This window comes from Harpia harpyja, chromosome 5 (assembly GCF_026419915.1).
Source record: "Harpia harpyja isolate bHarHar1 chromosome 5, bHarHar1 primary haplotype, whole genome shotgun sequence".
Lineage (NCBI taxonomy): Eukaryota > Metazoa > Chordata > Aves > Accipitriformes > Accipitridae > Harpia > Harpia harpyja.
This window is the reverse complement of record NC_068944.1, coordinates 42,569,017-42,713,195: the sequence shown is the minus strand read 5'-3', so window position 1 is coordinate 42,713,195 and position 144,179 is coordinate 42,569,017. Positions and strand designations below refer to the sequence as shown.

Genomic DNA, 144,179 nt, shown 5'->3' with positions numbered 1-144,179 from the left:
CACCCCTTGCTGACGGGGGAGAAAGGACATTCATTAAGCCCAGGTGACGCATTCAAGAACAGACATGCTGACTGCTGCAGCCAGCCTCGTGCCTCGGTGCGTGTCCCGGGGCAGGCGGCCCTGGGTCCACAGGAAGGCCGAGGGCCCGTGCTGCCTTTGTGCGATCAGTCTAGGTGCACTTTCCTTTCTCCTCATGTTTGACTTCATTTTAAAGACCACGCAGATCTGCTTAGTGCGGTTTAATGAATGAAAGGATTATTGCAAGCTGCTGAAAATGCTTATCTCAACCAGGGAAGAATGCCTGCCCCTGCCCCTGCCCTGTGCCGGCCCTGTGAGAGCAGCCAGCTTGGGTAGTGCATCCAGCCTGGCACACCATGCAGGGCATGAGACTCCCCTACAAAGCTTGGATGTCAGTAGCAAAACTGGCTTAAAATCTTCCTGCTTGGGGCCACGTGTTTGTGAACCTTAGCAGGACGGAGAAAGTGTTCACGATTTGGGCTAACGTGGAATTCGACTTGCACCTTAACTCTGCAACAATATAATTTCCTCACACCTTCCCTAGCTGTGCAGAACTGCCTGCTGGTGAAACCAGGTTATGTTGCTCACCTCCTTGGAGTTCATAGTCCTCTGTTCAGGTTTATCAGCATACCTCTCCTTTCCAGCTTGCAGATGGGAAGCTGAGGCACAGTGAGGCTATATGGCCTCTCATGCAGATGCTTCCTCCTAACTCCTGGTGCGTAGCCACCAAGGCTGTGATGTTAAGCTCCTCATGGGTTCCTTCACACCCCTAGCATGATGCTGACTCAAAACTCACAAGCACACATGCAGAAGGATTTTATATAGGTACAAAAAGGGGGAGTTCAAAATCAGATCTGCTTGCAGCTAGATATGCTTTTCATGGGGTTGAAACTTCATGTACAGCTTTGTTTCAAGATAACACACAATTACTACCCTGGCCTAACTCTGCCTATTGTATAAATCTCAGCACAGACACATGAAACCCATGATTTCATACCTTTATGAAACTGTAAGAGGTAGCTTGAAGTCATTGATCCCCAAATACTAGTTGCTAATGTAAACCTTCTAGCAAATGCAGAGACATGAAGGAATTTTTGTTAAATTCTGTATTAGGAAATTTACCCTGATAGTGAGATGCCAGGTATTTATATTTAAAACTTCAGAGAAATAGTAATACTTCAGGAATGAAAATGCTTTTGTAGAGTTTCCTATTGAGTACCAGGAAAAGTGTCTGATTCCTTATCAATCACATGACCAAACGTGATAAAAGCCCACTTCTGCCCATGCTTTGTTTTCCAAACACTCCACCACCGGATTTGCCTGGAAGCAGCCTCTCTAATGGAAGGTTCCCTAAGAAAGAAATGTCACTCCCCATCAGCGATACTATACACAAAGACAGGCAAGGCAGGCACTGAAAGGCCCAGGAGACACTCCTGCACTGTAGAACTGAACAATTGATCCTCACCACAGCACTATTAAGAGTCCTTGATACCCACTACCTCCGAGACAATGCACTGTACAGAGAATTGTGGTTTGTTGTTAGTGGCCTGTGAAAAGCATAATGGAGGTACTTGGTACTACAGATTGTTTAGAAAGGCAGACATTATTGAGAAGAAAAAAGCTGCTCATGTGATCAGAAAATGAAAACCCAGTAAAATAAGAATAACAATGACATTTAATTAGAAGCTCTTGTGTCCTCCCACTGGCTATCCTACCTGTGCAGCTCCCCTCTTGCAGACATTCTTAGCACAATACAGTGCTTTTAAGGTCTGTTATTCAGATGCTTTTGGTCTGGAAGTTGTGTGTTTCTACTTGGAGAATAAATGGTGGATAGTTAGCAGCAAGCGTCAATATTAGGTACCAACTCTTATCCTAAATTCCAACAATGCAAACCTGAAGTAGTTTGCATTGCTGAGAAGTGTGCTGTAAGCTGTACCTTTTACCATCTTTGCTATTGCCAGGACTATCTACTACAGATGGAAGACTGGTCTTTTTTTCCCCCTCTTAGTAGTTGAAGAAAGCTAAACCAACTCAAAGGAACTGAACAAAGACAAGAGAAATGCTTGTCTTAACAACAGGTACAGATACTTTAATGTGCAATCTCTGCTCGGTCAGACTTTTGGACATCTTCAAATGCCATTTTCACTGACAATGCTGCTGTGAGAAAATTTAACAAAAAACCAACTACTGGCTGTGAAAGTTAGGTCTAATGTACACTCATAATGAAAATATGCGAAATGGTGGCAATGGTCAATCCCTGAGTGGGAAAGTTGCAGCCTGAGAAACAGTTACCTTATGTTTTCTGCAGCTGCTCTGGCTGTGCTGAATTCTCTGCTAGTACATTCAGATGATGCCAGTGAAGAAAAAAACCCTGATTGCCTTTTGCCTAGACTTGGGTAGCGTTTAGGCCTCCAGCACCAGTGCAGTGACAGAGTTAGGAGCACAGGAGCTGAGGGCTGCAGAAGTGCCACCACATCCCAGCTCCGTTTTACCCACCCGTAGTTAAACTTGCATTGACTTAGCTGGGTGCTGTTTTGGCTGTGCTGGCAGTTGCTGAAATAACCCTTCAGCATTTAAATATCTCCACTGGCATCATTACAATAAAGTAAAATACACCAGCTGGCTCTCCCTGCCTCCAGCCAGGCTGAGGGAGGGTGTGGAGAGGGCAGGGCTCTGCCATGCCTTCCCAGTGCCATTAGCATTTTGTGCAGGAGACTACAACCCCTATGTGCTGGGTACCATTCTCCACCAGCAACTGCTAAATATTTGGAAAAAGGCACCTCAGCACAGAGGTGCCACCAATATGCCTCTGTCGCTATAAGTTTTATTGCAGGTGCGGTTAAGGTGCGACAGGTGGTGACAAAATGCATCCCTGTACAAATATATTTTTGACAGGTAGTTTTAATTTTGCAGCTATGAAGAAGTATAGGTAAAAGAGCAAACCATATGTGGCTCTGTGTCTTCAGATAAAATTGCTATCCTTAGTTTGCCCTTGCATGGTTCAGCATCAGTACATTATTGATTGGAATTAGGAAGTTAATAAGGTTTGGGATAATTAATCAGATGGGTAGGGACTGGAACTGCACTGCAAGGCTTAATCAAGTCATCAAAGCTCTCAAGCCGTGAAGAAGGTAATTAAAGGAAAAGGATGCCTGTTATATAGTAACAGGAATCTAGGAAAGGACAAGAGTAAGATAGAGAAGCTCCATTTTCTTTTGTACACTTTTCTGATATAAATCAGACCAAATGACCTAGGTACAGTGCTCAGCTTCCTATCAGCAAATTAAGTTGGGTGAATTTATAAATCACGTCAGAGAAGAATTTAGTCCAGCTAGTCTAATTGCCAAGAAATCTATGTTTGCTCATAGAGGCTGAGGTCTTTTTGCAATATCAAGGCCTACAGCAAAATCTCTTACTGCCTGGGACCGTTATCCCAAGGTTGCTGGGTATGAAAAGAAGCAACACGGCTTACAAACCTAATTTAAAAAAACCCAATGTTTGTTAAGGCCAAATTGATTAATGTGAAAGCATTATTTTGTGGCCTATTGAGTGCTTACTATAGAACGCTGAATCTCAAACTTTCTTTACTCAATTGCTTTGCTGAAAGTAATCTAAATACCTCAAAAAACCTTAGTGGTTTCATCAGGAAGCAGGTTTTATAGCCTTTCTGATTGTATTTTGCAGCTCATTGCTGTCAGATTAACAATAATGCAGGCAAGTTTTTTTGGCAAAGACCATACAAGAAATAACCACTAATGGCCTAAAAATAGCATTTAATATGTGTCTTCCACATTTATAGTTGCTGATGGATCTAATGTTTTATGCCAACTAGCCACAGTAAGCTGAAGTAGCAGCTTACTAACATCCAGTGTCAATCTATGTGTTATTTTACTGGAAATTTCAGAAAAAAAAAAAATTTCTTTCAGTAATTTATGTTTAGTCTCATTCTGTTTTCAAAACTAAAATCCTTGCATTTGAAGCTTTTTATTATAAAAAGAAATAAAATAATCTTTTGGAGGAAAATTCAGATAAGTATTTAAAGAAACTGGCACTGAAGAAATGAGTGTAGTAAAGGAGTAGGTGAAGCATTTGAATTTTCATGAGCTGACATTCTCATCCTATGTCCTTACCTGAGGGGATTTTGATTTTGCAAGTGCCTAGCAAAAAAAAAAACCCAAACAATGTAGTAAAACATTTATAACAAAGAAAAATAAGGAAGATCAGTTAGCTAGAAAATAAGTATAGATTAAATGTGCTTCAATAATGCAGCAATGATCTTTAAATATACATTTTGGGAGAGTACAGTTTGAGAAATTAAATTCTGTTTATATATGTATATAAATTGTAATTATACCCAGGACCTGACATAAGGGATTCAGATGTTAATTTTTTTGTCTATTTTTTCCATCTTTGGAGAAAGGCAAAATCAGACTGTACCTAGTTCTGTAGTAGGGGATTAAATCCTTATGTTTGAACAATACTGATTTATAAATTTAGCCTGCAGTGAGTATTCTGTGTATTAAGGAAAAATATTCAGGTAAGCTTGCCTGGGTTTTCAGATGGAAATGAAACAGGAATATGCTAGTGCTGCGGTGTGCCTGTGTCAAGCTTTGAATTTAAACTCTGTTTTGATGAGCAGTTGACAGTCATGAGCACAAGCTTGTTCATTAAAAAGAAAGCAATCACTCCGCTCATGCCAAAACCTGTCATATGTCCCATACGCAAGTTTGGTTGTGCCTTGTCCCATCATTCACTCATGAACGACCTCAAGATACCAGAAGAAACCTGACTAAAAATGCACAGTGTTTCACATCTGGACTTGTAACCTAGACTAAACTGTATTTCTTTGGAGGGGCTTTATCAGGATGATATTGAAACATGCCTTTCTAATACTTGTTGCTTGTAAGATGAAAATGAGCCTGTTAATGCACAATCCCTGAAATTAAGAATAAAATGTTACTGAAATAAAAAAGGAAAATCAAGTGATCTTTACTGTCTGTCTGTAAAGAAGATACTATCTTTAAAGTCTCCCGTTCTGTCCTACACGTGTACACTCATATACATTTCAAATCCTATTTGCCTAGGAAAACCACAGTATGAACCAGAAAGTAACAGTGGCTCCAAAGAGCTAGATAATGAAACATAAGACTAAATATGAAGACATCTTTACATACATTTGCTTATGTTTGCTAACTCCTACATATGTCTGCTGGCTAATGCTTTGGAGAAAGTCTGTAGAAAATACAGCAGCTCTGCTGGTCAATATTTTGGAAAAAGTCCATGATAAATACATCAAATCTACTGGCTAATATTTTGGAGGAAATACTGGAAATATATCAATATAACTTTCATGCAAAATGCTACATCTTTCTTGAAGCATCCTTGATAACCTCCAGAGGTAGGGAAAAATAAAAGAAAGAAAAAGTCTATATTTTTATAAGATCTCAGAGTTCAAACAAATGCAGTGTCCAGAAATAATTCAGGTCTCCTTTACACATCAGCAGAAAGAGGACATAAGACCACTTTTGTCTTTCTTGGGAGGTAATACAAGAATATAACTACTGGTTCAGCTCTAAGGTTAAAGAATTTTATCTCTGAGTGGTCATTTCTCCACGTTTAGTAAAAATATGAAAAGAAGACAAGTATAGAAAACTACTGCTCCTGATATGCTCTTCAATTTTCCTGCCACCTGCATTTCAGGGATTTCACAAGCTGAGTTTGCATTCAGCTCTTTTTGCTGACACAGTCCTTGGAGGAACATTTTTACTGTGATTTTATCAAGTTGTTTTTGGAGCAACTTTTACTGCTCTCACCCCCCAAAAAACCCATGGCAATGAGTGCAATTATACCCTGGGGGAAGGCTTCTTCTTTCTACTGCTTTTTAAACCTGCTTCCTAACAATTTCATTTTAAAAGAAACAGAAGAATCTACTTCAGGTCACACATGCTGCAGGGAGGTAATCCCAAGGTTTATGTGGCTGGCTTTACCTCACCAGGTTTCACACCAGGAAGGGACAGAGTGTGCCCGTACCTATGTCCCCACAGCAACAAAGGAGCAGTTCCATCAGCTATAAATGAGAGGTCAATTAACAGCACAGGTTTCCACCAGCACTGGAAAATAAAAGGTTGTAACTGCAAGCAGGGCAATTCCTTTGGGGAGTGCCAGGGCCCTCCTAACCTTGTGAAGCGATCACTTTGGGAGTTCATGCTCAGCGTTCGCTCAGCAGGACTCCGACGGGTTTGCTAACATCACCACTCACCTTTCCTGCTTGGACATCCAGGCCCCAAGGACTTGACATCTACTACCAGCTCATCTTTTATGGGTCACTGAACAGCGGTCGCCTGGTACCACCGTGAGTCATATTCTAGACAGCAGTACTCCCGAACTGAAACCTTAACAAAACATTAGCAGTCCCTGAATTATCCAGTTATTTCACTCATTGGTCAGTAACCCTAATGTACACAATCTTCACCCAGACGACCTCCCAAGTGGGGCCAGATCATCCCTGTGTGCACTCTCATGTCCTCGTTGAGGTAAAACTCCAACTGATTTAATGAGAATTTCAATAGTATAAAAATTGAATGGGGGCTGAGTAAAGGAGTTTTGAATTTCAGCTTGCTGTTAATATATAGAGGCGGTAATGCCCATACGTTCGTTCTTCCTGGTATGTAGGATATATGGCCTAATGCAAAACCGTTGCTCAAAGACCTGGAGAAAATAAAAACAGCATAAGGAGATACTAAGATTTGAGAACACCAGCAAGGCTTTCACGAGCCAGGTTTATAATAAAGATGACCAATAGGGGTTTGCCTTTTGAATTGATCTGAAAGGATACAAAGCGAATGTATCAATCATGAACATAATCACTATTGTTGCAGGGTCTATAGGTAGGTGATACATGAACGTAAGTGCTGACACCATCATACATCATTAATGCCGAGTTTATCACAGTAATCACCAATAATTACTGCAGTCTTCTGTCTCAGGCAGGCAGGGCACAGTGGTGTGAGCTAGGAAAACAGGAAACTTGGAAAAACAGTGAGAAGCAGAGCTGTCTGACATCAAGCAGGCTTTTAATAGAGCATGTCAATCGTTCACTGCCAAAGTAGTTTGAGAGTTAGCCTTTCAAAATTACATCCAGTTACTACTATCTCTGTTGCTTTGGAAATATCCAGTGCTCATAGCATGGGGTTAATGTTTTTTTGTCTGTTCATGCCTAGTTTACTGATGGTATCTGCTGCTTCTTCCCAGTTTCCTGCACAGAGAGAGCTATCATTTAAGTGATATGTGAAATATCATACCCAGTTTTAAAAGGGCAGTTGCAAATGCTGTAATTACTTATTGCCTTGGAAAGATTTTTACATTTAAATATGTAAGAAGATAGATCTATCATCTCCAGTACTAATTTTAGAATCACTGGGCTTCTAGCAGAGTGGAAACTTAAATCTTTCAGTCACGGAGTGTTGGGTAAATGTCCCTCTTATTTGTGGTATGAGGCCATAATCCATTTAATCACTCAGCTGAAACATGTTGGTTACCTGAGGTGATACTACCTGGTATTTCTCTGGAGGAGCCAGTAGCATAACAGCCTTGTGCGGGGGTCCTTGACAAGACTGTTTTCACTCAAAGAGGTTCAAAGAGGTGTATTAGCTCCTCCACTCTCTCTTTCATTGCTTCAGCAACAGAAACAATGACCGCAGTAACAGTGCTTGCTTGAATGACCTTCAGGAAAGTAGTTATTGTTGTTGTTGTTGTTATTAGTATTAGCGTTAGTGTTGGTATTATACTCTGGGGCTGATATGGAGCTTGCAGTTTCATGATGTAATGTTTTTTTAATAAGAAAAATGTTAATCTCTTAAATTCATGATAGCTGGAGGATATCCTTCTGTTAAAGTGCCTGATCACATGTGTGTGTTACTCTTAGCACTGCTTTTCCTTAAGAGAACAATGACATAGTCTCTTATTTATTCTCTTTATTCTAAAAGTTTTAGGCAAAAACACCTTCATGGCTATCTGATAGGTAAAAGAACATCTATGTTACTTAAGCAGTGCTATTTTCCATATATGCACTTGGCTGAAGTGCTCTAAAGCATTAGAAGTTACACTTCCACTGCTGTAGGCTCGACACGGCATAAAGTCAGTCCTGGCTAATTATGTGATTTACACCTTCATTTCTGGAAGTGTCTCCTGACATTGTGTTGTCATTGTCTTATAATCACATACTAAAGTTCTGTTTCTTACCAGTCATTATTTCTCCTAGATTTGGACATTGTCCTTATCTCGTCTCTAAGACTTGTGTCCTTTAACAAAGGTAAAGTAACAGTAAGTCATTTAGAACTGAGGAACTTAAAACAGTATGAAATGCTGTGATTTGTCACAGCATTCAATTTTGTAAAAGATGGGATTAAGAGCCAGATAAGCTAATATGCTCAGCAGGAGCCAGACCTATCAGAGGGATGTTTTGCCATTCAGTACAGTTCGATCAAATAAACAGTAAGAATAGAAGAAAGAAAGGGAAACAAACAAACAAACAAACAAAAGATCTAATTTAACCCACCATTTTTGTTTTGGAAATGTTATTTCTTACAGGTTGCTTCAGCTGCCTTGAGAAGACCTACCAGTCTAGCTGGAACAGAATTTAGTGTAGTTCCTATTAGCAAATTTTAAATTGCCACAGGAAGGGGTTCCCCTCTGGGTTGAGAATGGGGTCCCAATAGTACACAGAGCAAAGCTAGTTATGCCTGGAAGATCCCTTCTTGAAGATTAGGATTGTGTGACAGGAGGGCAGACAAATGCTCTGATACTTTTTCCCGTGGATATGACTGTAAGGCTGTTGCTGAGGCAGTGCAAGGGAAAAAACAAGGGAGAAAAATGTTTGCAGATGTGTCTTGTAATTGCTTGTAGCATTCTCTGGGTGCACTGGAGGAGCATACAGTGACGAAGGTAAACAAACCCTGCTGCCTGACTTTATGAAAGGTTAAGCTAGTCATCTGACTTTTACTTAGGCTTTTCCTATGTATAACCTTTTTCCTGTTTTGTAATCAACTGTAATACCAAGTGAGTTTATCCATTAAGCCTGTAGTAGGACATTTATTATGTGGTGGTTACTTCTAAAGATAAATCCCTTATCCTTTGGAATTGATGCTTATTAACATTGGCCTAATTGTGGTCTTGAGCTGTCACTCATTTATTATTTATCTTCAGACCCTTTAACCTGCTTCTCTATCCATTTTAACAAAACAAGGCTACCCTGGAGGATTTGCCTGGTCTAAAATACACGCAGCTTTCCATGTTGCAGATGGCTTTGAGTGTTAATATCCAGCACCATCACCTATTTTAAGGAGCAGTTGGCTTGCGGTATTAAGCGGAAGCTTCGCTGAGCCTCTTGAGAATAAGCAAGCACAAAGTTTGTTGCACTGACTGCCTTAAAACCCTTTGTCTTGCCTTCTACAGTGTTCCTGTTGCTGATGTAAGTCATAGTGCTGGTTTATGGGTGCTTTGATTATTTTTTAAAGCATTTTTCATTTGTTTAATTTAAAAAAAATCTGGCCAGTTTTCCAGCATGGTGCAGAGGATGTGCCCATGAGCAGCTGCATTAGATCAGCTAAGGGAGCAGTGTACCATTGAGTAGGAATAGGAATTAATGGAGAATAGGGGGATATCTTACACTGGCACATCACCTACCTTTCAGTGATGTGGAGCCATGAACGCTTGTGCCGATCATTGCTGGGTCACAAATGACCATTGCTATTGGGGATTTACTTTACCAGCTGTATGAATCCAACAAGCTGGATTTCAAAGCTGGCACAGAGTATGTTCCATTCACGTTGCCAACGTTAAACCATAGTTGTTTGTGGAAATGGCAAAATGACATTCGGAAATGAGCTCCTAAAAGGTTTGCATTTAAGATACTTCAGGAACTTTATAATTGTGTTGTTAATTTCTTAGTAGCACGGGAAGATGTACAACTAACAGACATATTTCTTGAAAACCTGTGTTTATCTCTGTTGCCAGAGTTTTGCAGAAGCTGTGACTTTAATTTTGTTGGAACACAGTGCAAAGTGCTATAATTTCCAGTGCTTCTTGTACTTAACGTATTCTGAAGGATTTTATGCATAATTTTAAAAAATACATTTTTATACTCATACATTTCACTGCTTATTTTTAGTATCATGGTGTATTTTGAAAATGAGCATTTCAGTTCTTCGTATCTAAGCTGTTGAACTCCTTCAACATCATATTTACCAGTGTTCTGTTAAAGAGCGAGGAACTGCTGACTGATAAGTGAGTTTGTAATTGAAAAATACCATCTAAACATCTTTTTTTTTTTCTTTCAACCAGTTCTGCTTCTCAAATTTCCTTTGAACATGAGCTAAAATAAAAACAAAATCCACTTTATGGACAGTTTAAGGGGTAGGAAATACTGCATTTCTGTTTAATTTCAGAAAGGTGAGACAGACCCCCCTCGAACCTACATGCCCTGGCTCACCAGAGTAGAGTCAAAGGCTGAGTCAACACGTAAACAACAGAGATGGTTGGGCCTGATCATCATAGAATCATAGAATCATTTCGGTTGGAAAAGACCTTCGAGATCATCGAGTCCAACCATTAACCATGCCCCCTAAACCATGCCCTGGAGTACCCTGTCCACTTGCTTTTTGAATACCTCCAGGGATGGTGACTCAACCACTTCCCTGGGCAGCCCATTCCAATGTTCGACAACCCTCTCAGTAAAAAAATGTTTCCTAATATCTAACCTAAATCTCCCTTGCCTCAACTTGAGGCCATTTCCTCTTGTCCTATCTCCAGACACCTGACAGAAGAGACCAGCACCCACCTCACTACAACCCCCTTTCAGGTAGTTGTAGAGAGCGATAAGGTCTCCCCTCAGCCTCCTCTTTTCTAGACTGAACAACCCCAGATCCCTCAGCCGCTCCTCATAAGACTTGTGCTCAAGGCCCCTCACCAACTTGGTTGCCCTTCTCTGGACACGCTCAAGCAGCTCAATGTCTTTCCTGTAGTGAGGGGCCCAAAACTGAACACAGTACTCGAGGTGCGGCCTCACCAGTGCCGAGTACAGGGGAGCAACCACCTCCCTGTTCCTGCTGGCCACACTGTTCCTGATACAGGCCAGGATGCGATTGGCCTTCTTGGCCACCTGGGCACACTGCTGGCTCATATTCAGCCGGCTGTCACCCAGCACCCCCAGGTCTTTCTCTGCTGGGCAGCTTTCCAGCCACTCTTCCCCAAGCCTGTAGCGCTGCATGAGGTTGCCGTGACCGAAGTGCAGGACCCGGCACTTGGCCTTGTTGAACTTCATACGATTGGCCTCAGCCCATCGATCCAGCCTGTCCAGATCTCTTTGTAGAGCCTCCCTACCCTCAAGCAGATCGACCCTGCCTCCCAACTTGGTGTCGTCTGCAAACTTGCTGAGGGTGCACTCAATCCCCTCATCCAAATCATCAATAAAGATATTAAACAGAACAGGGCCCAACACCGAGCCCTGGGGAACACCACTTGTGACCCGCCGCCAACTGGATTTCACCCCATTCACCACGACCCTCTGGGCTCGGCCATCCAGCCAGTTTTTCACCCAGTGAATAGTGCACTTATCCAGGCCACGAGACGCCAGCTTCTCAAGGAGTATGCCATGAGAGACAGTGTCAAAGGCCTTGCTGAAGTCTAGGAAAATAACATCGACAGCCTTTCCCTCATCCACTAGGCGGGTCACCTGGTCATAGAAGGAGATCAGGTTGGTCAAGCAGGACCTGCCTTTCGTAAACCCATGCTGACTGGGCCTGATCCCCCTCTTATCCTGGAGTTGCCGTGTGAGTGCTTTTAAAACAAACCGTTCCATAATCTTTCCCGGTACCGAGGTCAGGCTGACAGGCCTGTAGTTCCCCGGATCCTCCCTCCGACCCTTCTTATAAATGGGAGTCACACTGGCAAGCCTCCAGTCCTCTGGGACCTCCCCTGTTGACCAGGAACGCTGATAGATGATAGAGAGTGGCTTGGCAAGGACCTCTGCCAGTTCCCTCAGTACTCTTGGATGGATCCCATCAGGTCCCATAGATTTGTGAGTGTCCAGATGGCGTAGCAGGTCCCTAACTAATTCCTCCTGGATTAAGGGGGGTATGTTATGCTCTTCATCCTTACCTTCCAGCTCATGAGGTGGAGTACCCTGAGGATGACTGGACTCACTATTAAAGACTGAGGCAAAGAAGGCATTAAGTACCTCGGCCTTTTCCTCATCACTGGTTGCTACGTTCCCTTCTGTATCCATTAAAGGATAGATATTCTCCTTGGGATTCTTTTTACTGGTAACATATTTGTAAAAACATTTTTTGTTGTCCCTTACGATAGTGGCCAGATTTAGTTCTAGCTGAGCTTTCGCCTTTCTAATTTTCTCTCTGTATGATCTAACAAGATCCCTGTACTCCTCCCAAGTTGCCCGCCCTTTCCTCCAGAGATTATAAACTCTCCTTTTTTTCTTAAGTCCTAGCAAAAGCTCCCCATTCAGCCAGGCCGGTCGTTTTCCTCAGCGGTTCGACTTGCGGCACATGGGAATAGCCTGGTCCTGAGCCTGATATGGGGAATGAGGCAAATGCCCGAAAATTCACCCACATCTGAGAGAAATGCACAGTGGAAGCAATTGCTTTTACCTCTAAATTTGTGGCAGTTTTAGACTTTGCAGGGTTACCTGCTCTTTACAAGTTAGAAAATATCTCTGACACCAAACCAATGGGATCTTCATGGGGATTTGCCACTTTGCTTTCCAGCTCAGGGCTGTCTGTAATAAAGGCTGGATAAAATCCCCCAAAATCTCTTGTCCAGAAAACTGCTAATCAATGTTTCTTCCCAGCCTTCTTTTACTCAGTGAGGTGGAACCAAGTATTTTTAAAAGAATAAAAGAAATGATAATCCAATTCCGTTCCTTTCAAAAAAAGAGGCAAACAAGGGCGGCAGAGGTGTGAAGATGTGACTTGATCACTTAATGCACATGAACTACCTGCTACCAAGCACAGCAGTTTTGTTCCTTCATTCCTGGTTGTGCTCTGCTTCCTTTGCACTGCTACCAATGCTTCTTGGATCCACCACAAAGAGGCAACTTAGGGAGCAGAAACGTTTTTTTTCCCCCCTTTTTGTAGACTTAGTATTTTGCCTGTCTCACCCATGAACCTGGAGCCAGACAAATGTCACTGATGGTGCAGGCAAGAGGGAATTTGTGGAAAAGTCTGCCTAGGAGCTATAGGAATAGCAACTAGATGTTTGATAAATTTATCTGTATCATGAAATAGCACAGTTTTTGTCATCTAGCAAGCAATGGTTTATATATCCAAAGTTGAAAGCCCTTGGAGGAGATTGAGGAAAATTTTCTTTCTCCTGCAGCAGCCCAGGGCTAGCGCAAAGCTGGGGCAGAGGAAGAATAGGTCTTCATCACCCCAGCCAAGTGTCCTAATCACTGATCTATTCCTTAGACTGGGGTGGAGATGTCTCTCCAAATTCCTGTGCTGGAGAGTCCTTTCCTGGTGAGAATTTCCTGGAGGGGGGTACATTCTCAGGTAATGTCTCCATCTCCACAAATTAGCATGAGGTTTAAAAAACAAAGCAAAATAAAAAATCCAAAACTTTTGTTAGAAAATTCCTTAATAGTTCCCACTTAAGACCAGTGCTTTTTGTAACAGTATTTGGCCACTGCTGAAAGGCTGCAGTAATGTCACTGACTATATAGCAGCAACTCAAGAAGCCAGGCAAAAGAAGGGTGATATGCTGGTAGGTGCTGTGCAGAAATAACCCAGTCTCAAAACACCTTGACTCTCCTATCCTGCACATATAAATTGCTCAGTAGCAAAACCGTGACTGGAAGGAGAGAGCCTTGCACCGATCAATTAATCCTTGACCCATTTGCTTCTGTAGGTGGTTCTTTGGGGACTGACAAATAATGGATCCAATATTTGGATGCAATCAACACTGACATTATGAGAGTTAATAAAACTCATTATCGTCTGGCTGTTTGCTCCCCATGGCAAGGGAAAGGATGTTAATTTAACGTTTTTTTAATTAACTAACATTCTAAGTAGCCATAAGCCTCTGCCTCCAGCTAATGTTTAAAAAATGAAAACAAAACTTAGAGCGAAGCTGCTTGTGTAGCAAAAAGCCTCAAAATTATGCTACTAGCCAAGCAACCAAAATGATGATGTTTTTTCATTTTTGAGAGCTTGCCTTTGGGAGATTATTTTTATTTCAGTTTTTCCGGTATCTTACATCGTAACATAACAGAACATTATTTATCCTAACATAGAAACCATACAAAATGTCATTTACCTGTTCTGTTATTGGTCAAATGTATGCATAAGCAGAGATTTGAGACATCTGGCTTATGACCACTAAGGAGCAAAGAGGAACAGGCAAATGGCTCAGGAGTTACCCATGTGTGCAGAGAGGTTTGTGTATAACTGCAAAAGAAAACTCTGGTCCTACTGGATCTGAAAGCAGAGGAAAGGCTTTCCAACATCTGTAGCTGAAGTGGAAGGATGAGGGATCTGCGTGGGTGGGATGTTCCCTAGCCCTGAATGGCCGATCCTTCCACTGAAGACAGGCACAGTTCTGCTGACTTCTGGACTGTGCTAGACACCTGGTGCAAGCATTCATCTAAACTTTAATCACTGAAAGCTAAGTGCCTGGATGAGTTAATCGTGCATGTCCTTCTCTTAGATAGTCACTGTAGACATCCTCTTGTCACCTGGTTTACATACCTTCTTGGGGTGGGAGGAATATCTCTGTGAAGGTGCCTATTCTGTCTCCACTGGCCGTGAAGGGAGTCCAGGTGAGTGCATCAGACCAGAAGCTTATCTCTTGGGTGGCTGAACCGAGGCAATTCCCACCGTTGTGTAGATGGGATTATTATGACTACTGATAAAACCTAAGGCTCTGATTAAGAAAGCTAAACCAGCAGCTTTCTTTGCTATCTATCTGTCATAATGCAAAGTCTGTGGGCAAAGCTTCAGTTTACATAGATTTTATCTAGAGGAAGGCTCTTGGTGTATATCCACCCCACTGTGCATTCAAACTGGTGGAGGACTATTATTCCCTTTGGTCATTATTTTGAACTTGTGGAAATACGTGAATTATATTGCATAAATTCTGCTGCCAAAGCAGTGTATCCAGCTGTGGATTTCAGCATTGCCCCCTCCCTCTGGAGCCCAAAAAGTACTGGCTGGGGTGACTGTCATGGCAGACTGGTTGTGGCTGGGTTCCTTCTCTACATCTCTTCACAACCACTCCAAAATATCTGTAGTTACGGATATATTGCTACAATGGTAACAGTATACTAATACAGATCATTGTTTTTCAGAACAGATTAAGCCAGACCATCACAAGATGTCTTTATACCAACACAAAAGCATTATATAAATATAACATATACATACAAAATTTGGGTAGCACTAGTGATTCAAAAGTGACCAGGACAGCATGGTTTAATAAGTTATTGCCTCCTAAATGAAGGTTTTAACTTTTAAACCACCCAAGTTCTGCACTGTGACCGCTTAGGAACACACAACTACTCTAGCCCTGCATTTCAGGTGAGAGTATGGCAATTTTGACCTGGACTTCCATAATTTAAACTGTTCCAGGTAGATGGTTTGTATTTCTGGCCATACCCTGTCTCTACCTGGATAAGCACGACTTTATCATTTCCAACAGCTCTTCTACCAAGGACAGACTACTACTCAAGGTTTGGTAATTTCAGTGGGTGTCACGCCCTAACAAATTTGGGCCCAAAGACACTATTACAGAAATATACCCTGCCAAGGCTCCTAAGATGTGTGTAAATGCCCTGGTGACTCATTACATTAGCTAGTTCCACTTGAAGCTGTGAGTTAAATCCTTGGGAAATGAAAAGTCAGCCTTATTTCAGTGACTTCGGTATGTCTGCACAGATTTAAATCAGAGTATTGCATCCACTGTAGTTTAAATATCTGTCTCTGTGTTATTTATAGGTACAAATACACCATTGTTTGAAAATGAGCCTTCGCAAACTTTGGGTTTGCATTAAAAACACACTCTGCAGTCCATTCTGCTATTGGATCATCTGTCACTGTCTCCCTGCCTTCCCCGCAGCATTCCTGATCCATTCATTGATAAATACCTCATGGACATCAGGGAAGAGAGATTTATCCCTTGGTAAGTACAAACTCTTTATTTACACTGAGAGGGCTGCATACCACATGAAGCATTTTAATACCTCCATGACAGAGGAAGTCTCAGTATCGATACTTTACAGCCACAGGACCAATAAAAAATACTTTATTCTTATGTGCATTAAACCAGTTGATGTAATGCATTGGACTGAAACTGGCAATGAAGCTGAAATCCAATTGAGGTCAGTTCTTTTTATATGTTGTTTCTGCTTAAGGGCTTTAAGACACTGCCAATCACCTCTAATTGCTCTAAACAGTCTGCATTAAGTGTGATTACCCTGTTGAATTCCCACTGTTGTTAGGGTCTTTATTTTAGCAAAAAGTCTAAGCACTTATCAGATCTTCCTAACAAAACACTTTAGCTGCAGCCCAATACCTTAACCCTGCTGTGCTATTGTCTAGTTTCAACTACATCCTGCGTCTAACTATGCCATCTTTGATGGATCTATGTAAATATGGACTGAAAAGCCCCAGTGAAACCTTTTGTTAAGTAAATATGGAAATTCAAATAAGGACACAACACAAGTGATTTAATCATAAAGCTTGTGTACCGTCCAGCTTTACATGATATACTTATTTACATGCCTTAAAAAAATCTTTGTTATCAAAGCTATATAAATATCAGTGAGACAAATTTTTGGTCATACAGGCTTATGCAATTTTAGCTTCTAGGAGTTAGAAGATGTGGTTGAACAATAATACAGAAATACAATTATAAGTAACAAGAATGTATTTTTAATATACAAGGGGTGAGTGTATACAGAGATCTTGTTTATCTAACATTTTTCTGATGAACCAAAAGATGCCAAATCCTGGTACAGAATTTTACATCTGTACTAATATACTGCACTTCACAAGGTCTTCATTGATTTCTCCTAATACGCTGTTCCCTGGTAAATGTTTGCGTTACCATTCACAGATTGGGGAAAATAAAGACAGGCAAGCCTGAGCTTGCTAGATTGGTTAAGCACAAATAAGACTATGGAAGGTAAGTTCATCTACAGCAGTAGTCTAATTTAGGGATCAAGATTTCCTACCCTGGCTCCCACAGTAACAGAAAATATGATCTATTTTAAGTACCATTCATATGAATGCAACAATTCTGGTAGGAGAGATTAGACATATAGTATAGGTACTCTGCTTTCTCTGTATAGGTACTCTGCTTTCTCTGCTGGCAAAGCTAGTTTGGAAGTTCCCTCCTTGTGTGATTTTGGAATTCCTCCTCATGGTGATTTTGTTCGCAGCATTGCCCCACAGAGTTGCATGAGCACAGCAGAGTGGGCTCTAACCTGCAGCACAGGAAATGAATTGTGTGAAGGCAAGAGGAGTGAGAAAATGAGAACCAGGAACTTCTCAAGACCTTTTTGGTTTTGCTCCGGAGAAAATGGCAGTATAACTGCATTCACAGTTTCATACAAATTCCGCAACCACTCTCCCCATCCATTCCTTCTCTGCTGTCATCTTCTGCCTTCGGGGGCAGAAGTTCCAGTATGGAAGAACCTGAAGAGTCTCTAGGATGTCACCACGGTTTGTCAAATCTCTTAGCTACAGATAACTGCATTACTTTAGACAGCTGGTGTAGCAAATGAATGGAGAACTCAGTGATGTGTTAGCTCAGACCACTGGTGCAATGAATGAATGGCGAACTCAGTGTTGTTCTGGGTATTTGGTGGCTCCTGCTGGACTCCATGGATATCGACGTCTGTACCGGCTAGTTTAAAGGCAAAGGTCTGTTCTGATTGCAGCATAGACTTATCCTTAGAAAGGAAGGTGTATTTGAGCCTGTATTTTTTTATTTCACATTCTTAACGCAATGGGTTTGCTTCTTTAATCACTTGTCTTGGACTGTGTCTCTCTCATCTATTTTATCTGCTGCTCATCTCTAATTTAATTCTCCCTACTTACAGTATGATCTTCCTGCTTCCACCCAGACCAGGAGCTCACTGGGTGTTCACCAGGAGGCCACTAGTTCCCTCCAAGTTCTCAGTAGGTTGATTCTCACTTGTCTCACAGCTTTTCTCCCACCAAAACCTTTAATGTTAAGTTGCAAGCCTTTACCCCATTACCAACAAATCATCTATCTATCTATTTAATTTTTGAGAAAGCACACATGGGCACATTAGTAACGTGCTTGATGAAAAACAGAGAGGAGTTTCATTTCACAACAGAAATAATATTTCCCTGCAAGGGCTTCAGTCCTCTATGCCCATTGCAAAAAAAAAAAAAAAAAAAAAGTGGATTCCTTCGAGATATGCACATAAGAAATGATGAGAAAGAGCCTGTTTTATTTTGGCATTTCAAAGGTACATTGCAAGTATTCTCACGAATGTCACAAGAAATAGATATATTGTGTTACTTTGGTCTCAGACTCAGCAGTGAGTGGCTATAATCTATTTTAAAAGTGCCATCGGTTAAGATACTCTGTAGCTTCTTATAGTGAGTAAATTAGCACCTTACAAATCAGTTCAGGAACAAGAGTTGGCCTAAAGGTGCTAGGAAAACACAATATTTGAGTGTCCCTTGTCCCAGAGACCTTTCAATGCAAATGAATGAGATAAGTGCACAAGGAAGAAAAGGAAATCATGAGACAGTGCAGTGAGCTGCCAGATGGCAGCAAACATTGTTAGTTACAGTGGCTTGCGGGAGCAAAGCAGAGTGAAAGAAAATGAGGGAGTGAAAGAAAGAGGATTAGAATAAACAGCCAATGAGCAGAAAGAGGTGAAAATATGAACACAGTTGTAAAGATGTCTCTGGATGTTCAGTGACTCCTGCTTTGGCTTCTTTTGTGATTCCTTCTACTGCCTGAATCTTAGTTTTACCCTGAATCATGCAATATGAGGAAGGGAAGATGCATCATATTTTCTACTGCTTGTACAATGGGTGTAGGAGTCCATGAATGCTCTTTTTTTACCCTCCTTCTACCACCATAATAGTCCTTTCTTTGACTTTTTATGTTCCCCCCCCCCAGGAAGTATCTATCTATCTGCTTGGCATTTGGCTGCAGCCCATGTTCAGAAAGCCATGCCTTCTCATGCAAGCAGTGCCTTGTGTAGTCTCTGTGATACCTTTGTTACTTCTGTTATATTAAGTCATATTACACGTGAAGTTTTTGTTTTTTATTGCCCAGTGGTTGTTTAGATGCTCAGGGGATTCTTAGAAAGAAAATTGCAGCATTTGATAGTTTTACAAAGCTAAGACTTGTTCAGTTTTCCAATGCTCTCAATGATTCCATTGTTGAAATCACATTTCTAAAAGGACTATCATAGGCACTAACTTTGTCTTGGATGCTGAGTTCCATCATCACCTGGGCATTAAATCCTACATGAAATCAGGTGGCTACTGAGCATTCATTCATAAAGAATCTGTCCCATGTCATGCTCAGGCAGTTGTTGGCTACAATAACCTGAAATGCCCTTCTATAACTTGTTACTTAAGGTCTCATATGGTTGGAGTGAGAATGGAGGGGAAGACAGTTCTTTTGGTGGGCTCATGGTTCGAGGATGGACTGCACAGCTTCCAATTTGAGCATGCAGTCATATAACTAATATTTCAAAAATAGGAGACTTTCCTGTCCCTTGGGAGCTAAGTAATATTTTCAGAGTAGAAAGTACTACAAAAGGCCCTGATTCACATGTAGTCTTCTGGGTATTTTGTACCAGTTCAAAGCCTTTTTACTATACTAAAGATTTCTGAGCGTGTGAGGCAAATGCTCCTTTGAGGTTCTCCTTTTGTGTTGGTGCTCCTCAAAGACAAATGTGCAGGAGGTACCCTTTTTTAATTCATTTCTGGGTCTGCAGTAGTTTGAAGATGATCAGAGATGACTTTAAAAGCTGTTTAGTTCTTTTGAGTGCCCTCATTCTCTCTACAAGATCATTAGTCTATGGAAATTTCTTCTGGCAGCTCAGACACCTCTTGGCATAATTCAGTGATTTACTGTTCTCATTTCACAGACAGTCTAAACCCTATGGTAGCACCTGCAGCTCATGAATGAGAAAATAACATTACAGGTGTTATGATGCTTCTTCCCCATTTTGCCCTGTTGTTTCTTCGTGATAAGGCAGGTACTGAAATAGAGCTCTAAACGATCCATTTAATAAACTCTTAGTGTGAATTCAGAAGTAGTCACTGGAGCAACTGTACCATAAGGAGGAGTAACATGTGAGTACACAATTATGATCTCTTCTACTTGAGTTGCAACAATAGGGACTAATTCTAGAAATTAAGTGTAGCTACTTGCTATTCACCAAGAGAGCATACAGTCTTTCAAAACACACCCCGAAGTTTTCACAACTTAAAATTATAATTTTAAGACTATCTGTCATAATCTTAGGCTGTAGTCATTGAATGTGGCCACTGAAGATTTTAAAGTACCTCTTAATTATTAGTTACAGGTATTTATATATGAATAACCAACTCCCTTTCTCCCTCCCCAGTGCAACCTCATTAAAAAATATCCTCCACACAAGTAGCTACTAAAAAATTAAGAAGTTAAAGACCCACCACAAATTATGCGAACTCAGGTGCAAAGATTGCCCACAGAAGCAATACTATAGAATGTAAATAGTCTCATTAACTTTAGAAAGGCTGAGTATTAGCCAAGGGTCTAATGCTAGACCTGCAGGCCTTTTTGAACCCCTAAGCTTAGTTTTCCTTCTATTATTTTCCCCAAAGCCAAGGAGTCTTACAGACTCCAAACACAAACATCCAACTAGTAAATCAAGAGGATTTTGACTTCCTGTCCACATCTGTCTGGAAGGAATGTGTCTAGTTCAACCTGTTTCCGAGACCTTACAGGACTGAGTCCCAGTTTGCAATGGCATAAGAACCCCAAGGAGGCTACGTGTTCCCTTTTCCTTGGCATGTGGTGCAACATAATGGTCCAGTAGACTCAATGTAGCTTAGGTTGACCTGTTTGAATACTGCCCAATGTTTAGAATACTACCAATAACAATAAGAAGTTTGATGTGACCTTACAGAACATAAGGCAACGAGGCTGCTTGTGCCACCAGACCACTAATGGCAGTGATTCCTTGAGCAGCACTTTCAACTGGATGATTAACAAAGCCCTTTAGCAGAGATTAAACTGGCTTACAAAACTGATTTTGAGTTGAATTGTATATTATAACTAGATTTTTCTTTAAAAACACATATTTTACTACTTAGCATATGAAAACTTTCTCTGAGTTTCATGTGAGCTAGTGGCTAGGCCTTTGGGGGATTTTATTCTGTCTTATTAAAACAAATAGTTCATGCCTCCCTTGCTTTTTCAGAATTTTCAACCATGGTATTAGAGGCCATGGCATTTTAACCAAAACCCTATTTCTTCTCATTAAATATCAGTGGAAGGATTTACATTTATCAAGAACAATGGTTATCAGAGTCTGGCTCACTTGTTGGTTGTTAAAACTGTAAAAAAAATTTCAGCCTTCTGGGTGAAAATACAGTGTGTTCATGTTTTAGTCATGCTGAAAATGCTAAATGACCCTTCAGACTTTGCAGAGAAACATTATCTATTCAATTAATGGGCCATAAAATGATTCAGATAAAAGACAAGCCTGAAATGTCTTTAGAAATCCACGAGAGGAAAGCTAATACTATCTAATTTCTCAAACTTCAAGGATATAAAAGGTTTAGGAAATGTAAAACATCACTTGCACAGGATTCTGCATAACACTTTAGGAAATCAGAAACTACAAACTGAAGGAGGAGGAGAAGTACAATATCCTATATGCGGTAAAACACACATCAATGCATGAAGGCACACTGTCATTTTCCAGGGGCGATGCATTTAATACACTTTCCAGCTAGGGTGACTGAAGAACAAGAAGATCAAGTGATCTGACCGCAGACATTGGTCAATGGCTCTGTGTGATTGGAATTACTGCTTTCTTGCCTTCCACAAACCACTACACCAGGACCTCTGATAAATGTATTTTTTTTCAATCTGTGAAATAATTTATTAGCTGTCATGGCTATTATGCTATGGTAAACCAGCAATTTTACATCTTTATTGATACATATGCAGAAAGCGTTAAGAAAAAGGAAAAACAAGGACTTGACTTTCATTGATTTTGGCCAATTTGCATTGAATATTTAATCCTATAATTGCTAAAGTTGCAATATTATCTCAGCTTTGCAGAAAACTTCTTGACTTTTAATGATTTTTTTCCTTGCATATGTTTTTTTGTCCTGAGTATTTTACAGTGTAATAGTCCATCTGTTACCAGTTAACCAATTCCCTTTCAGCTACACCCATGTATGGAGATTCTGACCATAGCTTCCCTGTCTCAGGTTCAAAGAAATTCTCATTTAATCTTTGGCAGGTCCCTCAAGTGGACACTGCAGAGCCTTAAAGGAGCAATCATGATGCACAGAAGAGGGAGTCACAGGAGCTCCCTATTGCCACACATTTCATGGCAATAAACTGCAGCCAAGACCCTACGCAGTCCAGTGAGCTGTGGTCAGGATGCTGGGTTGTCCTGGTTTCAGCTGGGATAGAGTTAATTGTCTTCCAAGTAGCTGGTACAGTGCTATGTTTTTGGGCTTGGTAGGAGAAGAATGTTGATAACACACTGATGTTTTCAGTTGTTGCTAAATAATGTTTAGTCTCAAATCAAGGATTTTTCAGCTTCTCATGCCCAGCCAGCAAGAAGGCTGGAGGGGCACAAGAAGTTGGGAGGGGACACAGCCAGGGCAGCTGACCCAAAGTGGCCAAAGGGGTATTCCATACCATGTGATGTCACATCTAGTATATAAACTGGGGGGAGTTGGCCTGGGAGGGATTGCTGCTCAGGAACTAACTGGGCATCGGTCAGCAAGTGGTGAGCAGTTGCATTGTGCATCACTTGCATATTCCAATTCTTTTATTATTATTATTGTCATTTTATTAGTGTTACTATTATCATTACGAGTTTCTTCTTTGTTGGTCTATTAAATTGTTCTTATCTCAACCCACGAGTTTTACTTTTTTTTTTCTGATTCCCTCCCCCATCCCACTGGGTGGGGGGGAAGTGAGTGAGCGGCTGCATGGTGCTTAGTTGCTGGCTGGGGTTAAACCACGACATGGGTTTTTATGATGTTTGCTTTGGCTGACTCAAAATCATTGAACCATTTGAGGAAAACTAATAATTTTCCAGATCTAAATGTATAGATAGGAAAACGTAGGTGTTTCCAACCAGAAGAACAGCGATTAGCAGTGGTAAGGAGTCATTTGCGCTGTATACAAAGTGTTATCTTTGTCTTTCAAAGCCCTGAAAATACTCAGTGTACCACTGAGTCACACGTGGCTGGCTAGCTCATTATATATATAAAGGCACAAACCAACCTCAAAATAGTAAGAGAAATGGAGTTGAGATATTTTGGGCAAACTTAGCTTTCATGATTCTGGTAAACTTAAGAGAGGTTTATTGCATTAGGACATAAACCCCAGTGAAGTAGATTTCAGGTGCTGGAAGTCAGGATAAGGAAAGCAAAACGCAAGAAACCAATAAAAATGTGTCAATTGTATTAGTCAAAGGTAAAAAGGACAGTGTCTCTAAGGATAATGAAGTTTTATAAATAACACTACGCTTGCTTTCCAATGGAGGTGTGACCTGGGTCTTCCAATCTTCCATGTCCACTACTGTCCCTCTCCGCATTGTTGCTGCACTGCCTGTCTGCCAGCTGGGCCAGAGCAGTGCCTCTGCCTGGTGGGGAGCTGCTGGGTGCTGCCTTTCCTCTGCGGGAGCATTGGCTGGGGTCTTTCCCCTCTAGCCACACTGCAGTTCTTGTGCAAACTGCAGCAATGTAAAATATTTGGGGCCTTTACCTCTCTCAGTTATGAGTACAATTGACCAAGAAGTTCAGACATCACTAGAAGTGAAAGGACTGACAGATGAACAGACACTGCAGTTGTGTAATTCCTCCTGCTCCTAAGAAAAAGGAAGTAAAAAATAAATGAGAGGACAACTAACTAGCTCTGCCTAGTGATCGTGTTTTTTTCCTCAGCAACAGACTGAACATTTTTATATGGCTGTGTAATAACAGCACGAATCCAGGAAACAGAAACTTGGAAGAGGGGAAAGGATGAAGAGTGTATGAGTTGTGTGGGCTTGTCTACCAGAATGACCAGCAGACTGCTGTCCCTTCAATAGCCATGACCAGCACTTAACACCACTGTGTTGCTGCTGACAGCATCATTTCCAGGTGAGGTCTCCTCTCAGGCTCTCTACTCCAGATGTGTTTTCATGAGAATGCTGTCAATTTCCTCTTGAGAGCTTTTATACCCTCCTTACATGTGGGTGCTAACACCAGGCTTTGTTGAGATTACTTTGAGTTTTCTGGTAGTGCAAACCTTGCCAGGGATATGCCATGATTTCTATTAGTGTGGTTTGTAACTAGCCCACAGTGCCTGAGTCCTTTTTTATGCAAGTGCAAATGCATAAATACAGCAACATCATTGTTGCCTATAAAGGCATTCTCGTGAGTACTGGAGGGACAACAGGACAACTGATGACGGTGTGACCTGACTTCACTGACAGTTTAAGTTCTGTAGCATTATTCCATGGCAAGTACTATGGTCAAGGAATTGTTGGCTGACACTGCTTTCCCAAGTTCTGGGCAGCAGCCTTATTGCCGGTGCTGTGACCTCGTGAGAGCTCATGGGTTAGCAGAGAAGGTCCTAGTTAGACCCTGCATGTTTGCTGAAATGCTGTGGCAGCTGGTGACACAATAGGCAGCTCTCCTCCGTGTAAGCCACTATCCCACAGTGACTCGTTTTTTTTCAGTCTGATGGGATGCAAGGGGGTAGGTTCTTGGTTTTACAGTAGTTAGAAAAACCCAAGAAGCCATTCACAAGAGCATCTAGGTCAAACTACATGTGTTTGGACTAACTGAAGTCCCTCTTAATTTTTCAGAGCTGATAGTATTTTTTTTGTCTTTGTCTTGAACCAATGTGCAGTTGGTGCATGTTGTGCTCTCCAGAAGTGAATTTCTGTGGTATGTCAGCTGAGCCTTCCTTTTCCTTGGCTATATTAGCCAGTAGACTAGATGTGCTTCATTATTTAGTGTTTGTAAAGCTCTTTTCAGCTCTTCAAAGCACACAAGCTGCTAATTACTCAAGCCATAGCTGTTATGGTGTACAGTGTTTCTGCAGGAGTAGACTACTTGGTCTCTTGCTATTCAGGACAACTAAAGGTCATTTGGAACATTTTTTAGACGAATCTAGCCATGGTATTTTGCTTATAGTTAGCAAGCAACACTTCCGTAGGAAATGTCAAATTGTGCAAGATTTAACTTTCTGATATGAAAAAAATAGACTGAAACCAGTAAATTGTGTGGAGGATGCTGTCTGCACTGCCCTGGAGTGATCTTCTTTTAAAGATCATCTGTGGTGGGTGAATGTTAGACTGAAACCCTGGCACAGGCTGCCAGGAAATTTGCCCCAGATTTGGCAAAAGTTCTCTGAATATGAGGTGGTTCCAAAGAAACACTTGAGTGTGGGGAGTCCGTGCTTGTCTGTGCCATTCAACTGCCTTCCTGACCCCCCAGTTCCAGTATGGGAACCTCCCCTTGTCCCTCATTGCATGGGAAAAACACTGAGAACAGGAATAAAAATTACTTTACTCACTTTCCTAGTTCAGTGAATGGAGGTAGTTTCCGAGCTGCCAAAAGTTCTCATAAAATGATGCATTGATACCACCCAGAGGATTTGAGAAAAACCTTTAAGAGGAACCCCCCCCTGCCCCCAGTGTGGCTTTATGGCTCAGAGCCTGTTCCTCAGGGGCGGTGAGGGAGATATTTCCCCCAAAACTTTGTAGCAGGGAGGCAGAAGAAGGGGCAGGGAGAAGCACAGAGCAATAAACTCCCACTGTGTCCATAGGCTTAAAGTTCACAGGGAAAGTGGTGAAGCAGAGAGTGGCACCACTGAAAGTGCTTAAACTGGATGCAGAGGGGAACATAGAGGCAGCCGTACCCAGAGCGTGCACAAGTCTGTGACAGGAAGACCAGCAGGACGCACTGGTTGGAAATGGAGGGCAGAAAGACGAAGAGGCAGAAAGCAGAGGCGGGGAGGATGGAAGGGACGCTGTGCTGGCTGCATGCACATGGCCACCACCTCTCACACACACGCAGGTCTGCAATGCCAGTGCAGCAGCGTGAGAGCTGAACTCAGCTACGCAGACTGCTCTTTTCCCTTCTCTGAACTTTCAAACCCCTAAAATAAATTTACTTGCTTGTTTCTGCCTTTCTGCAAGTGTATTTGCACATATGCTTTAAATTAACCCTTGCTGTCTGAGGATAAATCACTGCGCTTCAGACCTTCAGGCGGAAGCTTCAGCAGGCTTGCAGGTGGGAGGCTGAGACATCATCGTGTGAGCAAGGCTCTAACAGGACTTGCTCGCGAACTATAAAAAGCAGAGAAATACAATACAGTTCTAAAAAGGAGCAGAAATGCCATGTTATGTTGGGATAAACCGTTGGTTTTTTCTCCTTTATTTCATAGGATGAATGTCTGTCCTGTAAGGGGTTAGCGTGACCTTTAGGTCGTTTAGGTGACGTAATATTGCCCTCTTCTGGCCAAATACGGAAATGACTTTTTCGGTTGAGGTTAAAGAGTACAGTCAACCCTTGCTCCCGCGAGAAAAACCGCATGGCTTGGCTGACAGCAACTACAAAACGCAAGTCAGGTTAAGCTAGGCTTAAGAGGTCTCTGTGATAATTGCAGAGTGCAGAAAGCAGCAGCACAGCTCTGTAACCCGGCGTGTCGCAGCGCTGCGTGGATGTGCCACTGTGGGTCACCACATCTCGCTGTGGCTGAAAGCATCAAGCACTGGTGCCTCCTCAGCCCAGGCACTGATTTTCCTCAACCTCGCAAATCCAGGGCTTAGGTAATGCACAATGCTTTCCCTGTGCATAAATGCAAGCGCATATTGCAAATAACCACAAATTAAGGTTGCTAGACTTAAGTGCTGAAAATCTAAGTTAAGCTCCACAAAATCAGGCCAGTGACAGTTATAAACTGAGGGCTGTTTTTTTTTCTTCCTCTCTCTTCTGCTTTTTAAGTGAATTATCTCAGGTACTCTTCTATAAAAAAATTTCCTAAACTTCTCATGGGAAAAGATCTTGTACTTCCATAAGATGAAAAAAGGTCAGAATGCTGTGTATTTGCTTGCTTTCAAGAGATGGGTCTTTATGAATAAAATCAAATCTTGAGACTTGCATTAAAATTGGGGAAATTGACAGCATCAACTACTTTATTAAAAAGCCTAAGCTATTCATTTACATTTGAGGTCAGTTTGTCCCTGGCCATTCCCTTGTCTGTCCTCTAGCCCTGGACTGCAGAATACTAAATGTACTCTCCCTTTTCAAGACTATAATTACATTTAATATGCACAATCCATATGGATGCTATTCCTGAAATGCAGTGGAGCCCATTACAGCTCATAACCAGATTCCCCCTCTCTGTTTTTTTTCTTTTTTTTTTTTTTAATTTTATGGGAAAACATTCTATGGAAAATACTTGCCATTGCATACTGTAGAACAAGCCAGTCCAGATGAATGAATATGAATTCCTGATTCGTGTCTCACTTTTGGAGTATATAGCATAATTTAAATGTTTGGTAACAAAGAAGCCAGTTTTTATCACTTCAGCAGCAGAGGAAAGCTTGGAAACAAAACTCAGGTGCAACAGAGATGTTTGCTTTGGACTGGAGCCATTTTGCAAGTAGCTGAAGAAGGAAGTCCTCTCCTAGTGAGGGACAAAAATCTAGGATTCCTTCCACTATTGCAGTCAGACAGCCAGTGCCATCAAGATGCTGCCAGGAGACTGTGAGGCTTCTGCCTCTCACAGAGGGCTGCTGTCCTGCTGTTACCCAAGGCCTTTCACGAGATCCTTGGCTGGGGGGATGGAGCGGCCAAGACTTTTACCACCCGGCTGAGGTGGGCTGCAGGTCCTGCATGAATAACTTCCACTGACTTGCAGCTAAAGTCACACAGGATTTAAATCCAGCCTTTTTTGCATTTCCTCAGTGACTGGGCTACGGCTGTACCTGCTCAGCTAATCAGAAACACTGGATCAGTGGCATCTGGAAGGGGGATCACTTTGTGGAAATTCATATTAATACATATATCACAAGTCTTAAAAGTTCATGGCTATTACAACTCTCCTGCTACCAGGGTTCCTCTGGCTCTGGTTTCAGAAAGGCTTTCTTACATTGTTCATCCAGGTTTTAGCTCCTGAAGAGTAGAGCTGTCCTTTTTTTTCCAGCTAGACAAAAATATGTTCAACAAATGGTGTTGTGCAGCGCTCAGTGCACCAAGCAAGCAGGAGGCCTACAGACATGTGCGGTGAAGCCAGTGCTTTGGTGATTCACCTGGTCTCCTGCCACTGCTGTGTCCGCCAAATAGCTCATCCCTTTGCCTTCTGCTTAGGTCCTTCTACACTCTGAAAGTTGCTTTTCTTGGAAGTGCTGGGTTGACTGTTCAGGCAAATAATATAGCTGCATACGCTCAGATTTCTTGACCTGTGGCTGTTGTGTGCTACTGGGTAGTACTGGCTTGCCATTTCACCATCTCCCAAAATCCTGGATGAAGCCAAAAAGTCTCATGTACTGACACTATTTGCAGCTAATGAAAAGAGCTCAAGTCTGGGAAAACACAATAGGTTGGAGTAGCCTTATTAATGAGTTTTGAATGTCTGAGAAGCCCTGTTAAACAAAAAATTAATCTGAAACAATTTCTTCAAGCAGTTTGTCAATGACATATTACATTTGATTTTTCAGAAGCAAAGGAAGTCAACAGTCCAACATGCTGCTTCAGAAAGGAAAATGAACATCAGGAAAAACATAGAGCTGATAATAATTTTAAAAGGAAACTTGCAGTTGTCTCAGAAATAGCAGAAGCCTTACAGACAGAGATTTCCACAGCCAGCAGAAGGAAGCCTCTGGGTCACTCCCCGTGGGGTACCAGTACGGCCGATCTCCCACCAGTGGTGGCCACTGCTGGAGAGGCTGCACTCCTGCACCTCTCTGAAAACTCACCCAGTGGAGAGGAGCGTTGGGGGCTGCCTGCGGACAGAGCTGTGAGGCCTCTGGGCTCTGTCCTGAAAAGACCTTTATCCAGAGGAAGCTGCTGTGACTCAGGCATGTGTAGGGTCTCCATGTCAACACAGAAATAGATTGGGAGAACTGTCTCTGCAGTCAGAAAAATACAGGAGAAAAAGAGCACATTTGGAGGTATTCTTATTTCATCCTTTGTAATTTTCTTCATAATTTTTCCCCCAAACAGCTCCAGTTTTTGTAGACATTTAACATGCAGTTGGGAGCAGGAGCCAAACATGCATTGCATCCATTCAGAAGCTGGGCTGTGTCATACAAGGCAAGACATTCTTCAGTCAGCTTTCAAATCCTTTGGGACCCTGAACTACTTATTCAGAGCCACTCAATGTGTTAAATGTAGCAGAGCTTTATTTATTAGCTGACAGAAGATACAAATTCTCATCATTAAAATGAAGTATATAATCCAAATGCTGAATTAGTAAGTTATTTGGTGGTTTAAATCACAGTGTTTGTATGGAGGTCACTACAGGTACATCTAAACAGCAAGACCTGAGAGAACATCTACTTTGAGCCCAGATGTCCACCCCTGTTATGGAACTGGGACAAAACTTGGCCATCTTTCCTTTCAAATTCTCATTTCCATGGGATAAAAACACTGCATAGAGCCAGGACTCATCCAGCCAGCTCCCTCCAACCAAAGTACTGAAGACAAACACTTAGCCTGTATGTAGGTCATTGGTTTTGCTCATATTTATTTATATGAATCCTGACCTTCAAGCTCACAGCATGCAGAATCCCCACTGATGTTCACAGGCTTTTTGGGCTGCTGACATCCTGCAGAATCATATCTTAAAAACCTCTGCCTAGAAAGACCTTTGTACTGAGCCTGGCAGCAGTTGTGAGGCTCCATGTGAACACGGGCATCCCACCACACACTTGGATGTGGAGGTTAAAGAGACGTCTGCTACGTGCAGTGACATGGTGACAAAGATGGAGTTCTCCATCTTTATGAGGGAATGAAAACCAGTAATGCCAGAGGGCCATGCTGCCATCCAGAGGGACCTTGACAGGCTGGAGAAATGGGCTGACAGGAACCTCATGAAGTTCAACAAGGAGAAGTGCAAAGTTGTGCACAACCCCATGCACCAGTAAAGGCTGGGAGCTACCAAGGTGGAAAGCAGCTTTACAGAAAAAGTCCTGGGGGGTCCTGGTGGTCACTAACTTGAACATGAGCCAGCAACATGCCATAGCAGCAAAAGAAGGTTAATGGTATCCTGGCCTGCATTAGGAGGAGTGTTGCCAGTTGTGGAGGGAGATGATCCTGCCCCTCTACTCAGCACTGGTGAGGCCACATCGGGAGTACTGGGTCCCCAGCACAAGAGAGCCATGAACATTCTGGAGACAGTCCAGTGAAGGGCAACGAAGGTGATGAAGGGACTGGAGCATCTCTCCTGTGAGGAAAGGCTGAGAGAGCTGAGACTGTTCAGTCTGGAGAAGGCTCAGGGGGATCTCATCAATATATAAAAATACCTGAAGCGAGGGTGCAAAGAGGACAGAGCCAGGCTCTTTCCAGTGGTGCCCAATGACAGGACCAGAAGTCATGGACACAAACTGAAACACAGGAGTTTCCCTCTGAACATCAGGAAACACTTTTTCCCTGTGAGGGTGACCGAGCACTGGCACAGGTTGCCTAGAGAGGCTGTGGAGTCTCCATCCTTGGAGATACTCAAAGTCATCTGGACACAGTGCTGGGCAACCAGCTCTGGGTGGCCCTGCTTGAGCAGGGGGGTTGCATCAGATGACCTCCAGAGGTGCCTTCCAACCTCAGCCGTTCTGTGATTGTGTGAACATTCTCTGATCAGACTCATAAGACCTAGGATATGTAATACCCTGATTCTTCAGAAGTTTCAGTTTATCCTGAAACCATGATACACCTTGTAGTAACCACACTATTTTGAAGATGGCTGTGAGCCTGGCAGCACTGTTTGAACTGGTTATGTGAGAATTTGTTGTTAAGGGTCTATGGTCTCTAAGGCAGGAACTTAACATATGACACGGTTGCAGTGTTCACCTTTAAAAAATAATTCAGCCTTAGCTGGCCTGTTTGGTGTAATTTAAAATGTTTCATTTGCAGTATCTGTTTCATTAAAGCTCAAAACCTGATAGTTTCAAAGTAACTATTCTGACTTCAGCATTCATTGATCGCAGATGGTCTCCTCTCTATGCAGGTGAAATAGGGTCACCGCACATCTGTATATATTCTTGTTTTTTGGTGAAGATTAGGAATCTAATCCTCTCTGTCCCCAGAAACAGTTGAAGATTTTTTTCGCTCCAGCTGATCAGTGTGGTGTGGCTTCAAGGACAATTTTGGTGCATGACTTCAATAGAAACATGGGTTGACTCACTGGTGTGGATAGCAGACCTAGGTTGGATAGCAGATCTAGGTAAGATAGCAGATCTACAGAAAAATGTTCATATTCTTCAAACACCAGAACAACATGTACCTATTATGATTTTGAGTTGTTGCTTCAAAATTTCCCTTGATTAATATTTCCAGCATCTCTCCTAAACAGTTTTTTTAACTCAGAGATAAGAACTTGAAAGCAATTTCTCCAGTAATTGTTTCTCTTTGCTGTTATGACATCCTTCTTGCAAATACCATCTTTTGAGGACATTACTTGCAGGTGAGTTGTATGTAACAAATATATCTATTCCAGGTAACAGAATGGCAATCTGCTGTCCAAATGGTTTGCTGAGAGCAGTGTTACCACTGTATCACAGGCTGTGAAGGTACCATTTAGCAGCTCTCACTCACATATTTCAGACTTCTGAGACCAGGCTTCTGGCCCAGATGCCCAACACTCCAGATGTGATAAATGGCAAAATATAATAATAGCTAGAAATGTGTCTGGTACATATTCCTAAATGGTGTTTGTACTAGTGAAAAATGCCAGGATTTGTACACCTTTCAAGAAGAGTCAGTGATTGAAAACAAATGGCCCCACTAAGAGCAGCTGCTGATTCTTTCAACATGTCTTTTCGTGTCTTCATTTTCTTAGTCAATGTAGGACAGATGGTTCAAGTATTTAGCTGCAGGTACAACTGCAGCTAGGGTAGGAAGGGTATGTTTAATGCAGTGCAATCAACTTTCCAATCTATTTAAAGAGGGTTATCATTGTTTCTTACCAGTCAGCAGGAAGAGGGGAAGAGAGGACACCAGCACTTTCTGAAATAGAGCAGAAAATTGGGGTTGTTCTCTTCCTTCTACCCTGCCCCGCTCCACAGTGCACACATACATGCAGAAGTGCTCATGTTTCTGGAACCTGGTGAGGTATAGATTTAGAGCAAACGAAATAATAGCACAATAATGTAATATCTTGATAGGAAAGAGCTGCCAAAATAATTAAGACTTGGTTATAGATCAGAATAATGAAAGTCATCCACCATCTAAGCACAGAAAGGGGAAAGTTTTATAAGGAAAACACATTTTCCCAATCTTGCTATAAACATTAGTTATAAATAATAATGGTATTGAATGATTTTCCCATTCACATGTAAAGTATGCATAATGAAAACATTGAGATGGGCTCTGGACATATGTATAAGTAGGCTGAGGATGACAGTTGTGAGGCAGATATATACATTTAGTTCTGAGATCAGAGAGAGTATATATGCAACCAATACACTGTAAAGAGACATGACTCCCTGGGGCATGTTCAGGATCTTTTTTCTGACTTGCTGTTTTTGCTCATGAATCTAAGTCTGCTCGGCTGTAAATTTGGACATCAAGTCCTAGATGAAACACGCTCCTGTGTCCCTGCTGCACCGTGTTGGCATTTGACCGAGACCAGTTGTAGAGTAATTGTAGAGATCGTTCTGTGGGATGTGACCTTTTTGCTTGGAGTGGGTTGGGTGGCTTGTACAGGAACACAGCATTCAATCTGAAAAAGAAACTCAAACAAAAGTATAGGATAGAAGCTAGAACTGGAAGAAGGCTTCTCAGACCTTTCCCCTTTCTTTCCTTCTGAAAAAATGCATATTTGAACTCATGAAATCATGTCAGATTATTTCCATTTTTGAGACCATCAGGTGATAGTCTCATTAAAAAAAATCAGTAAACTTTTTTCATTTGCATGTTTACAGAGCAGCATTTCGGATTTTTTCTGTTGAGACAGAATTTCATTTAGAGCTCCTGAAATTAAATTTTACCTTGTTTTACAATAGATCAACGAAGGCTTAAACAGTCACATTTACATACGTGGGTGTGTATCCATGTTTCCTTCATGTTCTCCCGAGTAGATTTGAATCCCGTCCTGATTTTGGCCAGTTTTAATAGCCCGGTAGTGACCTCAGAGGTCATGAAGACAGGTGTTGCCCTGGAAGCCTGAACATGAGAAATCTACACTGAGTACTCTCATGGGGAACTTAAATGTGGAAAGAACTTCTGGGTGGCCAAAGATGAGAAGGCTCTTCAGTCAGCACTCATATTTTTGACATTAAAGTTACTCACATGTAAGATCCAAATTCAAAGAGAAACCAGTTTGTTAAGAAGAAGAAACCGGCACTTTTTTAACATCAAAACAATCATTTAGGTTTTGGCTTAGGCAAGGGAGCCAGTAAATCAGCTAGCTGCTCACTTTTCCTTCTGCAAGGTACCATACTTCACTGAGGGACTTTCAGAGCAATTGCCCTGATACAAAGATTGAAGGCCAGCCAAGAAGACAGAAACCACAGCAGAGAAGGCTCTGCAGGCATCATGGAGTACCACCTCTGGTGGCTCAGTTTTGGGGCTTACCCCGGGGCTGACAGGAGTGACCAGAGCAAGACAGAAAGTACTGAAGTATGACTTGTCCAGCTGGGCACTGTTGCTGTCAATTTGTGCCCGTGATTCCCTCCACTTTGCAAGGTTATCAAGGGAAGGGTCTCATCTGACCTAGTTCATCTCTCCCCTTAAAAGTCAGGTGGAACATCTAGATCCTACAGTCAGAAGCAGGTAAGTGTCTCCACAGGATATGTCATCCTATCTTAAACTGAGTGCCTGAAGTAAGACGAACTGCCTTCCTGAAGTGCATATTTCTTGCCACTGACTGACAAAGAAGTTCACGTAACCAGCTCAGGCTGCAGCCCTAACTTATAGAGGGATTGAATTAGGTGAGTTGGATCCTCTCCAGGTTGTACGACAAGGCCAAGGAGTCACTGCGGTGCGCAAACCCTTTTTGCAGGGATTGCAAAGCCTGCAGAAAGTACTGGCAAAAGTTTGATCAATTCCCGTGCCAGTAGAACCGGGTCCCTGATTACAATCCAGCAGACAGTTAACTGCGCTTTAAGTTCCTTCCTCATTAATATTTCCAGAAGTAGGAAGTGTTGCTATAATGCTATTTTTTAATGTTGATTTAAATTATTCATAGTATTTACAAAGACTCTGTTTTGTCATCACAGTTATTGACCAGTTATGCCTACCACACTACCACTGCCCTTTAAAAGATCACAGAGGTTTTTATTTTTAATGAAAACAAGCTTTAAAAATATCCTTTGAGAACATTTCATTTTCCTTAATGCAGTCAGCTGAAAATACCCAGACTTTCCAAATGCGTTCATTTCTGATTTCCCTCTCCTTCCCTCACTGGGTCGGGTTGAAACTTTAGGCCAGTACTTGTGTTGTGCAGGGAAGCCAGGGCTGTCTTTGTCCTGCATGACATGATGAGAGGTATGGCAGCAATGAGATGTCAAAAGCCAGTTAAGAGAGAGATGTTTTGCTGGAAACCCTTTCCACGTGGCTCTTGCACATCTGATGCACAATGAAATGCAGGCTACAGTGAGTACAGTGTCAGTACATTGTCCTCATGTTTCCCAGTTTATTCTTTTTACTTGTTTTTTTGTCTCCATAAAGGTCCACACAGAATCACTTTAAGAGTGACTTACAAGTAGATGTATATGTATGCTCCTGCTCTCTGCTTTCCAGGTAATGATCCAGTCCGGAGGCTATAATTAAGAGCACGCACTCCCTCCTTACCTCCTTAGGGACTGCAAGAGAGGCTCACTGTTGCTTTTTCCATATGACAAATGAAAAAAATCTCCTTTCTGCCTATCAGCTGCGAGGCAGACCAGGACCTGCTTCAAAGTGACCAGCCTGCCATCCGGCAGAGATGCACACGGTGAACCATACAAAAAATACAGAGTTCCTTGTATCATTGCAAACATAGGGCAAGACCCCGCGGGTGCTCTGAGTCAGTGTAACTCCACCAGTTGCAGTACAGATTTAGGACAAGGTCTGTGGTGTCCTTGCAGGGATTACAGAGGGATTTTCTTTGCCTGTGCGGGTTCTTCACATCACAGCTTGTACGGGGTCTCTTCAGCCCTCACTAGCATGACTCAGTACTCCTGTGAGGCAGATGGTGTCCAGATGGATGAGCTATCTGCCTCGTGTCAGCCAGCCAGAACAGCCAGGGAACTTGTGTAAGGGCACTAACCGGTACCCAGGGAGGTCATTAAGGGATTGCTTTCTAGACGATGAGCTGTGACATCTAGGACTTGCACACAGGAACTGTAGCGTCTGACCTTTAAAATACAGTTTAATTAAGATGGACACTGGGTATATTTGTACCCACAGGTTTAGTTACTGAGACACAACACCACACACGGCTGTACCACTTCTCACCCTGGGCTGGCAGGTGGGAAACCAGCCCTTGGGCCTCCGCAGCTCTCCCACATCTGGAGCAAACAGGGTCCTGACTTAGATTTGCCTGCCCTTGCTGAAGTGGGACAGGGCCCTTTCCCACGTGTCGGGTGGTGTGGGGAGGCTCTCGGCTCCCTCTGTGCTGGGGTGGCAGGGGAGGGCCAGCTGCTGTCCCGGGTGGCCCCAGCCATGCTGGGCAGCACACGCAGGGCTGCCCCTTGTCTGAAGGTGGCATGGAGTCTGGTGGCAGCGTGAGACTGGCTTGTTCAATCCGTGCACGGAAGCATGTCTCGTTTTCCCTTCCACCCACACACCAGCGTACAGAGAGAGCTAAGACCGCCATTGTTTCTGTTCAGGTTATTTTGTCTTGTGACACGGGAGGTGGACAGGACAGCCAGCTGCGATGGCACCGCATGGCTTGTCCGAGCACTTTCTTTTGTAGTTAAAAGCACTCAGTCCTCACAGGACCGGAGTTCAATAAATGTAATGAACCAAAACTGGTTCTAAAGTAGAGCACTTGGGAGCAGGATCTGACCCCATTTGCTTTCTCTGCCTTTTGCCTTTCAGGCAGATAGTACAATGCAGTTATAAGGATGACTGCAATGCTGTAGTGATACATTTGAATCAAACAGTGTACATAGCATTACTACTACTTAGTTTATAATAAAGTTACTGTGTCAGATTCCTTTTTTTTGTAGCACTACTTGAAGAAAACTATGTCTGCTTCTGTTGGTATGGTGCTCCTCAATCTGATTCACTCCTACTAGCCACAATTTCCAAAGCATCAGTGTTTGCTGTAACTGTCCCTGAGCAGAAGTAGAAATCAGAGGACAGATGAATGTTACCAGATAATAAAGTCTTTTTAACACTGTCACTGTCACTTTTGGTTTACTGGACATTGCAGACTATTGTATTACAGTCTAAACTCCCTTCCTCTGGAACGTGGGGTTTTCCTACAGACCATCTCAAGGTGGAGTTCATAGTTGTTCTTGTGATATTTATCCCCAAAATTTCTATTTTCAGTGAGTCAGCTTGGGAAAGAAATCATAGGCACTCTACCACTCTTGTGTACTTTCAGCTCTTGTATAGATGTATTGGGTTTGTGTGGCAAGGTTTTGGTAGCAGGGGGGCTACAGGGGTGGCTTCTGTGAGAAGCTGCTAGAAGCTTCCCCTGTGTCCCATAGACCCAATGCCAGCCGGCTCTGAGACAGACCCGCTGCTGGCCAAGGCTGAGCCCATCAGCAGCAGTGGTAGCATCTCTGTGATAACGTATTTAAGGTGGGGAAAAACCCTATGCAACAGCAGCTGGAGAGAGGAGTGAGAAAAACAACCCTGCAGACACGAAGGTCAGTGAAGAACGAGGGGGAGGAGATGCTCAAGGCGTCGGAGCAGAGATTCCCCTGCAGCCCGTGGGGAAGACCATGGTGAGGCAGGCTGTCCCCCTGCAGCCCAGGGAGGTCCACAGTGGAGTAGAATCCACCTGCAGCCCGTGGAGGACCCCACAGCGGAGCAGGTGGGAGCCCGAAGGAGGCTGTGACCCCATGGGAAGCCCATGCAGGAGCAGGCTCCTGGCAGGACCTGTGGCCCCGTGGAGAGAGGAGCCCACGCTGGAGCAGGTTTTCTGGCAGGACTTGTGACCCTGTGGGGGACCCACGCTGGAGCAGTGTGCTCCTGAAGTACTGCAGCCCATGGAAGGGACCCACGCTGGAGCAGTTTGTGAAGAACTGTAGCCCATAGGAAGGACCCACGTTGGAGAAGTTCATGGAGAACTGTCTCCCATGGGAGGGACCCCACACTGGAGCAGGGGTAGAGTGTGAGGAGTCCTGCCCCTGAGGAGGATGAAGCGGCAGAGAGTGTGATGAACTGACCCCAACCCCCACTCCCCATCCCCCTGAGCTGCTGGTGGGGAGGAGGTAGAGAAAACCAGGAGTGGAGTTGAGCCCAGGAAGAAGGGAGGGGTGGGGGGAAGGTGTTTTGAGATTTGGTTTTATTCCTCATTACCCTACTCTGATTTGATTGGTAATAAATTAAATTAATTTTCCCCAAGTCGGGTCTGTTTTGCCCGTGACAGTAATTGGTGAGTGATCTCTCCCTGTCCTTATCTCGACCCAGGAGCCTTTCATTATATTTTCTCTCCCCTGTCCAGCTGAGGAGGGGAGTGATAGAGTGGCTTTGGTGGGCACCTGGTGTCCAGCCAGGGTCATCCAACCACAATAGATAAGGTCTTTGACTACATCCATCTACATGTGAAATCTTTCATTGTTTTACAAAACATTGATATGACATACAAAGGCTAAACCAGTAAAAATTCACCAGCTGTTGTAATTAAAATTTGTACAACTTTTTTTTTTGTAAATACAGACTTCAGTTCCCACATCTTCTTTGCTATTCATCTTGGATCAGCTAGGTTAGGACTAGAATTAATCAAGTAGGCATTGCTATTCTCATCAAGAGTTTAAGAAACAATGAACTGATTGGCATTTCATATCATAGCAGGCTTTAACAATCATTAAAAAATAATTATCAGTGATTTGGCTTGTTTGCCTATTGGTTTGTAGAAATGCTATGAAACTGTGCTGTTATTGATGCTAATTTTAAAGTATATTGTTATCCAGCTGCTCTTTAATGGTAATACCTCTAAGGTTGTGTTGGGAACAGCTTGATTCAGTTTGGATGAACTGACTGCTGAAATCACAGCTGTACCCTGAGCTGCCTGTTAAAACCAGCCCTCACTGTGCCCAGCTCCCTGCAGTCAGTCTCTTCCCAGAAGCTTTTTCCTTCTGCTTCACACTCAGAAGTCCCCAGCCCTGTGTGCATACAAGCCTGGGAGGAGGTGGTTGTTCTCAGGTGTTTGCCCAGGCCCTGCCCTGATCTGTCCCCAGGAGGCCAGGGACATCCACAGGGCAGCTCACCCCCGAATAATCTGTTCTGGCTATTTACTGCAGCAGAGAGTGAGGCAGCCCCGTACCTAACTGACACCAACAAGAGTATCCAGCAAAGTCCCTTGCTGCATTAAAGTATTGGCTTATTGGAGGCAGACTCCTGCAGTCCTCAAATATCTCTTTTGCCAATATCCTCCCTCAATTCCCCAGGAGCAGCCAGGGTTATGGATACCAAAACTGATAGATGTCTGATACACATGTTTTTTAATAACTGAATCATAAAATATTCAGTAACCCCTGGGACTGCAGTGCCCGGTCTCTAGTCATGACCTAGCATAATTCTCTGAGCAGCTGCCTCTCATGGCCTGAGGGCTTAATTTAGAGTCCATTGAGGTGAGCAGGAGCTTTCTGTTGGCACTGGTGATGCTGGATGTGGCCCAAAGGCCATCATCTTATTCCTACAGGTGATCCTTAAGGAGTCTGTGCTAGAAGCATTAACTGTGTTACTGCTATACCATGCTCGCCTCCCCAAACCTGAACAAATACCTCCTGAATCTCTTTCCTCCTCATTAGTACTTGGGAGGGAATTTGGGTGTTACTTTTCCTCTGAGGACTAGGACAGATAAGCATAGGTAGAAAGTCCTGCTATAGATCTAGATGACATTTGATGCTGGATCTGGTTTGAGCATCCCTAGGCAGCATCACATCATGCCGGGCAGACCTATCAGTTCTGGGGTTGTAGGAGATTTACTAACATGCCACATTTCAGCCTGCTTTATCCATTACAGTTAGACAACCCTGTGTTATGTGGTTGATGAAACATGACAGAGCACCACAAAGGGCTGCTACATAACCTGGAATAAACATTGGGACTAACTCTGCTCAGAGGTCTGAGGACCAACTTTCACTGGTATAAAAGTGGTAGATTTCTGTATTAGCAATGAGTTAAAAATGCAGAACAGTTGCTTTCTCATAGTGGAGGCTCGTGTTATCTGACCACAGAGAAAAGGGCATAACGTTGGGCAAATTGCAGAAGTCCCCATGTCCCCCCCAAATGCATCTGTGAGCTCCTGGGCCCAGGGTTTGTTGGAGAGAGGCACTCTGGCTGAGTGTCTGCAGGTGTGAAACTGGAGTCTGTGTGGGGAAAAGCTAAATGAGCAACTGGCAGAGCGGGGATGGGAAACAGTAAGCAAGGAAGGCAGACACAGGCCTTGCAGGTCATGAGGTGTCATGGCCTCACCACATAAATCCCATTTCTTAGAGCTTAATCACATACAGAAGAGAGGGCACAGTTAATCAATCAAACCTGTTCAGGCAAACCTGTCTTAGAGCTGCAGGTAGTTCAACTCTACCCGCGTAGCTTCTGGCCCATGGACTTTGGATCTACTATCAGGGCATGCAGTTAACACAGAAAATTCCCGATTTGAAACTTGCCAGTTTTATCTGTTTGTGTTGTTTTCAGCTGTGAATTCTTTTCTACTTGGTTGCTCTGTGTCTTTAGAGCAGGTTCAGTGTAATGTAGTCACTGGCTTATGTGTGTCCTTCTTTATTATCACAGCTCAAGTGAATGCCTTCTGGAAGGCATCATCCCTGAGGATACTACTTACTGAATCAGCCTTGCAAGCTCTTGTAACGTACCTGCAGCCAAGCGCAAAGAGGATTCACAGCTACTAAGCATTTTCTGGCCACTGAAGGAAGAGCTTATCTCAAATGCTGTTCTTGGAAATGAGAGCAGCTTATAGCATCAGCCTGTTGCTTTTCTAGCAGCATCTCTCCGGCACTGGGGAAATGCACTGCCCATTAAACAATGTGTGACTAATACCCTTAATGGCTACATTAGAGGGCGCCCCTTTTTAACTAATTTTTTTCGTTCTTGGAGACAAGGCTGTGTGATTTAACAACGTAGCAAGAGCCAAGGGCATGGGTCAACTTTCAAAATGGCGTGTAGCAGAACTGCAAAGCAGAGCATGTTAGAGAGGTTACAGAGAGGAGAAAACTGGCTGCAGTTGGACTCATCCAGGTCTTTCTCTGCATTTCTGAATGTTATCGCTGTGTATTAATATTGTTTCTGTGTTTACTCAATATTTCGGCTACTGATAGTTAAACAGCCAGATTTATAGCTTAATTGATTGACACAGCTCCTATAAACTCAGCCAAGTTTGTACCACCTGACAGTCAAGCGCCAAGGAATATTTTTGAAGTGTAATTTTGATCATAACCCGCAATCAATACAAATGCTATTTTTAATCATTAGACTTAATGGGGAGATTGTCACTGCTGTGAGCACAGAGTAAATTCTGCTGTGTCTCTCAATCATGTTGTCTTCCCTGGTCCCCTTACCCTGGGCAGCACAGTCACACTCAGCCCAATTTCTGCTATTCCTGCCCAGTCCCTGGACTCCAGTTTTGCAGGGGAGGAGCAGCCTCAGGCTACCCTGCACTGTGACTGTAGCTGTGATAGCTGCTCAGGAGCAAAGTCTTACTACACTGCTGTCTCCTTTGGGAGGTTAAATCGGTGGGCATGTTTTGCTGGATACATTCCAAAGCAGCAGTACCATTCTTTGAATCAAATGAACCAACCTTTGAAGCCAACCGTTCAAGTTCATCCTTTAGGTAACTTACTTCCAGTCTTTGTTCCATACTCTCTGTCACTATTTCAACGATTTCCTGCATCAGGATGTTTTACTGCCAATGACACTGACTTTTTTGATTAGTTTAATTTTTGTTCTGAATGAAATCCCATAGAGATGTGTTTATATATGCCCTTTATGTAAATTTATAAGGGCTTGCACACGGGGCTTGTAACAAAGTGTTGGTCAGCCTTAGCTGGAAGGGTTTGTTGCTAATGCTGTCAATACACGTGTGTAATGTACATACTGATAGAACAGGATTCAGCCCCAGCAGCGACCGTGGAGATGCTCAGCTGTGGTAGTCCGCCCAGAACTTTGCATAGACCGTGCTACTTAATAGTAATAGGAGGGGCTGTAACTACACCGTCTCTCCAGCCTAATTCTTCATACAAATGATTTTAATTTCAGTGGAACCAAAAGTCCACCCATGTGATATAATTGCCTAGTAAGCAGAACTTAATATTATTTTTGAGGCAATGGTTCACATATATTGTTCCATATCTGGCTCCAGATCTACCATTTTCCTTTCTGTTCAAGAAGTCTTACAATGAACATAGTTTCCACTACCCTGATTATCATTTCTCTGAGACTCAAAGCAGATGAGAAAGCCCAGTGGGTGAAGCTCAGGCAAACCCTATATGTTTTCTGATGTTCTATAATAAAATAAAGACCTCTGGTTAATGAACTAGTTTAAGAAGAACAATGAAGTATCAAGAATCCTTTCCTAGCACTTATATTAGAGGCTAAGCATTACTCAGACTGCCTGATCTAGGAGGAAAACTTTGCTTCATTTGCACTCCTATTAACACACACACCAAACTGCCTGAGCAGAAGAGCAGGGAAGGAAGAAGACACAAATGAAGCTAGACGGCAGTCTTATCCCCAAAGGACCAGGAGGATTTTGAGATTTATTTTCATGCTTTTTTTTACTTATTTTGTTCCTAAGTTAGGAGGAATACAAAATAAAGGACCAAAATCAAGGAACTTGCTGACTAGGGATCTGTCCACTACCATGACTGTGGCTTGCCACGGACCTGAGGTGAAGCCAATGTATTAGCTAGAAATTCATAATGCATTTGATTGCTTGACTTGTTTGTAACTCGACATCCAGTTTCACAGCCCAGCCCTTACCCCACTGCTTTAATAGAATAAGTTTGATTTAGTTGGTTCCTAGAAGAACAACTAGCAATAAAGATGTTCTCAAAGTAATGTAGCAAATCTGATAGGAGCAGCAAATCTACAGCCAAGCTGGCCTATCCTAAACTTCTTACCATCTAGCCTGGGGCAGAGAGAGGGACATAGTGAAAACACTCTTTATCAGGCTGCAAGGGTGGCTTGGGGACTGGTGAGGTCAGGTACCCACTGTCGAGAGGGCAGCTTTCCTTGGCAGGCATCAGGCACCGGCTCTTCAGTGAGCAGCAAGCAGTTGGAAGGCAGATAGCACTGAAAGCATCCATTATTGTGACAACCTGCTTCAGAGCAATCGTTAAAAGGTTCCGGGTGAAGATAGCAGGGAGGGAAGCATCCAGAATATTTTTTTTAATCCTGATAACTGTACAGCTGCAGGCTAAACAGAGTGAATGGTTTTCAATTTTTGCCCCTCCTGTTTCTGTTTTGCCATCAGCTGTATGCTCTGCATGAGGCACACAGCTGCCATGGTACTTTGCAGGGACAATCTTTGTCGGTGTTGGTTGAATAAGGCTGTATTTCAGGTGCAGATTTTTTGTTTCTTTCTTTTGATCTGGTCTGGCAGTACATTCTCTAGGAAGAAAACACGAATTGTAAGAATTAATCAGCATTGATGTGGGATGCGCAGTGAGTGGTGGTGGTGGACAGAGCAAAAAGCTGTCTATTATTTCTCCCATGTTTTTCAGCTGTTCAGATTTGTTTGAGGGTATGGAGACCATCTGACTCACTCTCACCATCAGCAGCACTGCTAAGAAAGTGAGTCAAAAGTGGAATCACAATTTTTTTCTAATGCCGAAGTGTACCAGAGGCATCCTCTGTCATTTTGAACAGCCTGGGCACATGCAGAATGGGTGACTAATGCCCACAGCACAGGTTTTATTTCATTCGATTATGTCATCTGTAGTTTCAGCACTTTCACTAGAGGACTTCTTCACTTCTTTATATTTAAAGGGTATTTTTGCCTAAATGAACATTTATTACTTCACAGGTCTAGTCATAGCTAAGGAGGCAAAGCATTAACAAGAAGGGCAAATGGAGACAGTAATTTCTTTTAAATACTGAATCCCTTTTGCTGCTATCTTTGTCAGCGACCTACTAATGAGTCATTGCATGGAGTCAGGGTATAGCAAGATGTTAGGCAGGACTCCTGAGATCCCTTTCAGCCTGTTTTCCACGATTTTACACACAGATCAGTTTCTTCTAGGCTGTTTTCAAATGCCCAAGATGGCTTGTTCTGGGCTGTGTGTGGGAAGGGAAACACAGCTGGGGTTGTCTTTTAATTTAATCTTTCTTGCTCTAATTCACTGAAGTATGTTGTTTATGTTTGCATGGATGGGGAAATAACCTTGTTTGTGTTCTGACAGTCACTGTGCTGCTTTTCTGGAGCCTCTTAGTAGAGAGGCACCAGGGTCAGCAAATAACTACATTTAAATACATAGTTATTTTACATTTAAAATAGTCAACATACATGTAGACAAAGCAGGCACAACAGAGGCAGTCAGCTAGCCTTTACTCTGCCCTGTCATAATACTGTACAGTAACCACAAAATCCTGATGATTGTATGGCTGGATATTTTATAATCAGTTCCTTGATTCTCAGTTTCCCAGTTTATATTGCCTGAGCTTTGGATAATTACAGTAGTCCCTTAATGTGTTTTACCCTTGAATTATTGACAAGTGCTTTCAACCTTAAATCCACTTAAATGTAGAATAGATTTCTGAAGTGATCATTATACTGTCTTGTGTTTCTCTTCTACTACCCTTCAGAGACTATATAATATTTGTATATTTACATTTATACATGAAGGAAGTGTCTGAAAAACCCCTTGGCTATGGACATATAATGAAGTATCTGAATGGGATTGTTACGTGGTCTCCTCCTCCATTTCTTCTTTTTGCTTGTTCTTTATATCACATCTAAACTCATCTTGCTTTTTTCTTGCTTTTTTAATTGAAGTTTCTCTTAAGAAGGAATTTTGCATATATTTAATATGACACACCAGACATGCAAAAAACAACAGGTACAAAAATAAACTTGACACTTTTTATTGAGAGAAAGATTTGATAACAATACAATCATTACATTTTTCTAGCTGACAAGGGCAGGATGATTCCTCCTGCAATCTCAGCCTGGATGGTTTAGTTGATTTTGATAAAAGTTGTGGTCATGCTCAATTTTTCCCAGCCATATATTAATTTTAATATGTTTTTGATCTGATTTAGAGGTACTGGAAATTATTCTAAGCACCTATGTTAGGGGTCTATCTGAGTCATGTCTCGGAGAAGTCATTCTTCTTTGGATTACTGGGAATTTAAGAAGATTTTACTGCTAGATATTTATAGGTAAAAAATGAGAATAACCCTAGTATTTTTGGTGCGATGACCTGTACAGCCCTGTCACTGTAAGAAATCATCAAATAAGCACAGTGTGCTTGCTCCAGGCACAGCTACTGCCTGACTCCTGGGGCCCCAGGAAAGGACATTTCCCTCCTCTCCTCCACAAGCTTGGAAGATGCACCTTGGCTGACCAAGCAGACCCTTCAAGGTCTACAGCCAGGTGTGCTCCTGGGGCTCACGGTGCCTAAAATACAGTTTAGAGCTATAAGTGTTCTGGACTTGCCTTCATTCAGAGGAGGGAAGCAGAGCTCAGGAGTGAGCTGAGGCCTCTGCAGCCCAACTGAGCTCCACGGATGCTCTGCCTGCCCGGCCATGGTTCCCCACATATTGAGGTCTCCATGTGCAAAGAGGTCTCATCCACACATCTGGCATCCACACATGTCCTCCACCCACGCCTGGCATATGCAGCCCAGGGAATACCCTACACACCTCTTGCTGTTTCCAGTATTATGTGTGAATGTAGTTCCCAAAGCACTGTTTTTAAACCTAGTCCTGTGTATTTGACGCTTCAGCAGAAGCCTTTTATAGAAGTGTAGAAAACAGTCTTGATGGGAATAAACGGTGTTCTGTGTTTTCAAGCTTAGAAGAATCTAGATTTAGACCTGGGACCATCAGATGGGTAAAACTCTTCATGCTCAGAAACATAGGAGTACACTTAGAAAGTGGTTAATCTCTGTGTCAGCCGAGTTGTTTGCTGGGAATCCTTTGACAAAGGCCTGAGGGCCATCGTGTCTCATGTTTATGCTCCTCCATACATTGTTTTCCTCACTGTAAATGTGAGATTGCATGAACCTCTGCCATTGATGACTGATTGCGCCTACTTTGGAAATGCTTTTAAGGATACATCAGGTTTTCCAAAGTTTCCTGTAATGACTGATACTTGGAAAGGAAAAGAATATTTTCCTATATCAACTACCACAAATGATCGCTCTGAGATGTTACCTCCTAATTCCCTCTTCTCTCTCCCTCCTTCTCTCCCTCCCAAAAGACCCCCAAATCATTTACACTGCTGTGCTGGCGACTGACCCGTTTGGACTACTACTTCATCTGCTGCTTTGTTTTCCCTTCCCAAGCAATGTCAGTATCTGGATTTAGGGCTATGTTCCTTAAAAGGATAAACTCTGCACACTCAGCAACAGGCAAAATGCATTTATAAATGGATTAATCTCTTTGCCAGCTGAGTTTATTTTCAGGTAATCTCAGCCCTTTCCCCTCTCCTGGATTTCAATATACACAGGCCCATGTAAAACTAGTGATATAAATCAGGTCAGCTCTGAGATTAGAGGTGTGGGAGCGAGGCAGAGAGAACTTAATCAGTGCCTGCACGCTGCTACGATGCTAATGACACAGTTACAAGGAGTAACTTTAATCCCAAATGTCCTATGTGTTCTGCAAAAAAGTGTCAAGCCAACCTGCCTGGATTTAAGATAAATCCACTGAAACGAAGTGAATCATGGCCTTTGCCTTTTTTTTTTAAGTGGCAGATGTGAGTCTAAAAAAAAATCAAAACCTCGTTCAAACGCAGGGATTTAAAAATAGAAGCTAAAACAGTTTCAACATTCTGGCTAGATGGCAGATCATCTGGCTATAAAAAATAATAAAAATATATTTTAGAAAACAGAAAAAGTTTCATTAGAGCAGTGAAGAATGAAAGCTAGAGAAAACCCATAATATTTCTGCAGTATGATCAGCATTACACAGGTTCTGGCCGTAATTGCCTGCAATAATTGTAGTTCAGCATATGCAAAACTATGAACTGGCTAGCTGTGCAGTTCCATGCTGTAATTATTACAAACATGAATAATTAATATTTGGGGAGAGTATTCTTGGTAAAAAGGTCTTTTTAAAATTCTTTCCCAAGGTGCTTTGTTATGTAAGTGCACAAATGCCAGACTGGTACTTCTAATTAAATCAGAGGTTGCTTCTGAGGTGAGCACATTAGATAACAGAGACAGAAAGCAGAGTGGCCAAGCACACAGATCATTGACCTTATTTTTAACCTCTTCACCATACTTGGTCTATCTTTCCTTAAATAGATCAGCTACTAATAGGAACAGTATCTCCTACTGCTTTGGGGCCTTGTTAATGTTTTTGTAGGATCAGTTTGGATCAGACTGTCAGCCAGCTTATATGGGGAGCCCAAATTTTTAACACTGCTGGAGAATTTGGCTTGAAAATGCCAAAGCCACAGCTACAGGACCAGGATTTAATCAAATACAGTAGACAGCGAAGCACAAGCAACAAGCTCCCATTAGGTATTTGAACCTTACTGGATACTAGCAATGTTTGGGTCCTGTTAGCTCCATCTTTCACCAGGCGCTTTTGTACTTTTGCACTTAAATTAGTAGTGTATTTCTGGGTTTTATTAACAGTTCTTTACTGATTTAACATAGTAATGTAGCGCAAATTGTATTGATAGTTGTTCTCATGCTTATGGAGTTCATGGCTTTGGATAATAATAAGATCTGAGAAACAACCTGATGTTTCACTGAAACAAGTAAATTAAAGAAATGGTTTCTTAATGGGGAAAAAAACTCCTGGACAACCAGGATGGCCCTGGGAAGGAAGACTGCATGACAAGAAAACTTTTAAAGAATTCACTCCTTTCATTTAGTGGCAGATTTCAGGGTGGGATCCAGAGTGCACACAGCTGCCTGGGTCCTGCCTGCCTCAGACTCTGGCCCTCTACCAAATGGGTACAAAACAACTGGGGAGCACCGGGGGGGACCACTCTGCTGCTGCAGGGTGAGAGCTGGGCTTTTGGGTCGAGACCCCGTTGCTGGTGGGGCAGTGGTTGTCGTGGTCCCAGCTGGGAGGAAGGCAGTAGGGACCGGGGCCAGGATGCACCTCTGGGGTCAGGAGGGATCAGGAGCTGCAGGGAGAAGGTGAGTTGGGCGTCAGGCCCCTGTACCACAGGGACAGTGAGCTGGAAAGCAAAAGCCGTACTGGGAAAGGAGATTGGAAAGGAGAAGGGATTGAGAGGGGCAAGGGAGGAGAGGGCAGATATTTAGAGTTGACCCCATAACGAGGAGGTCAACAGAGGAGGGAGGAACTGTGTAGGTTAGAGGAGTGGTGTGACAAAAATGGTCTTTAGATTGATGTATGCTTTTAGTACAGGAATACATAGGTATAACAGTCAAGATATCCAAAAAAGGACAGCCAGCATCCTCTACCCATTATACAGGAGGAAAGAGAAAGTCCAAAGATCTGGAACAGAGCTGCCTACTTCAGTCTGTAAAATAGTCAGAGGTGCAACACTTAATGCAAATGCAGATGCACTGGAAAGTGCTGACTTACAGCTCTTTTTCTTCACACTTGATGAGGATGAAGCACTCTTCCTGGGGCCAGAGTGCATTGGTTCTGCAGGGCGAAAGGAGGCAACAGGGTGGTGGAGTCTCTTGTGGAGATACACAGCCCATTTACATTACAGAACTGTGAGTCTCCTTCCAAGTCTGAGCAGGAGGGTTTGAGCAAAAAACAGGCTGGGGACCATAGTGACAAGGTGAACAGATCAGCATCCTCTTGTCATTTCAGTAGCAATATCAACAAAACTTCTGGACAAATAATTTATTAATTGAAAATGCATTTGGCACATTGTTCAGCTGAATGTAGAAAAATGATGGTACCTGGAGAAACAAGACCAAATTAAGCTAAGCTTGGTTTTAGTTTAAAAAGCAACTGAAATAACCACACCTTTGATTTGAGAAGGTTGACATTTTTGTTAAGTTGTTTTACTAAGGAATGGATTTTTTTTTTACATGAAATAAAATATCTCTACTTGAAGTTTCTAGGCTAATTAAACAGATCCTGAAAGAGCAAATCAGGCCTAACACCTCAGACAGGTCTACAGAACCTATTCAAGAAAAGGATCCTTCCAGCTCCGGTAAGGAGCCATACTTATGTGAGATAACAAGACCAGTTTATTTATTTTTTTAAAAGAGGTTAAAATACTAATATTTTCTTCTTTGCCATATATTTTATATCAGAAATTGGTTCTTCCATGAGAACATGACCATTTATTTTTGTAATCTTTCAGTTCAGCCCTGGGAGTGAAGAGATCTATGTTTTATCTAAGTCCACAGTAGTGAAATTCTGGGTGAACTGAGAATAAATGAACATCTTTATTACAAAGTCCCCATTGGCTATAGAAGCCTTATGCCCATAAATTTGTTTGTAAAAGCCTATTTCATAGCTTCCAAAAAACACAAAAAAATCTTGGGAAGACATGTTTCCTGTCTCTTGCCAATCAGTCATGGTCTGCAATTGTTAAAATTAAATTAAACTTCAAATACGCCTTACTCAAAGGCATGTGCCTGAATTGCATGTGCACTGCAGAGCTAAGGCCATATACCTGAAGACAAAACCCCTGTGTTGCTTAGGCAAAGGCAATTTCACCAGCTGACATATGTCAGCAAGCTGGCAGCTACTGTGAGCGCTTGAGCATGATGATGATGATGTGATTTTGTATTTATCTTATGATTGTGCTCAGAAATCCACTTAGCTGAATTTAAATTTTTTTTGTATTTCCACTGAGGTTGTGCACGGTAGGCAGGAGATGCAAAGCCTAGTGCATGAGCACGAGATTTAATGCAGGGCATCATGTGTATATAGATGGAGCTTGAGTCCTGAATCAGCAGATGTGTTAAGCACATCCTAAATTCCCAGAATATGCTACAATGCTGCATTGAATAAAGACAAAACTCATTGCATGCTTAATGGTAAATACTTTGCCTTACCCATCAACCTATTCCAGGTGGTGTCTAATTCTGGAAATTGCTGTTTCCTGAAACATCAGTGTTACCTGCTGCACAACACATTTTACTTCTGTTTCTGCAATTCCCAATAACTTTGTGTTCTTATCTGCACATCCATGGTGAGATTCAGCACCAGACCACAGACACTTACGTTTAGATACCTGGATGTAGGTAAGGACATAGGAACTAGATGTCCAAACTTTGTTACACTCAGTGGAAACCTAACCGATGCAGCTGACAGACTGCTCTCTGCTGTGAGCTCTTCAAGTCACCCTTAAACAGCAGTCTACATGAGGAGCTCCAAACTCTACTGAGTTTGCCTATGGGAGGAATCTAATGCCCTTTGGGTGTCCTGCCTGATCTCCTGCTGAAATTTGGAAAGGCATGAGTCTCCTCTGTAACTTGTGCTGCATCTGCCACCCTTGTGCAGTGCTCCCAGGTGTCCTGTGACATCTCCGATGGCACTTGACATCTATAGTTGGCAAATGAGTCAAGTATTTTATCTTCAGTGACTAGAGCAGGAACTTCTACACTTATATTATACATAGACACCTACATTTAGACACTAAAATGTCCTACAGGATGGAAAGTATCAACTTTTTTTTAAAGTATTCTCATGTTATCCATACAAAATCTATTCCAAAATATTTATATTCTTTAATGCTAAAAGCAACACCAGAGTCTTGCCTGAGTTTTTATGCAGGTGATTAAAAATTTGTGCTTCCTTACCACTCAGTGAATTGGCAGCAGAGCACCAACTGTATGGTCTTCTTTTAGGGAAGAGTAAGGGCTCTGTACAGCTAAGAGGTATCTGAAATTCTTCTCTGTCTACAGCACTTTGAAGTTCTCCCTATAAACTCTTGACTGAAACTCTGCACAGATTTTATTTTGCAGGCAAGATAGGATAAGTGACTGTAGAAAATCTCTTTTCTCCCAGGGCCAGCAACTCTGATCAAAAGAACCCTATGTATGGCCTTTTGCAAAACTAGCAAAAGGTACGAGGTTTCAATATTGATGTGCCATGCATATCCAGCGCTTTAAGAAAGAGCAGAAAGAGTTTTTCGCAGCTGAAGAGTTGGGGGGGGAAGAAGTGAAAAAGAAGGTTTCTAAGCACCTTGCCCCAAATGTAAGCTTGTCTAAGGTAGGTCAGTCTGTGAAACATTCGTACTATTCCCATAGTCTTAACTGGTTGTAACTTTCTGTGCTTTCATTTGGATGTGCTAGGATATGGCGGCCTTTGGTAATTTCTGTTATTTTAGACCACTGTAGATAGTGTTTTACAGCCATTAACCTCAGCTATTAAAGCTATTAAACTTAAGGAATTTGAAGCATCTAAGTACTGGGAATACTTTCTGACTTGTGCATTTCTCTCATGTCCTGAGGTCCAAGGAAGGATATAACAGAACTTGTATGTTTATAACGTCTGTCTGTATTTAAAAAAAAAAAAGATTAAGAGCTTACTAACGCAATTGCTGTGTCAGATGCAATACTTCGTTACATCATGATGCCTCTTTGATGATCTGACACAAGCTCTGCCTGTGTAATGTAGTTTTGCTCCGAAAGCTAGATTCAGGCCAGCTTGTTTGGCTGAACAAGATGAGGAGAGTACAAAACTGTGCCATCATGCCAAAGTGAGGCTGGTAGTAACAATTCAGCCTTCTGTGGTCTGCACCCTCTCCCTTGCGATGCCAAGACCATGCACTGTAGGAGCTGGATGTCCTTCTGTACACCTACTAGGTGACATCTAGCATAGCTGGCAGAGCAATGAGACAGACCTTTTTGGAAGGCTGGATGAGGAAAGGGATGGAGATGGATAGGAGGAATGGAGAATGTAAGCAAGCCTGACACTAATCATCGTACTTTTTATAATTTTCTTTAGGATTTCTGACTAAATAAGAGAAGGAAAATATACAAGGTGTACAAATTTTGTTTTTTTTCCCCTAATAACTAAAAACATAAGGACTTTAAAATCCCATATATGAGAAATGTATCAACCAAGCATTAACACTGAAGGGTACAGAGACAGATGTAACATGTCTAGATAATACAAAATAGGTAAGCAAAGTCTTAAGTCCTCACCCATTTTAGTTTTGTATAAAATCCTGCTGACACTAAGCAAAACTGTTCAGAGCTACTTCATTGTACAGATGTTCTAAGCATTTTCACATTGGAGTAACTAACTATTCACTGTATGTGTATAAATTAAAGAGGACACCCTAGAGGACAATCTTAGAGGACAACCACTAACTTCTCTCTATATTTGTTGAATACGGAGCCTAGTCCATGAGCCCAGCATAGACGGCCACATATTAGACAGCTACAGTTAGGTGAGTTGGATCCCATTCGCTGCTTTTAAAATCTCTTGGTCTGATAAGGGGGAAATGAACAGACTTTCCACAACATGAAACTATAATTTATCAGAGATAAAACGACCATTTTCCTTTATGTGCTTATATTTTCTATGTCTTCTACAGCTGCAAAAAGAGTACCTAGCAAATGAGAAAAATACCACAGACTGATGTCATGTGAATGATGACAGCTTCAGCTGGTGACGGTCTACTAATAGATATGTTTCAAAAGAAAGAGAGAAAGGAAGAAAGAAGGACAAATTTAAATAATGACCTGGCTCAACACTTGATTATATTCTATATTCTGCTTAAAATTGGGCTGTAAAGGTATCAATTTAATGAGACAATGTACTTCCTTGCTGTGCAGTGTCTGCTCCAATCTTATCTAAAACAGTGGAGCTACATCTCTGTAACCTCATTTTGGTGACAAAACACGGTGTTTATGCCAGTAATATTGCAAAGATGAGTATACTGAAACTGGCAACTCAACATGAACAGTGCTGAAGGCCTTAATATGGAAATCTTCTGTCTTTCGGTATCCACAGTTTTAATTCTGCATTTTGAGGTTTTAAAATTCATTAAACTATTCCTTGCCTTATTCATCTGAGTCATTCTTCAGTCTCCTTCCAGCATTCTGTTTCTGATTAATAGTTATTAAGTATTAAGAAATCACGGGAAAACGACTATTTTGTCCGGGAAAGCTCAGCAGATCTAATAATGGTTAGTATTTCCACAGTTGAATGTGAACATATAGAATACAATCTGACGCAATGCTAACCTTTTAAAATCTCTCTCTAAAGAATATTGTGTTTCTTCTGCATTTTCATTATGTCTGCGAGCTACTATGTTTTCTCAATAGTTTATTTTAATAAAGCTGATATTTCCTTATGTGTAGTAAACAATAAAGCTGATCTTTCTACTGCACAAACTATGTTGTAGAAATAATTAAAGCTATAATTGTGCAATATGCCAAAAAGAAGGGTAAATTGGATAATCCAAACATCTGTTTTTGTTCACAAATGCAATGTAGAGATCCATGAACCCATCCAGAGTAAATACAGACTTCTTTGTATTTAAATTCAAATTAACTACCTACAGAAGAGGATGCCTATTTTTTTATTAGAATGGTTGGGTTTCAAGGTTCTTAACAATGAGGCTCAGTACATATTTCAGGTGAAACCATGGAAACAGCAGGAGCCATTTTACTCAAAATAGAAATACCACAAATGACCTTGACATTTAAAAGCTGATGCTGCACATTGTCATTTAGATGGTGAGCAATGGGCATATTATCATGTCCTCTGTTCCAAAATTGTTCTTGGTCTTCTAGGAAGGAGTATTTGAAAGCTGGGGACTTCCCTCATCCTCCCTTTTTATGGGAGCAAGGTAGGAAAGTAGGAACTATGCAGGAAGGCATGACAAATTGTAAATGATGGCAGTGGAGCAGTACTCAGAGGAGTTCATTTGCACCTGAAGACTGTAGTTTGAATTCTGTCTAAAGACCTAACATGCAAAACTTCTTCCGTCAGGTAGCTGAGTGTGAATGGCTTTTTGCTGTCTATGTGCAGAGACACAGAATTTTTCTATCATCTTACATGTCTGAACAATACTAAACACTACAAAATACTGCTGAATTTAAGGATTTCATCTTTTCAAGGATTGCTGGAGAATGTGATTTCTTAGTCTACAACCGCTGCATAAAAATCTAACTTCTATAAACAGTTGAAAATTGTGAAGTATTTTGGCTTTTTGCTGTCAACCCATCCCTCTGGGAGCCATATTTCTCTTCCTGTTTGAATGATATGCTTGTTGCTGAAACGTAATTGCTGACCCAAGGCCGGCGCGGGGTCAGGGGTGTCAAACTTCTCAGCACAGGGCCCCTCTTAACAGGATTGTATTGGAAAACACATCTTCGGAGAGGAGCTGTCTGCCACTGCTTGTCCCTCTTGTAGGACCTGCTGCCAGGGACAGGCACCTCGAGTGGTGGTTATCACATGTGCTCTGGCATCAGCACCCTGTGCCCTGGCCCTCACCAGTGGGGAAGAGTGACGCAACACCGTGTTCGAGTGGGTTTGATGATTCGAGACCGTTGGGTTAAGTTCTTTGCTGGCATTAACTTCTTTAGAGGCACTAACTGGAGGTCATGTTTGGGAGGACAGCACTGGCACTCCCAGTTCTCCAGCCTGTTCTCCTTTAAGACTGGAGCATATGTTTTCTCCCCAGATATTCAGGATCCCGCAGATCAAAGACATTCCTAAAGAGATTTCAGATGCATGTATGTTCTTTGTTTCTCAGAAGACAATAAATGGGTTGAAGGTGGCAATAACCTGGAGAATAATTGCCTGGCAATGGAAATTTTACCATTGACTTTTGTGGTGCCAGGATTTTACCCTTTGACTTTGGACAGCATTTCATCTCTTGGGTGTAGCTAACACTTAAAAAACTCCCTTGTTGAATTCACCACTGCTCCCATCTACCAATTCACAGAACACAAACCAACACATCAGTGGGAATTTCTGCTTATGTGATGAGCAGCAGAAGAGGTAGCACTGGGCACCACATAAGGAGAGAGCTGAAACGCCTACTGCAGCTTGGATTGCCTTCTCTGGTGGTTTTATATGGCTCCACTGAATTCACACCCTTTCTTTCAGTCTTCAGTTCAACTGTTTTCCTTTATTTATTACTAGTGTGAGTGTAGTCTGTGTGTGCGTGTGCCTGTGTGCATGTAACTAATAGTAGTTTTTACTGGTCTTCTCTTTCACTTTGTTGAGTGTCCTGGCTTTGGCTGGGATGGAGTTAATTTTCTTCCTAGTAGCTGGTATAGTGCTGTGTTTTGGATTTAGGATGAGAATAATGTTGATAACACACTGATGTTTTCAGTTGTTGCTAGGCAGTGTTTACACTAAGTCAAGGACTCTTCAGCTTCTGATACTGCCCTGCCAGCAAGGAGGCTGGGGGTGTGGGGGGAGCACAAGAAGTTGGGAGTAGACACAGTCAGGAGAGCTGATCCAAACTGGCCAAAGGGGTATTCCAGACCATATGACGTCATGCTCAGTGTATAAACTAGGGGGAAAGCTGGCTGGGGGACACTGCTCGGGAACTGGCTGGGCATTGGTTGGCGGGTGGTGAGCAATTGCATTGTGCATCACTTGTTTTGTATATTCTAATTCTAATTATTATTATTATTATTTTCCCTTCCTTTTCTGTCCTATTAAACTGTCTTTATCTCAACCCATGAATTTTACTTTGTTTTCTGATTCTCTCCCCCATCCCACTGCGGTGGGGAGTGAGCGAGCGGCTGTGTGGTGTTTAGCTGCCTGCTGGGTTAAACCACAACACTGAGCAATATTTGTGCTTCTAAACAGGATTTTTAATACTTAAAGAAGCCTGCTAACACTGCCCTTGAAGCTTTACTTACTTTGTCTTGTCCTCATGCTGGGAGCAACTCTTCCTTTAGGTGATGGATAGGAAGCCCATTTTTTGACATTTCAGATCCAGCAGCATCATGGCACGCAAAGCAAAATAATAGCTGCAGGGACAACAATGACAGACTAAAACCATCTGAGTGAAAATCTGCTTTATGAGCATCATTCTAGGCAGGATTTCCTTTCAAAGCTACTTAGGATTAATTTTACATAGCCATTTTATATGTAAAATAATTTAATTCCATTCACCACAGGTAATGTTGCATGTTGCAAGTGAATGCATCACAGCATTTCTTGTACAAACACAAGCTCTGTCCCTGTGGACCAGAAGGGTTTCTGAAGAATAGTAAAGAAAATAAGAAATTCAAGGTTTGCTCCTGCTGCCAATCAGAGTAGCAGTCTCAGCAATGCTGTATATGACTCCAAGTCTGCCATGAGAGCCTTGAGATCACACTCCACAGCGTGCCCTTGAGCATTACACAACACCCAAGTCTTAATGGTCCCACAGACATCTAATAATAAGTTAACAATTAATACAAAACATTTTTTTAAATAAGAAAAGATCACCATCTGGGTGAAATGAGGGCTATAGTGCCTGGCTTTGCTCATGCTCTGGAGCACACTTAGATCAACAGCTTTCACATACTGCTTCACCTCTAACCTTTTTGCAAGTTGTATTATTGATAACAGATCTAGCAGACAAAATAACATTTAGAACAGAATAGAATAGAAAAGAACAGAACAGTTTAGTTGGAAGGGACCTACAAGGATCATCTAGACCAACTGCCTGACCACTTCAGGGCTGACCAAAAGTTAAAGCATATTATTAAGGGCATAGTCCAAATGCCTCTTAAACACTGACAGGCTTGGGGCATCAACCACATCTCTAGAGAGCCTGTTCCAGTGTTTGACCACCCTCTTGGTAAAGAAATGCTTTCTTACTTATTATCCAAGTCAGGACCCAGTTTCCAGGTGAGGTGAGTGGAGGAAGGGAGCAGATAGAGCCTCCTCCCTCCCCGCTCAGTTCCTCTTGCAATTCCACTTCTGGCAATGCCTTGCTCTGTTCTATCCAGTATTTCTAATGAAAATCCCCCATCTTCCTCTTATGATTTAAACTGCTAACTAAAGCTAAAATGAGAATAGGCCTTCCCCAAATGTCATGACATAAGTATCTCACAAGTATCTGTGACCCTAAGCTGAAGAGCTGCACAGGCTGGTGACTTAGCTGATACAGAATATTATCATTTAAAGAAGCACTGCAACAGTCACCTTCCTCTTCTTGACAGCAGCGAGATAGCTAGATCACATCTGGAGGCAGCAGTAGAGCCTGCAGTAGGAGATTGAGGGCAGGAAAATCACTGGAGAAAAAATGGTGCTGGCTTGCTTCTCCCCCTTTGAGAAGGCATCCTCCCAGCCTGACGTATTTCCACCTGCCTCTGGTGACACTCTGGAAACACTAGAAACACCAACCCCACTGTGTGCAGGACCCACCAGCTCAATGCTCACAGCATCTCTGCTCTGCTGCCTCTCGCTTCAGCTCCACTGCAGCAAGTTTCCCCAGTCCCTGCCCAACTGATGAATATTGGATTAAATTGAGTGTTCATCTTCGGTGGCAGCTGGACAGCTGAGCTCAGTCCTATGGGTAGAAGAAACCCAATGGTATTTTCCTGAACCCAGGGGAATTGCTTTGTCCTATAACTCAGATGAGAATTTGGGCCACAGAGGGCTCAGGACAACAGTAGGGTGGTCTTTAACATGGAGTGGGAGGCTGCAATAGTTGAAATTTACCATTGGATTTCATATATAAGCCCCCATGACTGCCATGCCTGAAAGCTTTCTTGGGTCAGCAGCTGCAGAGACTACTGCTTGCTGACATAAGCCTTCAGAGTGCCCACATTAAAAACATGTTTTCAAGGATAAAAGATGAATAATGTTTCAGCATATGGTTCCTCTTAGAGCATTTCCTTTGGTTCTTTTTTCAGCCTTATAATAATAAATACATAACTTCAGGATAATTTTGCATGCATTCCTCTAAGAGATCTGCAAGTTTTATTTGTATAGGGACCCTAAGGCTGTAAAATATGCCCTGCTGGGCAAATTATTCTTCCTAAAAACCAACAAAACCCTGCTCTCATATCTGGCCTAAATCTGTTTTGAACATTGGTGCATATTTACAAGCTGCTTTCCTGGCTACCTTTTTGTATCTCTGCTTTTTACACTGTATTGCTTCAGACCAGGTAATTGTAAATAGCTCACTACATTCTTTTCTGGTTTTCATATCCTAGGTAGAAGATTTGGTTTAAGTGCTGGAGATGTACAGTAGCCCCAGGGCTTTGAAATGGCTTTACCACTCCAGAGGTAGGGAGTAGAACTCTTATGGACTTATCTCAGAGTATAATTCTCCTCATTTCAGCAGTTTTCTCCCTTTTCAGGTCTACTGAAACAGGAGGAAGCTAGCTTCTGTACTGGCAATTGAAGAACTTTTTTAATATTCTCAGATTTACTGAACTGATTATATTAAATCACATTTTAGATAGCAGTGTGTTTCATTAGAGTCTATTCTCATGACTCCTTCTTGTGTTACTCTTATTTTGTGCTACCTTTATATTCATCAATGTTCAATTACTTTATTGCTACTCAGTAATTAAATTTGCTCATGATATTATTTAAAGGTATTGGTTCTGAATGACATGCACTTTCCCTGGACAAATGCTCTTTCCCTTTGTGTGAAGGCACAAGTGCTGATTCCAGGTGGCACATTGCTGGCTCCCATCTGAGGTGACTGGCTAGGGTGACACGTTGGAGCACGAATTCAGACACTGGCATGGTCCAGAAAGATGCATTTAAGGTGTCTACCTCTACACACACAGTAGATTTACTTAGAAGCTGGCAAGGAAATTGATTTTTTTCTTGCTCTCTGTTTAATGGTGCGTTATAGATTTTGTGGGTTTTTTGGTGTTTTGTACTAAACCCCCTACATTTTGCAGTTAGTGATGTTTGTGGTCAGGCCACACTGTGGCCCACAGTAGACTAAAAGCCTATCGTGTCATGGCAACTGGGATCAGGGGTTGATGACCCAGGAGTTCCCAGACATTTTTATGATCCTGCGTACTGACTTTCAGGGAGGATATTTTCACTCGGTGGCATTCTTCCATGTTTCTTCTATTGTGGTGCTGATATTTTGTGATTTTGCCAGTGCATTTCCTCTGAGAGAAACTAATGATCAGGTGGGGGGAAAAATCAATGAGCAAATGTTCTATTTTAATACAGAATTTTGAATTTGGATATGGGCAAAGAATTCAAACAGATTCAAACTGTTACTTCGAAGTGTTTTGACTTTGTCACTTAACATTTAAAACTAGCACACTTAAAGGCATATAAGCGTAGAGAGGAGAATAATGTTTAAGGATGGTTAAGGTCATAATGCATATATTAACCAAATATAAATGCATTAGCTTATACATGAATACAGAATTCTTGCCAAAAGGCCACTGAAAGGTGACATTGAAATAAAGCAGCACATGCTGAGAAACGAGATCTCTGTGAATGAGAGTGAGAGGGAAATCTGGTTTAGTCTTTGTTCGTGGCTTTGGTCCTGGGTTCAAATGATGCTTCCATAGTTTCAGATGAATGCTTACACCATTTTAAAAGCAGGATGTAGTAGAGGAACTGGGACTTGCAGGGAAAATATGTGAACACAAAGAATGAAATGGCATAACAAGGCACAGTACAGCTCCCTTCTTCCTCTCCCATGTAGACTATACGAGTATCTCATGTCTCCTTAATGCCTGATACTGCTGTGGCAGTGGGAAAAAAAAGGCTTAAAACCAGAGGTATAGATCTTAGGAAACAATTATAGGCACTAAATGTGCCTTTGCATTCAAGGCATAGAACGTATCTCATTTTAGTGCCGCTAGGCTACTACAGCCCTGTATACATTCCTAACAAAGTATCCTGGTGTTTAATAAACTGGTATATCTTACTTGTAAATAACTTGGAAAAAAGATATCTTTGACGATTACCTGCTAGATTATCTGCCTTTAGATATTGCTTGCTTAGGGCTAGAGTGCAGCCCTTACAGCACTGCGCTGCAGCATGTGCTGTGGCTCAAAGCTGCCCAGAGCCCCAGCACCCTGCGGCGCTTGAGTGAGGGGCTCCAGCCTGGCTCCAGAGTGGAGGAAAAGGCCTGCTCCTCTCCTCAGTGCAGGGATGGAGGAAGGCCTCACGGTTCTCCTCAGACGGGAGAGACTGCCCGTACAGAGGTCCTGTGCTGACTCGGACAGCTTCCTGCATCCTCCTCCCTCCCTCTGCCCCACTAGACAAATTCCTAGCACAGCCTGACACGTTGCAGGGTTGGGAATTAGAGCCCCTGCCTCCTAGTTTGTCACTGAGCATTTATCAATATGATCTCCAGAGGTTAATGGTATGTAGAAAAAGAAAATGTGCTTTAGTTTCTCCTTGTTTCTTCTATGCTTTCTCTTCTAGTTTTTTTTTTAAATTTTACTTTGTCTCCTTACGTCTAAAACAACTGAGACTTTTTACACTCAAATCTGTTTTTCATAACAAGAGTTTTTCTGTGTGTAATTGCATAGGAGAGAGACATAAATAATCAAGAGTCAGTCCCACTTTTAAGATGCTCGACTAGCTTTTTCGGACAAACGCACTTAAACATTGGGCTTTTGCTTGAGAAAGAAGGTCTAATTTTGAACACAACTGCTAAAATTATCCCAAGTAGATTCACTGCAACTTACCTCCTGAGACTTGGCATCTTCTAAAACAAAACAGTAAGCCCTACAGAATCATTACTATGACTCATATAGATGGCATGGGCTTTATCCTGCTACTAGGCACTCAAAGGGGAGCCCATGTTTATAGTCATGGTGCCAGATTTAGCCCTGAGATGAGCAAGGCATGTCAGAGCCTTTCCTGCGCTACCCTTTGCAGGTACCCTTATCACCTGCTGCTTCTGACTGGGCCCCCTGCACTGATACAAGCCCGACTCACCACCTTTCCGTGCCCAATGAACACTGGATGGCCAACTGAACCCATCCCTCCCATCACCCTGGCCCTGCTGCGGGTGGTAGGGGTGCTCCCTGGACAGGAGAGCATGGCACAGGGCAAATGATAAAGTAGAAGAATGACCTCAGTGAGAAAATGTAGCCCTTTCTTCTCTGATATATACAGTTTCAATGCTGACAGCTGTCACTCCTAAGCTTACCTATTATTTCTGAGACTGTCTTTCTCTTTTCTTCCATTCTCCTATTGCTTTGCACTTCCCTCGCATTCAAGGTTTCTTGATTTCATTCATGAAACTGTAGCTAGCTCTTCTCTGGAGACCGACAAACGTTAGGGTGGATTTATCTGAACTGTGTCTGAGTGTGGTTAAGCTCATTTCTTGTACTAAATGAGGTCTTTAGTTTAGGATCTTCTGTTACAAGCGCGCTCTCTGACATCTCAAATAAAAATAATGAGCTGCTCCCTCCCAGCAGTGAGCTGCCCTCGGGAGTTCATTAGGACACTAGCTTGGTGAGGGTCCCTGAGGAACGAAGTTACTTGTCCTTTCGCTTTATGCTTCCCCATGCTCACGCTCCAGGAGGACCTAAAGCCCATTAGCCTCCTAATGCACATCCTGTTTTGCTTATTGCTTTATTAATATTGGGCTGGGAATGAAAAGCAGATGTTGCCCAAAAATGGCAGCAGTGTTAGGGAACAGGGGAAGGAAGACAAGCATGTTGATTTATTGCATTTGTGGCATAGTGTCGAGAGGATAACCTGGCTGGAAATGTGAAAAAACTAAGGAAAAGCAGAGCCATCAACTCATGCCACCCTTCAGCTGAGTTCTTCCCTGTCTTCATGGCCTGGAATAGACAAGGCTGAGGCACCTTGTTGGGCGTCAGCAGCTCCCTGGACTAGCAAGTACATGTAAAGCCCCAAATCCATCACAACTAAAGTGTGACCTTAAAAAGATGGCGCCTTTGTAGCTCTGTTACCTTCTCCTCAGAAACTGATACAGCTTGTGAGACTAAGCCAGCCGGAGGTAAGGTACAGCTCTTCCCCTCTGCTGATGGTTACCATCTCTCTGCCAAGAGGTCGCGTCCCTCAAAGAACAGCAGCCGAGTGCGCTGGGCGAGCGCTCACCACCACGGCGGGGGCAGCCCACGATGGAAGGAGGTTGTCAGCTGGGAACTTGGGTAGGCACTGTTAAGACGAAGGGCCTGTCTCCCACTAGTCCTGACAATGTCTTCCACTAACACAGATAAATCAAAAGCAAGGTGTCAGCCCATGTCCTTAACCTAGCAAAATGGGAACTGTGTTCTTTTGCAGTTGTGGCCATAAACAGACCGTTCTGCAACACCAATTGATTGCTTTGTGCTTGAGGGACACCGTGTATTTTAAGTTCACTACAGTGAAACCTTAAAAGCAGAAAGTTTGCATAATAAGTCTTACACATTTATATTTTATTGTGAACTTGGATACTGTCATTGCACCTTCTGTAATTAACCCATCAAGTGAAGAGAGTAATATTGATTTCCCGTTCATCACTTGGCACTGGGTGCTTATACCCACTGCAAGCTACAAATATTCTTGTTGCTCAGCTAACCTGTTATTTAAGTATTCAGAGCCAAAAGTAAGCAGGGAAGTCAGGCATTTTGGTAGCTGTAGTCAGCTGTAGTAACTTCCTAAAACAAACATCTTCACCTAGTCCTAAGGACAATTTTATCTCTGGATAGGTGTCATGGTTTAACCCCAGCCAGCAACTAAGCACCGTGCAGCTGCTCACTCACCCCCCCCCCCCCCCCAGTGGGATGGGGGAGAAATCAGGAAAAAAAAAGTAAAACTCATGGGTTGAGATAAGAACAGTTTAATAGGACTGAAAGGAAGAAAATAATAATGATAACAATAATAAAATGACAATAATAATAATAAAAGAATTGGAATATACAAAACAAGTGATGCACAATGCAATTGCTCATCACTCGCTGACCAATGCCCAGTTAGTTCCCGAGCAGCGATTCCTCCCCACCCCTGGCCAGCTTTCCCCCCAGTTTATATGCTGGGCATGACATCATATGGTATGGAATATTCCTTTGGCCAGTTTGGATCAGCTGTCCTGGCTGTGTCCCCTCCCAACTTTTTGTGCCCCTCCAGCCTTCTTGCTGGCTGGGCATGAGAAGCTGAAAAATCCTTGACTTGCTATAAACACTGCTTAGCAACAACTGAAAACATCAGTGTGTTATCAACATTCTTCTCATACTAAATCCAAAATATAACACTGTACCAGCTACTAGAAAGAAAATTAACTGTATCCCAGTCGAAACCAGGACAATAGGTTTGCCACTCTAGAAAGAATTGAAATTGTACCTGTTTGCAGGCTGTATGGTTTGCAACTGCTGTGAAGGCTGGGAATGCTGCACCCTGGTATTTTCCCATGGGATTGGAGAATACTTTTGTGATATCTACTGTTATTCTGTGATCTCATGAAAATTATTGTTGGTTTTATACAATAATGGCTAGGAATCCTGGTCATAGAACAAGATCCCAAAGCTGATGTATAAATACATGATCTGTAAAGCTTACAGACTGCAGTTATTGGTTCATCATCATATACTAGTTCAAGTGCAATGGAGCTACCGAAGTTTAATGCCTACCGGCTGAATTATACATGTGTTCTCAGGGATGGCTCAATGAGACGACTGAGTTAAATTAAGAGCTCGTCCTTGTTGAAATGGGCTATCCTCTCTTCCTCTTTCCCCATGGACCTCCCCTGCTTTTTTGCAAGCAAGTTCTTGTGCTCCCGTGCTTTGTGAAGTGATCCAGCTCATCAAACCAGCAAAAAATGTTTCTTTCCCTTGGATTGGTTTCCTGCCGCCTCAGCGAGCTGAATCAGCTTACCGAGGGCTGAGCCGAGTGCCAGAGCTGGCACGAAGGAAGCTGTGGCCCTGAGGGGCTGACAGTGGAAGAGGAACACCTAGGGAAAAAAACCCTAGGGAAAAAATGTATTGTCCTGGCTGTGTTGAGTTTAAGCTGTTTGAGTGCTACGCAAGCACAAAGAGGTATCAAGCATAAGCGTGATAAAAATTGAAAATGCTGTCCTATGAAACTGTCTTATTGATCAAGATTCTAAGTAAGTAAACAAATGCGGTGAGTCAGTCTTAAACACTCTCTTTTTTAAAGGAAGGGAAACAAATCAAAGGTAAATCCTCTATCCTGCCAGAAAAGCACTAGCTATTCAGAAATGTGTAGGATATTATAGTTCTTTGGTGTATTCCTTGGCATCATTTTATGGTAAAACTTAGGGCAAAAAGAGGAATACCTCATCAGTTCACTCCCTATCAAACCACAACAAATGTAATCCTTTGCAGGACTATCTAGACTTATCTTAGTACTAGGGCTTTAAAAACGGCGACTTGAGAGAAGAAACCGGTGCGATTCACAACACTACACAAACTGAGAAAAAGGAAAAGCGTGAGGAGTAAACTCCAAACTACTTTTCCCAGGTTTTGTGTGCATTTCCCTCTTTTGGAGATGGTTTACTTTGTAGACAAGACCCTGGACAAAATGAATCATCAGGTGGCCTGGCTTTCTATTTTCCCCTCAAAAAACCCCAAACCAAAAAACAACAAACCCCTTTGCTCTTTCTTCTCCCTTTTCAGCAGACGCTGCAGTTGAGGTCTCGTCTTCCGAGTATTTCATGACCTTTTACACAAGGAGATGCAACACCACGGAGCATCCGAAACGCCGCCTGGGGCTGACAAGCGTGCCCGCGTGTCGCTCCGCTGACTTTCTCAGCGACGGGCGGGAAGCTGCAGCACTCGGCAGCTCCGGAGGAGACCGAAGGCACCGGCCAGCCCCTCGCAAAGCCTGCCCCGCCGCCGGGCTCACTCTCCCGCGGGGGCTCCGTAAACTCTCGCCAGGGGATGTAACTCGGTTTATCGCGGGCTGCCGCTCAGCCCTGCCGCTGCAGGTCGCGGGGGCCCCGGGACCCGCTCCCGGCTCAGGGAGGTCGGAAGGGACGCGAGTGCCAGGCGGCATCGCCCGGCCCGCAGGCGGCGGCGGGCGGCGGCGGGCGCGCCTGCGCTCGGCCGCGCCGCCCGGGGAGGCGGAGGCGGCCGAGGGGGACCGGGCGTTGGGTGACAGGCGGGGCGGGGGCGCAGGGCCCGGCTGGCTCCCCGGCTCGGCCGCCGGCCGCCCCTCCCCCCCCCGCCGCAGGCACGGTGAGTAGCACACCCCCCCCCCCCCCCGTCTTTCTTCTCCGCGGCGGCCGGGAGTAGGGCGCCCGGTGCGCCCCGCCGGCTCCCCCGCCCTGCCCGCTGCCCACCCTCCGGGCGCGGGGGGAGAGCCGCCGCTGGGCCGCCGTTGCCCGGGCTGCCGCTACTCCCCCCCGCCCCTCCGCGCCGCCGCACCGAGCAGGCGGCGGCGGGGAGACAAAAGCGGACAAAGGAGGCAAAACGCGTGTTTCGCTGCAGGGGTAGGCAGGGCTGGGCTGGGCACCGCTCGTTGCTCGGCGGTCCCGCGTCTCCGCGGGCACGGGGGGCGCCCGGGCGAGCTGGGGCGGCGAGGTCGGCGCCGGGGTGCCGGCTCCCGGGGTGCCCGACGCCGCTGCCCCGGCATCGGCTTTGTTCCCCTCCACCGCCCGCTGCCGCTCCCCGGGCCGCCGAGTTGTAGCGGAGTATTTATTTCAGCGTGTTTATTTTTAGGCTGGAAAATAAAAGGCTTGGCACGGTGACCTTTGGCTGTCGCATCCGGCGCCAAATAAAAGGGTCGCGCTCCGGCCGAGGCCCGCGGACGTGTATGTCCGCCCCTGCTCTTACGTAAATCCATGTGCTGTCCCCAAGGTCGCGGCCCCCGGGGCGCTCCCGCGACCCCCCGCACCCCCCCGCCTCCCGTGGGGGCGGCGGGCGCTTCCCCGAGCTCAAGGCAGACCCCGGGGTCGGGCGGGCAGAGGCCGGGGAGGGGGGGGGGGGGGCGCTGGGGCTCGGCGCCGCTGACCTCCCGTGCTTGCTCTCCGCCCCGCAGATCGGCAGCACCCCTCCGGAGCTCTGTCACCGGCGTCGGCGGCGCGGAGCGAGAAGGATGCGGGCGGCGGAGCGGCGGCGGGCGGCGCTCCCCCGCGGCGGGCGGGCTGGCCGCGGGGCCCCGGCGGGCGGCTGCTGAGCGCGGCGCCGCGGGCATGCTGCGGCGGGAAGCAGGAGCCGCCGGCAGCGGGGGCGCCCCGGCGGGCGGGCGGCCCCTCGAGCGAGACGGAGGGAGGATGGAGCCACAAAGGACTCAGGCTGACACGTGCGGCGGGGCGGCCGGCGGCCGCGGCTAGGGCCACCCCCCTCCCCTCCCTCCTCCCCTCCCCGCTATGCTGCGCTCCCGCCGGGCCCCTCAGCGCGCTCGACGCACGGCGGCGATGGAGCCGGCCGGGCTCCTCTGAGGCCGCGGCCGGACCCAGCATGGCCTCGGCGGGGACCCCGGCGCCGCGGCGCCCCGGGGCGGAGCGGCCGGCGGCGGCGGCGGGGGGCCGGGCGGAGGCGCCGCGGTGCCGCAGCCTGCCCGCGCTCGGCGGGGCGGCGCCGCGGGGCCGCGGGGCCGCGCTCGGCTCCCCCCTGGCGGCCGGGGGGGGCGGCGGCGGCGGCGGCGGCGGCGGCGGCGGCGCCCCGCCGAGCCCCGCCGCGGGAGCGGCTCCCGAGGACGACCGGGGCGGGGGCGCCGCCGCAGGCGGCGCTGGCCGGCCCCCTGCCGTCGCCGCCGGCGGCAGCGGGAACTTACCCCGGAGGACGGAGCGCGGCCAGGCGGCGGCGACGCCCGGCCGAGGGGTGTCCCCGGGCCCCCCGCCGCCGCAGCCGCCGCCGCGGCCGCCGCTGCTGCTGCTGGCGGGCCCCCCGGGCAGAGCGTGCCTGCGGGCCGTGCTGGCGGACTCGCGCTTCTTCTTGGTGTGCATGTGCTTCCTGACCTTCATCCAGTCCCTCATGGTCTCCGGGTACCTGAGCAGCGTCATCACCACCATCGAGCGGAGATACAGCCTCAAGAGCTCCGAGTCGGGGCTGCTGGTCAGCTGCTTCGACATCGGGAGCCTGGTGGTGGTGGTCTTCATCAGCTACTTCGGGGGGCGCGGACGGAGGCCACTCTGGCTGGCTGTAGGGGGGTTTTTCATCGCCCTAGGAGCTGCGCTCTTCTCCTTACCTCATTTCATCTCGCCGCCGTACCAGATCCAGGAATTGAACTCCTCCGTCAGTAACGAGGGCTTGTGCGTGACTGGCAATGGCACTGCCAAAGAGCAGTGGGACTCGCCGGCTTGTGTCAAGGACTCCGGCGGAAACGACCACTCTCTGTACGTAGCTTTATTCATTTGTGCCCAAATCCTCATTGGCATGGGCTCGACACCCATCTATACCTTGGGACCAACCTACCTAGATGACAATGTCAAGAAAGAAAACGCCTCGCTTTACCTAGGTAAGGCATCAAAGTACCAGGGTGCTTTGAAGGCTGAACCCCAGGTCTCTCTGAGGGACCAGTTACAGGTACTTCTGCCCTGTTCCTTCCGAAAAACACTTGTGCTAAGCTTTCCTTCTGAAGTGAACTTTTGAAGTAAAATTGCCACACTTTCCGATTTTAAAATGTTTTGTGGAGTGGTGAACAGCAGTAACTGGTGAAGCTGAGGTAGCGTGCGTAAAAGTGGCTGTACTCACACCCTCCTGCACGGGGAACGGGACGGCACAGAAGGTCGGCTTCTCTAACGCTTTTCGGCACTTGGCCTTAGCCGGTGACTTTTTCAGAAAGCAACGTTTAAGTTTGCCGTGCCCCTTCAAGTTTCTTTTTACTGATACAGAAGCAAGGTATTTCTAAATTTTGGTCAGCATGCCTTTAGCCTAGAGTCTCTATCTATAATATTAATGTTTTATAAGCACTTTGAGAGGTTTTGGCATGCTTCGTTTTACTTTTCCAGCATTCATTTAACTAGCAATGAATTTTGGCTGGCATTGTTAAAGAATCTGGCAACTCAGATAAAAAATGGTTGATGAAACAGCAAGTAAAACCTTCAGGGTTAAGAGCTCGGTTGCAGGAGCTCAAGGGATGCAACAAAATGAGAGTCCGATCTGGCAGTTTCGGCAGGTACAGACAGGTCTTCCTGATAGTCGTTCTTATGATGGGAGAAAAGGGTTTCTCAGGTAACTGGTTACTAAACTTTTTTTGGAGTTTGAACATGGTACTGAACACCATACATTTTTGATAGTTTATGTAATGCATAAGAGGATTGACTGTTCTCTGACTTTGCACTAGTATCTTACATGATTCTGTAAGAAATGAACCTTACATACTCCTTAAAATTCTTTTCAAATAAGGAGAGGCACTTACAGGGCTGAAAGAGCTGCCAAGAGGTTTTGGATGCTCAGCATTACCATTTGCAGTTCAATTTACTTCAGCTTTACGATAGCCGTGGAGATAATCATTCCATGTAAAATAGCCATGCATGAAAGGGATACACTCGGGGGCGTGTGTATGTGTGTGTGCGTAATTAGTTTATTAAGCAAAAGTAGTGATACGGATCAGTATTTTTATTCCTTTTGACCTGTTCTTCAGCAATTTGACTGTTCCCTGAACCATTTTAAAGCCATGTATAGTCTATGTGTGGTGTCTTGAGAAAGCCTGAGGCACTGTTGGTTTTCGGAAGGAGGGACAGGTATTATCTGTGTTTTTTCTATTGTTTTCACAGCATTGCTAATCTGCCGGGTGAAGTATTTGACAAAGTGTTTTTCCTCTCTTCCTCTTCTCTGAGAAATGTTAAGTGGTATGAAAATTTAGATTAACCTAGAATCAACTTTATTGGCAGTATGAAAAAGCAAAGCATCTTGTTGCTGAGGTTAGTAATTGTAGTTCGGAGCAGCAGAGAGGGGAGCTGAAACTTTCGCAAGTAGATGATTTCATACAGTCCTCAAAAACATGGGAAAAAATGAAATGGAAAGTATGTAGGTGAAGAATGAAGGGTAAAAGAGATGAACGACTTGGGAGGAGGAAGAAGTCTTCACCAAAGGGGGAAGCAAGGTCAGTGGTCGGAAATCCTCACTGTGCGGGAGAAACGATGCCTACCGCTGAAATGCTTCTAGCACAGGAAATTGTAATAAAGTGACTCAGGTAACTTTTAATTGCAGCAAAGATCAGCCTTAAAGTTAACAAAGGTAAAAGACACCAGCAGCCGTTGGAAGACTCTGTGTGACCCTGTACATGCCAGGTGCTGAAGGCAGCTTTGATCTATACTGGGGGTACCCTTGTAGAGTTGAAGTTCATACGTAGTGATTCGGAAGAGTAAAGATGAGGTACGCAGCTACAGTGTACATGAAAAATTTATGCTTGTGATCTTATTGTATCCACAGGGAGAAGAATTAAAATGAACACAAAGCATGTTTAAACATCGAGTAAAATGTACCTTTCAGTCTTTAAGTTACTTGGGACTGAAAGGAATGTTGCTTGCCATTGGAAATCTTGGTATTATCTTTTTTAAACAGTGTGAAATTCTGAGGAGACTTTTAACTTGTTCAGGTTTGAATATTTACTTCGCTTTAGACTTAGGCCAATGACTTTTTGACAGGCAGGAGTAAAAGCTGAGTTCCGTGGAAGAAAAGAAAAAGAGCATTGTTTGGTACGTTGATGTGAGCGAACATGTTCTTTTGGAGCTTCTCAGTGGTTTGGAACGTTTCATGTCCTTGAGAAGGAGAGGGATTTGTGGGCAGCGGGCAGCCCAGCTGGGCGCGGGGATGGAATAGAGGTGGCCAGGGCATGGCTCTGCAGGCCAGCCACCACACATCATGCCTTATGCAATGCCTGTTTCTCAAGGCGGTATGACTTTATTACTGGGGCAAGCTGTGCAAATGACATCAAAATGTAAAATGTATGTATGCATGTAGGCATGAGCTAAGAAAAAGTCTTGGAGTGGGCCATGGGAGTTGAAGTTTTGAAAAGAGGAGAAAGCCCGGTGAAACAGATCCCAGTCACACAGATACATGAGGACAGTTAATTTAAAAAAAAAGTATTAACACAGAGTGAAAGGTCACCACTAATGTGTTTGTTCGTAATCGTGCTGGTATTGCATTCTATGTTTTTCTTCCAAAGAAAGGTAACATAATATAAAAGTGTTCAGATGAGAAACATTTGTTTACAAGGATGCACATGATAAAGTTCCACCGAGCTGCAGAACTGAGGAGCTCTTCAACCCCGTGAGTGTGCCCACTAATATTAGGTCAGTAAAGCCCCCCCCGAGTATCACTAATCCTGATTCTGCAAAAACTCACCTTATGTGGCTGTGGAAGCTATTTTATTTATTTTCCAAGTTAATCCAGCTCAGGGCTCGAGTGGCAATAGCATATCCTCTTAAGTGTAGGCATGCAAGCTCAATGTGGACAGCTGTTGTAACATTCCTGGCTGGAAGTCCTGCTCTCAAAAAACATATTTGATGCTTATACATAGTCTCTTGGCTGCCTACACTTAAGTCCATCTGTCAAGGTGGCGTGGTGCCAGTTTACAAGGTGGTATGTCATTTTTAGTAGGACAAAGGTGCCAAGCAAGGATGTGTATTTGGGCTGCCTGCATAGCAATGTGCGAGCTCACTCTTCTGCGGGATGTTTCTTCCTTGTGAAGGCAGTGCCACCTCCAGGTCCTCCTGCCCCTTGAACCTGGTGGTACTTTGATGCCCTGATGCTAACTGTGAGAAAATGTATGACATCAGGCTTGGAAACAAGTTGTGATTGTAACAGGACCCTAGGAAATATAAGAACTGGCTCCCTTAATCACAGATAATCCAAAATGGAAGTTACACACTTTCTGTAAAAACTGGGCAATCACTAAGTCGTCTTTGTCCTCTCCAAAAGTCTCTCCCTTCTGTGCTCAGCTGTACCGTAGCATGGCTGTCATCAGCTGCCTGATGTGTGCAGGTGCTGCTTTTAATTAATTAATTAATTAATTAAATCAATTGCAATTTGACTTGAAGTCAAACTGACTTCATGAGTCTTGTTTTGTACTCTTGATGGTGTTTCTGCTACTTGTCAAGTTCTAGTGCTTAAAACACTGTGTTTTTTCTAAACAGTGTGGGCTCTTTGTAGGGATTCAATAGTTTGTTTTGAATGTGAGTTTACCTTGTGATTGTATCATGAATTTTAAAAGCAGTTCCTTGAAATTAACTGTGGCTCTTGGAAAGGGAAGTTTTATTAGTGGCATTACAGTGCCTGAATAATTTTAAAATATCTTGCTTCTTTTGCAAGTGGGTATTGTAATAAAAAAGGAATTTACTTTGAAAATTCATGCATAGAAAGGCAATATTAGGTTTTACAGAAATATTGCATTAAAGAAAATATTTTAGCATTCAGGAATGGCTTTCACCAGTACCCCCAAAAATGACTAGTGGGTGAATTAGTCATTGTGCTAAGGATGTTTTATTTCAGTTTCCAGAATGCTATAGGCTGGTTAGGATATGATATGAGAAAAGGATCTAAGTCAGTTTAATTTCATGCAGACTTTCCATAGTTTTGGGAACAAACCATAATTACAAAATGCAAGGATAAAGCTTTTATGAGATAAGAGGTAAAAATTGGATAAACCTGTGTAAATGGGGTTGGTACAGATAATGGCTTGACAGCCAGGGGAGTAAAATCCTTTCCTAACCTGGAAAAAGAATAAATATTTAGACTAGTTTCAAAAATATTTTGGACTCTGGCTTTGTTTTCATGAGGATCATTTGTGGGTTGCTGTTTCTAGCATTAGGTAAACCATTTCACTGTGACTATATTCTGCTTGGGAATCCCCTTCTTACCAGTGTTTTACAGCTGGATGCTCTGGGTACCCCTCATGTCTTTTACAGACTTCCCCAAAGCTTCTATATATGTATGTACATCAATTGTATTTATTGTATTTCTGGTCAAATCTACCCCTATATCCACGTCCCACCTGGAAGGAGAGGGCAGGAGGAGTAGCTTCATGTACTCCATCAGAAACCCACCACCTCTGCCTGCTGGGTCCCGGGGCAGAGTCCAGCTGCTGAACAAGCTGGGCCTCCATAACATGCCGTTCCCTGGATGTTGGCACAGGAAGCACTGGATTTTTGTGCTGCTTTGATTGATTCGTTTTGGTCTGGCCGCTTCTGGGGTTATGCATGCCACTTGGGGACAGGAGCTGGAGCCTGCTGAGGGCATCAGGTCCTCTATATGGATGCTGCAAGATCACTGAGGTTTTCCAAGGCAGGATCAACTTTCTAGCTGAACAGGAGGGACCATCTGGAAGCCGTGAAACGGCTGACCAGCATTTCATTTTAGTGTCATCATTCAGCCTATGACCACTTGTGGTTTACATTGAAAGCACTTCCTGCTACCCGATACCCGAAAAGGCTAGTTTGCTACAGGGTTTTCTCAGCATTGATCCCTGTAGTTGGTAAACCCTGCAGACATAGTACCTTGCCTGTGAGGAAGCAGGACTTCATGAATCAAAAATTGAAGCAAAAGGGCCTGTTCACCAGCATTTTTTATTGCTTGCTGTATTTCCCTTGTAAAAGAGCAGTGTGCTCAGCTTATTCCTCAAATACAGGATTTTAGTTTGTCTGAGTGAAAGCCACATCTTGGTTTATGCATAGGCTAACACTAAGACTTGGCCCGTTGGCAATCTTTTTGTACAAACACGTGCTTGCTTTGTTTGCACACTCAGCCGAGCAGAGCTAGCTGCAGGCTGAGCGTACTGTGCTCTCTGCTGGGTGTAGAGAGCATCTTGGGGTGCAGGTGAAGTGACTGCAGGTCTGTTTGTCCATATGGATTATACTGTTTTCCCCACACGGATGATTTAGCACTCAGAGGGTTCAGTATTGTGCTTCTCTGGCATTTCTGTAACATCTTTTTTGTTAAAACGCTGACCAGGCAGCAGGCACGGTTCCTAGTAATTATTTGAAGTAGCACTGTGCAGTTTTATTGCCCTTTCCTATAGCTGAGGAAAGAGAAAGGTAAATTTTTTCTTCTCCACTTTAGTCTCCTGCTCCATAGGTGGACCGATATGGGTTTTTTTTTCATAGGGTAATCCTAGATATCATTTTCTTAGGCATTTAGAGAAGGTGGAGTTCTGCGTCTATGTAAGCAGTGTGTGCGTACAAGGAGTTCAGTGAAAGGTGGGGACAGCCTTTCCTCTGAAGTTTTCTGCCTGTGGGATTTAATGTCACGAGTGATATACCTTCACTTGCCTTGCCAGTGTCATGCCCCTTAGGGATGCTTTCTGCATCTCTCCCCTTGTGTCCTTGCCATGAGCTATGTCGTTGTTCACAAGCAGCTGTATTGACAAAGCATCGCTTGAAGTAACTGACAAAATGTGCTTTGCCCTTCTTTGGAGCAAGCAGAGATGCACATACTCCCCTGATTCTCTCTTTCCTTTTATATTAAAGGATTAAAACTGGGTTGGATCCAGGGGTCTAGAACTCACTGAAGTCCCAGGCCCAGTTGTTTTCCTTGCTTAGCATTTGTCAAAATGTTTGGCATTTTGTTTCTGAGGCTGACAGTGCCCTTTTCACCTGCTCAAGCTTGGGAATGGTGTTTTCTTGGAGAGCAGCTCCTTTCTTCTCTGGTAAGCTCTGCGGCAGGGCTGGTTTGGGCAGACAAGTGTCTGAACCTGCTGCGGTCCCTGGAGAAGCTTGGAACCTTAGATGTGAAAGTGGCCTTTAAGTAACAGCTTGTTTGTACCTTCTCCCAGGAACTGAAGGCTTGGGATCTAGTGTCTGATTACCCCGGGGCTGGAAACTTTAGCTGTCTGCTGGATACCCTGACTGTTTTGTAAAGGGTCACCGTAACTACTCCTGTTGCAAGTGGATTAGAGATGCTTTGTGTTTCATGCATTTTCCCTTAACTTCCATTCAGTGGCCGCCTCACCTGGGAGGACTTAATCGCTGTGAAAGTGCTTATGCAGTCAAAGGAGAGGAGACCGGATTTCTCTCTACCATCATTCAAGGACACAGAGGTTTCTGTCTTGGCTGTGCAGGGAACACGGGCAATTATATAAATGAGGCTCGACCTGCTGTTTCATCCTGAAGGCCAGCATCTAAGAATTCTGATTTTTAAAGTAGGTGAATGAATTTCATCCATGGATTTTAAAAGAGCAGAAAAGTAACTCAATCATATTAGACTCTTTAGTCTCATGCTCTCTTTTTAGTCCTATTTTAAGTCTTTTTCACCCTGAGCGCACTTTTAAAACCCTTGTTACTCAGGAAGCATGAACTCAGTTTTCCTTTTTTTGTTGTTTTTACATGCCTTTCCCATTTCTTTTGAAAACAGTTGAGAAGTTACCATGCAAAAACGGCAGGTACTTCAACTGATCCCCTCTGGCAGTTGTTGCCTCTGTTGACTATAGGGGTCAAAGTAAGTGTTAGCTCTGTCTCGCGCTGCTGATGGATGGGGTGGTGCCACATGGACTCTGAGGGCAGGGCGAACCGATCACCTGCCTTCCTGTGAATCGTTGCCAGAGCCATGAAAATTTCAGCTCCAAGTCCAAGGGTGCCTCTGCAGCCCCCCTCAGCAGCTATGTGGGATGCTGGGAGTCGTTAGGGCTGTAATCTGAAGGCACTGAAGGGCACAGTCAGAAGAGGGAAATGTTTTCCCCCGGGGAACCTCTAGAAGTGAGGGCTCTGCACAAGGAGCAAACAACTCTGTTGGCCTTCTGAGTCCTGGTGTCCATGCTCTTATTTGAGCACCGTGGTGCTTTTAGCAGGGCTCAGTTGGACTATTTGGTCACATGGGCTGGAGCTAGCAAAGTTATGACAGCAGACAACTCTGCAGTGTGCATGCTGATTTCACTTGAGTCAGCTGGATCTGTACCCCAACTCCTTCCAAGTGCCCAGAAAAAATAGGACGTTTCCCGTGATGGGAAAGAATAAGTCAACATCCGTCAGCACGAAGAAGTATGGGCTGTGTCCTGCTTTGCTGCTGAACAGTTGGGAGTTTGGGCATCTGTTGTGCTGTCACAAGGCCAGAAATTTAGACACACTGAATGGCGTTAATGGGAGAGGTAACAAAGCCGGGTCTTCCCTCTTCCCTTCTCTTCTGCCACAGAGAATTTGTTCTTACCTGAGAAATTGGGAAGCGTGAACACAGAAACTTGAGTGCTATTTTATGCTGCCATTGGATCCGATAGTCTAATCTGAAAGCAGTAATTCTCATGTAGGTAAACAGCTTACTTGGCAGCAAAGGCAAATTACACCAGTGAAAAACATCGTACTCTGGTATGAATTACATTTTATGGTGAGTTTGGAGGAGCTGCAGTCAGAAAAAAACATGTATGTTTTTACTTGCAATTTGAACAAGTGGATGTGAAAATTATTCAACGAAAATAAACCTCAACCGTATCAGTTGAAGTATGTGCAAAGCAGTACTGCATGCCTGCTGATTGTATGCTCCTGTGGTGTTCCTCTTTGGATTCTCTTCTCCATTTTCAATACAGGTTTCTTTTCAGCAGCTTGCTTTCTTTTCGTTAGCTTGCTGGGATATTTTTTGGCTGCTCCCATTTATTTCCTTGCATGTATTGGTGTTAACACTTTCTTTGCATTGCACCATACACAGTAGGACCTCTATCTGATGGTTACCCTCTGCGCCTTTTATCTTTAGTGCTTACAGCATTAGAATGAAAGCCTCAAGAGTGTCTCAGCATTGATTTTCTTAAAAATCCAGTGCTGCTCTGAAACCAGCTACCAGCTCTTCAGTTGTTTGAATTTAGTAAGCTTTTGTAAATGAGCAACTACTTTACATATTTATCTGTCTGTTTTCTATCAGCCTCTTCTAAATGGTAAAAAGTAGATCCTGGATGGATTCTCCCGTGGTCGTATCCTTTCCTTTTTGGATTAATTAAGCTATCCTCTAGAGTCAGAATATTTCAGATAATCCATATATAGGCTGAGTGTATCTTCTGATATCTTCTGATTTGCTGTTTCATACTCAAGCTGGAGTTTACTCCAGTGTTTGTCACAGATTTGTTCACAGCAGTTGACTTCAGGTGTCATATAGGCACTCAAGCGTGCCGGTGTGCTCCTTAAGTCAAGTGCTCTCAATCACACTTTGGTTCCCGCTTCTCTTTTTTTTTTCAGTCCCTGGTTAGATTAAAATCTGAATACCTGACCTCCCCAGAAGTAATTTTAAGTAATGTGTTTTTGTAGATAAACCAAAGTAGATAGGGAAATAGTTGTGAGCTTGCTGTGGTGGCTGCTAACCTGTAATTACTCAAACAGAATGTGTCAAGCAAGCCTCATTTACGTCTAAAAATATCTAAAGGAAATACTCTGTAAGATACTATCTGATGTTGCTGTGTGTTAAGCTTTCCCTGTACTTAAAGAGAAATTGCTGTATTCAGCTGAGCTGTTGACTCAATAGGTTTTGCGATGTGTAAGACAACTGAAAACACTGCCTTTTCCATCAAAGGTCCCAAAGGAATCAGCTCATAGGCTCAGAGGTCAAAACCATGTAAAATTCATGAGCAGAATACCCTGAGGTTGCTGGTTAGGTGGGATTTTTCAGCTGAAGAAAAACGGGGAAAGGTGAAGGAGAAGGGGAAGTTTAGTGCCAGCGGTGTGGGACGGGCAGTGCCTCTTCGGTGCAGTCTGAGGTGGCGGGGGCAGAGCCAGAAGGGGCTCTGGGCCCGGGGGCACCTGCTGGGGCCACTTTGAGGTGGAGTCCATGGGAAGGGCTGAAGATGCTGCTGTAAGTGTCTGTGGAGCCCAGGAAAGCCCCTGGCAAGGCCAGGGCGTTTTGGAGATGGAGAGAACAGAGAAGCTTTGCTTCTGCCCATGCTTTTCTTCCCCCTTGCCCTGCATTTCCCACTTTTGCCCAACATGGCTCTCCACGCCATTCATTGATCCCTGCCATTTCAGTAACCGGAGTTTAAAAAACATAATAACAAAATAGTTTGCCACTTCATGATTTTTAATCTGAATTTATGTTTCCATTTTTTACTTCATCCCAGTGAGTGAAAAAGAGGTTTGATAGAGTGTGTAACCCTCTGGAGTACAAACAGCTTCAGTAATAACCCTCCCATTTCAAAAAGTAAAAAATTCACAGAAGACCACTACGTAATATTAGAGTCTGTAATTGCTGTAAACGTGATGGGCGATTTGTATCAACTTGATTTAATACAGCTGTCTAGTGACAGAAATAGTGAGGGTATCCCTAGGGAAATTTTATAGTCGTGGGGGAATATAGATAAAACATGAGCTTTTGAGTCTGCAATATGGTAGTGCTGATGCACACAAATTCAGGCATTTATCTGCTAAGTTATATAATTGCCCTAAAATAGGAATTTCAGAAAACTATATTTCTTCTGCTAATAGCATGCCTGAGGGAAGGAAGTGGGATTTTGGGGTTGTCTGAAACAAGTAGGTGTTAGTTTGTTACCACACCTGCATTGTGTTATTGGAGGAATATTAGTCCTCTTACACAAGGAGAGTAAAAAGGCTCTGAACTCAGCGCTACATCACTGTAATGTAATGCCATACTGTAAATAATTTTTCAAAAGCATAGCTGAGGACTGAATTAATGCTTGAAGGAAGAGCTGTACTGTAAATTATAGTTCCTAAGTAGCAATAGCACTCTTCTGATATGTGGAAGCTCTGTATATTCATTGACCTCAGTGACTGAATATTTTAATGGGACAGTGATTATAATGGCAAAGATATAGCTGGCCAGTATGAATTGCTTTGGCTGCAGAAGCAAAGTAGGCAATGGTATCCATGTTTACTCCCATGGCTTCTCCAGAAGCTCTGGGAGAAGGAAGATGAGCACTTCTAAAAGAGTGCCCTCTGCATTTAGGAGTACCTCTGCGACTGAGCCTATGCAGAAGTATAAAAAAAAGATTGTTCCTCATTAGCTTTTGCTCCTTGCCTTACTTGATATTTATTAGCAATTGATTTTTGCTTAGATGTGGACATTTATTGTGTTATTGAGTTTACAGTTATTGCATTAGCTTTGGACACTCAGAAGCAAGTAGGACAGAGCAAGTAGGGAGGCATTTCGCCTTGAAAGGCAAAATAAAGAGTGGGTAAGGCTACTGCACCCATGCCTTTGTAATAATTAAAAGAAGATCAGCCTTCTATGAGAAATGAGGTAAAACTGGTTGACTAGTATTTGCCAGGCCAGCTAATGGGAAAGGAATTGAAAAAAGCTTTTAAACCTGGTGAATCAGAAGACTTGGGTACATATGTGCCTTCTCAGCCTACAATAAGGGTAAGAGATTCAATTTACCAGAGAAAAATAGAGGAATATATGAACTAATACAATTTTAAGAGTTCCTACACTGATGTCGTTAGAGCAGCTATTACTCCTTTGGGTAAGTAGTAATATTTTAAGTATTTGGATAAGGTAAAAGTGAGCTGTTTATGATCAGATACATCTGTAATTAACTTCCCTTCATCCTTATTCCCCTCTTCATCGTCCCCTGCATCCCCGCACTCCAAATTTAAATCCTACAAAAAGAAGAGCTTACCATGGGTCTGAAGCAATGCAATGCTTTCAAGAAAACCCCAGGTTTTAATTCTCAGAGCTGTACTGTGTATTTATACCTATCTTGAGTATTACAAGGACTAAAGAAGGGATTTATTATATGTCACAGTTTCAGGGTATGCGAGAAATGACATCTCATTGTTTGCCCAAGCTGGCATACTGAAATCTTTTACTAACTGTTGGATCAAGGTTGACAACTTTCCTGTAGGAGAAGATGTAACTGGCCCAGACAGTGAGAGGACTACTGAATGGTCGTGATAGAAGAGTTTGATAGCCGTGAGGTTTATATTAGCAGATAGGCATCCTACACTATGTGCCATCTGCTTTTTGTTCGAATTGTGCCTGACAGGAAAAAAATGGTGTAGTGTATTAGGAATGTAGTGAATTTCCCTTGTCTAGTTTAGTAAGATGCTCAGATCAGTTATTTTGCGGTCTGAGCATTAGGATTTCTCCAAAGTACAACTGCTGGGCCAAGCAACTCTTCTAGTGCTGGATTAATCCCAGTTTGCATGGCCTGTCCAGAAATATTAGAAGAAATAGTAGCATAGCATTAGAAGGGATGGTAGCGTAACCCTTGTGACTGTCTCAGAGAGTCCCTGGATGCTCTTAGGACTGCTGTCTGCTGCTTTTCTACTGAATCAGGATATGGAGTGCAAGGAGCAGCATGGTTATTTTTGTATGCAGAAGACTGAAAAATAATACAACAGTTCTGCCCTTAATTTAGGCTGTATTGCACTCCTGTTAAATTGAAAATGAAAGACTTGTTGATTTTCTGCTTTTTTACCCTCATTTTCTTGAGTAACAAAATGGTGTGGAGCTCAGGGAACTGACAGCTGGTGGTCTTCTGATGTGGGAGATTTGACTTGAAGAATATATGTGCGGGTGTGATGATACGAGGCAGCCTCTGTACAACCCCTTAGTGATGTGCTGTATACTGTTGTTATACATAGTGCCAAAATAGACAGTAATCCTCTTACGTGGGATTGTGAAGCAAGTAGTAATAGAGCACAAGTCAGTGTCATCGGTTCAGAGCTGGTTTTTTGACAAACATATTTGTCATTTGTATCTCCTAGATTCTTTAGTACTTCTTAATCTTTATATTAACTAAGTCCTTCTCTCCAGCTGGAAATGTTAATGTTTCACAATTGTAATGTCAGCTGCAATCAAGACCTTTCTATTAATCTTTCTAATTGCTGCAGTTGCTTTAGAAAGGCCAAGGAGATTTTGAGTTTTATAATTCAGCTCATTTCCTAATATGAAAAATTCAGATGAAGAAAAACTAAGATCACGTAGTCTGCATAAAACATTTCAACTGTCTTACGAGGCACCCTGAAAAGATCTGAAGCAATCAGAGTTACTGTCTGCAGGCTGTTCATCCCATTTAGAAAACATGAAGTTGGCTGCTGTGCAGCAGGGCAGGCACCATAAGCGTGTGCTGGAGGAGAGAAGCAATTAGCTCTAGAGCAAGCGCAGTCAGAGCAGAAAGGAAGGTCTGGAGGCGTTTAATTAATACTAATGCTTTTGTGCTTATGGAGGCCAGAGTCATGATGGGTTACTGCTGCCTTGGTCTTGTGGTTCTCAAGTCATGCATCTAATGAACATTAGATTCAGAAAAGCTTTCCTGAAAAGTTAATAAATCACAACTAACTATGGCACACTCTTATTCCTCCTGAAGATAAAGAGGTACACCTGATATTGAGTGGGAGCAGGATGAGATCTCTAAAGCTTTTTCATTTTTAAAGAGATAACAAGTCCTCTTGAGATTTTTGTACCAAATTTATTCAAGTAATCTGAAATAATGAAAATGCATGTCTTCTATTAAACATTTCTCAAGTCACCAAACCAATTAAGGAAAAAAAACCCAGGGTTTCTTTTCCGTTGTGAAACCAGTTGGGGAACAGGTATCATTTTTATTAATCTGAGTTTGATGGCAAAAGTACTTTTGATGGAAAAATGTTTAGCCATCAGTATATAGTTATTTGCATAGCTTGACATCTTGAGATGCATTTTTGCTCTTTAATTCTCAATTCTTATTATTTATTTTAACTTCCCTTCATTCTTGGGTGGAAAATACAAGTAATGTCCCATTTCGTTTGAAGACCACTCTCTCTGTGTAACTCCTCTTGCTCCTGTTTTCATCCAGTACACTGTTCAAGACATATTTAGACTCCAGTAGGCTGGAGAGTATGAATTTTTCCGTTTGGTCCCACTGAGAATATCAGCTCTGTGGCTTCAGGCTTACTTGTTGACATTTTGTAAAATGTTTCCCTGATGGGTTTCAGCAGTGTGCGTTAATAAAAGGATGATCTCTATGATGATTTACTCTTTGTGCAGGAGCACTAATATAATCCAGTTTGAGGTGTACTTGTAATCACAGACAATTTGGACAGCTGTAAGGGGCCAACCACAGTCTTTTTTGTTTAGAGATTGCCTGTGTTTAGGTAACCCTATGTCACCTGTTCTACTGATGGTTGTCTGTACAAACAGCTTTATTGTTTCATTTTGGGAGCAAGCTTCTGTATCACATTGCATTTAATACTTTGTATTGTGCTGATTGCCTGTTACTACATGTAATCAGATTTTGCAGGTATTGTGTGATTGAAGTATTCTTACTGCACATTACTGTATGGTCCAAGAGTTACATATCAAGGTAATTAGTCCATACTTTCTCCAAGGAATAAATCAAATAAATCAAAAGTACTGGATTAGAGTCACAATGTTTATTGATTATTTATGTCACAAGAAAAAAGCTGAACAAAAGCATTTGGATTTTCCTATTTTGATGGATTTTTAAGTGTATAGCACTTCATTTCCTTAGTCTTCTGGGACTCTCCAGCTGAATTTGTTAGTACCGTGGTCATAGCTTACAGGTCTGGTAAATGAATATACGGCGTTGAATTCTGAATTGCAGGCTTCTGGATACCCTTAATAGCATTGATATGCTGTTAATATAATGCAAAAAAAAAGAGTTAGTGTTAACTTGAATTGGATCTGGAGGCCGTTTTCACTGATGGCTGTCCCTTAGTTTTTGTCAGCCAGCAGATGTGTTTTTGCGTTGGCGTGGCGTGCGGCCTGGAGGGAGGTCTTCCACCGCACCGCTCCTTTCCCTTCGCTGTGGGCGAGCGCTGCTGCTGCTTCCCTGGCCCTGGTTTCGAGGATTTTGTGACTACGGCGTGGATCAGACCTCCTGGCTGCTCTGACAGAAACTCCCTCACCACCACTGGCAGGGCCAGGTTCATCCCGCATCAGCTCCCTCCCGTAGCTTGCCCACGGCTGCCGGCCCTCATGGGAAGGAGGGGGATAGCCATGGCACTCGGGGAGCGGGTGGGAGTGGGACAGCCGGGACACTGGGGAGCGGGTGACTCTCAGGATCACCCGGGGCAGCAGCTCACAGGCACACGGGTGAAACCACGCGTGGCGGCTGAAACGCAGGCTGGCTGCCTGCAGTGGTTTCTTTGGCAGCCTGAAAAGAGGCAGCGGCAACAAGCATCTGAATTTTTAACAACTGCCTGAAAAGTTTCACTCCTTTAGTCATAGACTTTCTTGAAATGAGAATAGCTCGTGTATTTTCAGTGTTTTGGAAGAGAGGATTTTTCTTTAATATTATAGTTGGAATGATGACTTCCTTATTGCACATCTTTCAGTGGAATATTTTCTCTGCAGGGTTTTCCCTCTATTGCTGCGAATGTTTGAAGCTCCCACACTGTAGGTCACAGTACATTATCCATTGATATGCTTCTTGCACACTTGTAAATACAAATTTTCAAGGTAATATTGTAATTAATAGCAATACATTATTCATTAATGTGGTGCTTGTGTAGAATAGCAGCCAAATAAAAAACCTATTTGGTTTTATGCAATATTGGATGTTGAAAATAAATGATAAAATGATAAATGAAAAAAAAGATGATAGAGATTTATCACCCCCCCCCCATAATAGACATACTCTCTTTCCTTCCTTTGCAGGAGGAGTTTTTCTTCCAGCATCTTGCACAGACAAGCAGACATCTCCCCAGGATGCTGCCAAACTTACTTTGTTCTCCCTTACCTGAAACATTTCATTTTCGTTTCTGAAAACCAGAAGAAATGAAATTCATGCTGAAGTGTCCATACCGTAATCTGCTTTCGGATACTGCGATGATGAACCTGATCTAAAAAAAAAAAAGAAAGCGTAGAATAACCTTTGAGATTAAGGGCTGTCCTTTCACTGGGTAGCACATAGGGAGATGGATGTTACAGCCTAATGAGGTATTTCTTTTGATTCTGAATATATTATTCTTACAATGGAAGGTCAAAGAATTTTCATTTAAAAATTAATAAAATAGGAAGGTAGAGAAGATACAGTAATATATTATATTTTTTAGAAGTGGCAATAAGTGGAAGTAGGTGATCCTGCAGAAATGTAAGCTGGTAAAGTTGTGTGAAAGCACAAGGCAGGACACCACCACACACCAGTGCCAAAGAGAACCTCTGTCGAACCCCCCCAGTTGGGAAGGGCTTGTTTTCAAGCCTGACTTTTCTCTTTCCTCTTATAAACAAAGTTAATGGGTCTCTGCAGAGATCAGTATCTCCAGCGTAACAGGGCTAGCTGTGAAAATTTATGCATGTGCTTTTGGCTTGGTTTTATTGTATTGTATTTATTTATTTATTTAAATTGCAAGAGGGGGAATAGCTTCCATTCTTTAAGATTAAAACTTGATTGTTTAGCCTTCCTTTACATTTTTCCTAGCCATAGATACCTGAAGTTGCATTAATTGAGTGATGACAGCCTCAGCCTGAGGCACAGGAGAACTGTTGTATCGGTGACGAGCAGGAGGACCTCCGGGAAGGCTGTGCAGTGATGCCATCCTAGTGGAGGACTTTGGAGAGGAAGTTAAACAGACCAGTCAATAGTAATAGCTATGATATTTTAGAATTGTTGCAAATGTTTGTTTCCTAAAACAAAATCTCTACAGAAAGAAAAGCCTTCTATTTTTCTTTTGTTTTGAGTGGAATAAAGTATCAACAGTAAAGATAGCACATAAAATTTATGACTCAGGTGAACTTACTGAATAACTAGGTGGTAAATAGTTGTTTCCCAAATCAGTGCTCCGATTTTACACCCGTGAGTCTTCAGGATATTCCCGAAGCTGGGCAATAAGGAGAGAAAGCTATTTGCTAATTTTGTTTCTTCCTGTGATAATCTGAAGACATTTCATTGACTTCTGTGGATTTTTTTTTTCTGTATCACATCAATGTGAAGGAGAACACAGTGTGATCTAAACTTTTCTTTTTTGTTTTCTTTTTTTGGCCTATGCAAATAGTTTGTTTTTACTTCGTCTCCTGAGCCAGTTCTTCTATGATTGAAACATTACATATTTCCTGTGATTATATGAAAACTAAAAACAAACAAACAAAAAAATACTCTGATAAATAAAAGACTTTCTTTCTGGACACTTAGAAAGGTACAACTAAAATGAAAGGATGGATTCATAAAAACAGCTAGGGAAGGCAGTGTCCATCAGCCGTGTGCTAAATATCCCAAAGATAAGAGCCTGGTGTGGTACCTCTGAATTGTTCCTCCTCTGGAAAAGGAGATGCATGCTGTTAGAGTTTTCTACACATTGTTTCACACGTGTGAAACTGAGAAGTAACATTTTAGTTTGGTTATTCAGCTATATTTGCTAAGAACAAATGTCTGATTCTGCTGCCATATCTCTGCTGGTGGTGGTGTCACTGCAGTGTTTTGATCTTTTAGTTGCTAAGTTTTTCCCAACAGTTTTAGTGTTTGAAATGCATAATGCTGTGTTACTATCGTTTGTCTGTTTTGAAAGAAACATTTGCCTGAGTGGTTTATTATATGAGTTAGCAGATGGCGATTCAACTGCGCTTGATCCAGCAAGAGTCTTGGTTCTGTAAGTACGTCTCCGGCTCAGAAAATCTCCACAAAGCACTTACAAAGCAGTGAGCAAAGTAGTAGTAGCTGTGCTGTTTGGGAAAACAAATGGAGCAGCCATGATGTGTTTGACAAGGGTTTACGCAGTTTTGCGGCTTAGAATCGGCTTCTAGACAAGGGTGTGTCACTCCAGTATAACACAGAGTGACCTCAGTGATGCAATGGGTGAGCTTGATTGAGGAGCGGAGAAAGTTACGGCAAGAGGTATCTCAAAGTTGAATTTACTGTGCTATGTTTGATTCCTGTATTCTGTGTATGAGTGTTACCATTGTATACTTTATAAAACAGGCGAAGAACTTTACCTGTATAAGAGGTTACGGTAGATGAAGGTCTGCATTTCTCAGAAGTTCTGCAAAGACCCTTTTTTAACTTACTCTGTTTCGTCTGGGCCATTTGTGGTCTGAGTGTAGTGTCAGCACTGATGGCAGAAGTAGACTTGTCATCTTTGGATGTTTTTTAAAATTTGTTATAGATGTGCAATTTAGATTAGGGATAGGAATGTGTCAAATCTAATTATTGGTGTAATGATACAAAAATATGGAACTAAGCATGTTATATTAATTTATAAATAATTTACATAACATTTTTAGTTCAAGGGAATGCGATAACCAGAGATATTTTTGTTCTTAAGGCAAATGTTTTATTGTAGATTGTATTTTTATTTATGGAGTTTGTTAGAAGCAAGTATGATTTAAACAGTGATTGAAAATTCAAGAGTTTTATTGCTGGTGTTCTCGCATTTGATTATTTCAACTTTCACATTATAACTTTAGTTGTTTTATAAGAGATTAAGGCTTACACCGCATCTTCAAGTATATGTGTTCAATAAATATCTGTGAGGGCTGTATTGAAACTTAATCTGTACTGTCATAAATTAATCTCATGACAATATAGTTTGTTGAAATTATCAGTATAATGGATTACAATTGCAGTTAAGTATAACATGCAATATAGAAATGTGTTGCATGCTTTATATTTGCTCTTTGAAGGAGTACTAGATGTTTACATTTTTTGGTGATTAACATTTTTACTCTTTTTCTCTGCCTATGAGCTGCGTTGCTTCCACTTGCTTTGTTGGCAAATTTATCAGTATGAATCTGAAAATGTAGTTAAGGGTCCAGCAGTGTGTGAAGACATCTCTCTTCTGTCACATGTTGTAAAAAACTCCCATAGAGTGGAAAGATGCCAGATCAATTTTCATTAGACTTGGAAAAGCTCTGACAGCAGCAGAGACCACTGGTAATACTTGCAATCATGGTTATTCCAAGCAACTACAGTATCATTCTTCGAGGACCTCCCTGTCAATCTCTTTCTCTCTCTCTGTCAGAATAATTTAGTAACTGAGGATAAGATTTCTCAAGGAGCCTAAGGAAGTCAAGGGATCCAACTTTAAATGAATTTCAGTGGGATTTAGGGCTCAAATTTAATTTTCTTTGCAAACATAAGCCTAAAGTTTCAACAAGTAACTTGCTTGTGGTAAACTGATAGAAACCTGTGATCGTTTGCAGATTTTGTACATAAGTGTAATCTTCCAACTGAATCTTCCTAATGTAAATAACCAAAACCATGTTCCCTATGAGAAGGGATGCAAATGGGCAAAGATACTAGAAAAAAAAGGTCACTGAATTGCTTGAGTAAGCAAAATCTAAGTCATGAAATATATTTTATTTTCATTGGTACTTCATAACTTATTTCCTAAGCCTGGCCTGGCTGAGCAGTTTCTATGAGTCGAGGCATCAGTAGCAGCTCCTGTTTTTCTGGCGCGTTCTTGCTCTTTGGTGCTCTCAGGGTCGGCCTGGCAGAGAGGGATGCCCCAGGGTGCCTCAGGACAGCCTGGAGGTTCCCTGGCTGCCGCAACCAGTACCGAGGCCACCCATTCTGGGGCTACTTCTGCTAAATGTGCAACTGATCCACTGGTGAAATATGTAAAGGGCATGGGGCCAGCTCTGGTCCTTCCCTTACCTGGGCAAGGACTTTGGATCTTTCTCAAGGCAGCATGGCCGGGAAGGAAAGGTGAAGAGGTTTCTTGTCTTCTGGCATCCTTCTTTGCAAAGGATGATGACTGTTTCTGCAAGATCTACTGTGTTAGAGACGAAAAGAGAATTTGTGGGATAATTTAATGCTTTATTGGGCCAGAAAGGACTGTTACGTTCATTTACTCTGACATCTGTGTTGAATCAGATTTCATTACAGCATTACCCCGTGCAAATTTCTATTTATATAAAACTGTTTAGCTTAAAATGAACCAGTCACATTTACAGAGAGTCTGCCACATCCCTAGGAATATAGTATAGTTAGTTATCCTGTTAAAAAAGTTACTGCTATGAAAGTGTGCCTAAAGTTGGCTGAAAGTTATTTGTACGTAGCCACTAGCCCCCACATTTTCACGTCTGTCTGCTAAATGTGAAAGCATCCTTTACTATTGGAGAATAACAATATGTGTAATAATCTGCTAATCTAAGTAGTTGAGGAACAAAGCTGTCATGTCTAATTCTACTCACAAAAGAGAGAAAGAAACAGAATGAACAGTCTTTAAAACAATTGCAGACCAAATAAAAGGATATTGGCCAATTTTCCCCCAAAGATGTCAGCAGAATGATTAAATTACCTAATTAGTGAAAGTAACTATAGCTGATTTTAAATTTTTCAGTTTTTGTGAATCAGCTATGTATGGTGTTTTGAAATACCTTGGAAGGATCCCTGTAATATAAATAAATTTCTCTTGGAAATGCTAACACTGCAAGTTAGTAATACTTCTATATTTTATTAACATATTAACATATCTTACTGTGACTGGGAATGAGCTGCAAATGGAGCCCTAAATCACAGTGACAATTTATATCTTAAAAAGGAAGACAAATGTAATTATAATATTACCATTAAGGAGAACCTTTTGTAAGAGTAATTACTTTTTCAATGCTGCACTTGGTGTTTAAACTGTGCCATTTAGTAGCACTGATAAAGATGTTCAGATGGTTTCACTCTGGCAAATTATGATTCAATTAAATCTTGATTTTTGGAATATATTGATTTAATATTTTTTTAAATGTAGAAAAACGGATTTCTTTTTTATAAGGTTGAAATATTTACCTTACTTTATATTAGTTTGACCTTTATTTAGGAATACAGGTTAGCATTTAAAAAAATAAAGTAATTTTTACTTGACAGATAGACAAAACCAAACCAAACCAAACCATGTAAAACACATTACTTAATAATGTCAAACCACAATATTTTCATAATTTTTATTTGATTATTAACTTTGCATGTCAATATCTACTTTTCCCTGTAAGATGTGCATTCATTTCTTTCAGGACCCTAACTAAAATGGTCTAAGCAATCATATGTATTTATAGAATCAGTTTATTATTAACAATGGTGTCTGTGGTGGTTTTCTGTCCAAAGCAAAAATATGAATGAATTTCCTTTTGGTTTCTTACAAAACTGTATTCCCCTCTTTTCTCCATGACTCTCTGAGATCTTAATTTCTTTTTCTCTAAATTTCTTGTATATCTTTGACAGTTCACATCCCTTGATCTATTTGGTTTAGCAGGGCCTTTTCAGGGATCAACAGCAGCAGCTCTGTGCTTCTCTGTCCTATTTCATGGGACTGTGGCAAGCGTGCCAGGGTTGTTTGGGAACAACTTGTTTCTCCAAGGTCCACCCATTAGCTTCTTAACTATGGGGAAGGAAGGAGGTGCTGGGGCATTTCTCGCTGGCATTTCTCCATAGGCTGGGATGTCTACACAAGGGTGAAGGTAACTTTCCCTAACTCAGGGTTATTTCTTCTTTAATTCAAGGTATTAAATCCCAGGAGTCTTTTAGTTCAGTGAATCCAAGTCAGGGCCCAGAAGCTCACAGTGGTCCTGGTATTTGGTGTTGGCACAGGGATATACAGAAGTTTCTTCTGCTTTGCTGATACTAAGGCCATGGGGTCCGTGGTCAGGCTTGTCATGGCCTGGGTTCCCCTGTTATTTAGATAATATCGATCTAAGACCTGGCTATCTAGACCTGGCTATCGAAGATCTGGCTAAGCACCATTTCCCACTAGGTGGTTTTACTTCTCCTGCCCTAATTCTATTAGAAGTTGTGATTAGAGCCATTAAGAACATCTTGCTGTTGCAGCAAATCCAAAAGCTGCTTTGTTGTGGGCAGTGGTGGAGAAGACAAGGCAAGGCTGTCGTTTTCATCGTCCATCTGTTGTTGATAAGGAGACTGTGCTTGAATGTTGAAGAAGCTCATTTTGGTGCTGCAGCAAAAAACTCTGCTGTCTCCAAGCAGAACATGAAGCTGAATGAACTCTCATGTCTATCTTACGATCCCTCTATGGAGACATAGGGAAGGAGAGACCCCTACACAGAACCCAAAGCTCAAGTTTTTTTTCCAGAAACAAACATTTCAGCATAATTCCAATTTTGTGAAAATGCCCAAACAATGTTTGTTCCTATGAGAATAAACAGCAAATTTTGAAACTTCGGAGGTTTTCATAAAATGGTAGTGTTGTCCCATAGCCAAAATAAATAGCCTCCACTATTTATAACTGTTACACATGGGTGGAAATGTTTTTCAGACTCTTTGACCTGTAATAATATTTTCAATATGGTTTCAAATATGGCTATATGGTTCTGCATTTCACTTTACCAATGGTTATTTAATATTTTTTCCTATTGAGGCTATTGCAGCTTTCAGCCTTTTGAATGTAGAAAAATAACTTCTTTAGCACCACAATAAATGTTAATAAGACTAACAGGGTCATCTGCAAATTACTGGAATAATGTGTTTTTGCTTACAGGCAGATTTTCAGTCAGATGTGAGTAATGAACTGTAATTCCTGTTGTTTCCGTTGAAAGATGAAAATGTAAGTGCAATTTACAAAGAAAACAAGAAGAAATGCTATTTGGCTTGCCCTTCTTTACAATCTATTAACGAGAGGTAGTCAAGGGAAAAACTATCACCAACATTTTCAATAATTAACCTGTGCCTCCTAGGCAGAAACCAATTTTTGAAAGGAAATTAATTCTGAGAGAACATGATTGAAATAATTTCCCCCCTTACTTCTTTGTTCTGTTGTCTTGCTGGTGGGACAAAGGAAAAGTGAATATATGTAGAAATTCTTTGACTGTCAGCACCTAACCTTCCCTTTCAGTAGATACTCGGTCTATCTCTGTTTCTTCCTCACAGTTTGTTTCCTGGGCACAAAGGGTCTGGTTTTGGGTAATGATGAAATATGCAAAATGTGTGTCAAACCTGCCTCTGAACATCAGGTGTTTATGTCTGCCATTACCTGGTTTGTGCACAATAACTAGTAAAGCCCAGATTCATAGACATCAGGTATTTAATGTACATAGATTTTGCTAAGGAATTGGTACTTATTGCTGGTTCTTCCGATGGTGCATGATGGCATACTCTAAAATCTGGTCCTGTGCCTGATAAATCTCACCAGATTCTTCCCTGCTTTTCCTCCTGGAGTGGGTGCATTCTTCCAGCTGAAAGAAACAAGAGGACCTGAATGATACATTCCTGTCTGCTTACGCTGTTAGGCTGCCTGAACATGATATAACACTAAGATATATACCAGTATTCTCAAATACTCTTCTGGGCTAGGTTCTGCTGGTCTTGTAGCTATGGACCTGAACTTTCTCACTGCATTTTTAAAATCACAGAATTTAAAAATATTTCAGTCTCTTTCTTACATTTGATTATTAGTGATCTGCCTGTTGAGGTCTGCTTGCAGGCCAAATTTCAGGTTTCACTGTTTGATATTTTTTAATTATGATAACCTAAAGAAAAGGGAGTGAGATGCAAATGAATGCCCCAGACTTACTCCAGTTTAGTTGGAAGTAATACTAAAGAAATGAAAATTAGTTTTAAGAAGTTGAGATCAACAGAGTCTGTAAGCACGTGCCTGGGGATAGTCCCTAATGAAAATTAAATGTGTGTGTGTAGCCTCAACTGCCAAACCATTAAAAAAAACAAAGCCAAGCAATTAAAAGGCAGAGATGAGAGATTCCCAGTTGACATGACTTAAGGGAAAGAATGACTGTGAGTCAAAAGGCTGCTCCAGTATCTCTTAAAGACAGCCAACAGCTTCAGCGTCCTCTGATTAGGAGCATCACTGAGTAATAGGACAGAAGTGCCAAGTCCTGCTTGCCTCGTGGGAGTAGCCCCACTGACTTAAAGGATGCTACTACTGTGAGTGGTGAATTCACTATGTGGATTTAGCTTTCAGTGTTTGAATGAATGAGAAATAAGATCATGAAATTCTCTAACAAGTTATTTCTTGGATTTTGGATGTTAAGGCTTTTAAAATAATTTGGAATAGTAGTTTGCTTAGGATTTAGGTTAGTGATTATATACAGTAGATAATTTTCTGTATGGAAATGAACATTACATTTATGACGTTTCATTGAAGGTAACTTTGGGATGCTGACAGATAAAGAATTCAGAAGGGGCTGAGGAGTCACTCAGTAGGTATTTACATGAAGGGTCAACGTCTCTGCCTAGTACCATTATTTAAGGGTATTTGCAGAAGAAAACATCTTTAAGAAACATGCTTTTTTGAAAAGTTAGAGTCTGGAAACTCACAGACCTTCCTGGGATATGTTGTCTTATGTATATGGTGCAAAGAGACTTGAAAAACTTGAAGGTGAGGTGTGGAGCTTTTTTGAGAACTGATTTCCAGAAAATAACAGCCAAGAGCAAAGTTTCGCCTTTCGGTGCATCTTTGGACAGTCTTACTGCATTCAGCACAAGTAGTTTGTGCATCTCTCTGAGAGCTAAATTTAGTAATGGGGCATTTCCAAATCAAAATTCCCTACATGTGGAAAAACACCTCGGAAGTTTAGGAAGGACAGTTTGATTGTTCTCTTATTTATGCATTTAAGTAGTTGTTGAGACTTCTGTTTTAAAAAAACCCATCTCTTTAGGGGACCAATGCCTCTTAGTCCATGGAAAGAATGTTAGAGCATCTTTGTTTTCAGTTTAGATTCTGATCATGCAAGTATAGACAAGCTTACCTCTGGTCACATGATGATTCACATCAGTGGGGACTTTCCACATGCTTCAAGTCAGAGATAGTTGTATGTGTTTTTGGAATACTGTCACCAGAAGGTTCTTGCCTTTGAATTGGTTTAAGAACAGATAGAGCTGATAAAGCCTGATTTGCTTAATTATCCGATCTAAGAATTTCCTCATGCGTGGTGTCTAAATTCAGTTAACCACACTGATATGGAAACTGCACTCAGAAATTGCAGCTGTTTTCACTAAACTCTTACAGCAGATGTCTCTTTTTCATATTTACTTACTAATCACAAGTCATGCTTGGTAATATCATCAGCAAATGTTTATTTATAGGTGAATACAAAGAGAGAAAAGACAGATTTTGAAGGAAAAAAAGAAGTAATATTTGTGTTTCCAAATGAAAGAGCTGTCTCTAAAGAGTGGGACAGTGTCCACTTGCCCCTTGGGTTTCTAATTCCACAGTTCTCAGGTTTAGGAATAAAGAAATAAAGACTCCCTTTTAAGCACTGGAGTAGTTTTTCTTGGGGCAATCTTTTCTTAAGCCGAGTATCTCTAAGGCTGAAATAACATGGTACAAGTGCAAGCCTTTCCTCTCTGATATTTTCAGTGTTTTCAGATTTTGGCTTGGATGCGCACACCTGTTGATAGTGTAACCTAAAGACAAGTGCTGAGTCTGTGAAATCTTGATTTAAGATGAATTGCTTTGTAGGCACTGTGACTCCACAGCATAGCAAGTGACTTGGAGCAGCATTGCAGTGACAGTGTATGTGAGAGGTACACTTTGGGATAGGCAGCCTGTTTTAGCTTGTTTTTTTTGGGCTTTTTTTCCTGTTTTTTTGTGATGTTAGAATTGGTTCCTGTGAAAATGATTGTAATATTTTTAGAATAAGACCACAAAAGGAGAATACAAAGCATAAAGCAGCTTAGCTGTTTAAGAGAGGGAATGATACCTGTTTTGATATGAATGATATTTTAGTAATAAATCTGTAAGAGAAAAGTAAAAAGGTAATGCTTTTCATCTGGCATTGACAACTCACTGAACATATTTGTATTTAACGTAACTTTCAGCAATTTTTTAATGGAGTAGTAAGCTGGACCATTCATTTTAGTTTGCATGGTAGGCATGTAAAATTATGTTTTGGCTATGCTTCTCTATAAATTTGTCTCCTATATTTGTAGAATCTTCCTTTGAAAATAGTGACAAATATATTCTATACAAAGATCAAGGGAGGCTACTGGAGTAGTTTTGTTGCTCTGTTTATTGTTTTGAGTGGAGCACTGGATCTGAGAGACTTTTAAAGTCATGGTAACGCTAATACATTTTGAAAGGAAATGATTTAAAGATTTGATCTGTACATTATTATCTGAACTGCAATAATGCTCAAAGCATTGTTTTTTCCTGAGCAAATAACCACATTAAAGCAAAAATCCTAAAGCATGTATAGATAGGCTTGGTTGTGTGTTCATGAAGAAAAGAAGGAAGTGAACTGATTTCCTGACTTAAAAGCTTTGAGAAGTCTGCCTGGCTTCTTCTCACAACTCCTCTCAGTTTTGTGTCCTCAGGCTCAATAGAGTGGTTTAACCTTATGGTTTTTTGGGTAGCCTCTGTGTGGGTGAATTTAGAGAGGGTGAGGTAAATACACCTTTATGAATGGATGCAGTGTTTCTTTGGCAGCTGCTTTATGCTTGCTTGTCCCTTGCTACCCCATCATGGTGCTGGGGCATGAGAGGAATAGGGGAGAACTGAGACATGTTCCCCATTGAAACCTCCACCTGTCAGCTTTGTTCTGTGCAGAAATTAAAACCTGCTCAGTACCATAGAGAAATATCCCGCTGCTTATTCTCCAGTGACAGCATAGCTCAGCCTTCCAGGGAAATGTGCTGCCAGTAGGACTAGAGCATGGTGATGCTTCTTTTGCTTGCAAAATCCCAGGTGGTAACCCTGTGACTATGTATTTTTTTTTATGTAGCCCCCTAAATTTCCTGACACACAGAGACATAGTTGGGATTATATGAAGTTCATCTTCCTATTTCTGTTAAAGCTCACTCCTCAGGTCATAGACAGGTAGCCTATAAACATGGGACTTTTCTTGCAAATTCACATGAATGTTTTGCTTTGTTTTGTTTTGTTTTTATTCTCCCTTGTGCTGTTCTTTCAGGATGAGTGTTGTTCAGCAGGTAGGACATTGAGTTATTGCTTTGATTAATTAAATGATACTCTGGACTTCCTACTCCATGACTATAGGGGATTAATTTTATCTTTTGTATCTCTGTTTGCCTATCAATACCCTCATGCTAATGACAGTTAAGTTTTTGGAATAAAAATTTGAAATCTACAGATATAAAAGGATTGTACTTCTATGTCACTAAAAAGTATCCTGCAAAGTCTACCTGCAAAGTCTACCAAAAATGCCATAGTATTCTGACAGGAAAAAACATGCATATATATATATATATATATGTACACCTCCAGAATGCTTTTGCAGGATTTTGCAAATTCTAAACTTTCATTGAAAATAGAATAAAGGTCAAATTTTGCTTGCCTTACACATGTATGAAATGAACAGTTGTACTACGGTGACGTGCTGCCAAGGTTTGAACAATGGGCTCTTTCAGAAGTGTTCCTCCTCATCCAGTGATAAACTCTGTGTGGTGACACGTGTGTGCACACAGAGGAGATGAGAGAGACTGAGCAATATATGCCTTTGTTTTCACTTTTTAAACCAAAGTGGATTTTTTAGAACCCGGAAGCTAGACAGCCTGTTGTAGCCCACTAATGTTGTGTACTTTCTGATCATCTAGGCACAATATGATGCTTGTGACTTTAATTGGTACTAGCACTACTAATATAAAAAGGCACAGTTGGAGGGTTAACATTGTATGCATTTGAGGATGCCATAGGGTCATATGTTACATATTTCCATATGCAAAATGTATGGAAGTTGTCATTTGGTGTGATTAGAGGAGGAAAAGGATATTCAGAGTATTTTTATGACCTCTGTCTCAGTATATTTTTATAGTGTGGGTAGATTACAAAAAATAAAATCTTTGGCAACAGTTATTTCATGCATGTGATGTGAACACAGGGATTTTTGGACCCGTAGAGGATTCAGTCTGTTTTACTGTAGTCATACAGACTTTGCTGCAATAGGCTCTGTGTAAAGCTTTCTTCTGTTGAAGAAGAATCTCTTATGAATAGAACCAATAGACAATATTATCAAATGTTGTCAGAATGGCAGCATTCATTGCAACGTGTCCCAGGATAAACTTTTCAGTGGAGGAGAATGACATTGCTTAATCTTATTTTGCTTTGGTAGGTAAATTCCATGTGTAATTCAATTACTGTTGCTTTGATTCCCTTTCTCTCTCCCATCCAACATCTTTGCTGTGGTGGACTTTTGTGGCTAAGCCTGGCTAACCATAGCCAGCTGCAGTTTTGAAACTAGACAGCCTTGCTAGTATGGTGTTGTGCCTGAGGTAATATGCCATGCTGAGGGCATACTCTGTGAGGCAGAAAGCTCCTCAGGTACAAAACTTCACAGGAATTAAAATAATCATAGCTGGATATCATGGGGGCAAATGGGCACTTAATGAACTGTGTCTGAACCAGGATATTTTTACTTACTTACAGTCTATGTCAGAGGTAGAACTATGATCTGAAAGACCAGGTTTGGGAGGGCTGGGAAGGGCTATCCCTTGTCACTGAAAAGAAGGTGTACCCAGAGGAAGAGTATGCTTGCTAATGCAAACTCCTCCTCACAGCACTGAGTTCTTCAGAGGAAAGGGAAACTTTAAAAAATCTGCAAGGTCTTTGGACTTTGAAATTGTCTTGTTTAAATACCATGTCATTTTAGTAGACTAACCTGTGCTTTGGTTTGAAGACTTAAGATCCTACATCACAGCTGCAGCAAGCTATGACAGGCTTCTGGGGAAAAGCTTGCAAGGTCCAGTCTGAGCTGCTTGTGTTGAATGTCATGAGTAGTTCTCAGGTGGCTCTAATTCAGCTAGGAGAGGGTGACCTGCAGATGCTTTTTCCTGGAGAGACCCACGTTTCCAGAGGAGCGTACTCAGTGACTTGCCAGCATTGAACATGCATGGCTAATGCAGTAACTCTGAGAGGTACAAGTTTTCATTTCAATGAAAACCAATCAGAAGACAATCAGATGAATGTTGTAGCCCATATGTCTATATTAACAGTAGTTTCCTCTTTTTATCTTTTGAAGATGATTTATTGTTTGGAGTAGAGCTATAGCTTGTAGAATGTACATCATCTCTATTTTACCACAGGAAAGGAGATATTACTGCTATTTTATAGCATAGTTTTTTATGACTTAAGAAATTTGAAGGCAGCTTGCAAATCTAAGCACCAGTCAAGGTAATGGCTAGGAGGTTAAAAGACAAATCCTGGATTTCCATAAGTGCAGTTTAAAAAATCATCTGGATACCATGTGGCCTGCCTCTGCATCACAGTACTCCAGCACGTCTCCTGATAGAAATGTTTATTAATTCTGTTGTTGAAACTTCTCAGTTGTTGAATCAGTGCAACTCCCTAGATCAAGATCCCAGATCATGGTTCTAAGAGGGAGGACCAAAAAGAGCTAGCTGAAATGCCAGGTAGGAGGCTGAAAGGAAGGTGCTCCTACATCATCTACATGTTTCAGAACCTTTTTCATCCAGAAGCTGGAGACCTTCTAGTGACCTGAGTGGAAAAAATTGTGGAACAGTTCTCCACAGAATTTTTTATTTGTGAAGTAGGTTCAGTTTTGATGATGTCCTGACTGAATCTGTTTCCAGTTAAGTTTCCTTTCCATATCATCCAGTAATCTTGGTGGCCTGTTTGGGAATCACGAACCTCTCTATTCCTGGACATTGGGGTGCATAGCTGTGAGGACTGTGACCAGAATTTCAATGGTCCAGGACCCTGGAGCAGCCTGCCAGGGTGATGCTTGGAGGTGGCTCTCCCTTCACTTCCACAGCAAGGTTTGGAGGTTTGGGGCAGATTTTTTCAAGTACTTAATTTTGAAATATCAAAATCTTTTATTTGCCATGTTCTATCTTTAGTCCTATTTAGAAGTCCAAATCAGTTTATTGCACTTGGTGTTCAGTTTCTCATAGTGGCCATTACTAGGTGCTGAGGAAGATTCTGCAAAGTGTCTTAAAATGGCAATCGTGGAACTCATGTGCTGACTGGTTTCCTCCTGCCCTGGACCAGGCACGTGGGGGCTCTCTGTTTTCTGAAAGATCCAGAAAGTTACATGTTGCCTGTAAGTTATATTAAAAAAAAATCTCAAAGCCTGAACAGCATACAGTAATTTTAAAATACTTCTGAAATGATTGACAGCATTCCCTCCTCTAAAGGAGCAGTGGCGTACACTGTTATTTTTATCTTTACTGTACGGTATTTCTGCTGATGAAGAAAAACCTCTGAAGTTACCAGGTGTACAAAATACACCATCTGGGTAGTGCTTCTAAGCCTAAGCAGTGGCTGCATTTTGCCTCTTTCAGTGGTGGAATTGAAGCTGAATAAATACAGCATAAGTATTTTTTCTGAATACTGAAATGAATGGATTAGGTCACTCTTTTACTCCCTTTGTGTTTCCTATGTAAACTTTTTAGAGACCTGAGTTTGCTGTAGTTGTGTGAATCAATTTTCCAAGCAAACATTTATGGGACAAAATTTATTATAGTGGATGGAGTTTGGGTTTTTTTCCCTCCTCATGATGTGGATTTTGCAAATAACAGTTACTGTGGGGTTTATCTAACCACTTAACTGCTAAGGAGCGGTGTAACAATGTCTAATGGAGCATTTTAGGCATACAGAGAATTGTTTACAATCAATCCAGAAGGGAACATGGCTGGAATAAATTTAAATAGTGAACACAGTTCCGGAAACCATTATGCAAAGAGGACTTCAGCAAAATCTAATTATTTGAAATTACAGATTCATAAAAACTGAAAATGTTTTAAAAAAGAGAAAAGTGATAAATCTGTTTAATCAATTTGTAGTCTGGAAGCATTTTTTACTATAGGCAGTTCACCTTTTGTGGTAGGTTCTGTGATTTTTTTTTTCCCTGGAATAGAGCTCTCAGATAGCAGTCCCTTTTTAGTCCTGAGAATGTTCTCTTTCTTCTTTCTCTTCTTTCAAAACATAAGATGAAATGTACAAGTTATTTTGGTTTAATCAGGCAGATTTAGTGATTTCTTTTTGCTTATGTTGTCCATGAGATATAGTTTACTATAACTGGTAACACAGAAACCCAAGCTCTAACAACTCAGTTATGCTTCCTCAGCTGCTGCAGTCTAAGACACAGCAGGGTCCCCTGACTGAGGATGGGACCAGAAAGGATGGAGTCTGCGTACCACGATGGAGAGAGACTGGTCCACAGAAACCATGTGGAGATAGAGATTTTGCCGTGAAGATGATGTTTTCAGAGAATTAGATAATAAATTGTTTTTTCATGTGCTAGATAGTGGGTCTGCAGCAGCTGAGCAAGTGTTGTGCTGCTGGAGCTTGGGTTTCGCTGGTACCAGACATGTGAGTGGATAGCAGAGACCTTACAACCTCTTTTGCCTTTCCTCGCAGCCAGACAGTACGGGAAGCAGGGCAGAAGCATCTTAGAAGCGATGAGTACTGCAGGATGCATTAAGGAAGGAAAGAGATGGAGTAGGGGAATAAGAGAAAAATCTTTGGAAGATAGCTATGGTCTTGATGGTGGGGTTAACTTCATACGGATCTTGTAAAAGGTGTCTGAATTTAAGGTTGTGATAACTGACCTTGGCTTAGTTCAAAAATTGATTTGGGATTTGCAGAAGTAGAAAAGGAAAGGAGTGGAATTGCCAAGATTTAAGGGCAAGACAAATGACAGCTTTAAATTATCCAGCTTTCAAAACCTGGAAATGAGACCAGGGGGAGCTGCGGTGTTTTCTCACACATACCCTGGTGTGGATGGCTGAAGGACCAGGGCTGGAGACTGCACTCTGAAGAGCATCTTGTAGAAGACAGCAGATAAGAGCCTTGTATTGGTATCTCCTACTCTGTTATTCCAAATGATGAGGATTTTGCTGTCATCTAACGTTCAGTGATGATGTTGTAAAATGTGTGTCTGTGTGGTTGCACACGAGAAACTTATTTTCATTTTAATAACTTTTTAAATTGAGAAATTTCTTTTAAAATAGCATTAAAATTTTAAATTTAAAGATCAAATGTTCTGAACAAGGCAGGAGTCTCACAGGAAATACAGTATATATGGTCTGCTGGTATCAGTATGTAAAACGGGCAAGTCCATGGCTACACAGAAAAAGCATAATTCTGTCAATCTCTAGAATAGGAATATTTGATTTCTTAACTTTGATGGTTCTTTTAAATCTGGTCTGATGGTAACTAAGCTGGAATGTTGCACTTTGTTCTTTGGTGTCTTAACACAATTTTTATCCTTTGCTTTTGTGTTTGCTTACCATTAATTATATTTTTTCTATTTATGTATTAAATTTTGTTTTGATTCAAAGGAAATGTTACCAAATATGAAAAATATTGTCAAAGTCAAGTATGGTTTCCATCCAAAATACCAAAGTAATATGTACTTCCATCCATGATTTGACTGAAAACATACAGAAAACAGCAGTTTTCTTACCAATACGTTACTTATGCAGAAGTTGCTGCCTTTGAAGATTGCAAAAAGGGCTCTAAAGGTTCTGGGGTATGAAACTTCCTGCTTTAAGAGGCATCTTTTACTTTTGGATTTTATGTGTAAATAACTAACGAAACATTATTTTGTTGATGTACAACTCTGACCTTTTATTTCCTCAGCCATCATGTACGTAATGGGAGCACTTGGTCCTGCAGCTGGATACTTACTAGGAGGACTTCTTATTGGTTTCTATGTTGATCCTAGGACAACTGTTTATATTGACCAGAGTGATCCCCGATTCATTGGAAACTGGTAAGGGTCAACCATTTTTCGAAACTACTCTCTAAATTGCTGGTGAGGAATTGAGACAGGTTGGGCAGTCATATCCCTTGAGGGCTAGTTGAAGGTTGTAGCAGGAGGCCAAGGAAGAGGAGGTTTCTGTCGATTACTACACACTAGCCTGTGACAGAGAGGGAACACTTCTGCTGAAGTGCATGGGCACATTGCATGGAAAACCTTCTGCTTTTGGCTGTTCCAGGACTGGCTCTGACCACTGTGGGCACTGACTGACAGTCCTCAGCACAGGGATGGCAGGACAGAATATCCATGTTGCAGGAAACCATCAAGGATCACTGTTGCCCAGGGCCAAGCCCTTCCTGCTGGAAGGTGGATTAATCCTTTCTTTGGTCTTCCAAAGCAGGCAGCAAGAAACGCTGAGCTCTGCTGCCCAGATGAGAAATGGTAGACTTCATTTACGCTGGTCTAGGAGAAGGAGATTGAATGGGGTCAGAACATGGCCTTTCCAGTCTTGTTTCTCAGGGTGATGGCTCATGTTTAGGCAGCAGATGATGCAAACCATCACAGTACTCTCTAGTAAATAGTAGGCTTCCAGCAGCGCTGAGATGTAATGGCCATAATCGTTAGCTGATTTCTTTGGGCAGCCTTTGGTATGTGGCCTCCTTGGAAAATACCTCTTTGAGGAAGCAGGTCTTGAGGAGTCTTTAACTGGCTTTTCTCAGATAATTCATAAATCTGCCTTGAAATTTTTGTGCAAGTGCAGAAAAGACTTAAGTTCATTATCCCAGGAGCAGACCTCTACTTCGTAAGTGTAGGGTGCAGTGTCAGTTCTCATGCACTGGATTAGTGTTTGTCACTGTGCCATTGCAGTCAGATCGTATCCATTTCTATTTATCCTGCAGTGATCTCTCCTGACAGTTTGATGTGAAAAATTCTCTCTTTGGAGTGTTCTTAAACCTTTGGAGATTTATCACTGCTTTATTTGTCTTAGTCCAAGAGCATTGCTGCACAGGACTGTCTAGCCGAATTTTCAGTGGGAGAAAGGCAAACTTGAGTGCTCCGTTAACCTGTGACCTTGGGGTTAACGACTCTGTGCTCTCATGTATATACTGACTTATCTCACAGAAAAGATTTGTCCTGTGAATGTGCTGCAGTGTCAAAAATGTGCTTTGAGTATTCCTGAATAAAAGATTTGAAATGAAAGCCAAATATTATACATTCTTTGTAAAACTCTTACGTTTCTTGTATTTTTAAGGACATGTCAGAACTGGTAATCAGCATCTGATCAGTACTTTTCAACAGAAATCATGAGCAGGCCCATAAATATATTTGTTAATTGAAATCAGTGGGGCTATATGAGTGAGGGGTAAGCTTTTGACTTTATCTATAATGCAACCACTGATACAACTGCCTTATGATGTGGGCATACCTGTGTGAGTTTTAACTTAAAACAGCTTGGGTGAAGGTAAAATAACCAAAGCAGCACAGACACATCAGTTTGCCACTTCTTGGGCCATTTGCACCAGGGTCTATGCCACAGCAGATGGATGGCTGCTACTGCATGTTTAAAGCTAGCTTGGATATATGTGCAATGTTGTCATAGCCAAATGTATGAGAGAGATCAGGCAAAAAAATGCCTGTCCTTGCTTGTGAATTACAAGTTTAACTACCCTCCCTCAAAAGAGTGAGTGGCAGGGGTGGATGCCCAGTGCCAGGGATGGATCCCTGATGTCCTATGGGAATGCTGTAATCCCTGAGCTCCATGGCAAAAGTGGTGAGAAGTCACCTATTACAGCCATTTCTGTGGGTGGGCTTTGAGAACATCTATTGTACCAGGCCTTGCAAGCAAAATCGGGAAAAGAGCCTAGTTGGGCATTCAGAAGATTTTATGTCAAATTGCTAAATGCATTTTATATATCTCCAGTGTTTAATGTCACCTGAACAAAGTATCTTGGTGATTTCAGTTTTGCACAGGGATGCCAGCAGAAGTGATGCATATATGACTGAAGCAAGGGCAGGAAATCAGCTGTTGTAGGATCGCAGCAGAAAAGTCATATTCCAGCCAGCGTAGAAAAGGAAAAGTCATTCAAAGTTTCCTTTTTCCGTCATGTTGATTAAATCTGTAGAAATTGGCTTTCCCTGAAGGGTGTTCGAGGTCCTTGTATTACTCATTTCATTTTTGGCGCTCTCAGTTTTTTCTCTCTTTAATTTCTGAAGAGAAAAATGCCCTGCTATCTGTTCTCTGGTAATTTGTTTCACAATCTGTGGTGGCCTCTCATAAAAGTTTGATGGTGTTCGTACCATCTGCATCTCATTCTCTTTTCTCTGTCTGAAGCTTTATCTACCCATTAAAATGAAGACTCTCACAGTGTGAGGATTGGTCCTTTGTCCCTTGCTACTCACTGACTGCCCGGTTGCAGAGAGCTCTGAAAGTGTAGACTTTCATTCCAATGAAATCTATTTTCTGGGACCGTGACATTTTCTCCTTGCAGGGAAGTGCTGCATGGCCAAGTTTATTTTTATTTATGTAATCTAACAATTTGAAATATGAGAGTAGTCTAGCACTTACTTCAGCTGACACGCTTTTTAAAAGTAGGGTGCCGTTGAGATAAGTTAATGGGCAGTCATATTTGAGATTTCTCAGTCTGTCTCCTTTGAAGTAAATTAGTGTCTTTGATTCCCATCTTTCCTTTATTATAGCTGTAAGGTTTCTAACTTAATGCAGGGATCCTGTGAAAAAATTCCATTCTTAAAGGAGGTAATGATTACAGACAAAAGAGTGAGTACAGCAGCTATGATATATGACAACAAAAATTGCAGTAAAGCCTATTTTTTACTTAAGCTGTTCCTTTCTAAGAGGTATATTGCATATATGCAGGACAGGTAACTTGGTTTCTCTCTTGTGAAACCTGATAAACAAAGTAAGTGGTTATTTCTCAGGGTTATTTCTGATCTCATTCTTCCTTGAGTTTCACAGAACTGGGTTTGCACTCCTGGATTTTGCACACCTGGGCTTTCTGTAGGTGCTCTGGGCTAAATTACAGGCCAGCTGTCTATGCCAGCCCATCAAATGTTTAAAACTGCTTTTTATTCAAATGTTGTAACTGTAGGGATATGTTAGAAATCATCTATCATGTTGTTGTCTTCGAGAACTGTTAATGTGCTATGTAGGGATCTCATTAGTTGTAGAATAGCCCCTGGCAGTCTGTCAGGTGCTTTGAATCAAATTTTCTTTTGCTGACACTTTTCTGAGTGTTTGCCTAGTTCTGATTCTGTTTAATGCTTGGATCTTCCCATATAGTCTTTCATTGGCATTCAACACAGGAAGTTTAAAGGAATTCCTCCAGCACTGTCTGGTCCTTCCTTAGCTTTAATTGCTTTTATTTGAGTTCCTAGGGCTTGTGCAGATGCCTTTGAGGTATTCTTTTGCATATTTTCTTTGACTTTAGAAGACAGAAAATAAGGGCTTTTTAATTAATACAGATCCTGTTCTGACCTTTCATTTCCCATTGTAGGTGTCCTTATTATTTTTGATATCGTCTTTTTTCTGTTTTCCAGTTCTTTAATATTTCTGCAGGAATATGTGAAGTGTAGGCAGTGCAGATAATTGCATCCAGTGCTGCATTTGTGACATCTCCAGCATTTGGTATGCTGCCATAATGGTGCCTTTGAATTTGAATTTCATCTTGTGCTACAGCACAGGCCCTGTCTCCTTTGCTGTTTCCCACTGAGTGGGTTGTTTCAGATTTCTGTGTATTTTTGCCACAGATTGTTTCTTTGATCAGTGCCTTTTCACCTTCTGCTTTTGAGATCCTGAAAGCGATGTTACTACATTTTTATACAGTCTACTGATTTATTCCCTGCCTGATAGTGCTGACTAATCCTAAAAGTCTGGTTTCTAATCCATGCATGTTATCAGCTAAAATGAATGAATAGAGGATTTTCTGTTTACATAATACCCAAACTAGTCAAAACTTTCAGTTACTTAGATTTGCCTCACGGAAGCTTCCGCACAATCTTTCTAACAAAAATGGTGTTACACATGGCTGTTTGTTTGGTGTTTGCCTTTGCATAACCATTTACCACACAAACCATTGCACATGCATATGAATTTGTCTTCATTTAAAAATTTGCAATATGTTTGCATTACAAATATGAGGCCAAATGTTTTGTTTCTTGTGTAAATAATCCTGTCTACTCAATACTTCTAAGTGTTTAAAGTTTGAACAAATAAATAATTAGTAGTTTCCTGTTGTAGCTTCCTTTTCTAAGTGTAAAGGACGTACAAAAAATGTAAAAATTGTTCTGTAAACTGTGATTTGAAAGCAAAGAACTTCAGTCTTTTATCATTATGGTTTGGTATCACAGTAACATGATTAACTTCACTGAAACTTCCAAACACTAGTGTAGATTAGTGTGGTGGGTTGACCTTGGCTGGCTGCCAGGTGCCCACCCAGCTGCTCTCTCACTCCGCCTCCTCAGCAGGACAGGGGGAGAAAATATGAAAAGCTTGTGGGTCAAGATAAGGACAGGGAGAACACTCACCAATTACCATCATGGGCAAAACAGACTTGACTTAGGGAAATTAATTTAATTTATTGCCAATTAATAACAGAGTAAGATAGTAAGAATTAAAAACAAAACTACAAACACTTTCTGCCCACCTTCCCCTTCTTCCGAGGCTCAGCTGCACTCATGACTCTTCTAACTCCTCCGCCCTGAGTGGTGCAGGGGGACAGGCAATGGGGATTGCGGTCAGTTCATAACACTTCATCTCTGCTGGTCCTTCCTCCTCACACTCTTCCCCTGCTTCAGCGTGGGATCCCTCCCATGCGAGACAGTCTTTCACGAACTGCTCCAGCATGGGTCCCTTCCATGGTGTGCAGTCCTTCACGCTCCAGCGTGGGTCCCCCACGGGGTCACAAGTCCTGCCAGAAAACCTGCTCCAGCGTGGGCTCCTCTCTCCATGGGTCCACAGGTCCTGCCAGGAGCCTGCTCCAGCGCGGGCTTCCCAGGCTGCAGGTGGATATCTGCTCCACCGTGGATCTCCATGGGCTGCAGGGGGACAGCCTGCCTCACCGTGGTCTTCCCCTGGGCCTGCGGGGACTTTCTGCTCTGGCACCTGGAGCACCTCCTCCCCCTCCTTCTCTCATCTTGGTGTCTGCAGGGCTGGTTCTGTTGCATTTTGTCACTCCCCTCACACAGCTGCTCTGCAACGTTTTTTACCCTTTCCTACCCTTTCCAGTTACCACAGAGGTGTCACCAGCATTGCTGATGGGCTCAGCTTTGGGCAGTGGTGGATCTGTTTTGGAGCTGGCTGGAGCTGGCTGGAGCTGGCTCTGTCCGACGTGGGGGCAGCTCGTGGTGTCTTCTCACAGAAGCACCCCTGCAGCCCCCACCCTGCTACCAAAACCTTGCCACATAAACCCAGTACAATTAGATTAGTACATAGTGAGAATTGCACTTTCAGTACATGGGAGGAACTCTGTGGGTGAATTCTGAGGTTGTCCTTTATGGAAGCATCTATGTGAGTTTATCCATGTTTACCTGTAGTCTTTGATTGCAAGATGGACTTACAGGAGAAGTTATGTTATCTGATACTCTACTATCAGCCTTCTGACTGCAGAAGGTTAACTCTAGAGTATTTTCTAGTAAGGCCCTTTTGCCCCTCTGTGTTGCTGTGGTAAAGTTCATTAAGCTTCTTGGCCTGAGGGAGGATAACTGTATGCCTGCAGTCTAAAGGGTGCTTTCCTGGCATCCCATACATTGCCTCTTCTGTGGGTATGTCCCAAGTCATTCTGTGTGAGCCAAGGGGTCATTGCAGCGTTGTTTATATCCCGTTCTTATAAGACAGAGGAAATTCTTTGTGAAGGGATATTGCAGGTTGTGGTCACAGAACAGAGCTGCAACGTTTTAGGCATAAACCCTAGCATGAACTGCAACACATCAGTTGTTTACAATCAGGTTTTGGAAGCTCTTCATTGGGAAGAGAGAGAATTGGACAGTCAGGGCAGTGAGAGGTAGGCACTGGAAAGCAGAACAGATTTAGCCCTGATGTATCCATCTGGACATTTTATCTTCTCATGCCATGGATAACTTTTTTCATGTTCTCCAAAGGAATACTGTATTGCTTTACTGGGATTATGCAAGAAAGGCAAAGTAAAAGCAAGTATCTACTTCTCAGCACTGAGTACTGAGTAATTACCAAAAGTGAAAATTTACGGGAACTCAAAGCTGACACTATTTCATAATATTTGGCGGTTCTGGATAAATACCTTTATCAGTAGACAAGCCAACAGAAACATCTTCTAATTAAGGGTTTTAGTGCAGTGAAGGCTCTCTCCCACTTCAATCCTTTACTCTTAATGTCGATGTTCCATATTTTGCAAATATGTCTTTCCAGCCAGCACAGCCTGTAATAATAATTTTTGGGGTCTTATTTCATGTAATGCATTGGCTTTCATTTCTGTTCCTGTCTTCTGGCATTAGGTGGAGTGGATTTCTCCTTTGTGCCATTGCAATGCTCCTTGTGATATTTCCCATGTTTACCTTTCCGAAAAAGCTTCCTCCTCGACATAAAAAAAAGAAAAAGAAAAAGAAGATGAACTCTGATGATGTTTCAAGTGATGATGAGGTGATGAAAGAGAAAACAAATAGTAAAATACAAGCAGACAGTGCAGTTCCTGCCTCTATGGGATTTGGAAAGAATGTTAAAGGTGAGGTTTGTTTTTAATTTTTAAATGCTTTAAATTTTGTATACAAGATCATCTAGGATTGTATGAGTGTAATTGAAGGCAGAGTTCTGACATCCTGTATTTAATACTACGTTTTGCTATTGAGATTATAATAGATGGTCATCCTGTAAAATTACAAAATGCAGTGATGAGTGTAAGACATCCATTTACTCAAATTATTGAAGTGTTTAATGTGCACCTGTAACAAGCAGGTAGCCAATTTCTTATAGTTATAGGACCTCTATTACCAGACGTATTTGTCACCTTACAGTTTGTAACTGTCCTACTTGCTGTAAGCTGTCCTTCATAGAATAAAGTGCTCTTCTAAAATACAAGTGAAACAAGTAAAAAGAATTCTAGTATGTGGGTTCAATTACATTCATGCATTTGGGTAAGTTAATTGAGAAAGATTATTTGTTTCATATGCCTTTCCTGACTATTTTGTACTGCAAGCTATTTATTTCCAGAAGGCTAGGACAAATGAAACCTGTGTAAATTTTGAAACAAGAAGAGATCAAAAGATTGACAAGTAATAGAGATTTTTATTTTATTCAAGAAGTAAACCATTAATGTGAAATCTTAACAGTAAGTAGTAATCATTGGTAAAATGCCATGGGAAGAAGGGCAGTGTTGTTAAAAATTAATTAATGTGAAGCATATACATTTGGAGTTGACAATGTATGTTTAACAGTGTCATAATATTGAATGGTATAGGACAAGAATGAATGTGCCTTAATGCCATTGTGTTGTCAATGCTGTCGTGTCCTCCTTGGATTCCATGATAGGAATTCTGGTTGTGCCATTTTGTGGTAACCTGATGAATGCAGTGGGGCTAGGAGAAACCATGAAATGTCATGTGTACCGTTAGATGTAATTTGAACTCAAAACTTCCTTTGTTTGTTGACATGAACATTAGTGTTACTTTTTCATCGAGTATCAGTCCAGGTTATAATGAATGGCAGATTTTTTAATGACACATTTATGATCACTCTTTATATTGAGTACGCAAGCCTTAGCAAAACCAGTGTGCTGGTTTTAGACTAAAACCAGTGTAATTCTAAGTAATGTTTGCCCACATGCATATTGATTTGCTCTACATTGCATTTGCATCTGTACTCTCAGGGTATCTAAGGTTACTGTTAATTTCTATGGAAGTAAAGAAAAAAACAGGAGAGCAGAATTTGCTTGTGGTGATTTTATTTGCTTACAAAACAGCATCTTAATCAAGGCACAGAGCAAGCAAGGTAAACCTGCAATATCAGATCTTTCAGAACCATGTTCTCCCTTTGTTTGCAAAGTAGCTAAAAAAGTGTTGAAGTAGCAAGAAAAGCATGTTGTCTACTTCCTCCTTTGAAGACTCTCTATTCCCCATATTTATGAGTCCCCATACATAATGTTTTCTCCTAAATCCATAGAGCTAGTTGTGGGGTTTTTTGGCCTTCAAACCTACTGATTAGGTACCTACCCACCTCTGATTAGCAAAAGTAGTTCAGGGCTACTCCTGTCAAGGTTTTCTTACTAACTTAGGGAGGTGGGAAAGGGGAGTTCAGTCTTTGCTGGGCTCCTTCCTAATCATTGCAGGCAATGTCACAGCAGAGGGACTGCTTCATCCTGTAGGTGTGCCTGGAAGAGATACAGGTATTCAGACAAACTCTGTGTCTGGATGAGTTTGCTGATGTTGGTTCTCTGTTTCTGTACATAATTTTACCTTCCAGGTCATGTAATGTCACTACAGGCACAGATACACAGAAAACAAGTATTCTCCTAGGAGAATGTTTCCTAGTACTTTTTTTCACAGAAATGAAAACTTCTGTATATCTCATTTTAGTATGTGTTTCTTTGACATGTATTTGCCTAAATGTGTACCATACCTTCTACGAAATCCTATATTAATGTATTAATGGAGCTACAGAAGTAGAGCTTTTCATATACAAAGCTTCATTTTCTCTGGAGAAGAAACTTCACCACGTGGAACAATGAGAAGCAGCATTGTATTCCACATGTCAGAAAGATACCAAGCGAGTCAAGATAACATAGAGAAAAGTATTTTGCTATAAGCTGATAATAGCTTTCCCATTAGGTGTCATTTACCCTAGCAAAGAGGGCCTGCAGCAGGAATGCGCCATCATTTAATTATTTTTCAAGTTTAAGTGGGCTTTATGGAATGAGATCATGCCTCAAGCTTCTCAGTTGAGGTAATTTTGTTTATGATGAGAAGGAAAAAAGGATTGCATGTGTGTAAGTCATTTAGCATTGCTTCTTCTGAGATGCAATGTACATTTTATACTTCTCATTGAATTTCAGGGCTTCATCTTTTTATAGCATGATGGGCAGAAACTCTGCTTAGGCAGTAGCTGGAAGACTGATGATTTTAGTAGGTCACGTCTTCTGTTCTGTACTAATAAATATCAGTGATGTTGTAGTCTGCCATGACAGAGGTCAGTGCCATTAAAGTCTGTAAAATCCGTGCAGCTTAGGTAAGGAAAGTCTCAGGAAAGAAACTGTTTGTTTTGATCTTCTGATAATGATGTTGTCTTACCTGGGAAGCTGGCAAAATGGTTCTTGTCCTGCTGTAACTTGTCCTAATTTCACATTAGTTAGTTCTCTAAATGAATGAAAAGGAATCAAAAAGGCATGATGGGAGGGGGCCGGGGTCCTTTTTCCTGCAATGGCTGCTAGTATAGGCTGAAGAAATAAACCCAAACTGGCTCCATCTGCAAGTAACCTCCAACTTCAGTGACCTGAGCTTTATTTTGGCCCACAGTAGAGGTGAGATCAGATAAAAATACAGATACATCTTTGGTTTTTCTCATGTTTTGAGATGCAAGGGCTTGGAATTCAGCCTTTTCTTATTTATGTTGCCAGTAAAAAACATGAGGAGAATGCTTCTGAGGCAGGTATCAAAAGTATTAAATAAAACATTAAATAGGTCACAGGAGGAAGAAAATTGGATGTAGTTTATTGGGAGAAATAGAGGTAGTGTAGACAACATGAGCTAGAGGAGATTTATAATGAGGAAGCCACAGTTCAATCCCATGCAAGCAGATAAATCATGAGCCTGAGCAGGAAAAAACACTGTTTTCATTTATTACATGGATACCCTTAGGGGTTTGTACCATGGAAATTGTATCTGCAGTCCCTTTTACTTATCACTATAATGAAACTTACTGTGCAATTGAATAAAGGAGCAGTGTAAAGAAAGCAAATGTATGTATTACCTAAAATGTACTGATCTATTCTGAGGGGTGTTAATTAATTACACGTATTTTGTAGTCTTTGGGGTTCTTTTTAACATTTTGAGTTTTGTCCCTATGTACAGCCCTTTCTTAAATGTGGAATATTCCTGTCTGCCTTTTCAAGTCTACGAGCTGTTGTATGCCCTTCCCAGTCAGTCGTAGCCAGGGACAGAGACAGGATAATGACGCTTGTCAGGGCATCAGCAAAGGTAAAAGAAACTCCTGAGGGGCTTGTGGCTGTAGGGTAAGCCCACTGCAGTGCTTCCCCAAGGATCCGGACTGGAGTTTCTGCAGTACCCGAAGATTAGTTGGCAGGGATCAGAAGAGGAGGAGGAGACTGTGGTCTGTGTGTGTGGGTGCTTAGTGAGCACTATAAATGTCAGAGAGTTCAGCAGACTGTGGGCTGGAGATCCTGCTGTGCCACTGACCTTGAGCGAGTCGCTCCCCCCTTGTCCTTTCTTAGGCCATCTTGAAGAGCTCGAAATAGAAAAGGTTGGCATGGCCCCGTGCAGTGATGAGCAGTGTTAGCTGGAGCCTTGAGGAGCTGCTCTAAATCAAATTAATAAAAGTAATAATCAGATCAAATTCGCTCTGAACCTCCCTACTCTTGATGGGATATTAGGGGCTGTTCAATGATCTGGCCACCACCCAGGTACTTAAGGCATGTCCTGAAAATGCTTGAGGAATTGAGTTGAATGAGGTTGTTTAAATGGTATGTGAGTAGATAATGAAATGAAATACATGGCAAAATATTATTCTAGAATTTAATGATTAGCTCCATGCAGAATATATTTGAAGTAGTTGTGTGTGACTGAAAATGCTCATTTCCATTCTGATAAACAATCCAGAAATTCTCTCTCAAATCTTGGCTCTGCTTTGTACTGTGCAAGAGCAGAAGCTGCCCCTGAGACCTTGGTGTGGAGGCAGCCTCCTTCAAAGCTGCAGGCTTGGATAGTGTTGTCCAGGCTTGGAGCACCAGCAGAAAGGAGGTCCTTTAGCTAATATCTGCATCACCCTTACAAGGGGCTTCGCTGATGGACCAGAAGAGGACAGTGCTGTAGACTGGGATGGTTTATTTCCCATTTATATTCATTGAATTGCCTTGGGCTAGGTGTACAGGAACAGGGGTAAAAGAAAATATATTAAATGGTAAAAAAGGTTGTGAAGTCAGAATTATTTGAATTTTTATTGAAATTCTGTTAATAGTGCTTTAACAGTTTTGCTTCTAGCAGTATTTACGAATATTTGTATTGCTTGCAGATTTTTCTTATGCTTTTTTCTTGCCATGAATCAAAAAGTGGTCCAGCACATGAGTGAAAGAAAATGAATACTGACTACAGAAAAAATATAGCCAAAGACCATGAAGGGAAGAAAATTGCCAGTAGACTAGCAAACCAGTCCAGCAAGGCAGGTTTCAATTTACTTTTAGTTACATATTAGATTATTTAAAAAAAAAAAAAGAAAGAAGATAAGGATGTTTAAGATTTGAATTACTGCACAGAAGTGTAAACATGTTTGCAGCCATACTAAAAGATCATTTCAGTTTTAGGAGTGTCATCGATAGACATTTATTTGTTCAAATGACAGAATGAGGGAAACTGCAAGTTCTCATAGGTTTGTTTCTGATGCACACTTGGAAACACAAGAGATGTTTTTTGAAGACCTCCTAAAAATTGGAACCTGACAGGTTTAATAATGGCCTTGAAATCAAAGCCTAGGCCTGTGGCTAGACACACAAAAATAATATGACATTGAAATGTTTTAAATGCATGATTGATTATGTAGTACAAAGGATCCTTAAAGTTTTTATCATTCTTGCTTTTCACTAGAATTAGTGTGGTTGCAAGAGATGAGAAATAGTGCCTTTTTATTATAGGTTTTTAAATACAGAAGTGTAATACAGATTCTGTCACACAGGATTTGAGTATAATCATAGGAGGAAATAAGGCAAAACCTAATTCTGACTATGTATTTTTATTTGCAAATTTCTTACTGTATAGCAACTTTTCCTTGTCTGCCAGACAGTTGCTCCTTATAAATCACAAAGAGCTTCAACCCTCAACTGCTCCAGGTGGTATGTATTAGTGCAGCATGCAGGAATAATCTCTGTTTTATTTCATGACAAAAATTACAGTAATCAGCAGAGCTGTTCCCTGAAGAATCCTTCACAGGGGTGTAAGAGAACTTGTGCTTATTCCAAGACACTGAATTTTATCTATTTATCAGTAGAAATCCAATTTCAAAATACTAATTAGTTTTGAAATTAATGACCTTTAGACTGAGTGCTCAGATCAGATGCAAGTAGGATTCAACAGAAAGTACAGCTCTATATCCAAAAACCAGAGCAAAATGTTCGTTAGCTCTGCAGTTCTTTACCTAATTTGTTCTTCAGTATCTTTAGGTTGAAAATTCTAAACCAGACATCTTCCTAAAGCTCAGTTTTACCAGGAAGAGCTAAACTTTACCAGGTATTATGCTACTTGGACCAGGCCCTTTGAAATAATGTATTTAGCAAAGATCTTGGACTCAGCCCTTGGCCAAGGACTTCTAGTTCATTTCTACAAAAAGCACTTAGTTCATCATCCTAATAAAATGATATTTCTCTCTGTGATGTCCAGTCTTCTGAAAGTTACTATCTTATTACTTTCTTCCACATGTTTTCAGCACAGGTGAGCAGCTGCCACCAAATAGCTCAGTTTCCAGCAGGACCAATCCTGGCACCCCCTCTTTCTGTTTCCTGACTCCTTTCTCACAGCGGCAGCAGCATGGTCATAACCGCTTGCTCCTGTTGCAGGGGGAGAAGCATTCAATCCTGCACCTTGTCCCCGGGGAAATCCTGCTACAGCTGCCCTGCTGCAGCCCTGTGGCAGCCGTTTTCTTAAACTGCATCATCTAGGCCCATGAGAGGCTTTGCAAAAGCTGTGTTAGAGCATCCTGGCTCTTGCCCTTTGGTTTCTCTTTGCATCTAAGCTCCCATCAGCTAACCCAACCCAAGCCAACCCAAAACCAGACACAAAGCCAAAGCTGATGAGGTTTGAAGGCTGACATCTGATGGTATTGTAGATCTTTCTTTTTCTTCTCTCTTTCATTTCCTTTTGAACAATGGGATAAATTTTGATCAGCTGTATTTTAAACATGCAGCAAATTTGCCATTAAATACTGATACTATTTTATCTTTGTACTTGCTACTGTAATGTAGTTCTGAAGGTGTACAGTTGCATTACAGTTTCCATATATTCATGTTGATACTATATTGTCTCATACTCCTGTTACCTTGTTTTCTTGTGTTCTTTTATTGCAAACAGTGCCACATTTTTTTAAAAAAAGCTGTAGGTGGTAAAAAACATTAAGATTCAAATACATGAGTGCTTCTTAATATGATTTATTCATTACTTATTTCCACCAAATTTTGTATTTAACATTTAATGTGTTTCTTCATAGAGGCAGCAAGAAAGCATTTGACTACATTAAAATTATAAATCCTGTACTTATAATGAATTCAGTATAAATTTTGACGACTGGCATAAGCTAAGACTGGATGCAGTCAGACAACTTAGGTGCTAATTTGCAGCCTGACAGGTTTTGACATGACAAGAGTCTAAATTCTATTTGCTCTTATACAGATAACCTCCTGGAGTCAGTGGAGAAAATGTGACAGATTTTTGACTTGACAACTTTTACCATCAATAAAATTCTCACTCAGGAGTTCTTACTCAACACGTTGTATTTCTAATGGGTGCTCTTGTCATGGAATTCAATGGGCTTTGATTCAAGCAGTGTTCAATTTCTGTACAAAGTGAAAAGCAAATGAAAAAACCCAAACCATCGTAGGTTAGATATAATATTTGAACAGAAAATCTGATCTTGATAGAAGCCCCAAAGAAAAAAAAAATGTTTAAAATCATGCCATCTATTCTGAAAAAATAAGTCTTGAATAGAGTTACCATCATCTTGTGAGGATAATTTGACATCACTACGGGACTGAATTAAAAGTATTTAAGTGTTTCTTTTAACTACAGTGCTGAATTTCCTGGGGTTTTGGTATTTGATTTGAGGATAATTGCAACATCTGTGAATACTTTTTCAATTTAAGTTAATGATGTGCTCTCATTTTTAATTGATTGTGTTATCCCTTCTGAGAATATTAAATGAGTTGTATGTAAGGTATGTCGAGATTCATTGATATCATTGGCAACATTTTTTCAGTATACTTTGTCTGCATTTATTGTAAGTACTTTTAAATCATGTAGAAAAATGTTTAATTAAAAATCTTTTGGTTCCCTTTTCAAATTATAGTAGTATTATCCCAGCTTTCCAAGCATGGTCCTTGAAGCAGAGAGTTACAGGGGGAGTATGTGATCTGTTTTGCTCCTGTGGAGTGCAAAACTAAGTACTGTCAGTTCAGCAGTGTGATATGTGTTATCTCATAGAAAATCTCAAAACAAAATATCAGAATAATTCCAAAATTGCTACATTTTATTGCTGTTTTTCTTTCCTTTATAGTGTTACTATGTAGACCCTGTTTCTTCAGACAGTTTTGTTAAAACAGACCTCAGTTGTGTTTGTGAAAAGTGGGACTGCAGCCCCGGGGCGATGCAGTGAGATAGGGTAAGAGCAGACAGCGAAGACTGCAATCCCAAATACGCACTCTCTCTTCTGCCTAGCAAATGTAGCCAGATGCTAGCAAGCCATTATTGCCAGTCCATCTCAAAGAAAATCAATTTGTTTTGTTTCAGTTTGCTTTTGTTTCTCGCTCATTATTTATAACATTCGTTTGTCATTTTTGTCATTTTATAGAGCTTCCAAGAGCAGCTGTCAGGATCTTAAGCAACATGACATTCCTTTTTGTGAGTTTGTCATACACAGCTGAGAGTGCCATTGTCACAGCTTTTATTACCTTCATTCCCAAGTTCATCGAGTCACAGTTTGGCATCCCAGCTTCCAATGCCAGCATCTACACTGGTAAGGTATTGCCATGTAGTGTAACCTTGCAAGGGTTGGCGTTCTTTGACTAATGATATGAATCAATGTAGGAATGAACCAAAAACGTGCTTGTTACAACAGGTGATTGGATCCAGCTTTGTGCATTTGGTTAGATATTCAGGCCATTTTTTGATGTTTGCTATATGTGTTTAGTAAAATGTGAACCCATTTATATTGTTAAAGGGCTGGGGTTTTTTACATAAGCCTAGACAGACATTTTCTAATAAGTTAATGGTCTTCAAGGGGAAAAAAGCAACAAAAACAAGCTAGAAAACCCATCGGCATTACTGCAATTTGTGTGCCTTTAAAGGTCTTTTAAAGCTGTTCTTACTTTCTGTGAATTTTACTTCCTCTTTGCTTTTTAAAATATCCTAATCTTTCTTTTTTCCCCAGTGACAAGTTGTTTATCTGTCCCATCCTTCAGGTACCTCTCCCCTCCAGACTGCTGGTTTTCTCCTTATTTATTTATTAACACTGATTGCACGACAATCTAGTCTAGTCAGGAGAGCTCCCCAAATCCTCTCCCACCTGTCATGTCAGGTCTGAGACCCCTCTTTTGCAGATGTGACACTTCCCCTGCTGCTGCAGCAATGTACAGCCAAGTCCAACTTCTAACAGAGCTACAAACCACAAAATTTTAAGCTTCATACTGCTCTGCAGGAGGGAGAGATGGGAACTTCCCTAGGGAAAGGGACCAAAATCTTGTGCAGAATTGGGGCCCATGTCATGCAGATCATCTCCCTTCTCTCCTAGCTGCATCAAAGACACTTGTCTTTACAAGCATCTTTTTTACCTCTTCATAGTGCTTCCCATATAGAATAACTGCTAATTGCTAAGCAGGTTAGTTCTTTGCTCCCCCATACTTCCAGATACTGCACCTGAGAAGGAGGGATGGAGTGGAGAGTGAGTTGGGAGAACAGGGGTGAAGTATGGGGTGAAGCTGCCCAGGGGCATCAGTCAAAGAAAAGACAAAAAGCAGAAGAAAGAGAGAAGACATGGACACCTCACATGGGAATCACTTGTCACCTGTAGTGGCTGGAAGAAACGCGTGGAGTCTTTCTAGAGTGCGGAAGGGAAACGTCAGAGAAGCACCGTGTGGTGACTTCTATTTGAGAGCTTGCTGGGATGAGATTTTCTTCAGGGCATGAAATCCCTGTGTTCTGTGTATAAGGAGGAAACATTGATTGATGGGACAGTGATTCTATCTGAAGCTTAGGGTAGCCACACACCCATAGGAGTTTTACTGTAATGAGTCTTGATGGGATTGCAGCTCCATAACTTGTTTCGTTCTCAGGATAAACCAGAAACACTCTTGGCAGACAAAATATTCAACAGCCAGTACATTAAAAGAGGAAAAAATGATGTGACCCTGTCCAGGGTGTGAAGCTATTAACATCTGTTGTTTTCCCTGTTATAAATTACTTGATAAAGACTATTATCATGAACCAGAAGAAGAAGATGAAATAGCTCAGGCTGGATGTGCAACACAGCGAAGTGAGCACTGCTTCCACAACCCCAGCTCCTAAACTTAGCCTTAAAGTCAACAGTTGTTATTAATTTTATAAATTCTTTTTGTAGGAAAGATGCGAAAAGGAAACTTGGAGATTCTGTAATAGATTGCTACTGGCTATTCTAGTAAAAGACATGTCTAGTTTACAAACTTCTGGTTAGCAAAAGGAGGACTTACATGTTATTTATATTGCTACATCTATACTTCATATGTATGTTGCCAGCTGAGTACATGCGCTTGCTGAATCTCTTCATGTGACTGATGTAAAGTTTTTATTGGTCATTTTCTGTCTCAATTCATAAGTAGCAATTCTTTAATTAAGTCTCAATTTCTTTCTGTTTTAAACAAACCTGGCATTAATCACCAGAAAAAATGCCATGTGCCAAACTTCACGTGTTGAACTTGTGCAGGTTGTGCTGCAGTCTTGTTTTGCTTGGAGTTTTGTTTTCTGTGTGTAGAGCAGGTGGCATTTAGCCTCCAGGCTTTCTTAAGTCCAAAAAAAAAAAAAAAAGAACGTTGACTTTAGGTTACAGGTAGATCTTAGACAAATCAAGGTTAAAATTTCAGGTGCTTTGCTAGCAGATTTACTTGTGAGAAACAGAGTTACAATTCAAATAATTTGTAATTGGAAGAACTGAACGGTATATGTTATAAAGCACTAGTCTGGTAACTTCTGATAAAATGGTTATGAGCGCATTGGATCTACCTTTAGTTTCAGAAAAGGTATGATATATATCCCAGACAGAATTGCTTTGAAAATCTTGATGGTATTCCCTTTGCAAGTGTAGCCCGCTTAGCAGATACTGCAGTTTTCTGTTCCCTGACTATTAGTAGTTGTTAAGATCATCTTTTTCTGCTGTGGAAAGCCTCAAGTGCTGCAGCATCCTGACAACAGCAAAAAGGACAAAGCTTGAAAATTGCTGACTGAAAGCCAATACTGCCTCGGAGCACTGTACCCAGGAGTGTATTTAGCACACGCGCAATTCCTGTAAGCCAAACTGTCATTATAAAATGAAGGAGAGTGCAGTGCAACAGCTTAGTATCAGATCTTAAGCTTTATTCCTCTAAATGCCTTTGAAAAAGAAGAATGCATGTCCTGATTAGATGTACATGCTTTACTTTGCCCTGGAAGCTTGTCTGGAAGTGCGCTGTAGTAGCTGCGTTTCTTTGACAGTACATCACTTCTGTTTCCACATCCCCTGCGGAAAGAGAGGGGCATAAGGATGAAGAGTTTGAGATGAAGAGTACTTAGGGTAAAAGAACCTGTCAGGCTTCCTGACATGCAGGAGCGAGTGAGCGCTTCTCTCTGCTGCCTTCACCACAAACAATGAAACCTGCTTCTGCCTTTCCAGTTTCTCCCAGAGGGAGAGTTTTTCCATCCCCAGTGCCACTTTGCATGGAGGAGTTGGTCTTTATACTTCTTCTGTGTAGGCTTTCCTTTACCTTTCCATTCTCCTTAATGAAAGTGAGCCTTGGCAGGCAATTTGCTCATGTTCTCCTCATTTTTAACGTTCTGATCTTCATGGTATAGCAGGGGATGGATGAAAACAGCAGCATAGTGTAGCTCACTAATGGAAGAACCACTAACCTAATGCCTTGCAAAATATTTACATGCTCAGTTTTGACAAGGTACTAGACATAGACACACAGAGTCTCAGTTCTAGTGAAAAGCTTTTCCAATATCCACGCCCTCAAGAGAATAAGAAAGAAAACATAAACTGAGGTCCAAAAGAGGTTAAGAACTCAAAGCTAAACTGTAAGGTGGAAGGAAGAAGAATAAATTACTAAGGTTAATTTATTGTTAGTAAGCCCTAATTTTGGGCTAGATCCTTAGTTCGTATAACTGATGTAGCCACATGTTTGGTCCATGGAATTTGGTTCACCTGACGGTGGTGTTTTAGAAGGCATTACAAGTGATCCCAGTCTGCCTTCGGCGTGGATGTGGGCTTCTCTGACACAGATTTCATAGAGCAGGGCATGCCTGGCAGACTCAGATGGCTGAGTTACCATTTTCAGCCAGAGAGAACATTTTCAGTCCAAGTGAAAGGATTTGCATTATTTCTTTTCCTTGTTCATATTCAGTCATTGAAAGTGAGAGATATAACAGCTCAAGAGAGATAACAGCTTTGAACTTTGTGAAAATCATCTAACTCTCCTAGAAGGACTTATGCATTTAATTTCTGCTCTCATAAGAAAGACTGTTTTTGATTCTTTGAAGGGTTGTTGTTAAGAATCTTCCTCATGAAATGACTTTTTATTTTATAATGCCATTGGTGATGGCAGTATAATTAAGGTGGCAACTATTTTTACCTCTTACTTTCATGATCTCAACATTTTGATAAATACAATGTCCCCTTCAGCTTTAGACGAATTAGCAGAGAATGAGAATGCTTTGCAATATTATTAGAGATATTTGCAAGTGATAGTCTTACTGGCTTCTTTAAAAAGAAGACCAACATCTTTAAGAATTTGCGTTATAAAGTTTAGCTCCTCTGTAGATGCAGCTGCCAAAAGTTGTGCAAATTCCATATTTATGTGGAATGCATCTTTATTATCAAAGCCCTAATTTAAAGACCTTCTCACATGTCAGTGAGAAGCAAAAGCTAAGGGAAGCAAAGAAGTGCAAGACACTCGCTGACTTAACACCACCTCAGGCCCCAACAAGTGAGGACAGCCCAGTGGTGTGTTGCTGAACTGCCACCTTATAACTGCAGCAGCGGAGCAACAGAAATTTCATAGGCATGTCTTTTGTGTCTTAAACTTACCCTAATACTAATTGTAGTATCTTAATTTTTTAATCGTACTTGATCAGTTTACAGTCCACGTGGCTGTGCTGAGATGAATCGGGGTGCTGATGTAGGAAAGTGCTATTCAGCTTGAATAAAGTATGCAGAAGGCAGAATTTGCAGCAAGGCTCACATGCGTACTCCCCAGTGGGCAGGCTTCTGGGGTCCTGCCTGAAGTTAGCGCTTGTGCTTCACTGGAATTAATCATGAGAGTAGGAAGAGGAGGATTCGTGTCCAAATCTGGATTTGTTCAAATTTTCAGTAGATAAACTGGAGCAATATGTAGCCCTTCTCCTCGTTCTAAAATAAATACAAAGCAATGTTTCTGCTTGTAAGTACAATAGTTCTCTTATAGTGCTTTGGCTGCTGGTAATATCATAAGGAGGCTTTTATTAATTCTTTGACAACACTCCAGAGGTTTGAAAAGTCTGACTCAGTTTGCTAGCAGAGATTCAGACAATGGAGATCTTAGTGCAGCATTTGCAGTCATCTAATTAGGGAATGAAACCGATATTTATGTTTTATACAATTTCTATAGGTCCTGATTTAATTTCTTGCTTGAATTTCTTCCTGGCAGGTGTGATTATTGTCCCAAGTGCTGGTGTTGGTATTGTCCTAGGCGGCTACATTATAAAAAAACTGAAACTCGGTGCGAGAGAGTCTGCAAAGTTGGCTATGATCTGCAGTGGTGTATCTCTGCTGTGCTTTTCAACTCTTTTCATTGTTGGATGTGAAAGCATTAATCTAGGGGGAATAAATATACCTTACACGACTGGGTAAGTATCTTGGAATCATCTGTGGCAAAACCAGCTTGTTCCAATAAGCCTGATAAAGAAATGTAAAAAATGCTGATGGCTGATGCACTGAAGAAGCCACATGTTCAAATGAGAATTTGGTGAGTATTATGATATAAACACACGCTGTTACTATGTGGCCCTTTGGTTTTACATCTAGTTTATAATGAAGCTTATGTAATAACTCACCTTTTCGAGGGATGGAAAAATGCATTAGAATGGACTTCAGTGATTTTTACAGGAAAATAAGAATAGTATCCTCTGTAGATTGTTCAGAGTTTAGTTGGTGTTTCAAAATGTTTTCTTTTCTCCTCATGAAAATTGTGAAAATACTGAAGGGATTAGAAAGATTATTTCTGAATAGATTTGTTGATTATCACTATAATAGTGTCTTAGGTCTACAGTCCCTATTTGAGAGGAATTACGTGGGCATGTGCTATCAACATTAGTGGTATGCGCTGCTTCTGAACCCCTTACCAGTTGTATGTATGCCCTCCAGCACTTGCTCGATCATCAAGACAGCAACTAGATCATAACCCTTAAAGATATATTGAGAATGAGGAGGGCTGTCATGAAAAAGAAGGTGTGGATGTAAGAAGGTATTGGGAGTGAGGTATTTAGGCTGTGACATTAAGAAATGCATGGAAGGACATTTTAAAAAAATGAGGGATATTTGGAAGAAAGACAGGGTGGTAAAAGTTGTGAGAAGGTGTTTCAGTGGAAGGTAATTCCTCAGAAGCCTGATGATGAGCTTTTATTTTCTTTCTTATTTTGTACATTAGCTTTTCCCCAAAACTGCCTTCTTCTTGTAGCTTAAACACAAGAACAGAGTGAACATTTGAGGAGCGTGAGCTTATCTGAATCAATGTTCTTCCCTTTGCTTTCATCTGAGACAACATGTGCCTTTTATTTATGGCCAGGTGCTAGGTATCAGATCCCTTTGCATATCTTGCTTTTAAGGCTCAGCTCTGGACTCTTAACATTTTGAGGTTTGGAAGAGAGTGTAGAGGAAGTGTGGAGGAGGAAAAGAGATAATCAATGGGGAAGAAAAGAACTGCAGTGGGGCAGTGAGCAAACCAAGTGAAAAACAAAGAAGAAAAATGGGAAGCAAGGAAGGAAGAAAATAGGCACTGTTCACACAAAGAATATTTTTCATTGTGTGTTGCTGGGTGTTACTATGTTGCTGTCAAACCCTAATCCTAGAGCAAGGAAAACCAGCAACTGAAAGTCATGAGCTGATGGAAAGCTGTTTCACGCCTTTGTATTCTTAATGCCTAGAGTTAAAGCTTGGTGCTGAGAAGCTGACTGTAGAGGGGAATAGCATGGTGATATACTCTTGTGTGAGCATAGTGGGCTGAAGAAGGAGAGAACGGGGATGGGAAGGGGGTGGAATACTTTGATTGTCCACCTTCTGTTGATATTTGTGACAGCCTGTAGGTGTAGATGAAGAATTGAAAATTATTAGGAATTAAAACATAGATTTTAGATAGCAATTAATTGAACTGTGTGGCAAGTCATAATGTCCCTGCCTGGCTAATGAGAAGGCTGTAGTTTTCTGTTTGTGAAAAAGTGCTATTTAACTGAAATCTATTTCTAAATTGAAGACAAGGCAAACTATTGCTATGTAACACATACCCTTCACACTGGAATTATAAGAGTTTCTATTTTTTTTTTTTTGCAGTAAGTAATAACATTTGCAGTAAATACATAGCATGAATTGAAATAGGCATCTATTCACAGCTGTTCTGAAAGTCTGCAGTAGCATTACTTCTTTACCACCTTCATCTAATTGTTCTTATTGAGAAAAGAGGTAAGAGATGGTAATGGCAAAATTCTTGAAAGTGTTGAGGTATATCAGCTCTTTGAAGTCAGTATAAAAATCTATATGCTTAGACTGTAATGTCATTGGAAATTGAGAATTACCAGCTTGTTACAAAGCATGGTTCAGGAGTTTGCAGCCCCAGACCTGTATGATTTTTTTAGTGCAGAGATCAAATCCAAGTTTACTATCAAAATGATAATAAAGAAGCAGCACTACACATAAATTCATCTGGAATATCTAACATGATAAACATTCTTTTAATCCTCATGGTCAACCATTTGATAGCTTCAAATCATTTACTTGGTAGGCAATTCTTTAACTCAGACATCAAAGAATGATATTGTTCATGGAACAAGAAAGCATGCTTTCGTTTTGAGGTTTAATAAAACACATACTTCATTCTGTAGTTCCAATGCAGTGCAGTGTATGGACATCAAAGCCAGTTCAACAGGCTATATTGGATAGGAGAAGCAGTACAGCTACTTGATTCAGAGTAAATGTCTTGCATGATGCTTTACCTTAACATGGCTATGCCGGGTCTGATGTCTGAGCTACCTGTGCTGGCAGCAGCCCAGAGATCTCAGCTGCATTGGGCAATGTAGACATACCCTGCAGGAGAATCTTCTCTGGACAAACATGTTCAGTTCTACTGTTCTTTTCTTTTACATTTAAAAAGCAGGTTTTTTTCTTTGATAAACTGAGCCATAAACCAGTACAGAAGAGAAGGATAAGCTGCGTTTTAGTTAACATAGAAGTATGTACATACCAGTACTTAGCAAAGTAGGCAATGATATTTCATAATTCAGTATGTTTCATAACTCAGCATTTTTTTAACTGTACCAGCTGTGAGGAATTGGAGGTGACCTGGAGGCATGCACAGATTAGAATACATTTGCAAGGGTTTTCTATTGGTTTATGTTGGGCACAAGCGGTTTTGCCGTTGTTGGTTTGTCATCAGCAGTACTGTCAAGGGCACCTCTGTACTGTGCATCTCAGCATTTTAGAGCCTGTTGTTCCGTGCCCCACCTTGTCTTTGAAGGCATATTTGATTTTTGAACACAGTGTATGGAGCCTTATGTCAAACCACGATACGGCATCCCTTTTCTTGCACCATAGCCAGCGTCCAAATGGGAAGTCCTGAATCAGTGAATTGTCTCCTTGTCCAGATGGCTTTTGAGTATCTCCAGGGATGGAGACTCCACAGCCTCTCTGGGCAACCTGTGCCAGTGCTCAGTCACCCTCATAGAAAAAGTGTTTCCTGATGTTCAGAGGGAAACTCCTGTGTTTCAGTTTGTGCCCATTGCCTCTGGTCCTGGCACCACTGAAAAGAGCCTGGCTCTGTCCTCTTTGCACCCACCCTTCAGGTATTTATATATCCCCCCTGAGCCTTCTCTTCTCCAGGCTGAACAGTCCCAGCTGTCTCAGCCTTTCCTCATAGGAGAGATGCTCCAGTCCCTTCAGCAACTTAGTGGCCCTTTGCTGGATTTTCTCCAGTGTGTCCATATCTGTCTTTTACTGGGGAGCCCAGAACTGGACCCGGCACTGCAGATGTGGCCTCACCAGTACTGAATAAAGGGGAAATAGCAGAGATCAGCTGCTTTGGTTGTTTGTAGACCTGTCTCTTCCATGTTTTGTGGTATAAGGCAACTAAAAGAGGCTCCATGGGGAGCTTACTTATAGTGACAGATTCCTGGATTAGTTCAGTTCCATCTCTCACATTTCTGGTATGTAATGAATCAAAACAGACCCTTTTTGATTATTTTCTGTTGTTTTGGTGCAATTAAGGTTTAGCTAAAGCACGCAATTGACTTACTGAGGCACTTCACATAAAAAAAAAAAAATTCTATTCTTCCTCTTGTACCACCAGTTTGGGTTTCTGTTATTCTTGTATCTCTTCCAGTCCAATCAGCCAGTTGGATCCCTTAACTTGAAAGCAGTGACTAATTGGATCAGAACAATAACAACAAAGAAGGAATCCAGCTAACACAGTGAGAGCGTCCCTTGTTTGACAGCTACACAAAAATTGCATCATTGCTGCTTTTCCAGCTGCTTGCCAACAAGGAGACTGCAGATCTTTGCCATCCAGAATGTCCTTCAATACCAAACCAAAAATATTGCAATCAAATTAAGATGATCCTTTTTATCATATAGCCCAATGTTAAAATTATAGAAAATATGTGGTAGGGGCTTATCTCCTTTCCTTTGTATTTTCTTCCTCCTGTAGGTTACTACAGTGATCTAAATAAATATGAATAAAACCATGTGCAAACCAATTCTTTGTTTAGATATTACCAAAATACAGTCAGGCACTGCTTTTTTTTTAGAAGTGCATTTCATTTAGATTGTAGCCTCATGGGAAGAAAGTCCACCTTTTTTTTCCGATGTGTGCAGTGACTGCCAGCACAATGAGGTGTCAGTCCAACCCTGGGTATCTGAAATAACACGTCACAGCTCTAAAAACTCCAGGCAATAAATCTTGCCTTACACTTTCCCTTTTCTTACTCTACTCCTATACCACAAGCCCTCCACAGAGTAGTAGTCAGAGAGGAGAACAGGATTTAGAAAAAAAAATGTTAGGAACTAGAGTGTCTTTTATTGTTAGTTGCATCTAATAAATGTCTCCTCTCCTTTTTATTAGCTTTACCAGCATCGCGTCATGGAGACATAGAACAGTCTGCTCGAGAAGTGAACAAATGCAATTTGTCAGATGGGATTCTGGGTTTTGTCCCAGCACACGTTTAGCAAACTTGCAGTTGAATCTTATTAATGAAAGGAGCGGCGTCATTGTTTGTAATTGAAAGAATAGTTCAGGAAACGCTGTTGTTTGGGTATGGTTTCTGTTAGAGTGCTTGTGCATGACGGGTGCCTTGGCAGCTCAGGTGCAGTGGCACTGCAAGTTGACAGCGTCTGCACCCACTGAAACAAGCGGGGCAGCTGTTTCTTGGACATCTCATGTGTCTACAGCAGTGGGTGCACTGAAACTAAGCTGTGTTTCCCACACGCCAGCTCACAAGCAGGACTTAGTAGCTTCAGTGCAATTTCATAAGAGCCTGCTCTTTCTGACTGATCCAGGTAAATCTGCGATGTGCTGTGCAGTAGTTCAGGAATCAGTGCTCTGTTTTCCTCTGTGGAGAGTAGGTAGCCTCCCAGTGTCAGAAGGCAGGATTAGTAGAGTACTTTGGTTTAGCTTGCTGCTGGAAAAATACATACCTTCAAGAAAAAATGATCCCCTCCTGGGAGAAGTGTTCATAGAAATCTCTTATATGCTATATGGTAGATCACATGTGATGAAAATGGGATTACATAGATCTGTGTCAGTAGAGTTTTTGTGTCCCCAGCATCTGAATTCCTTCATCCTTCATTAGCTTCTCATCATTGAAAGAGGAGTGAACGAGTGAGCAGTAAAGTTACTACGAAGGCAGGAACCTCTTACAACTGTCTGATAATGAGCTTTTGGAAACAGTTAATAGATGATTTTGTGTGTAACATGTTCTTGAAATGATGAAAAAAAAAAAACCTCTTTGCATGCAAGGCATTTGCTGTAAACAGCAAAAAAAGTCCCGCAAATAAACCTTACAGTGATTTGCTGAGGTACAAAAAGTGATGAAAGCTGGAGAAACACAGCTTGCAGTAGCTTGTTACTAATTTGAGCATATTTGCTTTGCGTATCTGTAAACTTAAGGCTTCTTCTGGGGCAAACAAAAAAATGCCCCTGAGATTAAATTATCACAGTGGTCTCACTTCAGCTTCCGGTTTCTTTCTTCTCATTTCTTGCATGCGTGATTTCATTCACCTTTATTTTTCAGCTGATTTCCTAACCTCAGTGTCATGGTAATGTTCAGCAAAGCAGCTGAAGCAAGTTAGCTACATAAGCGGGGCTCTCCTGCCTGTGGCACAACACGACCCATCTGCTGCTGAGAAGGCTTTTAGGTGATGGAGGGATAAGAGGTCAGAAGAACACATTTCACAGTGTGGGAGAAGTTGGAGAGGGGAACCTGAGCTGTGCCTTTCCCGGCAGCCTGGGCTGTCCCTGGACGTGTCCCATGTGCAGGGTGGCAGAGCCCTGCTGGCAGCTGGCTCGTGGGCATGAGGGTCTCCCAGGCAGGTTGGGGAGTCCCTGCTTAACCAAAGTATTCAGGCATCTGGGACATCCAGCTCAGCAGGCTGCCGAGGAGCTTGTGAAACTCCAAAAATGCTGCCTCTCCTGTTGGTGTGAAAAACTTCTGTCACCGTGCTGCTGAAATCAGTATGTTCCTGAGGAATGTTTTGATGATTTGGTGTTTTCCATTGGAGAAAACGTTCTGTTGAGAGAATACTGGAAAAGTTTGCCTGTTGCTATATGACGTGTTGCTGCATATTGCTTTCTGGAATCCAGCATGATATAAGACAAGTTTCAGCTGATTGATAGCTGAGAAGGCGACAGAACCAATATCAGTCCTGGGTATTTAATTTCCTGCTCAAGCTGCAACTTGTTTCTAAAACTGTTTGTTTATGGCGCAAGAAAGAAAACACTCAGAAAGGCTCTGGTTAACATCCAACTAGACCATAAAGTGTAAAGTAGCTCCAAGAGCTAAATTTGTGAACCTGATTTGTGTGATCAGTAGACAGTCAATAAATATTTAAGAGCTACTTAGTAACATTTGATCGACTGCAAAAGTACCCAGCTGGGAAGACAAGCGTATTCAGCAAAAGCAAATAGTGGTGTATAAATACATTAAAAATGAGTCAAGTGGAAGCCACTAAGCAGCAGTTGTACTGCTTAGTGTCGCTAATGACAGGAGGCGAGGTGACGGATGACGGGGTGACAGTCGCTGTGTGTAGAGTGGCTCCCAGGCCGAGTCTCTGATCTAGTCAGGTCTAGAAGATGGGAGCAGAAGAGCATCCCTTGTGGTCCATGGGGTAGCTAGGATGCAGTAAATCTGATGCTAGCTGTTTACCTTTACAGTGGTCCTGCCCACCCATTACAGATGTGAAGACAAGCAAACAGCAGCCCTTGTGGGGCTCTGCAGCCATGACAGTCTGTATGTGTACAGGATCTTGAGGATGCAGCCACAAACCCAATCCAGATTCTTGTTCAGCTGCTGCCTGGCTGAGGAGGTGCTAAAATTCCCTGGGTATCTACGGAACTGCTTAGAGCAGAGATACTTGAGCTAGTTTTAAACAGCAGTGGCCATTGAGCAATACTGAGAGCAGGGAAAACAAGGCAGCACAGTTAATACAATATTGTGCTGCAGTGCCCGGTGTGGAGAGGTTGTGCATACCAACACAATTCCCGAGGCAAGATTTTTGCTTACGGTGCATGTGCAAATACTCATGCCCCAGCAGAGCTCAGTACTTAGATCTATCTGGTTTTGCAGATTCTGAGGGGGTCATACTGGCATTTGTTCTCAGAAATTCAGGTCTTCTGGACTGGACTGCACACGGACCACAGGCAGAAATAGGATGGTCCCTGCAGCTCCGCTTACCACTCAGGTGTGAGAAGGCAAAGGGCACAGTCTTCTCCTGGAGTTGGGGATTTTCATACATATGTTCTAGTCTCTGGAAAAGGCCTTTAAATTTTGCTCCTGCAACCTCTCCTCTATCACATTCAGCCTTGCATAGATTGCTTCAATATTCTTTGGAACCGGGTTTTCATATCTAATCAGCAGACTACTGGATAAACGATGCAGTGAAGGACGCTTTTCACTTCCATTTGTGAAAAAACTGTCAGCTGGTTTAAAAGTATCAGACAGGAAGAGGAAGGATGGACAGCCTTGTGTCCTGGAGCTAGGGAGATCCAACCTCTCGGGAGAGGATCCAGAAGCTGTGCACCTCTGTGGATTGAGGCCAGAGCAACTGTAGCCATGAGCTGCAGCATTTTGCAGTCTGTGAAACACTGGTGAAAGGTGGCACATGGAGTATTCAAAGTAATCTTCAAAACTAAGCTAATGACACACCAAAGGGTTCTGGTACCACTGTAATAAAACCCACAAGAAAAAAAAATTATCCCAAACTGTGTTCTCGAAGCACCACCTTTCTTCACTGTTCAGCTACCATGCGCTGTAGCTATGAAGAGTCACAAAACCATGCAGGTGAAAGACTGCATGGCCCTGTCTTCTGAGCTAAACTGGATCTCTGCCATTGTGACCACTCTGGAGAAGGTAGAGGAGAGCATTGACTGAAGAAGGACTTTGAGACATGTCTGAAATAGGTGAATTGTTTCCAAAACCCAGAGACTAATATAGTCACCTATTCTCAAGGACTACTGAACTGAAATAAGCTATTGTTTGTATTTTGGCCAGAGTTCTCCAAGTGACCAAGCATAGACTCTTGTGTGGTTTCAGGGAGCCAGGTAGGTGCAGGTGCTTAAGCTTCTGTGACTTAAAGATGGGAAGGAAGCATCTGAAATATATCCAAATCAATAAGGGATGTATATCTTGTTTCCCACTGATGACCACTTTATTAGCATTGGCTACTAAGTTTAACAGTTATTGTGGAGGAGATAAGAACTGCCTGATAGTGGGTTTTTGCTAGGAAGTCAGGAAACTGGTTGCTACAAGAGTTGCCCACCTTCTGTGTGGTAACCTCTGTCCAGCTATTTAGTCAGAGAGAATCTGACCCTGAACTCCTGATGTCCCCAAGAGCACCATAACCACTGCACAAATGGATGGTGGATACAAGGAAAGAGAAAGGAGAAAAAAAGAGGAACGTATAGAGATGCAGAAGAAAAAAGAGTAAGCAAGAGAGGAAGCTAACTAAAACCTTCTGAAAGGAGTTTTCCATTGGAAGAAATGGCTTCAGTCCTGGTCCCTGCTCCAGGATTTCCTTGTAGATATGGCAGTAGAGAGTTACTGATGAGGAGACATGGACAGGATTGAGATCATGTTGAGCTTCGGCAGGAAGGATGGAAAGAGATGCCATTCTGGAGCTTGCTGATAAGAATACCATCAAGGAGATGAAGGTTTGAACCCCATCAGGTTGAGGAGGACCTGGAACCCCAGTGTGCCTACCTCAGGCAACTGCAGAGCTGATGAAGAGGAGGAAGCTTCCTCCTCCACTTCAGAAGAGATGTTACAAATCCATGAAGTGTGGTGTGTCTGGAGAAGGCTATCAGCACCAAGGGGCAGCTTTTTGCTCTGTGTGTAGGAACTCACTGAGCTATCTGTAGCGGGCACCGGTATTCCTGTACAGTGTCAGGGTGTAGAGTGTGTGTCCCCCCACTTCTAGGAGCTTGGTCACCTGAGTTAAGGAATTCAGCTGGCTGAGTCCAGGGTCAGCTCTGTCACTGCTAAGAGCTGTTGTGAAGAAAGCTGGAGGTGAGGGCCTGCCCCTCCTTTCTCTTGGACTTGCTGTGTGATCATTGGACTGAGTCTGGCTGTGATCATTGTCTGTACACCCAATTCTGATCTGGTCTTGCCATCACTCTCGGCTCCCATCTCACCTTCCCTGGCCAGAGTGCCAGTCAGAAAGGCATTGGAGGGAGGTCAGGCCCCCACTTCCATGTTCTGAATTTTTTGAGATCTTCAGGAGTGCCAGCTGTCTTGATTCCTTACAGAACCTGCCTTTCTGACTTTGGCATCTGGAAGGACTAAAAACTTTCAGGTTTAGGTATTGCAAATTACAGCCCATAAAATAAGTGGTTTGAAACTGGCCCTCTTCTGAAAAACTTTTGCATTGCAATACTGAATATTGCAGTCCCTAACATTTGGGTACTTTGAGACACAAGATAGCACTTACAAGCCTGGAGTGCAGCTATGACAGAAAGTAACATAATAAAATGGGAGTTTTCCTGAGTAACAGGAGAAGCTTCAGGTGAAAATGTTGATATCAGCTGCTTTTCAGTTTTCAGTAGCTTGGAATCACCTTATGCAGTGAAGAGGGAGCATGGGTGCAGAATTCGGGAACCGTGATTTCTTCAGACAGAAAGGTATTTAGGAAATAAGACCTAGGGTCTCTAGCCTCAGCTAACCCTATCACTTGGAAGTAGATTGGTATGAATAATGTCATTCAGGTAACTTTTCCATTGCCTCAATGCATTCATGTTGCTGGCAGTGTTTTAAACCCAGATGAAATTCCAAATCAGATGCAGAAAATTGAACCAGCAATAAACCACACTGCAGACTCTTGCTTTTGCACTTATTAATTTAGCAACCTGAAACAAGACAGAGAGCATGGCAAGTGTAGTAAAAATAGGTGTAAATATAATATGGGTCATTTAAAAGTTCATGCTTGTTATAATTTGGCTGCATAATGGCAGCAGAAAATAACCTACATTTCAAAGTGTGTCTGCATATATGTCTAAGCGGAACAGTTATTTTCTTTTTGGTACCTGAGCTAGCATGTTCTGTAATAGTATGGATAAAAGGTAATACTTTAAGCCTATACCTTCAGGTACCTTCTAGCATAATGCCTTCAGGTAACACTAGATGTGATTAGATTAGATTAGTTAATATTAGATGTGGCTTATTTAATTGCAACTACAAGATTTCACTAGAGCTTGCAAATATTTTCATGCTGGCCATAGGACTCCCTTAAGTTTATTTTTTCAGGAGCCTTCATGTGTTCAGAATTTACAAGCAAAGTAGTAGAAGTGGGGGCTGTCAGACAAAGCTAGCAGGAGCCAGATTCAAAGCAAACAACAGCTTGTGTAACAGGCTGTGGACTTTCAAAAAATCCTTGCTGTTAGATATTGTAGATGCAAAAAATGTAATCTTAATGGGAAAAGTATAGGGGAAAAAAGGGGGGGTTATTAACTAAAAAACCACATCAGACTTAGAAAATATTTTGGGCTGAAACTCGTTAGAGGCTGAGAGAATACTTTTCTTGGGGAAGTTACTTGCCCTGTTCTTGCTCTTCCCTAGTCATGTTCTTACGGCTACTGTTAGAGACAGGATACTGGTGAAGAGGCAACCACGGTCTCAACAACCATTTTCATTTAAAGGCTCTCACAGAAAATGTACACATGCAAAAATAAATTTTCAATTAGTCTTTAGCCAACCAAGGAAAAAAAGCAATGCTACAAAACTCATCTGAGCAATCGCAGTAACTGAAAGGGCCAAAGATAGTATAGTAGCTCTTTATAAACTAATCTGAGGTTTTCAAGAAAATATGCCCATTAAAAGTAAATGGCATTTCAGACCAGTTATTTGTCAGAAAAATATGCTATGATCATCAACTACTTCCTCATTAATGAGGAGCTTCTAGGTAATAGAGATTGACACCTTACATCCTCTGATATTAGCTCTATGTACACTGGGTCAAGTTATGCCAGTCTGTTTTTAATTTGGGAACAAATGGGTATCCACTTTCTTTAACTCTTTCATTTTAACTCTCTCTGTTTCTCTATAATCAGAATTTTTATATACAGTTATGTAGGAGTTTTTAATATTCTTTTCTTTCAGTGAGATTGCCCTTGTGCCTGCTAACGCTTTTCCTCCTTTGTTTTGTACTCAAGCCCTTACCCTATCCAGGAATTTTAAAAGTCCAGTGTCACCTTCGGCTTTCCTTCAGCACAGGGAGTAGCTGTGTGTCTTCTCTAGGGTTTGTGCCCAAAGCTGGGCATTTTTAAATGACCTGGGAGTTGTTTTGGGCAGGGCTGAAGTGATATGGTACATAAGACAGGAGCTGGTTAATTTAGTGACTGTGTGACTTAGTCAACCTGAGTCAAAGCCTGTGATGATGACAGCTGGTGGTCAGTTGTAACCAGAGTTGGCTACTGGTAGCAAAAAGCACCATTTGATCAGTGGGTTTTTTTTTCCCCATCATCTTCTCATGAAGAGTCTGTGGTCTTGCAGATATGGACGCTGCTATTACTAAGGCCTTTGTCACTTCTGGATTGAGCTGCAGTGGTACAACTGATACGGTAAAGTAGAGACACAGTGGGATTATATGTTTATAAAATCTCGATTCCAGCCATGAGTTGCACACTGGCACTCAGTGGTTCATACTGGCTGCCCCTTGGCAGCTCAGGATATCAGGTATTGGTTCTGTCTTAGGAGTTTGTCTTGCTTTGGGACTCCCAGCACCCAGGGCAGTGCCATTTGGGGGGACCAAAACTGCTTCCAAATGACATGCTCTCTCCAGACAGGGGCCAGACGTGCCATGCAGAGGTGTTTGCTGGAGGAGAGGGTGCATTGGGAGAGACCTGTAGCTGTCTCAGCGCAGTGCTTCATTCGAGCCTTGTTACATGAGCCACTGAGCTCAATGAGTGCCATGAGCTGCTGCCTTGGCTGGGGTCCCTTTGTGCATTCATCCTGTGGTGAAGACGTGCCCAGGCTGGCATGGTGCTTGCCAGTGAAGAGTTGATGCAGTTCCCTGCTGTGGCAGTTGAGATCTGGTCAACCACCTGTTTGGAGCAGCAGTGGTAGATAGTGAAGAGCCCGCTTTTTGGTGCGTGCGTGTCCTTCAGCTTTGAATTCCCTTTAGTTCCTTCTGAGCATACTGCCAAACCCTTCTGGGGAGGACCTAGAAAGTTGAGCTTTGGCAAGATTTTGGGGAATGGTCCGGGGAAGCCGAGTAGTGGTTCTTCTACAGACATTTAGTAAAAGCACAGCACTCCTCCAGATCTAGAGAGCTTCCTGTAGATTTAACATATACATATAAATAATACAAGCATTAAGTTTTCTGAACACTTGTTGGTATGTGGGAGGAGATGCCTGTTAGTTCACATAATGCTTACATCTAGTCACTGAGCCCTTCACTAGTAATCAAAACCAAATTGCTGCAGCTTAGCATAGACATATAAAATAGTGGTGTCTTAACTCTTAAAGGAAAAAAAAACCAGGGGAAAAATGCAACTACTACCTAGGCAAATAAGACAGAAGTTTCAAACTTTGGTATTATTTTTGTATTGTGTTTTTAGTTGATGGCAGAGATGCCTTGGGTGTTCTTCTATATTGTTTAAATCATGTACATAACCTAGAGGTAATGCTGTCTTTCTCTGATAATCAGTTCTGAGTTCCAGTGTTAGTAAGTAGGATGTTTTCTCCCTCTGAACAGCAGGATATCTGTGCTTGCTCTACTAGCATGTTCTTTTTCCTTTCTTCAGTCCCACTCTTGCCATGGCCCACAGGAATCTGACTGGGAGCTGCAATGTTAACTGCGGATGTAAGATTCATGAGTACGAGCCCGTCTGTGGATCAGATGGAATAACATATTTTAATCCTTGCCTAGCTGGCTGCATCAATGGTGGAAACCATAGCACAGGGGTAAGTGCTTCACCCACCCACCCACATATAACCCGCGAGTCGCCCCTTGGGACTGATGCAGATTGAAGACTGCTCTGTTTCTAGTGCAAGCATCCCCCCTTTTCTTTTTTTGGAAATGCATTGCCTGTTACAGCCCAGTCTTCCAGTTATGCTGGACTGGGGAAGGGCATCCTGCTGGTAAAATCCCACTATGGAAATTTGGCAGTTTCTAGGACTGGGCACAAGAAAACAGTTGAAAAGTAGAATTGGACCTAAATATCAACAGAGCATTATGGTTGTGCTCATTCCATACAAAACCCAAACTCTTAAATTCTTCTGTTGCAAACCTGTCCTTTAAAAAAGGATAATTAAGAAAGACAGGAAGTAATGTAAACATTGATTTTCTCAGGACTTGATTGTGCTTTCCAGAAAGCTTATTTATAATGTACCAGTGCAGTCTTGAGCCAGCCTGTGAAGCACAAGGGTGTTAGGTCCAGTGCTGTGCTTTCTCAGGTTGACTGGGTAATGGTCTGAAAATGCAGGTTCATACACAGATGGCATTGAAAACAGATTAGTTTCCCTTACAGTTTTTTTTTAGAGTATCATCTTGCTGGTTTTTATTAGAAAATTGCTTTGGCCCAATTCAAAAATCCTGTGATGTGAGCCTGTGGGTAACTTTCAGTGTCTATATAAGTCTTACTTGTGCTTTGCTGGATTGAGACATAGGTTTGATCTTTGCTACATTTCACCTGATATCAAACTGGCACTATTAATTCATTTAGTAGGGAGGTTATTTGGGAGTATGTGCTTTTCACTACAGATTTTGAAATGTACCATCTCCTCTTATGATTTAAGAAAAGATCCTTCATGGCCTGAAGTTTTAACTTGGTAGCTAATGATGAATAGAATAGGGCTGACATTGGTAGGAAAATGCATTTCTTCATTAAATAATGCTTTATGTAGGGTACTATTAAAAACAACAAATGTAAGCTTGTGCCACTGTGTAACACACAAAATGTTGCTAACCTATAACATTGGGATTTAAGTTTATAACATACAGTGTTTTCAAAATTAACCATTTAAAAATTGGAAGTAGGAGAAAAGGATGCCAGTCTACAGTTCATACCTGTTTTATATATATATATTCCTATACTCCAGCATTTCTGTTGTGTCATGTCTGTCTCGTTTGGTACACAGACTTGGTTTCTCTGGTGTTGAACCAAGATTGTGTAGTAAAGAGGACTATTTTCTGTAGGATGCCTATTTCGCATTTGCATAAGGAGATTAAGGTGAGGGACTGTAGGAAGAAAGCAGATACTCAGGTGATATTAGAGAGTGGAGTGCTGCCTTGGGAAACTGGATTCTGTCACTACTTTCATTCCTAAGTGATGTTGGGCAAGTCACTTGAACAAAACTTCTCCCAGTTGGTTGTTAATCTTGCATTCTTCATATTCTGGATGATGGACATGAGCAATAACCAGAAGTGCCAGTTCTAGAAGCACTGAGTGCCTAAATCTGTATCTGAAGGCATGAAAAGTTACACACAGAATATATTAAGTTGTATATAATGGAAAATGTTCTGAAAAAAAGGATCCCGAGTGTCTCAGATTAGTCACCCACATTTGTGAAACTTTTGATCTGTTTCAGTTACTTAGCTACAAAATTGAGATAACAACATCAGTGCCTCATCTCATAACTGTTTTGAAGATAAATTACTCCTTTTAGAAAGAGTTAAGCCATAACAGTGAGTGTGATAGAAAAATCCATATGAAATGAGAGTCACACTGCCTTTGTGGTGGAATGTATGTTTAGTGTGAGGAAAAAAATAGCTGGAGCTGCATTTTGAAAATGGGAGGTAAAATACTGGATAAATTGATATATTATTAAGATGTTCAGCTAAAACCCATGGGAAAAAAATGTGAGGCTACATCATAGCATGAACACATACAAAGGTATACATTAAAGTTGACAAGCAACCATAATTTGGATATTTCCTGATGTCCAAGTGCTTAAATTTACAACCTTAGATGGTCTTGCAATGTAGCTTCAGTGCATGTGTGGTCCTAGGTTTTATGAATGCAAACATTGAAACCAAAAACTCCTTCCTGTAGCATTACATGGGTCCTGACCTGTTTCTTCTCTAGCACTGGAGCATTCTGATCTGCTGCACACCCCTTTGCCATTAGATTTGTTGAAAAAAGTAGTAAAATAAACGTGACAGGAAGCTATTTCTGATCTAGCTCGTTCTCACCTTGCACAAATCACGGTGCCCTTTGCCTGTGAAATGCCACTTCTTTATATTCAGTCTCTTCATCCTAATTTCAGCCTCTTTGTCCATTCAGGGATCCCTCATGTCCTCCAGTCTCACTGTTTAAGTCTCTGCTTTCCCCTTATTCTCTGATTTTGCTCCTGTCCACATCCCATCCACATCCACACCCACATCCAGCTGGAAGGTCCTGGGCTCCAAGCGTGAAGTGCAGCTTGTTGCTCTTTGGCCAAATCTGGGTAGACTTACATTGAGATGGCAGAAGACACCTCCTGAATATGCAAGTCAACAGCCTGCCAAATTCCAGAATATGGCATTGTCAGTGCTGCTTAAAGAGTGTTTCCTCACAGTTTTTGTAATACAATAGAACTAAACTTTTTCTCCAGCCTCCCTGTCAGAAGTGATTGAATTGTTTCAGCAGAATTTTCCAAAAATATTCCAGAATGTTTTTTTAAACTCAGCCTAAATAAAGCAATGGAAAGGCAATCTCATCATGGAGAGTCCTGGCCAGCTTTAAAAATGCTTGGTGGTAACCTCGCTTGTACTTGGGGTAGTGATGCTAGAGGCAGAAGTTTCCTGACTGAGAAGTACTATGGGACTGTCGTACCATGTGTCTGTGCAATGTCTTTCTTGTATGGGTTTTTCATGTGGAAATGTTCTTTTTCGTTCTCCCCAGGTAAGAAATTACACAGAATGTGCGTGTGTCCAGAGTCGCCAGGTGATCACTCCGCCAACAGTGGGCCAGCGCAGTCAGCTCCGTCTGGTTATTGTCAAAACCTACCTGAATGAGAACGGCTATGCTGTTTCTGGGAAGTGTGATCGAACCTGCAACACACTTATCCCGTTCCTGATATTTCTCTTCATTGTTACCCTTATAACAGCGTGCGCCCAGCCGTCAGCAATCATAGTGACACTGAGGTGAGAACTCACTTATGGTTTTTTAATTATTTTTACTGTGCCTGCTATCACCAGTGCCTGTGTCAGAAGAGGCTGGGGCAATGCAGCCAAACTTCTTCAAGCTTATGTATCCTTAAAAAATGAATAGAATAGGGCTGACATGGATAGGGTGGAACTTGCTTGTATTTAGAATATGTAACATGATAATACACTTTAGGAAACATGAAGTGCCCAGCTATTTCCAGGCGCTATAAAGAGAGAACAAGTAAAAACGTCATGTAAGAAAATGATTACTCCTGAAGAAATTTTCAGCCTTCTTAGAGCAATGGTTTGGATTTTCAAATGCAAATGAAAAAAAGTTAGTATTTAAAATTATCCTTTTCTCTTCTTAAAATTGTTCATTCCTGCCACATGCCTGTGTTTGACTCTTCACTTTTTTTCTTCACAAGAATTTTGAACTTGTACTGTAGTAGTATTGTTGTCACCATGGTCATTTAAGGATAGAGAACAACACAGTCTTTGTAGGGAAAGGTAGTGTCATCTATTTGTCCATTTGGAAAAAAGTGTTCAGGGTTTTGGACTGGCTTTTCCCATCTCTGCCATCTGGTCGGATAAACATTATCACTCTCTGTAACATCTCCATCCATTTAAAATACAGCTTCTGTAAGTGAACTTCAGCCTGATTTTTAAAGAAAAAAGTGAGCTGAAAAAACAGAATATGGTCATCTGCTAAAATAAATTTGTATTTGTATAATACATGTTGCTGTTGTCAGAAGAGGAGGAGGAAAAATTAGAGGAAAATGAGGTAATTATTTACTAGGATTTACAAAGCACACCCATAGGTATTTGTTCTACTGGTAACAGAAGGACAAAGAGAATGGTTTAAAGATGTCAGTTTGGTTTGGAATCTGAAGCTGAAGAGCTCTCAGAGTTCAAGAACTGAGTTCCTGTTGGACGGAGATGAGCTGGAAGATAGAGAAAATAGAAATAAAATAGAAATAGAAATAGAAATAGAAATAGAACAGAACAGAACAGAATAGAATAGAATAGAATAGAATAGAATAGAATAGAATAGAATATTTCAGTTGGAAAGGACCTACAATGATCATCTAGTCCAACTGCCTGACCACTTCAGGCCTGACCAAAAATGAAAGTCTGTTATTAAGGGCATCGTCCATACACTGACAGGCTTGGGGCATTGACCACCTCTCTAGGAAGCCTGTTCCAGTGTTCGGAGATGCTCTTCAGAAGCACACCCAAAATGATCCAGATGCAAATGGGCATTCAGTCCCTGGGACCAGGTTAGAGCTGATTTGAAGTAAATCCCTACAAAACCTGAAATGCTTGTGGTGGTAGACGTCAGGTCCTCAGCATGAGCTGTTTAGCTGTATAAACTTGCTTCTCTTGAGCTGCATTAACTGCTAACATAGAGACACCTTTTGACCTGGTTTTGTGTAAAATCTCTTTCCAAACTGAGCTTTTTTAAACCAGTCTCAGGACTTTTCTTTCTGCGAGAAGGGTCCTCCCAACCAAGTCGGATTTCTCCTAGTAGTGTTGTCTTTACAACTTCACTCTGATATTCTGAGACTGCTGATGTTCTGCTGCTGCCCACGATTAGACCCCCTATAAAAATAATAACGGTAGATCTTTGTAATAGGTCATGAAGCCTTAGAAAACATGAGGCAGATCAGGACTTGGCTTTGCTATCCTTAGGCTCAGCTGGGAGCACAGCTCTGAAACCCTCTGGCAGGCACCTGTGTCTCATCCCCAGCAAGGACGAGCACTCCCTTGCTGTCATTTTTTCAGCTCAGGTGGCTAGGGTTTATGCAGGAGCCTGCTGTTGACACATGGAGGACTGTGCCATGTCATGTGGTGGAATTTGTCTTCCAGTTTGCTTTTCAAAAAATCTACAAAATGGGTGCAAGGATCACTGTTAGGACTGTGAAGCCAAGTGCTCAGGAGTGGGCACATCAGACTTCCAGTTGCTCATGCCGCCTTAGCTCAACTGCTGTGTGCACAGCGCCATTCAGAGACTTCTGACCTTATTCCTTCTCTCTCTGGGTTTCCCACCTGTACAATAATAATAATAAAAACCCATTGTCATTGCACTGCAATTATGCAAAGGTAAACTACAATCAGTGAACATTAATATTGCAGTGAGCCTCACAATAGTGAGGTGCATAAGGGACATCTCCAGCAGGATTTTGTAATGTCCCATAAAAAAAAGGGTGGCCCACACACATGAACAGTGACACCCACTGTCCCAAACCACATATTTTGCACAGTGCATCGGTCCAAGATTTGTGGCCCAAGTTGGTTCTCCGATTTCTCAATTTCTGAGTGAGTGCTTGACTTCAAAACCTTGATTTTACAGTTGCACCCCTTTGACTGCAGTATTTTTGTGTGTTTTTATCTTATATTTCAATGTCATTAGAAGCTGCCTATGTTAATCTCAGACCTTCAGGTTAAGATTTAAAAATATTTTTTAAATCAGAAGAAAATTGGTGGTTTACTAAAATTGTAGTTGCACTGTGGAATATCATTACTTTGTATTCAGTCTTTCGAAAGCTTGACATTTTTCCTTTGAAACCAGTGGAGGAAATCTTGTATTACTTGTGTTGAAAAGGAATGGTGTTTAAAGAGACTGTTTGGATGTTTCTACTGATATTTTTCCTAAAGTATCTCCAAAGTGATTATACTATGCAGAGATCCGTTAAATTCAGAAGCCGAGTATAGCTTACAGCAACTTAATTCTCCATTAATTCCAATTTATCTGAAAAAGATGAAGAAAATAAAGCAAGACATTATATGAAATAATAGGAAACTGTCATGAGAAGCCATAAACATTTTGGATGGACTCTCTAAATTTCCTTAATGGGTTTGGATGAAATTCTTCAGGGCTTACACAGGTAAAGAAAGGTTAAAAGGCATGATTGAGATTTTGATTAAGCAGGGACGGGAGGAGCTGGCTGTATTTTTTCCTGGCAATAAGAGTTAACAATATTAGAAGCTAAATGGAAGAAATTTAGAGAAAGACTTTTTATAGCTCAGAAAAAAGCCAGCAGGTAGAGCCAGGACATACCACAATTCTTATCTGTTACAACTTCAGAGTTTTCTTTTTGCCTGCTAGGTCTGTGGAAGATGGAGAGCGGCCCTTTGCACTAGGAATGCAGTTTGTTTTATTACGAACTCTTGGTAAGTCTTACAGTTACTCATCATTTCCATAAAGGCTCGCCATATTTGGTTTAAATGTACCATAAAAGTACTAAATCTGCAACTAATTACCTGACTAATTGTATTAGGAACCTAAAATTAATAGCTTCTGAAAACGTTGTAGCTGACAATGTATTTAATTTTTTTTTTTTACTGACTTTCTAGAACATTTTTGTCCCAGAAAGAGACATTTTTACAGTTTCAAATTTTATTTAAAAATTAATAGTTACTAAATATTATTTTATAAGGATTTTTTCTTTTTTAGAAAGATTTTTATTGCTTTCAGCCATAACAATAGCTCTTTGCATTTTTAAAATAAGAAGCAATTGTTACTTAATGTCTAATTTCAAATGTTTCAAAGCAAAAAGAGTCCATGTTAAAAGTCTTTATTCCACAAAGTAGTTTCTTTCAAGCTTTTGAAATTCTAAAATCCTGCCTATAAAGAAGACTCCAGGTGTTCAGCTACTACAAAACTTATGACTAGAGGAAGCAAGGACTATTTTCTAAGAGAACAAGAGAAGAAGCCTGTATAGCTGCATCTGGAAGTTGTCTTTGAGGAAGGATGTTTCTGACTTGTCTTAAAGGTGTCGTATTTCTGGAGAAAGCAGGAGCATTCAATGGGCTGACTGCATTTTTAGCAGCTTTAGAAGTTAAAGTCTGTTTCTGAGGAAGATCTATTCAAAAGAAAATATACAATTTTAGTGGTCTCACCACTTCCATCCATCTTCAGTAAGAGAAACATTTTGCTGTCTTTGGGACTTTTTCTCCTGAATCTAAAGCAGTAACTCCTGCCCTTTCCCAGCTCATGGGCAATGGATGTTCAGCAAGCGACACTCTGGAGATAATGCTGTATTTTGTTCCTCTCCCGTATTTTATTTCCTGAGAGCAACATTGGATTTTCTTTTGGGGGACACGTCGTTCAAGAAGAGCTGTCTGGGGATGGCAGATTGAAGCAGTACCTGTTGTGAGGTGCTGCTACATTGTCTTCTTTGCTTGAATTCTTTCCTCTTTGTGGTATGTTTCATGTGTGGGCTAAGTAGCGTTGGTGGGAAGATCGGTGGACCAGTTTTCCATGTTTTATGTTTCATGTGAGAACAGCGGTGTGGAAATCTCAAAAATTCTCGACTTTTACACTGTTTGGCTAAGGCATATAGTTTCTTTAGACATTTTCCACTATATGCTAACACATAGTATTTCTGTTGCTGTTTTTATTTCAGCTTACATTCCCACTCCAATTTATTTTGGGGCTGTTATTGACACCACGTGCATGCTTTGGCAACAGGATTGCGGCATACAAGGATCTTGTTGGGAATACGATGTCACCTCATTTCGTTTTGTCTACTTTGGGTTGGCAGCTGCTCTCAAGTTTGTTGGATTCTTTTTTATTTTTCTGGCCTGGTATTCCATTAAGTGTAAAGAAGAGCAACTGCAGAGACAGAGATGGAGGGCTTCACCAGTGAACACTGTGAGTGAGATGGTTGGCCAAGCTGGACCCCAACAAAACTATGCACGGACTAGATCCTGCCCTACCTTCAGTTCCCGAGGAGACATCAGTGTGGCACAAGGAATGAACTGCGTAGCACAGACATACCCCGGCCCTTTTTCAGAAGCAATAAATTCCTCAAATGAAAATGCATTGGAAGAAGTCACTGCTGAGATATAGACCCCTGGCTTGGTAATGTAATATTTAGTTTTGTTGGTTGACTTAATTACGGCGCCTTGTAAAACACCTGTGCCTTCTATTTTTAATCTAAATGTAACATGTGATAAAACCAACAAAGCTTAATGTAAACAACCATAGTATGTTCCTGAGGGCTGGATACCTCAAACCAACCCAAGTTCTTATTTCTACCCTCCCGACAATGGAGTTTTAAAAATTGTGTTTGTAATTATTTCAGATGTGTCCATTAAATGTCCATGCTCTGATCTAATGTCATGTAAGGGTGAGGTATTATGAACAGCAGAAGTCAGTGGAAGAGTGACAAAAACTCATATTGTTGATGTCTAGAAGTCACAAAAATGCTTAAATGTATTGTCAACTTCATATCCACAAATCATATTTTTGAGATGAGTAATTACTGTGAGTTCTGCTACAAAGCACAACTGAACTTTTTTAAACTATGCAACTTATTTGGATAATTTTATGTGCAGCAAATTAAGTTTAACATTTGCTTTAAAAGACATTACTGCAACTGAATTTGAAAGGGGCTATTTTCAGACATAAGCATTAAACTAAAAAAGAACATAAGGTTTAAAGTACTGTTAGTAACATGTTAAGCCATACAAAAGTTATGCATCAGGTAGTGCTTGCAAATGTTGAGTTGTTAATATCTTTATCCTGTCAAAATACGCATTAATTTTCATTTGATGGGATGTAGTCATTTTTCACGAAGTACACAGGCTAGGGAAGTATAATGCTTGGAGTAAAAAAACTTCAGTATTAATCTATAATAACATTAAGATGTAGGAATCGTACACACATACCAGAGCGGATATGTGCATGTTTCTGTAATGTTATTTAGGTGGTCATTATTAGCACCAAATCCAATCTTTTCCTGAAGAAGAAAAAATAACCAGTTACAGCTTGACAGGAAGAGCTTGGCTGTCCTTCAGAAACGTGTGCCCGTCTAGTTCAGCTTCGGTGAAAAAATCTCGAGGGAGAGCCAATTGCCTCATTTTGTGCCTGAGTGGCCGCCTGGGACCCGGCAGGCCCCTCGCAGCCAGCGATGGTGCGGGGTTCGGGCTGGCACCGCTCGCTGCCTGCTGCAGGAGTGAGCAGAGAGACCCTTCAAGTAGGCTGCAAGCCTACGAGGCTTTCCCCTCCGCTCCCGGCACCGCCGGGGTGCTGTGCTGCCTGCCACCAAGGACAGCTGGGGAAGGGGTGCTGGCTCAGACCCCGGGTCCCTCTTGTTTCTGCCCCACTTCTGCCTCTCCCGCTGCCCGGGGCTGGGCAGGCTGGTGAGACAGGCCTGGAGGTCCTAGTTGTATGGTTTGTCCCACACGTGGCCGCTTTTCCTTTTCTCAGCTTCATTGAAAGCTTCTGTGAAGGCAAAGGGTGAGTCGTCTCTCCTTTGCCCTTCCAGGGGAAGATCTAAGAAAAGAAATTGTCTGCAAGCCTGGACCCACAGGACACGATGTGGCCTTTGCTTATTCCAAATTACTGTAGTGTGTTTTCTCCTCAGGAGATGCTGAAACTTTCTAATCAAATGTACGTGGCATTTAATTTCTTGCTCTGGAGGCTTTGTAGTGCCATGCTTATGATGTACTAATAATGTCTCAAAGGGCAGAGAATTGATTTCAGGTGGACACTAGGAAGTCAAAGCTGTATTTTGCCCTGCAGGGAAGGTCTTAGGAGTTTAGGAAATTAAAAGAACTCTTTAAGAGGTCTCAGTGATAGTCAGGTTTGGATTTTGCCATGTAGAGAGCTTGTGTGAAAATAAATAAGAAAGAGCAGAACTTCTACATATTTTTGAACGGAGTTATTCCTGGTTTAATTTTTAATTTATAATATGTAAGTTGATCAAACATTATGTGGAACCAAGTCCTTGAAATTAAAGACAGTACTCTCCTTGGCATCCATTAGGTTGTCCTGGGAAGAGTAGATTTCCCTCTTCTCCTTTGCCAGCTGCCTTTCCTTGTCCCCTGGCTCTTCTCAACTGGCACATGGGACGACCCATGGGGCTGGTTCCCCTCTTCAAATGGTGGCTGCTTATTTCAGAATGTCTCAGTCCATTTATGTGACTTGTAACGATTCCCACTCTCTCTGTCTGCAAACTCAGATGCTTCTACCCCAAACTACAACGTAGGGGAATATCATTTTAATCACCTCCTGTTATTCTGTACATATTAATAGCTTTTTGGGGTCAAGCCTGAGAACTACTCTTTTCCCTTGTGCAGCCACCAGGTACAATACATCCTCAGTCAGCATGTGCCACCTGAGATGTTCACCTTTACACTTCTCATCCCAAGGAATAAATTTCCTTGGCTCAAAGGTACTGAGTATATTTTTTTGCCATAGGAGATCAGAACAGATGACAAAAACATCTCCTTTTGCTCCAGTCTCCAATGCTTCTTGCACCAAGAAATTCCAGCCATGGCAAAAATTGAAGCAAAGCAGTAGGACAAAGTGTAATTGCAGCACATCACCCATCCATTTTAATCACTCACCCATTTTAATCAGCACAGGGTGAGGTAAAGAGCGACAATCTTTTCAAATACCTCAGAAACAGAGCATTTAGGGAATCATAAAAGGCTGGAGATGAATCATCTATCCTCATCTATTCCATTTCATGCCTTGTGTGTGCTTCTGTTCCATGCGAATAACAAGAGAGAGCAGATTAGGTTTGTAGGATTGTCAGGAGCTGACACTGATGTCAGAGAATGAGAGTGATAGAAGTGACACATCTGCAACTGCTGCTGCTTCTGAGCTGATTTCAAGGGAATTCAGAGCTTGTTGGGATGGAGACCACCTGCTTTTTAGGAAATCCTGACACACATCTAAAAACATTCATCTTTTGAAACGTTTGAGAAACTGGAATGTAGAGGGAAAGATGTTCACTTTGGAAATACTGAAAAAGCCTTGTTTACATACATTCAATAGCCTCTTAATTTCCCTTCTAGAATTATATGCAAAACGTAACATAAAAAATCGTTAGTATTTTTTGATAAAGATAATTTTGACAATATGAATATATTTCTACAAAATCATTTAATTAAATCAGCATCCTCTGAAAGAAAGAAAACCCAAACTCTGGCCAGTTTTTGATTGATTCCTGAAGGAGGCTTTATTGTGAGTAAGCTGTAACAGTCTAAACTAAGCCAATAAAGGCATGCAGGGGAAACACATTACCTTCCTAGAGAAGTCAGTTCCTTGTCAACACTGACTGAAATATGGACTGAGACCTGCTGAACAAAGGCTATTTTCTGAGGTTGTCATTGCTGAAGGAATCAGAATCGCCAGAGAAATAGTGTGCACCCCTGGCAGTAGTCATGATCAACATGTGGTGCTAAACCAGCTCACAAGAAGAAAGAAGGACCTTTATCTATCAACAAGTGAAGGTGGCCATGTTGTCTTTCTGCTGTGAAATCCTCTGACCACAGAATATAAAATTCCATTAACCTGTAATTTCTGCCACCTTTCTTTTCTACTCCCAAACACTGAAGTTTGGTTAGCAGCAAGCACAAGAAAAAGTAAAGCAGAGGTCCTGCTCACCCACAGGCTGCTCTCGCTAGCAAACCCAAGTCATCTACCTGCAGGTAACCAGCCAAGAATAATACGGAGCAATGACACTTCACAATTAACTACAAGTCCACAAAGTGCCATCATGCCATCGCAAGGACAGACTAATTTTCTCTAACACCACTTATTCCTGATTTAGAGTGAGAAACGTGAGAGGAGAAGTAGCCCCAATATATGGACTTGACTGAACAGGTGATTGTCCCTGCTTAGCCTCCGATTCATCCTTTTTTCCTCAAAAAGGGGAAAAACTTCAGAAAGGGTGTAGCCATGGCCTCGGGTGCTTATCAGTGCAGCACCCTCAAGAGATGGTTCGCAGAGCTTTCAGGGGCTGTGGTCTCAGCTGGAATATCTGGAGAGTGGGACTCTATATTTCTAATTCTAGGCAAAAGCTCTAAGGTTTTGGTCCCCCTTTTTCCCCATGAGCATACTGGATCTAATATGGTATAATTTGGAACTGGTGGCATTTTATATCCTTTCAGTACAGTGTGAGCAGCTGCAAGAAACAATGTTGAATATCATGGTGCAATTTATATTTAATTGGAAACTTCGAGTTCTTTGACCAGCCGTTGTATCTTTAAAAGTGCATGTAGTAACATGCAGTTCCTCTGAACTTGCTGTTC

At 41.9% G+C, this 144,179-nt stretch overlaps 1 protein-coding gene across 1 annotated transcript; it reads left to right on the top strand.

Moving 5' to 3' along the window:
• The first annotated feature begins 64,801 nt into the window (after positions 1–64,801).
• Positions 64,802–140,251, top strand: SLCO5A1 (solute carrier organic anion transporter family member 5A1). The gene is made up of 9 exons (XM_052787469.1): positions 64,802–66,992; positions 98,797–98,929; positions 105,404–105,630; positions 113,682–113,846; positions 118,741–118,939; positions 131,806–131,965; positions 134,887–135,128; positions 138,238–138,302; positions 139,538–140,251. Exons 1-9 carry the CDS (start codon positions 65,993–65,995, stop codon positions 139,981–139,983), a joined length of 2,637 nt encoding a protein of 878 aa, XP_052643429.1. The 5' UTR covers positions 64,802–65,992; the 3' UTR covers positions 139,984–140,251.
• The last annotated feature ends 3,928 nt before the right edge of the window (positions 140,252–144,179 follow it).

Excerpts from the sequence above, each read along its gene's own strand:
- SLCO5A1 (XM_052787469.1), top strand. The coding sequence starts at position 65,993 with ATGGCCTCGGCGGGGACCCCGGCGCCGCGGCGCCCCGGGGCGGAGCGG. Across the intron at positions 118,940-131,805 it reads AATATACCTTACACGACTGG|TCCCACTCTTGCCATGGCCC; the intron begins GTAAGTATCTTG and ends TCCTTTCTTCAG. Across the intron at positions 131,966-134,886 it reads GTGGAAACCATAGCACAGGG|GTAAGAAATTACACAGAATG; the intron begins GTAAGTGCTTCA and ends CGTTCTCCCCAG.